Below are 144,179 nucleotides of genomic sequence, written 5' to 3'. Positions count from 1 at the left end.
AGGGCGCGAGGGAAAATGTATATGTATGTGTGTATGCATGTGCCGTCAAGTCATGGGAATATGTTGACGCTGCACTTATGTCGCTCGAGTCATTCTTGGGCGATCGTAATACGATAGCTCAAGTTATGTCTGGGACTTTTTAATTACATAAACACTGAAACAAAGTGTTACAGTGTGTTCCCCTTAAGTACACTTGGTACAGTGGGTATTGGCTATGTGTGCATACTACATCTCCCACCTTTTGAAAAATAACGTAATATATTGGAGTTATTTTATTCAAGTTATTATTTATAAAAATTATTGTCATCTAGTTGTAATAATAATATGTATTAAGTATAGGAGTTTAAAAGAAATTTTCTTTGCGCAAATACATATATATGATTAAAGATTTCCAAAATAAAGTTGTTCAATTATTTTGTATTAAAATATGTTTTATGAAAATATATACTATTTTTTTTTCCATTTGTTTTTGAATTGAATTATTGAATTTGAATTAATATAGCTGAGATTAAAATTTATAAGCTCGTGAATGGGTAATAAAATTTCAAATGTTATAAAAATTCTTGAATGTTTATTTTTCCTATGCATGGCCATGCTACAAACGATTAAGGGTTAAAAATCTTTATCCTATCCTTATGCACTTTTTGTTTCTTTTTCCTATCATCAGAGATTATGATGTTATCTCTTTCTCCAATGTTTTCTACTGTATAGGGACCTGTATATTTGGAATCTAGCTTATGTCCTGATTCGTTTTTAATAGAACTTTATCTCCTATTGATATAGTTATGTCCCTAGTTTTTAAATCCTATATTGCCTTATTTTTCTGCTTATTTAATTCGAGCATATTTCTTGCTCTTTTGTATGCTACTTCTAATCTATACTTACTTTCTTTAGCGTAGTCATCTATGTTATATAAGGGTTCTATATTACCTATACTATTAAATTGTTTTGGTAAATTATTTGTTTTACCAAATACTAACTCATATGGACAGTAATTATGTGCCATTGAGGGGGTCGTGTTGAAACAGAAAACGAAATATTGAAGACATACGTCCCAATCAGTCTTATCAACCGATATGTATGAACGTATGTACTCATTAAGTTCTTCCTCGCCGCGGGGTGGTGCGCTGTTGACGTTATGTTTTCTATTTTTAGATATTTACATAAGTCGTTAATGATTGAATTTTTATATTCTGTACCCATGTCCGTAATGAACGTCTTCATTGGACCGTACTTCAGAATAAATTTTTCAAAGATAGCTTTTGCTACCGTGTTTGCGCTTTTATTTGTTATTGGGATGGCAACTAGGTATTTTGTTAAGTCACAGATTAAAGTGACTGCATATTCGTTGCCATTTTCTGATCTTGGTAATGGACCTATGGTATCCACTATCACTCTGTCAAAAGCATGTACAGGTGTATCAGTTATTGTTAATGGAGTTTTAGTATGCGTAGTTATTTTCGCTTTTTGGCATTTTGGACATTTTCGTATGTACTTGGTTATATCGCGAGTTAAACCTTTCCAGAAATAATGTCTTTTGACCTTGGCCAAGGTTTTTGTTATGCCTGTATGTCCTCCTTGTATGGGATCGTCATGGTATGTAAACAGTATAGCTTCTTTTTCTTTCTCATTATTTTTTTGGGTCACCGGCTTGAGTAGCGCTACTCTTAATGATTTTAGTATCTTATTGCCCATTGTTTTAAAAGATTCTATTGAAATAATTTCAAATCGCTCGGTGCCATCTTGAGTTGGCTAATTTTTAGTATACCGGCTTGTAATTCAAGCCTTTGGAAGAACTGACCTAAATCGAGAATTCCATTGGTGTACATATTGCCAACATCAATTCTTGCTATAACTTTTTTTCCATGTTTTAGCAAACATTTTGAATCTGTTAATCGCAAGGTCACTACCTTTCGTACTTCGTCATTTACAATGACTTCATATACGTTGGGCTGAGAAGCTTTATTTAGAGTTTGCCTAGGCAAATCTAATTTTTCTGTTCCTGCGCAGGAATTTTTCTGTTTACTTTGGTTTCTGGTAGTGACTTTTAGTATTGTTCCTGTTTTTTGTATTTCTTGTAAATCTTTGATGGTTATTCTTGATAACGCATCTGCTACGTAATTGTCTTTACCCTTTAGATATTCTACTGTGAACTCATATTCTTCTAACTCGAGCCGCATGCGTGTAAGTTTTGAGCTAGGATTGACCATTGAAAATAAGTACGTTAGTGGTCTGTGGTCCGTTTTCACTGTAAAGTGTTTTCCATAAATATATGGTCGAAAATGATTAATCGCCCAGTGAATTGCTGCTAATTCCTGTTCAGTTGTACTCTTTTACTTTCACCCTTGGTGAAATGATCTGAACGCGTATGCAATAGGAAGTTGGAGGTCTTTATGGTTTTGAGTTAAAACCGCTCCACACGCTTGCTTACTTGCATCCGTTATTATACAAAATTCCTTTGTGAAGTCTGGGTATTGTAATAGAGTTGGTTTTATAAGTTGATCTTTTAAGTGCTAGAATGCATTTTGACATTCATCTGTCCACTCAAATGGAACATTCTTTTTACATAATCTAGTTATGTGCCGGGAATAGTCGGCGAAGTTTCTAATAAAACGTCTGTAATAATTGCAAAATGCAACGAATCGTCTAGCGCTGTCCGCGTCATGCGGGACTGGATAATTTTTGATGACGTCATATTTCTTGTCATCTGGCAAGATTCCTTTATCAGTGCATTTATGACCGAGAAAGGTCACTTCATGCATAAAAAATGAACATTTTTGTGGATGTAATTTCAGGTTGTGTTTCTTGCATACCTCAAAAATATCTTGTAGGTTTTTGAGCATATGTTTTTCGAAACAACCAATGACTATAAGATCGTCCATATATAGGAATGCTTGCGAAGCTTCAAGTCCAGAGAATGCAATAGTCATCATTCTCTGAAATGAATTTGGCGCTATTTTTAAACCAAATGGTAATCGCGTGAAGCGATATGAGCCATTGCTCGTTGAAAAAGACGTTATATTACGTGAACTTTCTTCTAGTTCAATTTGATGAAAACCTGACATTAAGTCAAGGCATGAGAAATATTTTGCTCTACCTAGTTGATCCAAAATGTCATCAATTCTAGGTAGTGGGAATTTATCTGACAGGAGTTTCTTATTTATTTGACGATAGTCAACTACTAATCGCCATTTCTTTAGCTCTGTGCCCGGAAGGTCTTTCTTTGGTACAAGTAATAGTGGGCTGTTATATTCTGATACGGACGGTTCGACTATTTTGTCGTCTATTAATTTTCCTACTTGCTTCTGGATCTCTGTAACTTGGCTATGCGGGCTTCGGTAGTTTTTGATATATACTGGTTCGTCATCCTTCAATCTCAATTTTTGTTTATAAAAATTATTTGTTGTTATTGATTGTTATTGTCACTATATTTGGAACATAATTCCGTTAATGGTTGTTTGAATGGAGCTGGAAAATTCTTTGTGAGCTGAACTAGGACAGTTTGTTCCCTGATTTTAGAAGTTGTTTGAACTACATTGTAATTCGAAAGTGGTTCATACTTTAAACTATTTATATTAATTAATTGGTCGGTACTGGTTGTATTCAGTAATTGGACAAATGCATTTTGAGTGTTTGCAACTGTGTTTGCAACAAAAATACCAGTTTGGATTTCCTGGTTTGGTATTAGAACACTATTTTCAGTTGAAGTTAGTTCTATTTTTCGGACAACTTGTGATCTTGCTGGTAGAAGTATGGTATTGTTACCAGCACTGTATGTTATTGGAACATAAATTTGGATATTGATATTATTTGGTCGTATTATGAACCAATCGTCTGAAGGTTTAAGATCGATTTGACAATTTAAATCTTTTATGAAGTCAATCCCTATTATTCCATCACATGGGATTGCGAAATTTTTTGTTACTAAATGGAAATTGTGTGGAATTATATATTTGTCTGTCTGAAGCTCTAGTGGGGCAAGGCCTTGGGATTTTATAATACCATCGCCTATACCTTGAATATCTATTATTGTTTCTGAATTTATGTCATTAAAGACATCAGAATTTTCTTTTATTAGCGATATGTTCGCTCCTGTATCTACTAGGAATTTTAATTTTTTTCCTGTGTGTGCATTGTTAAATGACACGAAGATATTAAAATTGAGATTGATGGTATGAACCGTTGTTTTTATTGTTGAATATCTAAAGGTGCTTGGGAGTTTCCCGAAGCTGTTTGGGTAACACGGACGTTGTTTTGTCGTGTACCTCTATTATTGTCGTATTGGTTGTTATAGGAGTTTTCGTTTCCACGGTTATTTCCTCTATAACCACCACGACCTCTATAGTTATTTGAATTTGGGTAGCTACTGTTGTGGTTGTAGCCACGACCATTTCCTCTACCACGATAGTTACCTCTATAGGTACTACCGCGGTATGCCTGACCTCGTCTGGTATACAATATGGAACTTGCATTACCAGTCATGTCAGTAGAACATTGGATATATTTCGTTATGGCATCATTCATGGTAGGGAATGTGCCTGCTTCTAGAATGTTCTTAAGTCTGCCATGCTCACAATTTTTAACCATTGTGCTAATGGCTTCTTTGCTGCTGAATTTATCAGCGTGCTCAGCTGGCAGACCCTCATCGATGTATGATGCTTCTAGGAGTTTTCTCATCTCGTCGATTTCGTTCGTAAATTGGGTGGCAGTTTTGCCTTTTTGGCATATTTTTGCCATTTTGGCCTTAACTACGTCAGATGTTTCACCGACAATTGTAGTTTTCAATTTTTGAATGATCGACTGGATGGTCGTTTCATCCTGGACTTTGTATAGTGTAGAGCCGATGATTTTGGATTTTATCACTTCGACAGCTAGAGATTCATAAGGCCCTTTTGTCAAATTGAGTAGGTTAATGGCAGTAATGAATCTCTGCATATGGATCTTTTGTCCATTGAATTCAGGGATAGCGTGTGAAATATCTTTGATATATGCCCGTTGGCCAATTGTGTCGTCTGTCATTCTGATGTGTTTTCGTTCTATCACACTATTCAGTGAATCGGAATCAGACAATTCTTGATATTGTGGTACTGTTAATACAGCTTGGATCGTTAGATCGTGTAGATCTTTTTCTTCCACTTCTGTTTCTTGATCAATTGATTCAACTTCTTGGTCAAGTTCTTGAGTTCGACTTGTTCCGGGTTGTTCTATGTCTATGGTCAATGGAGTATTCAGAACTGTTGGAATTGAAATATCCAAATCGAATTTCCTTTGAATCGATATCAAATTTGATCGAAGTCTGATCAAAAATTTTGATACCTGCGACCAATTTTGTTCTTTTATGCGTTCTCTATTTTCATGTATTAGCTTACGTGCCTCGTTAAAACATTCAACTAATACGGTCGCATGCCTATTCGCTGTAGCTCTTTGTATTGTCCTATTTTGTGTAAGTGATTTGTATGATTTGTCAAGTCTACTTTTAGTTTCTTCTAATGATTTGTAAATTTCCTGCCATTCCATTCTTGGTTTTAAGTTTTAAATACTGCAAAGTCAATGACTCTGCCCAGAATCGAATGTTCATTTATTACTGATTTTACTACAATACCTGGAATGGTAGTTAACACAATTGCTTTTTGTGTTTTTGAACAGTCTATTAACGGCGAAAATTCTAAATGAAATGTACTCATGTACATATATTCGAGCTCTAATATGCTCCTTGGGGTCGTTGAGACCAATTGTAGAATTCTGTTTTTAAAATTTGGGTCCCTATTATAAACATTCCTAATTGCGTTTAGAGTTGTCATTTTATTTTTCCTTTTCAAATTCTATATTTTGTCCAAATCATTAGCCTTACTCAAATATTTCTTTTTAAGGCATTTATTGTGCAGCTTATAAATTTTGAAAAAGACGTTAGCACACAAAATAACAACAATTATTATCAACAGGGTATTAGTAAAGCCTAAATCAATTTCTTTTGATTCTACTTTATTAATTACATTTGCAGTGGAATACACTGTCTTGGTGTCTACTAAACCCATGTTGGTGATAATCCCTGTTTCTCTATGAAAAAGTATGCCATTTATATATGGCTTATTTTCGGTGTCATTTCCTAACTTACTTATAGTATTGTCTTTCATTCATATTAGTTTTTGAGATGCTTTAATTTTTTTTTTTTTTTTTGTTTTTGCTGTTTTTTTTTTTTTCTTCAAATTCAATTCAAATTTCAAATCCAATTTCAAAAAAAAATGTCAAATTTTTGGAAAAACTAATTTTTGAAAATATGAAGATAGAGTGTTAGGTCATATGGCTGATTTACATTAGTTTGCTCGATATAATTTCAATATCAGCCATATGTTGTTAGTTAAAGCCTTTCGATAAAAAAATTGGTTAGTTTTTTTTTTTTCAAGCAGCGTTTTCACTCAGCAGCTTGAGTGGTTTTAATTAAAGTTAATTGTAAATGAAGGCAATGGCAAATGAATGCAGCCTTATTTACGTTACTTTGCTCTTGCAAAGTTCCTTTTCTATCTTTTTGATCTCCTCCTGGTGTTTCCTTTTCTCCTCGTCTTGCGTTGCGACAGCTAGCATCTCTTTTGCCAGCCGTCGTTGGCGGAGGAGTTTCGTTCGTCTCCCCCCCCGCTTCTTTTTTTTGGTTCTATTGGTTTTTGCTGCCGTGCCCGGTACTCAGCTAACGTGAGTGGGCGTGGTCCATCGATTGGACAAGCCTCTAACGCCTCCTGTAGGCTGGGCTTGTCCCTTTGCTCGATAGGAGCAGCGTTCAGGAGATCTATCTCCAGTTTTTCCACCGATGGCGTAAGGGGCGAGAGGCCTCTCACGCGTCATGTTTGCCGCTGCAGTTGTCCGGGGCCTATGGGCTCAGGCGGTGCCGGTGCCGGTCATCGCACAGGTCATTGATATACGCTCTATGTAGCGTTGTCGGTGCCTTTTCAGGTCTTTTTCTTCTTTTATTTTTCTTGTTATTTAATTTTAAGGGACAGGTTTTGTCTTTGTATTAACATGCATTTAAATGTATTTTTGTTTTTTTTTTTTTTTTTGCACCGATTTTCTTTCTGCTAGAAAACGATCAACCCTGAAGAATCCACTTCTGCATTTTCTCGGAGGGTCGTTGCTCCAGAGACACGTTCAATGTTTATTTTCAAAGTTTTTTTTTTCACTTTTTTTTGTAAATTAGATTCGTGTTTAAATATTGGTACTATTGTTGTTTGTTTTCACTAACTATGGACCGAGTCCATAGCTGTCACGGTCGCCATGTAGAATAAGTATTCAATAATTATAATTCTTTGGAAGAGAACATCCGTTCTCTATCGTTTTCTTTATTCGAATGTACTTCTGAAATATATCTTAGAATTTACTTGGCTAAAGCCAGCGTAGCTGCGCTGCCAGGAACGCCGGCAGCGGAGCGGCAGCATTTATGTATTTAATGTTTATATATATGTGTATATGCCCAGCGCTGCTGACAGCGAGGGCGCGAGGGAAAATGTATATGTATGTGTGTATGCATGTGCCGTCAAGTCATGGGAATATGTTGACGCTGCACTTATGTCGCTCGAGTCATTCTTGGGCGATCGTAATACGATAGCTCAAGTTATGTCTGGGACTTTTTAATTACATAAACACTGCAACAAAGTGTTACAGTGTGTTCCCCTTAAGTACACTTGGTACAGTGGGTATTGGCTATGTGTGCATACTACACCTGCTTCTAAAATGGTTTTTAGTTTACCATGCTCACAATTTTTAACCATTGTGCTAATGGCTTCTTTTGTACTGAATTTATCGGCATGTTCGGCTGGTAGTCCTTCATCGATGTACGAAACTTCAAGTAGCTTTCGCAAATTATCGATTTCTGTGGTAAATTAGGTTGCAGTATTCCCTTTTTGGCATACTTTTGCCAATTTTGCTTTGACAACGTCAGACGTTTCACCGACTATAGTGTCTTGTAATTTCTTTATAATTTCATTTATTGTTGTAAGTTCTTGAACTTTGTACAGTGTTGATCCTATAATCTTTGATTTTATTACTTCGATTGCTAAAGATTCATGAGGGCCTTTTGTTAGGTTAACTAATTTAATCGCTGTTATGAATCGCTGCAAATGAAGTTTTTGTCCGTTGAATTCAGGTATGGCGTGCGAAATATCTTTGATATATGCCCGTTGGCCAATTGTGTCGTCTGCCATTCTGATGTGTTTTCGTTCTATCACACTATTCAGTGAATCGGAATCAGACAATTCTTGATATTGTGGTACTGTTAATACAGCTTGGATCGTTAGATCGTGTAGATCTTTTTCTTCCACTTCTGTTTCTTGATCAATTGATTCAACTTCTCGGTCAAGTTCTTGAGTTTGACTTGTTCCGGGTTGTTCTATGTCTATGGTCAATGGAGTATTCAAAACTGTTGGAATTGAAATATCCAAATCGAATTTCCTTTGAATCGATATCAAATTTGATCCAAGTCTGATCAAACATTTTGATACCTGCGACCAATTTTGTTCTTTTATGCGTTCTCTATTTTTATGTATTAGCTTATGTGCCTCGTTAAAACACTCAACTAATACGGTCGCATGCCTATTCACTGTAGCTCTTTGTATTGTCCTATTTTGTGTAAGTGATTTGAATGATTTGTCAAATCTACTTTTATTTTCTTCTAATGATTTGTAAATTTCCTGCCATTCCATTCTTGGTTTTAAGTTTTAAATACTGCAAAGTCAATGACTCTGCCCAGAATCGAATGTTCATTTATTACTGATTTTACTACAATACCTGGAATGGTAGTTAACACAATTGTACTCATGTACATATATTCGAGCTCTAATATGCTCCTTGGGGTCGTTGAGACCAATTGTAAAATTCTGTTTTTAAAATTTGGGTCCCTGTTATAAACATTCCTAATTGCGTTTAGAGTTGTCATTTTATTTTTCCTTTTCAAATTCTATATTTTGTCCAAATCATTAGCCTTACTCAAATATTTCTTTTTAAGGCATTTATTGTGCAGCTTATAAATTTTGAAAAAGACGTTAGCACACAAAATAACAACAATTATTATCAACAGGGTATTAGTAAAGCCTAAATCAATTTCTTTTGATTCTACTTTATTAATTACATTTGCAGTGGAATCCACTGTCTTGGTGTCTACTAAACCCATGTTGGTGACAATCCCTGTTTCTCTATGAAAAATTATGCCATTTATATATGGCTTATTTTCGGTGTCATTTCCTAACTTACTTATAGTATTGTCTTTCATTCATATTAGTTTTTGAGATGCTTTAAATATATTTTTTTTTTTATTGTTTTTGCTGTTTTTTTTTTTTTTTTCAATATCAAATCAAATTTCAAATCTAATTTTAAAAATATGTAAAACTTTTGAAAAAAAAACTAATTTTTGAAAATATGAAGATAGAGTGTTAGGGCATAGGGCTGATTTACATTGGTTTTTTTTTTTATCAGTCCTATGTTTTTAGTAAAAGCCTAACAGATATTAGTAGTTTACAAGCAGCGTGTTACGCATCGACTTGTGGGTAGAAGTTTAAATTATTGGCAATTCAGGCATTGGCAAAATGCAGCCTTTATTGCGTTACTTTGCATCGCAAAGTTTGTTGTTGAGTTCCTCCAGTTGGGTTTTCAATTTTTCCTGGTCCTCGTTGATTTTTTCTGTCCGTAGTAGGTCTTTGACCAACCTACGTTTCCGGAGCAGTTTAATTCGCTTTCCTCCCCGCTTCTTCTTTGGCTTGGGCTGTTGCGGCTGTTGGCGTGCCCGGTACTCAGCTATTGTGAGTGGGCGTGGTCCATCGGATGGAAAAGCCTCTAATGCCTCCTGTAGGCTTGGCTTGTCCCTTTGCTCGATGGGAGCAGCGTTTATTAAATCTGATTCCAGATTGGCATCCACCGGTGGCGTAAGGGGCGTTAGGCCTCTCACGCGTATTTATTTTTCGGCTGCTGATGTCCTAGGCCTCTGGGCTCAGGCGGTTCCGGTGCCGGTCATCGCACAGGTATTCGTCGTACGCTCTATGTAGCGCTGTCGGTGCCTTTTCAGGTCTTTATCTTCTTTTATATGTGTGATTTGTTTATTTCGCTAGATCTTTTCACTTCATTCATTCATTCTTTGTTTCCTTTAATTTTAGTTTCGTTTTGATTATTCTTTTTCTTTTTGTGTGAAAAGAATCAACACCAAAGCATCCGCTTTTACATTTTACATTTTCTCGGTGGGCCGTTGTTCTCGAAATACACGTTCAATGCTCATTTTTACAGTCTTTGAAATATTATATTCTATTCCAACTTAGGCAGCCCATTTAACACCTGCACTTGCGTTTTATTTTATTTAGTTTTTTTTTTTTTTTTTTATTCACTGTCACGGTCGCCATGTATTACACTAGTCAACACGATTTTTCCTCAAGGAACAAAACGAACTTTTTCTTAAAGATTTGGGGCTTAGAAATGGTTTGATGATATTTTTTTTTTTCTCTTGGCAGAACTTTTTTTTGAAGAATTTTTGAAGTCTGGTCTTTTTTTTTATGCGGTTTTCAGAGGTAGCGCTTGTTTTTTTCACATAGCTGTAGTATCTTACGCCTGGTTGTAAAGAACTTTGCTATTTTGAAAAGATAATTGAAACAGCTAGAAGTTAAGCCTAAACACTTTGTGATTACAGCTAACCGTCTGGGAAATATAAAGCATTGAAATGCAAAAATGATGATTTTTGTGCAGTATTTTTTACGAAATTTTGACTTTAAAAACTTAGGAAAACTTGAAAAAAAAATTATATCCTGTGTCCTCTATTTTTTCGTGTATAGGTGCACTAATTTGGCGTCGTTTAAGGTATTGCTCATTAAAATCTATGGAGAGACTTTGCCAGAAATACGATTAACCGATCAAATTTTTTGATTGAATCTTAATTTGTTGGGTTTTTACTACGTTTTTTGTATTGTTAACTGTATCTCGTAGTTGTGATGTCTTCGTACTTTTAGGTTAAAATGAGTCCTTTTTTTTAGCCAATTTTGATTGAAAACTGATTTTTGAAAATATATATTTAGTGAGTCCCACCTAGTCCCACCTTGAAATCTATTGTGTGATGTAAATTAATAAATTCTTGTTGAAATGTATATAGTAAGAAATACCACATTTGACCACAAATCTTAAAATTTTCATTAGTAGAATATAACCTCAAAATCAACAATACAGAGTTCTATTTTGTGCTAAAACAATAAGTTGGATGCCCAGAGAAGGCTTAATTGATTTGCAAGGCTGTACAGAACCCAGTAAGAAAGCCGCAAACTTTCTGACCCAACGAGCACCCTGGAAAAAGCGTTTTCCACCCTGACACAAGGGTTTTTCTCTAGGTGGCATCAATTACAACAAATTTGTTTTTTCTAATCAAAATTTGTGTTGTTTTTATGCATGCCACGCCTTTATAATTTTAATAAAAATTAGTAAAGCTAATTTCTTAAAAAACTGTTATAATTACTTCCTATTCCCTATCATTAATTATTTTTTAATATGCATTATTAAAAAAAAGGCGGTGCCAGACCCATTTTTTTTTAAAATATTCTTCCCATTGATTACACTAGTCAACACGATTTTTCCTCAAGGAACAAAACGAACTTTTTCTTAAAGATTTGGGGCTTAGAAATGGTTTGATGATATTTTTTTTTTTCTATGGCAGAACTTTTTTTTAAAGAATTTTTGAAAAATGGTATTTTTTTTTTAAGCTTTTTTCAGAGGTAGCGCTTGTTTTTTTCACATAACTCTAGTATCGTAATACGAACCTAAAATATGGAAAAAATGAACAAAAAATACCTTTTTGAAGGCGGCGGGCCCAACTGCCAATTGGGAACAAAGGAACGCGATCAGGTACCAAATGTACAACCCTTGTTCGTTTGCTTTGTTCCCAATTGGCAGTTGGGCCGCCGCCTTCAGGATTTTGTTCATTTTTTCCATATTTTAGGTTTGGTTAACGAATTTTAGCTCCAAAGTCTCTCCATAGATTTTAATGAGCGATACCTTAAACGACGCCAAATTAACGCACCTATACACTAAAAAATTGAGGACACAAGATATAATTTTTTTTCGACTTTTCCTGAGTTTTTAAAGTCAAAATTTCGTAAAAAATACCCCACAAAAATCATCATTTTTGCATTTCAATGCTTTATATTTCCCAGACGGTAAGCTGAAATCACAAAGTGTTCGGCATCAACTTCTAGCTGTTTCAATTATCTTTTCAAAATAGCAAAGTTCTTTACAACCAGACGTAAGATACTAGAGTTATGTGAAAAAGACAAGAGCTACCTCTGAAAAAAGCTAAAAAAAAAAATACCAGACTTCAAAAATTCTTCAAAAAAAAGTTCTGCCATAGAAAAAAAACCATAATTCTTTAAAAAATTTTAAAGCCCCATATCTATCAGAAAAAGTCGGTTTGGATCCTTGAGGAAAAAAAAAGTTCGATTTTGTCGAGTAGTGTTATATATATACAATACAAGAAACTAATTTGAAAAATCTTGTTTCGTTTTCGAGCTATTAATTTTGGCCAACAAAAGTGGTTGTTGGGACCATAGTGCAGCGCTGCTGACAGCGAGGGCGCGAGGGAATATGTAAATGTATGTGTATGCATGTGCCGTCAAGTCATGGGAATATGTTGACGCTGCACTTAAGTCGCTCGAGGCATTCTTGGGCGATCGTAATACGATAGCTCAAGTTATGCCTGGGACTTTTAATTACATAAACACTGCAACAGAGTGTTACAGTGTGTTCCCCTTAAGTACACTTGGTACAGTGGGTATTGCCTATGTATGCATACTACAGTGGAGTTTCTCCGACTCCAGTAATGGTGTAGAAGCATCAAGCCACAAAGCGCGAAACTGACGGCTACTCCTGCCACAAACCAGATCTTGGGTGATCCGCCGGATGTCACATCATTCCTTAGATCTTCTATAACTTGAATGTTGTGTTCGTTCATCCGTCGCAGGAGTGGTAGGCTGAGGACTTCGTCGTGCCCTATTATGGTGAGTAGGGGGGAAGCCGCGGTGCCTGGTACCTTGCTCACGGCTCCGTTGAGGTTCACGTATGTGGTGTCGTTTATTGTGGCCTTGCTCTCGAATGTAACGAGATTAGCCCCTCTTGTTGTTACTAGAGGTCCGTTGTCAGCGCTGACCCTTGCCGGCTTCCCGTTGATGATGATTATGCCATCGTCCACCAGTGTGACGGGCTCCAGGTGGCTCGGTTGCGTGCGGCATGAGGCTGCGCCTCCGGCGTGTATCTCGCGGGCGCAAGTGCTGTGTGCGGCCTGCTTGCAGAATGTCGCGAAGTTGGTGACGACGCATTCGGTTACCGCCAGGATCCCCTCTTCGCATTCTGCTACAACGTTGTCTTGTAGTTGTAGCACGATGTTGTTGCGCGCCACGGGAAATTAGGATTTTCTTACATCTACTTTTAATCCTAGGATACTCAACTAAGACATGGATAACAATATTGGATTGCAAAATTTTAATTCTAGATACATCCATAAGACTAACTATGAGGACCTCCGTGAGCTGTTCGTTAAAGATAGACTTTAGGTCGTTATGGGTTTATTATGTTTGACTTGGCAAGTGTGATAGTCAGCATCAAGTTCTGGATTTCTGAGATAAGCATTCTATTTCTTACTAGTAATGTTTCATATAGGTGAGCGGTGTCTACCAGATCACCTTGTTTTTCCTTCAATATTTTGTTAACCGTGTCGGTGAGCAAATTGATTTGTCTCTGTGCTTCTGTGTTGATCACTGCCTGTCTATTGTTTGACTCTATAAGTTGAGCTTCTGTTAATTTGATTCTTTCGAGGTCTGATGCATCAGGGGTACCCGCAACAACTTTGAGTGCTGTTCCCAAGAAGTCTAGGCTTCTTGCCATTCTATGGTGTATCATTAGGGCGGACAATATGTTCTTCGCGTGTTCTATATCTACTTCTAACAGCTTTCGCATATGCGATTGGGGAAATAGCTCGGACATTTTTGCAGTATCTTCTATGATGTTCCCTAACTCGGTCAGATTTGTCGAGTGCCTCACCCAGCTTCTTTGTTCCCACACCAACACATCTCCGTCCCGTACAGGGATGTAGTTCGCCTGGGAAAAGTCGGTAATCCGCGCATTTTTTGTGGTAAGGAGTACGAGGAGTATCGCGGCCAACCTGTGGGAGTGATAACTAGATTTGTAGTAATTGTTGTTTAGATTATCTCAAATTGTCCTTATGGATCCCAGATCTGCCTGCACCCGTTCTTCCGTGTACAACGGGGTTAGCTTGTTTCCTAACCTTCTGTTATTCTTTGGGTATACTTTTTCACCTACTTCGAAGACTCTGTTTTGTCTACCGGGGTTAATCCTGCCGAGGTTGTCCTTTTGTGCCTTGTCGATTTTGGCTTTAATTGTCAACTTAAGATCTTTGTTGTTGGTATGAACTGCTTCAACCGGCCTCTCGTCTATGACCGAATGCAACGTTTTGTTGTATTCTACCGTGGCACGCATGATTAGTTCGATTGTATCGATTTTTTTGTCGATCTTCATGCATCTTGCAATCTCTGCCAAGGTACTGTGAAACCTCTCTACCTGCCCGTTGGAGCTACTATGAAGAGGAGGTGCGTTAACTACATCAACTCCGTATTGGCTTTTTAACAGAGACGTAATTGTCTCGGAAGTGAAGGCGGCTTCGTTGTCGCAATATATGGTCTTGGTATTCGGGTAGAAGTTCATCAATTGCAAGATGGGGTCACGTACTTCTACTATTGCCCTTTAAGCTAGGGGCTGCACAATGGCAAATTTTGAGAATTTGTCAATGCAGGTCAAGAAGAGTTTTTTGTCTGTAGAGAAAATGTCGATGTGCAGCATTTCTCCTGCATACGACGGAATTGGGGTCACTCCTAGCTCTTGTTTTTTAGGGTGTCTAATATGTAGACACTTTGCTTTGGTGCATACTTTACAGTTTATGACCACTTCATTGGCGAGCTTCGTCATCTTTGGGAAATAGTAGTCCCGGAGGATCTGCTTAACGTTTTCCTGCGCAGCCCTATGGGCACGATTGTGTTCTGTTGTGGTTATTTCCACTTGCTCGCTTGCATCTGTGATGTCGTTCACGAAATTTTTGCAATGCCAAAATTTGGTTGCCGGAAACCTCAGCACTAGGTCGTGTTGGAGGGAGGCTAAAGTCGGAAGGTCGCAGTGAATTGCATTCACGACGTTCGGATTGACCACCTCTTTTACTGATTCGATCAGGGAGTCTCTGTTATTAAAATGGATTATGCGGCGGGTTTTTCCGCCGAAGATAATAAAGTTCCGCCGTAGCGGCTGGCTTGCTTCTTCTAGAATTATCTGGTTTCTGAAACAATTTAGAGGCTTATCAGTAGTCTCCACTGTGTAGGTCAGTGAGAGCTCGCTGTGCATAGTGGCCGCGTCTGACTGTGGCTCGTCTTGTAAGTTATTAATGTTTTGTCGGGACAAGGCGTCGGCGACATAGTTTTCCTTCCCTGGTTTATAGAAAATTTTAGCGTTGTGTTCCTCTATAAAGGCTTTCCACCGTTTAATTTTCGCGTTTGTGTTTTTTTCAGACACGGCGAAGGTCAGGGGCTGGTGATCGGTGAAAATTCGTATCTCCTTAGTACCGTATAAGTAATTTTGTAGTTTCCCTATGGCCCAAACGATGGCTAGTAGTTCCCTCTCATTTGTGGCGTAGTTCAGCTCGCAATCTTTAAGTGTGCGCGACACCATTGTTATTGGTCTGCCATTTTGGGAAAGCACCGCTCCGATGCCGCTTGCTGAGGCATCGGTGGGTAGGTCGAAAGGCAGTTTAAAGTCTGGGTACGTTAGTACGACATCCTCTGATGCCAGTATGTTTCGCAGGCGGTCGAAAGCGTCGCGTTGCGTTTCATCGAACTGAACCGAAACCTTCTTTGACATGTGCTTGCTGACCGTGCCATTTTCTCCTTTGAGTATGGCAGTTAGGTGTCTTGCTATTGCCGCGAAGTCTTTGACAAAGCTCCTATAGTAGCTTGATAACCCGAGGAATGACCTGAGGCTGAACAGCGTTTTTGGTTCAGCGTATTCCTTTATCGCCCTCACCTTCTCTGGGTCTGTCTTGGCTCCGCCCCTGGTCACTATGAAGCCTAAGAATTCAACACTTTCTCTGAAGAACTTTGTCTTTTCCGGGGCCACCCTCATGTTAGCTTCGCACAGGCATTTCAGTACCGTGTCGATGTGTCTGACATGGTCTTTTTCGTTTTCGGAAAAAATTATTACGTCGTCTACATAGACGTAACATGTTTTCCCAATCTGTTCGCGTAGAACGTCGTCGATTGCCCTTTGGAAAATGCTTCCCGTATTTGTAAGTCCGAAGGGCAAGCGACAGAATTCGTATTTTCCTCCGTTTATTGAAAACGAAGTTTTTTCCCGGTCTTTTTCCACCATATATATTTGGTGGTACCCTGATTTCAGATCTAAGGTGGTAAAAAACCTTGCCTTTCCCAAATTTGCTAAAATCATGGGTATGCTAGGCATAGGGTATCGGTCGGCGATAGCTCGCTCGTTCAGTTTCCTGAAGTCGATTACCAGCCGTTTTTTCCTGTTGCCGTTGGAGTCGGTCTTTTTCTTGTCTACGACCCAAATCGGACTGTTATACGGTGACCTAGATGCCCTGATTATTCCGTCTTTCAGTAGTTCTTTGACTTTGTTCTTTGTTCACGAAGTCTGCTGCTCCCATGGGGTAGGGATATAATTTAGAGTAGACTGGTTCGTTACTCTCGGTTCGAATGGTGGCGATAACTGAGGTGTTAAAGGGACGCGCCTCGCTAGAGGTCGAAAAAACTCTAATTCTCTTCAGTATCATTTTCTTAAATTCGGCTTTTACCGCATTTGGGACCGTTAGGTCGTCGACTTGGGTGAAATTTACACTGTCGCATTCGTGGAACTGAAGCTGTTCCGTTACGTTTCCGTACTTGATTGTTTTGTCGCGCAGGTTTAATGCCGCTCCCGCTCGCGATAGCGAATCGGAACCTATAATGGCATCAAACGTATTTAGCGTGTTCAACAAAAAAAAATTTGGCTTTTAGCCCGAAAATGCACATTATGCACTTATCTCTTGCTTCACTGGAGCCATGTATTGAGCTCACTGTGAAAGGGGAGTCGGCAGCAGTTACGTTCTTTAGCTCCTTTATGGGCTTCACGTAATTTTTTGCCGTTCCGGTGTCGATTAGAATTTTTAGTGTCTTGCCCGCCAATTGTCGCTCGACGAACGGCAATTGGGAGCGCTGTCTAAAAAATTAAGCAAGTCGTTGCCGGTCGGGTCGTTTTCTTCGTCGATCTCGGCGACTGCGGCCTCGGCTGTATTCGAGTACTCTTGTTCTTCCTGGTTATAGGCCTGCTGCACTATGTTATTTACCCGTTGGCGTCTCTGCCCCGATTGAAGCTGGGACGAATTCTGCCTTTTGTAATTATTATTACTTTGAGGCTTTCCCCAGCTTGTGTCCTGCCTAAATTTGGATAATGAAGGGTCTACCTCCATAGGCTGCACTTTATTCTGGTGAATAATTTCGGTATCCCCGCGCTTTGGCCAGAGGTTGTCCTCTTGCGGCTTGCCTTGGCCTTGCTTAGGAATGAAGTGTGGATTTTTATCCTCACCTTTCCATTGCTTGCCTTGAAATTTATTGTTGCCCTCGTAAACAATAGATTTGTCCTCTATCGCTTTTGCGTAGGATGCCGCGAATGCACTTCTTTCAATGCTGTTTTCGGCTTCCCGCGCTGGCCAGAATTGCATCAAAATTTAACACGGTATTGTGGGACGTGAGTAGCGCTCGCGCGGTACCGCAAATTTTGTTTTTCAAAATGGCCACAGCCTCGTAGTGTGCCTGGCTACCTACATAACGCAATTTTTTATTTTTATTTCTCTCTTTTGCTTTTTTTCAAAATCTATTATCTTTTGCGAACAGTCACTTACATGGTTTTATCTTTTGGGGACGTGGATTCTCTTAGGATATTTCCAATCCCGTTGGGCGCCAATTATGTTTTGATGTGCTGCTGCGGCGGCGGCGTGCGGCGGCAGCAGGAAGTTCTCGCGGGGCGAGGGTGGTGGTGGCAGCGACGTCTAGGTGGCTGCCCCTTTGTTGGGAGTGTTTTAGATCCCCTGTGGCGCTGGCCTCTCAGGCTCAGCTGGTGCAATTGATTTTACGACAGAGTCGGAGTTTGAACGCGAACAACCGTTCGTTTATTCATTCAATTCTAAAAACTAAAACTTAACTCCCAGATCCCCAGCTCGCGAACCATTCATGCAAGAATGGAATTCGCTGACCCCAGCACATCCGCCAGAATCAGGCTACGGCCGTTGGCCAATGGAGTGAGGGACGGCCCACAACAGCGTCAGTGCTGTGTCAGCTTTCTGAACTGAGCGCTGCAAGATGTTTATGTGTGGGGTGGCGCAAGATGATGACGTTAAGGTGGTGCGATAACTTGTAATATGTGTTAACTTATATATATTTGTGTTTATAAAGTGGTTGTTGCGTACTTTTTCTTTAATATCGTATTGTGCATTGCATACAATTTTAGCAAAAGCATTGTGGATAGCAAAATAATTATTATTAGTAATAGTGTCCACAGTGAACCTATGTCTTCTGTGTGATCTACTATTTCAAGTTTATTGACGACATTTGCCGTCGGATTTTCGATCTTTGATTCTGTTTTACCCATGATTGAATTATTGGGTTTTTCTTTTATCTCAAAAACTATTTTTAAAATTTGATATATTATTATACCAATTATCATTACATTTGTGTCCTACCTAATATGTAGGTAGAATACAATGGCTTTACAGGCCAATCTATTTTACCGGTCGACTCAATTGTCGTCGGGTATTACAAGAATTAAATTTATTTATATTGTTTTAATAGTATTTAATATTATTTTGATGGGCGTTCTCTGTAACGCTATCGGTCCGTGGCCCAGCTTGTCGCGCTGGCGGTGCCGGTGCTGCGTCTTCGCTCAGGCTAGTTGGATTGGGTGCTGGAGCTGGTCATCTCGCAACTTATGGGGTGCCGGCGCTGGTCATCTCTTTCCGTTTCGGCAACACCCATATGCAAGTGTTGTTGCACGTCGGACTGTAGAGTGGCCCTTGGCAGTCTCCAGGGCACTTCTTTTGTTGTATTGGTATGGCTCTGGGGGCAGGACGGTGATTAATAAGTTGTCTATTTTGTTTTTGTGTTGTGGCACAGGGTGAGCTTTTACTTTTTAATAGCGACTCGATGTGTTCGAGTTCGCTGTGTAACTTCACTGCGACTTTCCACTTCGGGGGATTGTCGTTTTTATACAGAAGTTTAACGATATCAGACTTTCTTTTTCTGATCCGTTCTTTTAAACCACTTCTTCTGGGTTTAAGTTTAATTTGGGTGCTCATCCCTGTACTCACTCAGATATTTCTTTGCTGTTTCTGTCCTTATTATTCCAGTTGGGCCAGTTGTTCATCACTGTCCTTGTTGTTCCAGTTGGGCCAGTTGTTCATCACTGTCCTTAGTGTTCCAGTTGTTCCAGTTGGGCCAGTTGTTCATCATTGTATTTATGCAGCAGTAACACCATAGCGGAACACAATAATGCAATCACACAATTTAACTGTTCCTTTGGCATGGCCACAGCCTTTAACATGATTTGATTAAGATGTTAAAATTATTAAGTTGTTTTAATCGAGCAGTGTCGAACTTGTCACGGTCGCCATGTTATGTTAAAGCTTAGCGAAACAATACCGCTCAGCTTGGTGGCTTAATTCAGAATGTTTATTGAATATCTTTTTGTTCTTATCCTAGGGTACAATCGTTCTTATGTATAACGGAGAGCGAGAGTTCTCCCATGCATTATATGAAAAGAGTACCACCGCATAAGTATTAGTGCGCGTGGTCTCTGCCTGAGTCTAATGGAAATGCAAGATCAGCGTTAAGGAGCTTTTGAGAAAGAGACCCATCGCCTCAGTGTTAGGGCGTTTGGGTTCTGCCTGAGTTCGGGTAAATGCCTGCTCAGCAGTTTTGGTAGCTGACCGATCTGCGTTCAAGTCTTAGATCGTTGCTGTGCAAAAGGAATGTGTAACATAAACATAAGTTGTTTATGTCACTGCTCATATGTACGCGCTTATATATGTATTTATATATATAACAGAGTGTTACATATGTACATGCATAGGTTCACTACACTATGTTAGGAGGTTGTAATGTCCTATCTCAGGCTGAGGTATGCTTCAGTCTGTCCAAGGTCCTGAACTACAAGTTATGTATAATTCGCAGGACTTTATTTGGAAAACCAGGAACTTTGCCAGCAACTGAAAATGGGTTAGCGAAATCACAACCGTCTTGGTTCCTTGACTTTTTAAAAGATATCTTTATTCTTTCGTATTATTATGCTACCGCTTATGTTTGAGTGGTTTGCCCGGTAACCGAGGGTTACCTAAGCAATCCGTATGGATCCGTCGGTCATCTATTCTCCCACCCGTTTACAGCTATCTTATTCCAGAATTATTGACGGTTCTCACAAAAGTATATAAATTATCTTAAAGTGATGTTGGTCCGAGCTGCGGTCTCCGTTGCGTTGGGTTCCCGTGGCCCGCTCTTGTAGCGGGGGGCGGTGGTTGCCGTTTGGCAACTAGGTCTTCTACTGAAGATTATGTTGAGTGGGTAAGTGCCCTCTATTTCGTTGACCCTTAAGGCTCAACAATATAACTATGTTCATAAAGGTTTTAGGCCTCGGGTCGGAGTTAACATGAACGCTCCGTTCATTTTTTTGTCAAATCTTAAACTGAAACTTAATTCTGAACCTAACCGAAACATAGCCGGCGAGCCGGCCGCGCATAAACAGGAAAGGAAACATGCGATCGCTGGCGGCCAATGGGATTAGGGAGCCGCCCGCTATGGCGACATTTTCTGCATCAGCGTCTTGAGTATCAGACTTGGATACGTTAGGGCGGCACATGATTATTCATATTTCTTATGCGCTACGTTAGTGTGGCACATGAACATTCGTGCTCCATTTTTTATATGTTATTTCTTATGTGTTAACTTATATATTGCTGAGTCGATTGCCCGGTAACAGATGGTTACCTAACGCAATCGGCTCCCAGTAAGTGCCCCATCTCCCAGGTAAGGTGATCCGTGTGCACCTGTACCGTGGGAAAGGAATTTGGTTTAATAATATTTTTTTAGAAAATATTTATTTATTTAATATTATTGGCGAGACTTATTACGTAAACACCTGGGTGCTGATCTCCTGGTGCTGAGTCTTCGTTTTGGGTGTCGGCCTCCTCGCTTGGGCGTACCGTGGGTTGCTTCTACTGTTTGTGGCAAACCATGGGGACCATGTTCGGTATTGTCCGTTGTTGGTTTGGGGAGAATTTTGTTCGTATGGTTTGTTCTTTTTCGAGTTGTAATTAAAGCTCTGTGCCCTATTCAATCCCTGATAATAGAAACTCTGCTCGGCCTGACACCATTGGTATGCTACCTCGATCGTACTTGGTTTCCTGGCCCTAATTATAGTCTTAAGGGGGTCGCGAAGACAGATTAAGAAAGCATTCAGGCAAATGCTATCATAAAGGCGTTTCTCAGACGTTGGACTTGCGGCCTGGTTGTCAGGATCAGGAGGAAGATTCAAAAGTTGACTTCTAATTCTGGTAATGTCAAAGAAAAGTTTATTTATGGATAATCTGTGACGTTGCTTCGGCCGGGGGTGCTCGCCGCGCCGGGTTCACAGAAATTTGTTAGGTTTCTGGCTGTGGTAACTGAAAGGGATATCTCGGTTCAAGAATAAAGCAAGCAAGTAGTAAGTTAAAAAAATTTCTTTATTGGTCTTAATTGTACAGAGTTGGAAATAGGTTGGATCGTGGGGACGTGTCTTCCTTCGGTTTTGGCTACTCGGCCGCACGTGGCTGTTTGCTGCGTGCTGCGTAGGTTTTGAGGTCGAATGGCTCGAGGGTACTCCGACGAGAGTATGGAGGCGGAGGTTTGAACACACTCCGAGGAGAAGATCGGTGCGGAGGTTTGGACACGCTCCGAGGAGATGATTGCTGCGTAGGTTTGAGCCCACTCCGAGGAGACGATTGATGCGGAGGTTTTGACACGCTCCGAGGGGAAGATTGGTGCAGAGGTTTGGACACGCTCCGAGGAGATGATTGATGCGGAGGTTTGAGCACTCTCCGAGGAGAAGATTGATGCGGAGGTTTGGACACGCTCCAAGGAGAAGATTGATGCGGAGGTTTGGACACGCTCCGAGGAGAGGATTGATGCAGAGGTTTGGACACACTCTGGAGAGGATTCAGAGGTTTGGACACACTCTGGGAAGGAGAGGTAAAGTATTGAGCAGAACGAGTGGAAAGGTAGATCCGTTATCACAAGATCCACTGTAAAAATTCTGGTTTGTTAGGCCAGGGCTTTCCGAGTTGGACTGCCACGATTCGATCTGGCGATCCTCCTTTTATTGCCGGGGATCAGCTGTTGGTGCCCTGATATGGGTCTAGCGCGTTTTGGTTTTGCCATAACGCGTCCCGGCCCAGCTGTTAGTGTGACCGTGGTTCGGTGAATGTTAGCCATACTAGTCTTTGGCGCGCGAATTACAGTTCTTGGGTGAACTGTGTGTCCAGTGAATCCAATTCTAGTACTTAGATGTACTGTGAGTCCAATGAATCCAGTTGTAGTAGCTATGTGTCTCCTAGTCCCTTGGTGATTTCCCGTTTAATAATCAACAACCTTCTTTCTTTCTGGTCAGAATTATATTGATGGTTTATTGTTTCACAAGCTAAGAAGCGACTTATGGAATAAATGGAATACAATCAGAAAATGAAATGGAATGGAATGAGAATCTGCTTAATCGGCAGATCTCGCGTTGACGATCCGCTGGATAAGCGGTTGGCTCCGCTTCCGCTGGTGTCCGAACTCAGCGTTTTTGTATACAGTGAATGGGTTAATGACCATTCAACTGTGTCGCTGAGGTTTGGGGGGCGGCGGTGTGGCCGCAGCAGTGTGTGCGGAACTCGCGTGCTGCTTTTTTTTTAATTTGAACGTGGTGTCTTTTTATAGTCTTTATTAAGGAACTTCAGGGTTTTTTCGCTTATTTTAATCTTATTTATATGTATGAATTACTCGAAATGTATGACTATGTAAAGGAATAATATGGAATATATGTGGCGCCGGCGCTTTGTGTGGTGGCGCTGGGCGTCACAAATCCCTCTGGTAGAGTTTGGATTTCTCGAATAAGCATTGGTTCTGTCTTTTTGCATGCGTACATCCGATTTAAGTTTTCCATAATATGGTCCCATTCCAGTCTGGTAGCCAAGATATTCAACGTTTGGTCTGCTTTACCTATTATCTTGTTCCGAAGTGTTCGCAGAAGTAGTTGTCCGTGCGGTGTTTGGTCGGTTCCTCTAATAAGCATAAATATTTCTTCTACGCTTACTATAAACTTTTCCAGGGTTCCAGGACTCCCTCAAACGTAGGCAATTGTTTGACGAAAGCAAGAATATCGGTCGGGTTGAGAGTAGTGTTGATTGAAGTATTCAACGAGGTGCTAGCATTTTCCATGTTATTCAGTCCGCTAATTGGGGGGCTAATGTTCCTGGATAGCCCAGACCCGGTCACTGAGTCCATGGCTACTCGTGGTTGGGCTGGAAGGGGTTCTTCTTCCCTAGTTTCTGGTATGCTAACTGTAATTATGATGTTCTTTTAGTTTTAATGAATGTATCCGCAGAGACATCCGTCTCTTTAGTAATTCGTTTATTGAATGTTCTATCGATATAGATCTTATGGTAGCTTAAGCTAAGGCCGAAATATATGTTTATGTATATATGTATGTATATATGCCCAGCGCTGCTGACGGCGTATAGATGTATATGTATGTATGTGTGTATGCATGTGCCGACAAGTCATGGGAATATGTTGACACTGCACTTATGTCGCTCGAGACATTCTTGGGCGATCGTAATACGATAGCTCAAGTTATGTCTGGGACTTTTAATTACATAAACACTGCAACAAAGTGTTACAGTGTGTTCCCCTTAAGTACACTTGGTACAGTGGGTACTGGCTATGTGTGCATACTACAAAAGATAAGGCATCCAGAAAACTGTGTAAGTTTTCTGCCTTGCCGTCAAACTCTGGGATGAGTTTGCTGGCTGTGTTAAGGAATTCTATTATTGTTTGTGGCATGTTTGAACCTGAAGGTTTTTCACCTTCTGAACTATCGTCACTATCTGAGCTATTTTGCAGTAGTGTTGGGTTGAACACTGCTGAGCTATTTAGCGCGATTGTTATCCCTATGTTTAAATGGTGTCTGTCGTTTATATTTTCTAGGTACTCTGTTAGACGTTTGAGAAAATCTGTTACCTGGTGGTTTTGAATTTTCGACAGATTATGATGCGCTGTTTTTATTAGGCATTTGATTTCGTTGTAATTTTGAACAATGACCTCGGTATGCTTAACAAGTGTGTGTCGCTTAATACGTTTTGACTTGCTTAGGCATTTATAAGACTTTTAAAATTCTGCTTTGAATTGTTATATTTTTTCCCTAAGAACTTAGATTTTGTCAAGTGCGTCAGCGCGGGACATATACCTTTTCTTAAGGCTTTTATGGTGCATATTATAAATTTTAATTATTAAGTTTATTGACGCTAAAATAACCAATATTAAAAGTAGAAACCACAATTCATAAATGCTTTCGGTGTGGTCAACAATTTGGATTTTATTTACCACATTGGCGTTTGGGTTTTCCACTTTCGACTGTGTTTTTCCCATTTTTGGTTTTTTTTTCTAACTTCTCTTAAATGTGGCTTATTAAATTTTTATACCCGTACTCAAAAAAGAGTTAAGGGGTATACTAGATTTGTGGTAAAAGTGGATGTGTGTAACGCAGAGAAGGAAACGTTTCCGACCCCATAAAGTATATATATTCTTGATCAGCATCAATAGCCGAGTCGATATAGCCATGTCTGTCTATCCGTCTGTCTGTCTGTCTGTCTGTCCGTCTTGTTGAGCGCCTAGATCTCAGAGACTATAAGAGCTAGGGCAACCAAATTTGGTTTCCACACTCATGTGATATCACACTGCTACAAGTGTATTTCAAAATTTCGCCCCGCCCCCTTCCGCCCCCACAAAGGACGAAAATCTGTGGCAGGCACATTTTTAAAGATACGATAAAACTAAAAACGCAGTATCGTAGAGAATGCCCATATCTACCAGATTGCCGAATCTAAATCAGATCGGATCATAATTATAGCCAGAATGAAGAAATTAATTTTCAGTTGCTTCCCCTGTCCACCCTCGGCAAACGACAACGCAACTCATTTTCCTTCTCGCTCGCACACTCTGCCGCGTTCAGTGCGCGATCAACCCCTAGCGGAGGAGATGTAGAATCTAAATGGAACATGTACATTGTACAATCTACATGTTAGATGTAGAATATACATTGTAGATGTAGATGTAGATATCAGATGTAGCAAAAAAATGTAAAATGAAAATTTTTTTTTTTTCTAAAATTCTTAAAAATCATAAGCTCAAAAATGTATATACTGACTGAGTACGGGTATAAGTAGAGTCGCGTCCCCAGAAGCGACTCACACGTTCCTTCTCGTTTCTCTTAAAAACGCTAACGGGCTTTGATGGCATCAATGGCCTTGACCTGCTAACGCAGGTAGGGGCCACGCACAGGTTTGGTAACACAACTGAGATGATCCAATTCCATAAATGCGCAACCACACCAACGTTGTTGATATCGACGCACCGCCAGCCGTAAAGGCAAACTTCATGCAGATGCTGAAGAAAATAAGTAAGGCCTTTGCCGACCCTAACGGGTCGCTGCCCTATAATACTTCGGTCGTGGCCACCATTCGCACGGTGGACGACGAACCAATTTATTCCAAGCTATACCCCTACCCGATGGGGGTAGCTGATTTTGTCGATTCCGAGGCTAAGAGCCTCCTGAAAGACAACATCATACAAAAATCAAGATCGCCGTATAACAATCCTATATGGGTGGTGGATAAAAAAGGCACTGATGAAAAGGGCAATAGGAAGAAACGTCTCGCAATGGACTTTCGGAAGCTCAATCAGAAAACAGTGGCCGACAAATACCCCATGCCGAGAATCTCAATGATCTTGGCGAATCTGGGTACTGCAAAATACTTTACAACTCTGGACCTGAAATCCGGATACCACCAAATAACTTTGGCGGAACGCGATAGGAAAAAACTTCCTTTTCCGTAAATGGAGGAAAGTATGAGTTTTACCGACTGCCCTTCGACTACCCTGCTTTGCGTTGGAAGCGAGCCGTTCGACCCTACAGCACTCAGTGTCGACATCAAACCAGCCGGCCTCATCTACCTGTCAACTCTGGAAGAGAATCGCTTTTCGTCACCGATGCCAACAGCCTCTTGTCTGGGCCAGGTAGACCTCGAAAGTTTGGAGGTGTATGGATACTTCAAAACTCACAACACCGAGGCACCAACTTCGGGAACTGCTCCGAAATGCTCAACGGAGCAAGAAAAATCTTCCAAGCCCTCTCCCAGTACGAACCCCAACAACCAGAAAACATCGGAGTCTCGTTCAGCGAACAAAGGCCCGTCAGTCACGCGGACTCGGTGTACAGCGTCTGTTCCGTTACATGGGCCGAAGAAGTCAAACGAAAAGCCCGAGACGACCTCCCTGCCGCTCGACAAACAGATGCGTATAGGCGGTTCGCAGCAGGAGCTAAAAACACAGCATGCGCCACGATTGCAGAGTAATTGCACAAAAATTTCGATTCTGCCATACAAAATGTCAGCGACTATTAGTGACCTGCTTGCTTCCCTCACCCGACAACGTGTGCGTTTCGTTTCATCGGAGGAATTGCTCAATCGGTTGACCATGTGACCGCCATCTTTTCACCTGAAATACCTATGCCATTGCCTTACCCAAAAGTCGTCGCTCCGCGTTCAACACACAAACGTTCGGGTTCAATTGCCAACCTCCAGCATTGGTACGACATGGCCTTCCCTGACGCAATCGGAGTTGATTACTCCCATGACACAGACATCGTTCAAAATTCCGACATAAAGATAGCCGTTGAAAACATTGTGCTGGATTGTGACCGCGCCAATTACCTTGCTCCTCTTTTTGACGCGCTGCGACCATCTCTTCGAACAATGATGTCAGCTCGGCGCCCTGCCACTCAACTTGAAACGATCTTGGGGTTTTCCAAACGCAACGGTAACGTCCCAAAACTGGCTGTGGGTTACCCTCCCCAATACATTGCTGACCTGTTGCTTGAAAATTACATTGAGAGCGTAATCGATAACCGGACCTTGTTTGAAGACTTCATCAACTACCCAATCAAACCCTCCGTGGAATCCCTTGACACAAGACAACCCAGAAATTCTCCGGTTTCTGGCTCAGTCTGTTGAGCCGGTGGAGACACGCGTGTACAATGTTTTTAGCTACATGATAAAGCAAGCGGTCAAGGCGCCTTCCTTGAACTCAGACGCCCTCAAATACCAAAGTGTGCAGACGATCGCTTTCCAACCCAAAGACGTTAACATCATATTTTATCCCATCTTCGTGGAGTTGCGCAATCGTCTATTGTCCGTAATGAACCCGAAATTCCTGTTTTACACTGGCATGTCACCCGATGAATTCGAGACGGAAATAAATTCCCGTTTCGATGCCGAAACCTTGTTTTCCTATGAGAGAGTTATAAACGATATCGGTAAATACGACAAAAGCATGCCAGCGTATTACCTGATCTTCGAGATCGTGTTGTTTATGAAGCTCGGACTCGATCCAAGCCTTGCGGAGATCAGGTACAACAGTCACGTTAGGAGTCTGTACACGGACCGTAGCACTGGTTTTGCCGCTGTGGTCGACTTCCAAAGACGTTCCGAAGACGCCAGCACCTTTCTGGGAAACACCATCATAAACCAAGCCGCTTGTGTCGCAATTTACAACCCGAAGAACATCGGTTTGTACGCCGGAGATGATCATCTGATCTTCGGACACTACATCTCGTGTGACACCGCCGGAATTTTCGCAGATCTGTTCAACTTTGAGGCAAAAACCCTGGCTACACTCAAGTACCCATACTTCTGTGGAAAGTTTCTGCTTCAGTCCGGCCCGTATGTATATGTAGTGCCTGACCCCATCCGAACTGTGACAAAAATGGGCAGACGTGACCTTCGGAACTCTGATCATGTCGAGGAATACCGCACTTCCCTTACGGACGTGACTATGCCCCTAAATAATATACTTGTTGAATTCTCTCTCAATAGCGCGATCACTGAGAGATACAAAACAGAGTATGCAGAGCATAATATACTCGTCGATTCAATCCTGTATCTTGTCGACAATCCGAAAGAGTTCCACCAACTTTACAACTGTGAAGGTCACTTTGTTCTTAACTTCGACCCCTCGCGCCACGACATCGACATCTAACATCAGCATGTCACAACTTGAGAAGTTCATAGAGGCCACCATTTATTTTGAATTATTTTATATTAATTATTATATTATGCTGTCGGTCGGGTCTTCTGGGATCATTCCAACGCTGGCATAAGCGGCGGTCTGCCTCTCATGCATTTGTATTTAAATTTCCTTGTAGTCCAACGTAGGCATAAGCGGCGGTATGCCTCTCATGCATTTGGTTCTGTAGATGTTGATATGATTTGTTATGTTTCGAAATCTAACGAGTGTTTCTTTTTGGAATGCCGAGTTTGAATTAAAATTTTTTTGCAAATATGCCAAATATTTATTTATTCGTACTTCGTCATCGGCATCTAAATTGCCAGTTATTATTATTTTTACAATGTTTCCTAGTTATTTGTTGGGATCAAGGTATTTATTCTTTGGGTAACTTGGTCTATTTTCTTGTGTAAGGTTAGTTTTAGATCTTCGAAGTCTTTACTGTCTATAACCTCAATTAACCTTCCTAAATTATCTTTTACCAATGGTTGGTCCTTGTCCAATATATAGAATATAAGTCGTTGTCCGTGCCCTAGCGTTAGCCTGTACGAAATAGTGTTTTATATAAGTAATCGCGGGACGGGTGTGTGTGAGTTATGTAGTATTCGGTTGTTTTGTGAGTCTCCCAATTTTTTTTTGTGTATTTTCTGTCCTTTTATGGTATGTAAGTTATTCCGTTATCTTTTAGGACCTAATGTTTACTGAAGCGAGGTGTTATTTTATTTCTCCTATTCTCCTTCCGAAATATTTGGTTGCCTGTTCGGTAAGTCGGGGGGAGGTCTGCTCTTGATTCGTTGAGGTGTTCTGTACGTTTCCAAGTCGTGTTTACCATTTGTTCCTTAACAGTGGGGTAAAGTGAAGTTTGAAATTCGGTGAGTTTTTGTAAATACTCATGTTCGTTATTGAATTTGACTGTTTTGTCGAAAATGTGCGTACGTCCGTTGAAGAGTTCGAACGGTGTAAGGTTCGTGCTAGAGTGAATGGCATTGTTGTATGTTATTATGCTTTCTGAAAGTATTTCATCATGGTCTTGTGTCAAATGCAGTTCTCTCCTTTAGTTGAGAACTATTCTATAGATTTCTGTCAGGGTTGAATGAAAGCGTTCGACTGTCGCGTTACTACTTGACTGTTGAAAGGAAGTGACATGAAGTACTGTAATGGGATTATATAAGATGTAACGCACTGGCACGTCTGTAGAAATGGCCATGGCTGTAATGGCAATGCGGTGAGTATAGGGGTCCCTCGCAGTCACCGGGGCATGTCTTCTTTAACGTTGGTATTTCCTTTTTCTCGGGTGGTTGAATTTTGATTATTATTTTATTTATATTTTGTATAGCAGTGTAGGTGGTTGTGTGCACAGGCTTTTGCTTTTTCTTTTCTGTTAGCAACGATTTGATGTGTTCGAGCTCTGTGTGCAATTTCACAGTTGTGCTCCACGGCAACTTATCGCTACTAAGGTGTTTATGCAGTTTACTTTTTCGGTTTCTTAGGCGTTTTACAACGCCTCCTCTTTTGCCATACATACCACTCTATTCACTGAGTTTAATGTTCGTTCCGTGTTTTCTTTTGTTGGTCGATGGATCCGCTGTTGATTCTTCTATTTGTTGTATTGTTGTTGTTGATCAGCAGATTCCATCGATGCAGGACTCAGACCGAGTCACGGTCGCCATGTAATGGGTGTATATAAGAGAGTCTTGTGTACATATGTGTATATATTACAAGTGGTCAGCGTGTGACTTCTGACTTAGCTTAGCTAATAAGTGGGCGATCATATTACACGCTCACTTGAAATGGTTTTGCTTGTGTATTGCAACAATGTGTTGCTGATATATTTATGCTTACTTTATTGGTACAGTGTACCCTCAATATATGCACATACTACAGTAGACCCCAAAGTTATTTTACAAAAGCGATCTGATCGTCGCAATAAATCTGTTTTGCATTCGGGAACACATTCATTATTTGCAACAGTGGAGTTTAAAGATCCGCAATGGTGCGGGATGCTTGTAGTCTTGTAGTCTGGGTACATCAGCATTACGTTTTCTGATGCCAGAATGTTCCTTAGTTTTTGGAACGCGTGTCATTGAACTTCGTTGAAAGATATGGGGGTTTTTTAGACATATATTTGCTAACCGACCCATTTTCCCCTTTCAGTATGTCGGAGAGCGGGCGGGCGATTGCCGCAAAATTTTTTTTTTTTTTGAATTAAAGTTACTGTCTACCTCAAAGTAAAGTAGACACGAGATTCGAAATAAAATGCGGGGAAGAATCAGGAAGAAACCCCTAAGAAGATTTAAAGAAAGAAAGAAAACTTTTATAGCAAAAGATGGACTATGTCATTAAGTGTTTGGTAGTTGAAACCACCGGGAAGAAAACGACAATAGTCAGAAAAGGTGAAAAAAGGTTGAGCGCCGGTTGATAGGATAGCTTTACGTCCGGATGAGTCAACTTCGACGCGAATTTTGTCGACCATGATGAGAAAAGCTCGGTCAAACAAAACTACAGGTTGTTTGGTGGAGAGTACAACCATTTTTGCGATGGCCACCTGTTTGGAAATGGTGGCCTCTATGAACTTCTCAAGTTGTGACATGCTGATGTTAGATGTCGATGTCGTGGCGCGAGGGGTCGAAGTTAAGAACAAAGTGACCTTCACAGTTGTAAAGTTGGTGGAACTCTTTCGGATTGTCGACAAGATACAGGATTGAATCGACGAGTATATTATGCTCTGCATACTCTGTTTTGTATCTCTCAGTGATCGCGCTATTGAGAGAGAATTCAACAAGTATATTATTTAGGGGCATAGTCACGTCCGTAAGGGAAGTGCGGTATTCCTCGACATGATCAGAGTTCCGAAGGTCACGTCTGCCCATTTTTGTCACAGTTCGGATGGGGTCAGGCACTACATATACATACGGGCCGGACTGAAGCAGAAACTTTCCACAGAAGTATGGGTACTTAAGTGTAGCCAGGGTTTTTGCCTCAAAGTTGAACAGATCTGCGAAAATTCCGGCGGTGTCACACGAGATGTAGTGTCCGAAGATCAGATGATCATCTCCGGCGTACAAACCGATGTTCTTCGGGTTGTAAATTGCGACACAAGCGGCTTGGTTTATGATGGTGTTTCCCAGAAAGGTGCTGGCGTCTTCGGAACGTCTTTGGAAGTCGACCACAGCGGCAAAACCAGTGCTACGGTCCGTGTACAGACTCCTAACGTGACTGTTGTACCTGATCTCCGCAAGGCTTGGATCGAGTCCGAGCTTCATAAACAACACGATCTCGAAGATCAGGTAATACGCTGGCATGCTTTTGTCGTATTTACCGATATCGTTTATAACTCTCTCATAGGAAAACAAGGTTTCGGCATCGAAACGGGAATTTATTTCCGTCTCGAATTCATCGGGTGACATGCCAGTGTAAAACAGGAATTTCGGGTTCATTACGGACAATAGACGATTGCGCAACTCCACGAAGATGGGATAAAATATGATGTTAACGTCTTTGGGTTGGAAAGCGATCGTCTGCACACTTTGGTATTTGAGGGCGTCTGAGTTCAAGGAAGGCGCCTTGACCGCTTGCTTTATCATGTAGCTAAAAACATTGTACACGCATGTCTCCACCGGCTCAACAGACTGAGCCAGAAACCGGAGAATTTCTGGGTTGTCTTGTGTCAAGGGATTCCACGGAGGGTTTGATTGGGTAGTTGATGAAGTCTTCAAACAAGGTCCGGTTATCGATTACGCTCTCAATGTAATTTTCAAGCAACAGGTCAGCAATGTATTGGGGAGGGTAACCCACAGCCAGTTTTGGGACGTTACCGTTGCGTTTGGAAAACCCCAAGATCGTTTCAAGTTGAGTGGCAGGGCGCCGAGCTGACATCATTGTTCGAAGAGATGGTCGCAGCGCGTCAAAAAGAGGAGCAAGGTAATTGGCGCGGTCACAATCCAGCACAATGTTTTCAACGGCTATCTTTATGTCGGAATTTTGAACGATGTCTGTGTCATGGGAGTAATCAACTCCGATTGCGTCAGGGAAGGCCATGTCGTACCAATGCTGGAGGTTGGCAATTGAACCCGAACGTTTGTGTGTTGAACGCGGAGACGACGACTTTTGGGTAAGGCAATGGCATAGGTATTTCAGGTGAAAAGATGGCGGTCACATGGTCAACCGATTGCAGCAATTCCTCCGATGAAACGAAACGCACACGTTGTCGGGTGAGGAAGCAAGCAGGTCACTAATAGTCGCTGACATTTTGTATGGCAGAATCGAAATTTTTGTGCAATTACTCTGCAATCGTGGCGCATGCTGTGTTTTTAGCTCCTGCTGCGAACCGCCTATACGCATCTGTTTGTCGAGCGGCAGGGAGGTCGTCTCGGGCTTTTCGTTTGACTTCTTCGGCCCATGTAACGGAACAGACGCTGTACACCGAGTCCGCGTGACTGACGGGCCTTTGTTCGCTGAACGAGACTCCGATGTTTTCTGGTTGTTGGGGTTCGTACTGGGAGAGGGCTTGGAAGATTTTTCTTGCTCCGTTGAGCATTTCGGAGCAGTTCCCGAAGTTGGTGCCTCGGTGTTGTGAGTTTTGAAGTATCCATACACCTCCAAACTTTCGAGGTCTACCTGGCCCAGACAAGAGGCTGTTGGCACCGGTGACGAAAAGCGATTCTCTTCCAGAGTTTACAGGTAGATGAGGCCGGCTGGTTTGATGTCGACACTGAGTGCTGTAGGTCGAACGGCTCGCTTCCAACGCAAAGCAGGGTAGTCGAAGGGCAGTCGGTAAAACTCATACTTTCCTCCATTTACGGAAAAGGAAGTTTTTTCCCTATCGCGTTCCGCCAAAGTTATTTGGTGGTATCCGGATTTCAGGTCCAGAGTTGTAAAGTATTTTGCAGTACCCAGATTCGCCAAGATCATTGAGATTCTCGGCATGGGGTATTTGTCGGCCACTGTTTTCTGATTGAGCTTCCGAAAGTCCATTGCGAGACGTTTCTTCCTATTGCCCTTTTCATCAGTGCCTTTTTTATCCACCACCCATATAGGATTGTTATACGGCGATCTTGATTTTTGTATGATGTTGTCTTTCAGGAGGCTCTTAGCCTCGGAATCGACAAAATCAGCTCCCCCATCGGGTAGGGGTATAGCTTGGAATAAATTGGTTCGTCGTCCACCGTGCGAATGGTGGCCACGACCGAAGTATTATAGGGCAGCGACCCGTTAGGGTCGGCAAAGGCCTTACTTATTTTCTTCAGCATCTGCATTAAGTTTGCCTTTACGGCTGGCGGTGCGTCGATATCAACAACGTTGGTGTGGTTGCGCATTTATGGAATTGGATCATCTCAGTTGTGTTACCAAACCTGTGCGTGGCTCGGTGCATGCCATCAAAGCCCGTTAGCGTTTTTAAGAGAAAAAACGGGGTGATCTTGCCAAATATCGACAAGGGACATTTTTCCGTTATGTTGTTAGACCCGTTAATTGAGTGAACGGGGAACGGTGATTTGACGGGGGTGACGCCGGGAAGCCACCCGAATGGCTGGATGAAATTCTTCGACGCACCCGTGTCGATGAGGAGCTTTATCATAATCCCCGCTACTCTTCGCCAAATAAATGGCAGTAGGGACCTTCCCCTAAAAAATTGATTGAATCGGACTCGTATTCAATTTCGGCCTCGGCTTCTATTTCGGCGACTGCCTCAGTGGCCGCATCGTCGTATGACGCCGAGGACCGGTTGTTCCCGGTAGCAATGTGCTCCACCCTCAGCCGCCAGTTTCCCGACGTGCGCTCCGACGCGTTTTGTTTTTTCCCAAAACTATTGTCGCTCTTGCCCGCCCCAAAAGGCTTTTGGTGAGCCGTGGGCTGTCTAAATTTAGAGGATGAAGGGTCCACCTCCATTGGCTCAGGGCCCTGGCCTTGAGCTCTTGGCTGTTGATAAGAGTTACCCTGTTGGGTCTTGCCCTGGCTCTTAACATAACGAGGGCTTTTGTACGAGTTGGGGTCCTGTGGTGGTATTTGCTACTCATTAATCAGTTTTATTCTAATGCATATGATCTTGGTACTTTCACACTCCTCGCTTCCACCCATTTATCTTACTGTCTGTTTAATAACAATTAATATAATGATAATCCAGATCATGGTCCTCTAAGTATTCCGGGTATCCTTTGTGTTGCTTCCTCCTCTCCTGATGTACTCCAGAATTTCCAGCTGTCTAGTTTTTAGTTCTTCCGGCTGAGATGACCGGCTGCGCCAGTTATTTTCAGTCGCGAAATAATAGCAAGTCTTCTTGGTTTGAGTTTTGTCTTTTGACTGATTTTATTACCATTAAAAGCTTTTGCTTATGCCTTCTTATATCTATGTAGTTTTATCTGTACATATGTATCTGAACTTGTGTTAATCTTCTGCTGTCGATTGCAGGGTGTCCCTGCTCGGGCGCCACTTGTAAGGTTCCTATTTCAGGCTGGGATATGCATCAGCCTGTCCAGGTTCCTCTACAAGAAAGTTTGTAGATTGCTGGAACTTTCAGGTTCGGGGCGGCCTTGTCTGACCGAAAGAGAGGTAGGTGACAGAAGGAGCGTTGTGTTGCTTGTTGCTTGGCCTGTGAGCCGGTGAACTACTGCTGTTTGTCGCTGAGTTGGGGCTTTTTAAGCAGCTGGCGATCGCACCTGGGACCGGAAATAATTACTTCTTGCTGGTTATTGGATGGGGTGTGGTAACTAGGTCGAAGCTTGGTGCTTCGTTGACAATTTTTAGTGGGTCCGGGTGGTTTTGCTGAGACTGCATCCCGGAAGGTGCGGGCTGCAGTCGGGTATTTGGTTTCAAAATGAGTTTTTGCTAACTCTGCATCGCGGAAGTTGAGTGGTAAGTCGATGACCTGAGGCCGAATGGTTGCGAAAGATCGCCAGGAGGTGGGTGACCGAGAATTTTCCTTAACACTATTGTATTTTCCGGAGTGCTGACGCACAGCTATTCGTGAGGAGAAACGTGGCCAGAGCCATGGTTCGGTGTCTCTGCGTATATCAGTTTGATTGTTGTTCCCGAACGGCGTAGATCCGTTGCCAGATCCGTCAGCTTCTTTACTTCGACTACTAAACTGCCATAACTATTAATTAGTGGTGTCGTCGGCGTTTGTACGTGGCGCTGTCGTCGTTGGGCCTGGGGGAGGACCTCCTGGTTGTTGGTCGAGTGGTTTCCACGATCCGTACGTGGACCGTGGTGGTTCTGACCCCCCATGGGGTCAGCACATGATTTATTGTCCTCGTGTCTTCGACCACGTGATAAACGAAGGCTCCGTTGTCTTCGTGTTCTCCGCCCGAGTCCGCCGAGGTGTCCTCCTCGGGTCGGTCGCTCTGCGGTGTGCTGCCTTCGGTTTGCTCGCTGTGTTGATAGACTCTTTGGCCGTGCCGGGGGTTCCGCCGAGGAGGGGTCTTCTCGGGATCGGAGTTTGTCCCTTCCGTGTCGCTCGGGGCCGACCCCTGGTGGGCCAAGGTGTCCCGGGAGAACCGGGATGCCTGATGGGTTGACAACTCGGAGGAGCTGTCGTCCTCCGTGTCGCTCCCGGACGTCGTCTCTGAGGTTGACTCCTCTGTGTCGCTGCCGGACGTCGTCTCTGAGGGTGAATCCTCCGGTTCGCTGTCGGTAGCGTAAATGCGGATGAGGGTGTCTTCGTTGATCCGGTTCATCTTGGGTGCAGTTGTGTTTTTTGTTTGGGAATCGATGTTCTGATTGTAGGTCATCTATGATGACGCGATTCTTCGCTAATATTGTCTCCGTCAGCTTTTTCGTCCTGTTGTCTCCGATTTCACCAGGTTGTTTATGTACCCGCTGAGTTCGTTGAGCCGGTTTTGTACCTTTGAGTTTCGATTCGATCAGCTGTCCTTGCTAGAGCCGGATTTGTTCCCAGTCGTCAAAATCCGTGGTTCCGGCGACAACCTTGAGAGCGGTTCCGAGGATGTTTAGACTTCTCGCCCTTCTGTGGTGGGCCTTCAGCGTTCCCACTGTAATGTCCTATCTCAGGCTGAGGTATGCTTCAGTCTGTCCAGGGTCCTGAATTACAAGTTATGTATAATTCGCACTTTATTTTGGACTTTATTTGGAAAACCAGGAACTTTGCCAACAACTGAAAATGGGTTAGCGAAATCACAACACTCTTGGTTCCTTGACTTTTTGAAAGATATATTTATTCTTTCGTGTTATTATGCTATCGCTTATGTTAGGCCTTAGGTTATCTTTATTGGTGTTACGACGCGTATGATTGTTTTTCTGTTGATGGTGGATGGACTGCTTGCCTGCGATGGCTGGTGAACTGCCTTTTATAGATCGGCCTTACAGATATCTTATTTCTACTTCACAATGTGGGAAGGGTTCTTACATAAATATATTATAGTCTGCGCGTGCAGAAGGTTACCTAATCATTAGCCCTGTAGTCAGTGTCCAATATTCCCGGTAAGGAAAGTCGGAGAAGTCGAAGTCGCTGGCACTTCGCGTTTCTTGAACGGGATACCAGTGGGAAAGGAATGTCATTTAGGGAAATTTTAGGTTTATTTAATGTTGCTGGGGCCGGGACTTGTACCTTCCTCCTCCGACTCGCATGTCCCAAATTGCTTTCGGTATAGCCCGCAGTACCTCTTCGCACTCTGTCCTGGGGGAACGAGTACATCCACCGCAGTGAGGTGGATCCGGGTCACCCGGATGCCCCAGGACGTCCTGGTGTAGTGGTATTTCTCCACTTCTTTGTGGACGCGGCGTGTGTATGGTTCCTCCTCCACGGTTGGCTCCGTTTCGGGGCTCTTCTTGGGCGCAGCTGGTCGGGGTGGCGCGCGGGGGTCGCCTTGGTGGCGATGTCCCGCCGGTCTACGGGTGAATAGCGGAGGACTCTTCCGCCCGGGTGGTGCTGTCTCCGGTGTCGGGGCTGGGGGCCACTCCTCGGCGTTGTGCGGCCTTGGCGAGAACGACGGCGTGGCCGGCCTTGGGGAGGTGTTGGCGGTTGGTGTCCTTGCCCTTGGTGGGGGGGACCACAGATTCTCCCGTCGGAATCTATGGTACTGGTCTTCCTCGGTGCCGGTGGTGGTGGTTTCTGACTCGTCGTCAGAGGAGAGGACGATAATATCGTCGTTGTTGTTGTTGTTGTTCCCTGCTTATTTTTTTTTTTTCTTCTTAGTCTTCGAGTCGCAGCTTTTTGTCTTCCTTTATGGGTATGTTCTGTTGTACTGATGGGCACTACCGTTTCGCATACCGATGTTACCTCGGTCTTATGCCTGCCGTCAGTCGAGCGGCGGGCAGAAGCCATGCTCAGCATTTTTGGGTGGCGCGTCTACTGGTTGGGTATGGAAGTGATCCGCGTTCCCTGGCCCGGTGGTCGTGGGGCTGGCCCTACTCGGGTGGCCGCGTCTGGTTGCTTTCGAAGTTCGTGGGACTTGTCAATTCTAACGGCGGCGGTATGTACCTGGCTGGAGTCGGTTTCGCGAGCTGTGGCCTCGGGGTCTGTAGTCGTCGTGTTTTGGGTTCTCAGTCGGCGATGTAGGACTCAAATGATTACGCAGAGTGGAAATGCGATGCTTACCGTGAGAATATATGCGGTGGCGCTCCTGATCGTCAGCACTTCTTGCAGGTGGCCGAAGGTTTTTAAGGCTGAGTTCCCTCAGGAAGGGTAGACTCAGTTGCTCTCGATGCGACGTCACATTCACCTGTGTCATCGCGGACATACCAGGTCCCATTTAGCGCGATCCGGTGGGAATACGTCACCAGATAGGTCCCAGAGATGTTCTGTCGAGCGCCGGTCTCCTCCAGAATGGTCACTTGAGCGTCGTTAATGATGATGGTTGCATGATCCACGTGGCTGACTGCCTCTAGATGCACTGACAGCGTTGCGCAATGTGCGACAGATTCAGATTCAGAATGAATCTTTTATTGAACTTGTTCCTCACTCGAAGCTTAGCATCTATTGTACATTATGTATTACTTTATGTATTGCGAAACCGCCGAGTCAGCTCCTCGTCGGATGTTGGGTCCGAAAATGTTTTCATTGGAATCTCTGGGCTGCAGCTCGTGGCGGATTGTGTTGACGCGGCCAATGTCTGGGTTGAACGACATAGTTCAGTGAGACATTGTCCGCGGGGGTTTGGGTGGGGGCAACGTAACCGCGGAGGCCGTAACTCGCGCCCGCACCATGAAGCGTCATACGAGAATTTAACGAGCATTTGCTCCTCATGCAACATCTTGGTATTGTATAGTCTTTGGTACCACGCTTTATAATTTAAAATAAAAAAAACTGCCATTTCTTGCACTCCAAACAAAAAAATGAGCTCGGCACCTCTAGCAGCCGTCTGGCAAGTCTCTGTGACTGCCAGCAATCAGTTAATACAAAAAAAAACATATATCTGAATATATATATCTCCAGCACCGCGGAAAATTCCTGCCAGGAATTTGCTAGCTATTCCGTGAGGGTGTGGGACAAAGCTAAAGCGGGGTTGATGAATCAGCTGTGATTTACAATCGGAGCACTTTGTGAAATTCAACTAAAATTAAAAAAATGAAAAAACATGCACCCTGACGATGAAGTGATTGTGTTGGTGGCGACTCTACTTTTATACCCGTACTCAGTACGTATAGTGATGGAAAAAATAAAAGAAACGACAATTTTTTTTCGCATTTTTCAAAATTTTCTTCAGTACAAAATTTTTATTTTTTAAGTTTAATAATTTTGATTGATAGTCTATATAGTTATGTATCAAAACATAACAAAATAATAATTTAAAAAAAAGTTAGTGTAGCAAAAATAAATTTTTTCATTTTTAGGGCTTGGAAAAAATAATAGAAACGGCCGACTTAAAGCTATGAAAAACCGTTTCTTAGCTTCAAAGGCTAGTAGGCTTATATATTTGGAAGTGACACGGTGATTTTTAGTGACTTCGACCCATCTGCGACCCATGGAATCCACCAGTTCGTCACAAATGGATGAATCCATGGAGAACCATTCGGACTTAACTTTTTGAAAAAAATCATTCCTATTTTTGGTCTTATAGCCACCAGTCCTTTTCATTAAGATCTCCTAAAGATGATCTATGGGATTAAGGTCTGATATTCCATCTGGCCAATCCATCATGTATATACATTTTTTAGCTAATGATGTATGTAGAAATTTAAATTTTAAAATTTGGTTGCTCTAGCTCCTATAGTCTCTGAGATCTAGGCGACAAACAAGACGGACGGACGGACAGACAGACGGACATGGCTATCCTTCCCTGCAAATATAATAAAATCCTTAAATCTTTTTGAGCACGGGTATAATTATTATGGAGCTTTCACGAGCCCAGTCGGGTCAACCAAGGGCTTCCAAATGTCACTTCCAGTGTCAAACCTTCTGCTCCTTTCCACCCATACAAATGGATCAGCCACAGAGGGAGCTACTACTACTACAGTTTTATAGCTCCTGACATAAACCCACTTCAACAGAACCACTGTACAGATACCTTTAACATCAGAGACTTACAGTTTTTGATTCATATATTTTCTGTTCTTTATCAGCTACAAGCCTTTTACACAGCCGGATAGTTTATTTGATAGCGATGAACTGCTATTTGTGCTTCCAAGCTTTTGAGCTAGCTTAAAGCCCACCTTCCAATAGCTTGGACAGAGTCTCCAATTCGTAAAGCTTCTAGTGAGGATGGAAACCGAGTTGCGTGGACTTAACGTTTAGAATTTTGAGCGTTGTTAACACTTTTGATAAGTGTAGGGCCCCACCACCTCCTTTGCAACCAAATTGCACTATGGGGTATTAATTAATAACTTTTAAACTAATCAAGATTTTTCGAAGGGGTTTTTTTTATTAATGTTATGTATATCCCTAAAAACATTTTTGGAAAAGTGGACGCGGCACCGCCCACATGGGAATAGTTGGAAGGGCAATGCCTTTACGCTTACTGCTTGAATCAACATTGAAACGTTGCACTCTTGAGCTTTTGATAGAGCTGCTGCTTGTTTTTTTTAGCTTATTCTCCTTCTAACAATTAAGCCAACATTGGATGTCCCATTTGTCGATTATAGTTCCCATTTGATTCGCTTTTGTATAATTTTGTTGTGCTTAAAATATTTTTCAAAATTGTTTTTGTTCCGAATGAATTTTTTCCATTTTTCATTAAAATTTGGGCAAAAAATTTGACTTTTGCTTTTTAAATATGATATTTTAAAATATTTTGGGCTTTTAGTTAATCTCCTCCTAAAAAAATCAAGATTTGCATTTTATTTCTTGGAGTTGCCTTTTTTCTTGCGCTTTACATCAAACAGCTCCGTTCGAAAACTCGAAGTCCCTTGCAAAAAATTAAATTTCGCAGATTTCAAAATTAATGGATCTACGACACATACATTTGGACGTACACTTATGGACCCTTATGGTCGTTTTGTATGTCTCCACGAGCTTGAAATATCTTGCCAAGAAATAACCTTTGAGAACATTTACAACTTTTACAAATCATTAATAGAACACGCACAGCTACAAAGTATTAGTACAACAAAAAATGTTTCGCGTTTGAATATTGGCAATTTTAAAATAGGCTGCAGAAATATTGCAATCCTAAAGCACGTGCTTTTCGACAGGAAAAGCTGGCTTTAACAGCTGATAGGCTTAACATTGGTCTGTTATATAACATTTTTGGTATTGAACTTTACATTACATTACATTACATACTTTATGTTTAAAGTTTTCTTTAGATGTTAACAAATAAAAAATAACAGCACACAAATGTCCAAGCATCCATTGAACACATTCTCAATAACTGTCCATCCCTAAGCACCCACAGACTTTCAATATTTACCAACAATAATCCGTTACAAACATAAGCAAACCCAACTCCTGAAAACGCCAATCTTTTATTTTTGCAAAAATCTCATGTTTACCACTTAATATAAGCTAAGATGTACAAAAAAAAATATTATATGAATAATACTATTTTGAATTAAGACAAATTTAGCAATATATAGTATAGTAAATTTTCTGTTAATATGTTTAATTAATACTTTACATCAATGGGTCTGGAAACATTATGCCGCCGATGTTCCGGTAAAATTTACTAGCTTGTGATTTTATTATTACATATGAGACTTATATAAATAAACAAAACAAAAACAATTTTAATACTTTGGGACTAAAATGACTAAATACCCGAAAAATGGAATTTCCCCATAGTGCATTGTATACATGTACATACATACATATGTATATATATACACACACTACTACAAAACGAAGCCATGACTTATGTAGATCCCAAGTAGGTTGCCCGCTTAAAAATTATATTTTGTTGCTTTATACATAACCGATATATCCTAAACTCGATGGAATGTGAGATAATTTGTGTAACGAAATGTGTGTCATTTGGGGAACTCCCATAGCCGGGTATATTATGCCGAATCCGCCTCCTGCTGCTTCTACAGCTGATGATGTGTATGTCGCCATGATGATGTTGCTGGTTCTATGGCTGCTGTTGCCATCGCTGAACATCGCTGTTCCCGTTGCCTAATGGCAATTTCAATGGTGGCCATAATCGTTCGTAACACGACGCTGCCACAGCAAAAGACCTGCAGAAAGCTGCAGCTGCCACTGGGCCCAACGACAAATGTCAGTTGAGACGGAGGATTTCCTCTTCCTTTGCCCATTCTACGTTTAACAAAGCGAAAGGAGGAAAATCATTGCGAAAAAGTATCCACTTGGCTGTCGGAAACGCTAAAAGTCCTCCCTGAAATAAAAAAATGGGAAAATAAAAATAGTTGGTGCCCACTACCATTAAATTTGACTTTTTGTTTATATTATCTATTCTTAATGCCAATTATAATATTTTAACAAATATACAATTTTATGAATATCATAATTGGAGAGAAGTTGAACTTTATAAAAAGCCGTAAGAGTACATTGAAAATTAAAAAAGAAAAATTTCCCCGCCAATTTTCATCATTAAAAATCGATTCCTAGACGCCTTCGATACTTCGATGCCTTCTTTTGATCCGAAAATTATAATTTTCGTTAGGCTGATGTTTTAAAACTAAAAAGGCAGTAGCTTCGAAGTCAAAGCTAAAAGGGCAAATATTCGAGGCAATCTGTTCACATTCCTCCATATATATACATCCTTCACAGATCATTTATCTACGTACAAGCTAAATGAAACAGGCTGGGCATTAAGTGTTTATATAAAAGGCAGATAAAGCACTAAAATCGACTGGAATATAGGTTGTCTCCAAACACATAAAGAAACTTTTAATGTACGTCGAACGGGCAAAAGTATAGTTTACCCATCGGTGAACTCCGAAACTAGCTGCGTGCATTTCAATGGCTCCGTTGTGGTTTTTATGTCCTTGAGAAGAATGTAGGCTCCCTGAGAAGGAATCGGGCAAAGCTGAGGTGAGTTCTTCTTGGTGATGAGGGAGTTTGCTCAGGGATGACTGGGCTACTTATCTATTCCATTTTGTTTTCCCAATACTGCTTGAATATCAATTAAAGTTACACTTACATTTGTATTTCTTGTCAATTGAAACTATTTCCTTGTATCTATGTCTAAAGTCTAAAAATGTAGATAAATACTTGAAACTGTGCACATTTGGTAGGATTAATATTATATTATATTATATTATATTATATTATATTATATTATATTATATTATATTATATTATATTATATTATATTATATTATATTATATTATATTATATTATATTATATTATATTATATTATATTATATTATATTATATTATATTATATTATATTATATTATATTATATTATATTATATTATATTATATTATATTATATTATATTATATTATATTATATTATACTATATTATATTATTATATATTATTTTTTTTATCCGAAATAAAGAAAATTGTATTTTCTTAAAGATAATTGAATTATAAAAATTGTGATAGAGATTTTTTGGGAGTAGAATATTATTAACCAACAAGGAAGAGTTTTAAACGACGGGTTTTCGTTTTTAAAAATTCATAACTTTCCAGATCGATAAATCGATTAAATTAATTTAATTTTAAAGTAATCAGTTTCAATTTTATAAACTAACGGTTACGTTCTAATAAAAAAAAATGTATTTAAATAATAGTTTTTTGCTTGCTTTTAGATTGCATTACTGACATTTATTTTTTTCATGACTAATAAAATGTAATAAAACACTTTTTTTATAACTAAAATATGTTTTACGCTGTTATTTTTAATTTTTCCAAACATAAAATCAATTACTTAATTAATTACTTTTCAATTACTTTCTTGAGAATAATGTTTAATGCCAATCGATATGCACCTAAAGGCTGTGTGCATAAATCGATAACGACGGTGATTTTCCCGCAAAATGCGGCAGCTTTTCCCCCTTTTTAAACCCTTGGGGGTGACCTATGAGAAATGAGAAACACAACGGCTTATTAACTATACTTTCTTTACTCCTACTATAACTTGTCCTAGTGGACTTGAACTTAGTGCTATGAATCCTGGTTTCCTAGACCTAATTCCTTACCTACCTCAAATTGTCTTTAATAAGAACGTTGGTTGCCAGGTTCAGCGCAGAGTGGAGTTAGTTTGTTCCCTAACTTCCTATTGGTTTTCACTATACCTGTTGTTGCTTTGGATCGACTCTGGGTTCCTAACGCATTGAGCATTGATGTTATGTCGTGACAGAGCATCTGCTACGTAATTGTCCCTTGCGCCGCATTCATCAATTCTCGCCTTCCAACGTTTTATCTTGGAATTGGGGTTTCTATCTGAAACCGCGAAAATCAGTGGCTGATGGTCTGTGTAGATGTTGATGTCACTCTTTCCATACAGGTACAGGTGACGAAGCGTATCTAGGGCCCAGACTATGGCCAGAAGCTCTCTTTCATTGGTCGCATAGTTTAGTTCTCTGTCTTTCAGAGTCCTAGAAATCATGGTTATGGGTATATTATTTTGCGACAGTACCGCCCCGATGCCACTGGACGAGGCATCAGTGGTTAGGTCGAACGGTTGGTTGAAGTCTGGGTAGTGGAGGATGACGTCTTCCGACGCCAAAATGTTCCTAAGTTTATCAAAGGCCTGTTTCTGAGCCTCATCATACTGTATGGGAATGGCTTTCGAGCGTTGTTTGCTGATCTTACCATTTTCTCCCTTCAGAAAGCTAGAGATAGGTCTTGCTATCTGAGCGAAGTCTTTTATAAAACACATGTAGTAGCTGGCAAGACCCAGGAATGATCTTACCGCAAACAGGGTGGAGGGTTGTCCAAACCCCTGGATAGCCTTGACTTTATCGGGGCTTGTTCTCGGGCCCTCGGTTGACACCACAAAGCCAAGGAATTCCACTTGTCCCTTGAACTGGGACTTTTCCTTTGACACCCTCATGCTCGCGTCGTGGAGGCTGCCAAGCACGGTGTCAATGTCTCTGACATGATCCGCCTCACTTCTTGGAAATACGATGACGTCGTCAACATACACGTAACATATCTTACCGATATGCTCCCGTAATACGTCATCGATGGCCCGTTGAAAGAAGCTTGATGCATTCCCGAGACCAAATGGCAAACGGCACAACTCATATTTGCATCCGTTAACCGAAAATAAGGACTTGTCTGGTATAGTTTTTGAGTTAAGCTTGCGGAAGTCTATGACTGCCACTTCCTGCTTGAGCCCGAGTCGTCAGTGCCTTTTTTTCCAACAACCCATATGGGGTTGTTGTACGGAGACCTGGAAGGCCGAATGATTTTGTTCCGCAATAGGTCCTTCACTTCGTCATTGACGAAATCAGTGGCTCCTACAGGGAAGGGGTACATTTTCGAGTAGATTGGCTCTTCATCCTCGGTTCTAATTGTGGCTACTACGGCTGTGTTGAAGGGTAGCATTTCAGTCGGATCTGCAAATGCCTTTATACGACTGGACATCATTCTGAGAAACTCATCCCAAACCGCCGGCGGGACCTCGATGTCGTCCACTTTTGTAAAGTTAACGCTGGGGCATTTGTGGAATAGGATCCTTTTAGATTCCTGTCCAAAGTGGAGATTTTTTGTCTCCAGGTTTATATTGACACCAGCTTCCGTTAGCGTGTCGAGCCCTATGATACCATCAAATTTGACAGCTCCGGCAAGATAAAGAACGGGCATTTAATGCCGAATATGGTTAGGAAACAATTTTGCTCTACTTTATTTAAGCCGTGCAGGGATTTTACAACAAATGGGGCCTCTACAGGGACAATTCCCTTAAGTTCTTTTAATGGTTTGATATAATTTTTCGCGGCCCCAGTGTCTATTAAATGGTTTAGCGTTCTCCCTGCTACTGTTTGTCTGACGAACGGGAGCAGGGACTCTCCCCTAAAAAATTGACAGTATCACTGTCGTATCCTGCACTATTATCCTCATCAATCTCCGCCACTGCTTCCGATGCTAACTCTTCGTATTGTTGTTCGTCCGGGTCCACCTGAGCGAGGTGATTGATCCTCTGTCTGCGCTGTTCGGAGAATCTCTGGGATCCAGACGGCCTTTTATACGCACCCTGTTGGTGCCCGTTATTAGGGTTTGCTGTAGCCGGTAGGCCTGGGTTGTGCCCCTGTTGCTTTTTAAAGGCAGTTGGCTGACGGAGTTTAGAGGAAGATGGATCAACATCCATCATCTCTACTTTGTCTTGGCTACGGATACCACCTGTTTGATGGTCTCTTATAGTGAACGGGCTCATTCTGTACGCCCTGCTCTGCGCCAAAGCTCTTGCGTAATTTGTTGCAAAGTCGTGCCTATCATGGTTAGCCTCAATATCTTGTGCCAAGGCCAAGGCTGACGGCAAGTCCGCAGGCTGTGCCGCAAATAGTGTATCCGTGGGGCCTCTTCTTAAGCCTGAAACGAAGACACGGAGTGCGTCAGCCCTATACTTTTGTTAATGTATTGCGCCTGGTCGGCGTCTTGTGACATGATCGTCTTATTTGTGAGAAGGGTGAGCTTCTTCTCGACCTCTTCGTAGAACTGAGTAATGGACAGTCCACCCTGCCGAAGTGTGGCAAGCTCTTGCTCTAGCAACTATATCGGACGCTTGTCCGAATATGTAAAGTCGAGGCGATTGATGATTGCCTCAAAGTTCAACACTGTGTTGAACGACGCTAAGAGTGAGTCTAATCTTGTTCCTGATTATTAAGACCGCTTGGTAGTGCTTTGAACTTCTTACAAAACACTCGTATAGCTTATAGGCAGCTTTTGCTGCCTGGCGCCAGGAAACATACTGCTCTGGGCCCCGTTGAATTCCGGCAGCGTTTTTACCGCATCCAGAGCTTCATCGCACCTCACCGATCGGTCCAAGGTGACCGCCTCGTAGGCCTTGGCCTCGGGGGCCTGAACTCTTGCTGCCTGCAGCTGGTCAGTTACAGCCTGCAAACGCCGATTAAAATCAGCTTTTTGTATTGCTAGTGCAGAGCTGACCGCCGCCTCTATAACGGCTTTGATCTGAGAATTCTGAGAACAATGACGGCCGAATATTTCTGAATATAAAAACGTCTTATCTGTTTGGTTTTGTTTTTACTTTTTACTTTATGGGCGATAATTGAGGAAAAGTTTCACTTACATGTTCCTCTTTTATTCTCCTCCACTTGGTATATTATATCTTATATTGCTCTGCGTTGTCCTCCCCTCTCGTCTATCATCGCTGCTGCCCAAAGCCGTCCGCTCTGGTGTAACAGTTTGGGGTTGATTAAATGCCTTTTATTTACACTCGAGGCTACGAGCTTTTGAGTGCAATTGTTGCACGCACTTTTAATATTCGTGTTTTGGAGCGGGAGTTGTATCCGCGCTCCACAGTTTCCACTTTCTTTTTGTTTGTTCTCGAGCGGGCTTTGTCTCCGCACTCGATGTTCTTTGGTCTTTTGGTTTGACCCTTCTTTGCACTTTTTGGCGATTTTCACTCAGCGGGCTTTGTCTCCTCGCTTAATGATTTTCACTTTCCTTTTGAATCCCTTACTTTGTTCTTGAGTGGGCGTTGTCTCCGCACTCGATACTGTCGATCTTTCGGTTTATTTCTTTTGCACTTTTCACCGATTTTCACTTAGCGGGCGTTGCCTCCGCACTAATTTACTCTCTCGGGGGTGGTTGTTCGATCGCGTTGGGCGCCAGTAATATTTAAATATAACACGGGTATTACAAAGTGTTATTTTTTTAATGTATTTAGCAAAAGAATGTAAAGAGTGATTAATGCCCGCCAGGCGAGACGTTATATGTCATCGCCTCTCGGCTAATTATTAAAAACTAACTTAAGAACTCTAAACTTCCCAACCGCGAACCCTTAGCTGCCGGCCACGGCGTTCGTCGCTGCCCAGCCAAAGTGCTGACCTTGCGCCTCGTGTGTGGTGTCCAGTGGCGGCCGGCATCCGGCGATCGCGACGACGGCTATCCCACGGGTGACGAAACTGCTTATTTAACAATATTGCAGAATTCGTCCCACCCAGTGATCAATTCAGTTAACTCTTGTTAACTTATATGGTAAGTTTTGTCGGACGACCGGGTTTCGAGCTGCAGTTATTTGTTGGTTTAGCCGATTTTTCAATTCTTTATAGGCAGGACAACCTCTATAGTTGGCAGTATGGTTTCCCCCACAGTTGCTGCATTTTTTGGCAGATGGGTCCTCCTTATTTACGGGGCTGGCCTCAGTGAGATGAACATCACCACAGGCAACGCAGACTGCCCGTAGAGTGCAATAAGTTTTCGTGTGTCCATATTCCTGGCAATTTGTGCATTGGACCGGTCCATTTCGTTTGTGTGGTTCCTCAACGGTGATCCTACGGTGCAGTAGATATAGAAGCTTGTACATATATTGTGTGAACTTCATTTTTACATATATGCATACTTTCAGGTGTCAGTTCTACTTTGAACATTGGCGGTGGAATTTTATTTCTATTTATTATGTTCATAGCCATTTTGACTTGGAAGCCCTTATCGTTAAGTCTAATAGATGGATTGATTGATTGATTGAGACTGCGGGTCCGATTCCTTTGATAACCACTTGTAATCCTTTGCTACTTTTAAGTTGGTAGGTGTAGTAATTAATTTTTTAATTTTCGAGGTATTTCGCAACTGATCGATAGTTTTGTTCGTCATTGACTTGTATTTTTGTTTCATTTATGTTACCCCTTTTTATGGACGTGACATAGAATGTGTTTGCGCCAATTGTATCAGCTATTTTTTTGACCAGTTCAGCAAAATTTGCCTGTCGAACATAAATAGGTGGCGGTCTTAATTTTCTGGCCTTGGGTGTTTGGGCGATCTCATCTTCATTTGGGACACTTAGTATCGCAAATCTATTGTTTGCTAGTGCCTTATGTGGCACAGTGTTTTCGGTTAGTTTAGTTATTATAGCTGCATTGTTGTTCTTCACATTTTGTGGGCTAAATTTTCTTTTGATTTGCACATAGCGATCGAGCCCAGTCTGAATTAACGCTCCGTTAGCGTTTTTTGAACTTATTGGTTGGGAGAGGTGGGGCTTGTCGCAGTGGGTCGACAGTATCGGGCACTGAGCAATTGCAGTGGTTGTTGTCGTTGTTGTGGTCGAAGACACAGTTTTGAGTGAGGGCATTGTACTAGTTGTTGTCGATATTAGCAAATCGCTGGTTAGGCAGTACGAGTCGGGGGATGGGCACTGAGCACTCCATGACCCACTTTGCAATGCAGGGCAGAGTGAGCGTGCTCTCTCCTCGTTCACTTGCAGTTTTTGTTGGTACTGCTGCCTTTGGCGAGCGTATAGAGAAGTACGCGTTGTTTTTTGCTTGCGAGAGCCGACGCTCGTCTTGTTGTTGTTGATTTTCCGTTTTATTTTTATTTTATTTTATTTATTTTCCGTTGGTGTTGTACTGGGAATATAAGTAGCTTTCGGCACGTTCGTTTGGGTTGGGGGAACTTTATCAGGAACGTGAGTAGGTCGCTGCTCTGGAAGACGCTCACTTTTGATACTCCTAAAAGTTCCACCGAGCTGATGTTGGTTAGATGCTGTGCCTCGAATTCTTGGATGTCGGCGCCGTCTAGTAGGGATGGGCTGATTATATGTATCCGTGCCAGAGTTAGTCCGAGGATGAGGTTTGCCAGATCGGTGATAATAATCCTGATTTTAGCCAGGATTATCTCCACCAGTTGGTTTCTCTCGGCGTCGTCGGATTTGTTTATGGTGTTCATATAATGGATCAGCTCATTTAGACGGTCCTGGATCTTGGTATTGATTTCCATCTGGTTGGCCTCTGCTTCCACCAGTTGGCCTTGTTTAAAGCGTACCTGCTCCCAGTCGTTGAAATCGGGTGTGACGGCGATGACTTTAAGGGCCGTCCCGAGGATGTTGGTGCTCCGCCTTTCTCGATGGTGGATTTTCAGCGTAGGTGTTAAGTTGCGGATATGGCTGATTTTCGTGTTTATAAATGTCATTTATATCATTCTTATTTAATATTTTTGTGTTAAATATGTTAATTTTTGATAAAATTATGGTATCAATTAAATTCAGAATGTCGAAGGTAATTAATTTTAGGTGATGCTTTCTTAATATTGTTTCTTTATTAAAAATGAGGTTCTGCAAGTTGTTTGAAAGCAATTCAATGTCCCGGAAAAATTTTGAATTAATTATGAACTTTTTGTTATTATTTGCGATTAGATCGTTAACTTTTTCCTGAATTTTTATAAAGTCGTCATGATCAGGGGTCCCTGCTATCCATTTCCAGATAGTTCCTAACTCATTAATTCCCCGTTTTGTACGCGTTGGGACTAATTCCAAAAGCATTAGTTTAACTAAGTTAATATCCATCGCTATTTCCCACTCATCACCTGTATTAATCGATTTGGTGACATATTTGGATTCCATGTCAATAATCCCTCTATAAAAAATTAAATTGGTAACGTGGAAAAGGTCAGCGTATGTTTTATAAATGTAAAGATCTCTGTGAGTATAGTCGATGACGTCCGATGTCACTATCCAAACTAAACTAAGTATCAATATATAAGAATACATTTTTTGAAAAATAGACAGAAAATAATAGGAAAATTATCTTAATACTTTATGTTATCCTTATGAATTACTCGATTCCTATTGTTCATTATTACTACATACATTTCCATTACTAGTACCTGTTTTTAGTACCGGGAATGCAATTTATTTCTTTCTTGACGGATACTTTTACGTCGGCGTTCTCAGGATTTCTTGATCCCAAACTATTTAGTTCTTTATTGACGGATACTTCTACGTCGGCGTGCTCACGATATTCCCATCCCAAGCTATCTACACTTCCTTCTACTTTCTCTGATTCTGTCTTATATTCCGGTATTTCGTCGAAATATTTTTTTTAAATATTAAAGCTATTAAAGCTTTTAAATTTCTCTTAAGTTTACCATCCGTTATATTTAAGTAGGGAAGGCCTACTTCGGGGGCTGATCTAAAAAATGTTCCTCATCGATATAGTTCACCCTCATGGTTTTGTTAGCCGGCACATTTGCCGAATCTGGCGATTTACGTTTCAACGGTGTGTCGGCGGCGAATGGATTTTGTTGTCCGACACTTGCCCTGGGTTGTTGAACCTGATTTCGGTTATAATTATTTTGTCGGTAATAATTATTATTAGGTCTACTTTGTCGGTTTTGGATATTTAGTGACTCATCCATCCATCTACCTCCATAGGTTCGGGGACCTGATTTTGTTGCCTGTTAATTAAGTAATGTGGTTGTCCCCACGTATTATTATTCTTTGAGAAATGATTCGGTTGCTTTTGTTGGAATCTCAAAGTGTTATGATTATTAACCGAATTTATTGTACCACTAAATTGTTGAGCAAAGCCCGTCTATTGTTTGATTGTAATTCTTGTACCTTGGCCAGGGAATTTGGTAAGTCTTGTGGATTTAATGAAAACAGAATGTACGATATGTTGCCGTTAAGGCCTGTGGTGAAAATGCGCAAGGCATTCGCTCTAATCTTGTGGCTTTTTTCCTTGGTTACGTCACTGTCTTTTCCGTATGTCATTATGGTCCTATTGATGAGCAAGGTCATCTTTTGGTTGACCTCGTTGTAGTAATCTATAATTGATAGATTGCCTTGTCTAAGAACCCTAAGTTCCTGTTCTATAATGTAGATGGGTCTCTTGTCGCTGTAAACAAAGCCAAGTCTAGCCAGTATTGCGTCCAAATTCAATACAGTTCCATGGTTTGTCAAGGCCTCATGACCCGCTGATGTGATTTTGTTTCTTAATATGGTCAATGCAATATAATATTGCTTGCTACCTTTCTTGTATAATCTAATTTCTGTCTCCGTTGCTTCTTACCATCCAACATATTGGGTGAGGTACGTATTGAATGTTGGTATGTATTTTATTACTTTTAAGCTAGTATCATCTTTAATTGTGTCGTCAATTGTCTGTGCTTGATAATCTACCACCTGTTCGGTTGTTGCTTCCAGCTGTTGTTTTAGGGCACCTAACTGCTCGTTGATCTGGGCTATTTTAATTGCTATCAATTGCTTGACAAGATCTGCCGTGAGATCGTTCCTTGGTTCTATGTTAGACATGGTTAACTTTTCGAATTCTGATATCAACTGATCCACTGTGGTTTATTTTACTCTATTAAAAGAGTTTCACTTAATAAAAATTAATCTATCTTTTATTCCTAAACACCGATTATATCTTGTATATTAATAATTATATTAATTTATCTGGTCTCACTGCCCTCCTGATGGGGTCGTCCTTCTAATATTGATAGGGTCGTTTGCTGTCGATGTTAGAGTCTTCCTTCTGTTGTTGTTGTAGTGTTTTTATTCTTTTTATTTTTATTTTTTGTGCAGAATTTCGTTGGAAGCGTGGGTCCTCCCTACAGCTCCTTCACAGAGCAACGCAAATGGATTTCTAATTGCAATCGACGATTGTTTATAATAAGGCTGGGGTGGCCTGACTTCCAACTTAAGTGAAATCAACGATTGTTTATATTAAAGCTGGGGTGGCCTGACTTCCAATTATGGGAAAACGAAGATTGTTTATAGCATACTATGGGAGGCCCTGGATCCTCATGGGTCCACCACATGTCGAGTTCAAACTTTGCTCTTTTGCATTGAACACGAAAATGTGACCAACCTCAGGTGTTAATATTATTTCCTTTGTACCCCTATTCCCTTGACATGCATGTTGATGGTTGGTTCAGTAAGATGCTCTTCAAACCTCCTTTCCTTGAATGCCGAACTCGACTCGACTCTTCTTCCTCGCATATGAATATGATATGTAAATTAAATATTATTTATCCCGTTTATATGTACCGGGGCTCGGCCACCGGCAAGGAAAGACGAGATTACGTTTTAAAGTTTATTACCGGCACGACTGGCTCGGTCAAGTATGAGATTAATTCTGAAGTACAAGAAATGAAATATAAAATGATATTCTTAAAGTTGCCCCCCAGACGGCAGCGCTGCCCATGCAGCGGGCCGACGTTCTGCAACCTCAGCGCCTCGAGCCGACGGTCCGCTCTCCAGCGGATGTTTATGCAACAATGTAACTTGAGGACCCCCGTCCACTTGAGTCAGCATCAGAGGTCTTCCACTTCTGGAATTCCGCTGATACCCTGCAGCTGGTGGGGAGTGTTAACTACTCCCCCTCTTAAAGAGCGGGCGTCCTCGCTGCTCTCAATCCGTCTATCATCTCCTTGATTTGCCTCGCATCTCTCTTCCTATTGAGGTGGAATCTGAGGTAGATGATTCCCCCCAATGCCCCGCACAGAGCCATGCCCAGTCCAAACGCGTGGAGCGGGCTGAGCTTGGCCATGGTGGCCTGCTCGACCTCCTTGATGTAGTTGAGGTTGTCCTCGCTGAGCTGGTGTAAGAACGGGAGGCTCAGGATAGTCTCGTGCCCGGAGATGTTCAGAGCGGGTACTGATGCGATGCCTGGAAATCGCTGTTGGATGTTATTGCGATTTCGGAATCGGGTGCCATTTACGGTTGCGCAGTCATTGAAGGTGATGAGCTGCGTTCCGGCGGTCGTAACCACCGTGTCCGAGTCACAGCTGATCTTTGCCGGCCGGTTATTGACGATGATCATGCCGTCGTCGACGAGGGTGATGGGCTCCAGATGGCTCGGTTGCGAAAGGCAATGAGCGGTGCCCCCGGAGTGTAATCCCTGGGCACAGGAACCTCTTACTTCCTTTTTGCAGAACGTGGTGGTGGTTGTGGGGGCGCAGCTCGTGACGGCCCACACCTGGTTTCCGCACTCAGCTACAATGTTCTCTGTCAGCTGCAGTACCTTTCCGTCGTGCTCAACCGGGAATATCGTCACCTTTCTACAAGCTATGCTAACTCTAGGGTATTCTATTATAAAGTGGATTATGTTATTAGATTGTAGGATTTTAATCTTAGATACTTCTAGTAGGTTTGCTACTGTGACCCCTGTGAATTGGTCAGTGAGAACAGATTCTATGTCAGTGTGATCTAAAATGGCCGGGTTCACTACGTTGGCCTTTGCCAGGGTTATAGTGAGCATCAGGTTGCCTATTTCTGTAATAAGAATTCTGTTTCTAGCGAGCAAAGTCTCGTACAAGTGGGCTGTGTCGATTTGTGCCTTTTTTTCTATGCTGATGATCTTGTTTACCAAGCTAGTGAGTGAATTTAATTGGTTCTGAACCTTGGTGTTTATCTGAATTTGCCTATTGTTTGCTTGCACCAGTTGTGCTTCTGTAAACCTGGTGTTTTCTAAATCGGACGCGTCTGGCGTGCCGGCCACTACTTTAAGGGCGGTTCCCAGGAAGTCTAGACTTCTCGCCAGCCTGTGGTGGATACTGATATCGGACAACATATCTCTAATGTGATTGCAGTCCGCGTCTAGCAACTGTCTCATGTGCGATTTCGGGAATAGGTCCGCCATTTTGGCGGTTTCCTCGACAATGCGACCATATTCGGTCAGATTTGCCGTGTGCTTGACGTAATCAAGCCCTTCCCATATCAGTACCGTTCCGTCCGTGATGGGAATGTAATTTGAGTTTGAGTAGTCGGTGACGCGAGCCGCGACTATGGTGAGGATGTGAAGTACCCAGATAACCCTGTAGATAAAAATACGTATGAAATATGGGGAATAAAACTAACACAACACCGCCACCAATCGTTTTCCTTAAGCCTAGTCGTAGTGTCTACCAATAACAGCTATAATTCCTTCACCAAATTAACTTATATTTAGTCGGGCTATCTATCTGAGGTTGTCCTTGTGGACCACCCTCCCTCTAATTAGGACTGTTGTCCCCAAGTCCGCTTCAATTGTTTCTTCGACATACAAGGGGGAGAGCTTATTCCCCAGGCGTCTGTTGGTTTTAACCAACACCTTCTCGCCTACACTGAAGTTTCTGTTTTGCCGTGCTTGGTTGACTCGATTGTTTTGTACAATCTGGGCCTTTTGCACTTTGTTCTGAACTTCTTTGTTACTTTCTGCAGCCACTGCATGCAGGATGTCGATGGGTCTTTTGTCGGTGACCGAGTGCACCGATCTATTGTATTCCGCCGTTGCTTGAAGGAATAGGTCTACCGTGTCGGTGATTCCCTTGGCCATTTTAAGGCACCTGGCGATTTCCACGAGTGTACTATGGAATCTTTCCACTTGTCCGTTCGATGTACTGTGGAGGGGTGGCGCGTTAGCGATGCGGACCCCGAAATTGTTGTGCAATAGCGATCTGATGGTCTCTGAACTTAGTGATGGTTCGTTGTCACAGTAAATCTGTTTGGTGTTGGGAAAAATGTTCATGAGTTGTAAGAGGGGAGTCTTAATATCCGCTATGGTGCGGGAAGCTATAGGCTGTACTATGGCAAATTTGGAGAATTTGTCCACACATGTCAGAAAATATTTTCTGTCCGTCGAAAATATGTCGACATGAAGCATTTCTCCCGTGAACGAGGGGACCGGTGTCGGCCCTAGCTCCTGTTTCTTAGGGTGCCTGTCGTATTTTGCTTCGGAGCAAATTTTGCAATTCATGACCACTTCGCTTGCGAGTTTCGTCATTTTTGGGAAATAGTAGTCGGACATGATTTGTTTGACGTTTTCTTGAGCGGCTCTATGGGCCCGGTTGTGCTCGACGTTGATAATTTCTCTTTTTTCATTATCGTCGATAATGTCGGCGACAAGATTCCTGCAATGCCAGAATTTCGTCGCCGGAAAAGATTTTACTAGTTCATGCTGTATGAAAGCTAGAACTGGGAGTTCGCAATGGATTGCGTTCACAACTTGTGGGTTCACCAGAGACTTGACGGTCTCAATTAGAGCGTCCCTGTTTGGGAAATGTATTATGTGGCGCGTTTTTTCCCCAAAGAGCACAAACATTTGCTTCAGGGGAAAGCGCGCCTCTTCCAGAATGATCTGGTTCCTGAAGCAGTTTACAGGTTTTTCAGACGATTCTATCGTGTAAGTCATTGAAACTTCACTGTGGATCGTTGCTGCGTCTGAGCGCGGTGCGCTGCTTCCCAGCGCGTAAATATTCTGCCGGGACAGTGCGTCCGCGACGAAGTTTTCTTTCCCCGGCTTGTAGAATAGCCTGGCGCCGATTTCATCGATTCGCGCCTTCCAACGCTTGATTTTTGCGTTGGGGTTCCCCTCTGACACCGCGAACGTGAGCGGCTGGTGATCAGTAAATACGTTTATTTCTTTGACGCCATAAATGTAATGGCGCAACTTTCCCAAGGCCCATACAATCGCTAACAGCTCTCGCTCGTTAGTGGCGTAGTTCAGCTCACAGTCCTTGAGGGTCCTTGAGATCATTGTGATCGGTCGACCCCCCTGAGACAGTACCGCTCCGATGCCGTAAGCAGAAGCGTCGGTGGTCAGATCGAAGGGCTTTTTGTAATCTGGGTACATCAGCATTACGTTTTCCGATGCCAGAATGTTCCTAAGTTTCTGGAACGCCCGTCTTTGATCTTCGTTGAAGATAATGGGGGTTTTTTTAGACTTATATTTGCTAACTGAACCGTTTTCCCTTTTAGGATGTTTGAGAGAGGCGGGCGATCGCCGCGAAATCTTTCACAAAACATCTGTAGTAGCTTGCTAGGCCTAAGAATGATCTTAGCCCGAATAGCGTTGTTGGCTCGACGTACTCCTGGATGGCTTTCACCTTTTCCGGGTCCGTTCTTGTGCCTTCGCTAGTTACAATAAAGCCAAGGTATTCTACGCTTGTCTTAAAGAACTGCGACTTCTCTTGAGCCACTCTCATGTTGGCATCATAGAGGCTTTTCAGTACCCAGTCGACGTGTTTAACGTGCTCGTCCTGAGACTTGGAGAATATGATTACGTCATCGACGTAAACATAACATGTTTTGCCGATTTGTTCGCGCAAAACGTCATCGATTGCCCTCTGGAAAATGCTGCCAGCATTTCTTACCGAAGGGCAGTCGGCAAAACTCATACTTCCCTCCATTTACGGAAAAGGAAGTTTTTTCCCTGTCGTGTTCCGCCAAAGTTATTTGGTGGTACCCGGATTTCAGGTCAAGAGTAGTGAAGTACTTTGCAGTACCTAAATTTGCCAATATCATTGAGATGCATGGCATGGGGTATTTGTCGGCTATCGTTTTCTGATTGAGCTTCCGAAAGTCCATTACGAGACGTTTCTTCTTATTGCCCTTCTCATCAGTGCCTTTTTTGTCGACCACCCATATCGGGTTGTTATATGGCGACCTTGATTTCTGTATGATTTTGTCCTTCAAGAGGCTTTTAACCTCGGCATCGACAAAATCAGCTACACCCATCGGGTAGGGGTAAAGCTTGGAATAAATTGGTTCGTCGTCCACTGTGCGAATAGTGGCCACGACCGAAGTGTTATAGGGCAGCGACCCGTTAGGGTCGGCGAAGGCCTTGTTTCTTTTCTTCAGCATTTGCATGAAGCTTGCCTTTATGGCAGCAGGTGCGTCGATGTCAACAACGTTAGTATGGTTGACATCTGTGCACTCATGGAACTTGATTGTCTCGGTTGTGTTGCCGAAAGTGAGCGTTCCATTTCTCAGAGATAGCGTGGCCCCTACCTGCGTGAGCAGGTCCAGGCCAATGATGCCATCAAAGGTTGTTAATGTTTTTAGTAGAAAAAACGGCGTGATTTTGCCGAATATTGACAGGGGACATTTCTGTGTAATGTTGTTGGACCCGTTAATAGAGTGAACGGGGAACGGTGATTCAACCGGGGTAACGCCAGGAAGCCACATGAATGGCTTGATGTAATTTTTGGACGCACCCGTGTCGATCAGAAGTTTTATGTTGACCCCTGCTACTTTCCGCCAAACGAATGGCAGCAGGGAGCATCCCCTAAAAAATTAACCGAGTCGCTCTCGTATCCGAGTTCGGCGTCGGCCTCTATTTCTGCGACCGCCTCAGCGGCGGCCTCAGTGTAGGCCGCCGGGGACCGGTCACTTGAGGTGGCAATGTGTTCCACCCTCTGCCGCCAGTTTCCTGACGTGCGCTCTGACGAATTTGGTTTTCTTCCGAAACCGCTGTCGCGCTTACCCGTCCCCCCTGGCTTTTGGTAAGCCGTGGCCTGTCTAAATTTGGAGGATGAAGGGTCTACGTCCATTGGCTCGGGGGCCTGGCCCGTAGCTCTTTGTTGTTGATTCGAGTTGCCCTGGCTCCTAACATAATGAGGGCTCTTAAACGAATTTGGGTCTTGCGGTCTGTTTTGCCTCCCGTTACCCTGTTGTGGCGCTTGGTAATTGCGCTCGCCTGTTCGGAAGGATTTTTCTTCTATGGCCTTTGCGTAGTTCGCAGCCAGAATGCTGCGATCTTCGCTGGATTCCGCCGACTGGGCTAAGGCCAGTGCGGTTGGCAAATCCTTTGGCCTCGCCGGAAAGACTGCTGCCTTCAGGGGCCTTCTCAAACCTGATATGAACACCTCTAAGGCGTCTTCCCTAGCTTTTTGGTTGAGCACATCCGCTGCTTCTGCGGTGCGCATCATCACGTTTTTGTTGGTGATGAGGGAGACCTGTTTCTCTATTGCGTCATAGTAGTCAGTTAGAGACAGGTTCCCTTGTCTCATGGTTGCCAGCCTCTGCTGGATCACCCCTACAGGCGTCTTATCTGAATAAGAGCTGTCTAGCCTGTTTATTATGGCCTTAAAATTGAGCACTGTGTTGAAGGACGACAACACATTGTTCGCTGCTCCTTTAACCTTATTCCTAATGATGCCCGTGGCCATGAAGTGTTTGGAGCTGCCTTGGTAAGGCTCGAACACCGAATACGCGGCCATAGCTGCCTGGCGCCAACCGACGTATTCCAGCTGTTTGCCGTCAAAGTCTGGTAAAGACTTGACCATGTCCAAGCACTGATCGCATTGGACCCCGGGAAGAATTTCCGCACTCTTAAAACCCTCTACTACCGGCACAGATGGTCCTGCGCTCGATTGGTTAACTTGTTCCCGCAGTGCGAGCATTTCCGCACGAAGTGCAGTAGCTTGGCCCGCTAGGGCTGCAGCCTCTTGTGCTTGGGCTGCAGCCTGGTTTGCTTGGGCTGCAGCCTGGTTTGCTTGGGCCACCTCGTCTTGTAGTCGCTCTAAGTGAGCCTGAAAACCTTTGGCTTGATTATCTAATGCGGCCTGTAAGGCATTGTTGAATGACGTCACGTCCATGTCTTTTGGTTTTTCTTTTGCTGGTCGACTGTCCAGTGCTGTTAATTCGAGCCCCTCTATGAGGGAACTAAGGCTATCGTCACTGTCGCTGTCGCCCTCCCTATGGCTCATGTGGTGCGATTTGTTTCGGCAGAACTACCCTATAAAGGTTTATCTTACGTTCCTAATTCTTAAAAACGCGGGTCGAAGGGTGTTTGCTCATTCGCGGTTTACTTTAAATTTTGACCAAAATTTGCCAAAAATAGCGGATCTTTCGCTGTTATCGATACTTATTGCGTTATCACTGACATAGGAAATGTTAACACATGAAAAATTCACTTACATGTTCTCTGATTGTAGGGTGAAGGGAGTCTGATCTAGCCCCTGCCTATTGGTCTTCGGTTGAGCGTCGGGAGCCTTTCACGCTGAGATGGTTGGGCTGGGCGAGGGAATTCCCTGCAGCCCGCGTAGACTTTTGTTGATTTTTGGTAAGGTGAGGCGAGGGAGGGCCCTTCAGCCTATTTTTTCCTTCGTAGATATTGGGTGGAAGCGAGGGATTTCCCTACAGCTCCTTGTGTTTGTTCCTCTGGTGTCAGCTCCCGCGTAGTTGGGTGTTTTTTTGTAATTTTTTTTTTTTTGATTCTTAATGCTTGGTTGTAGCGCACATGAAACAGAAGTATTTTTCAGTAGCCCTTTTGGTTTTGGCGAAGAACAAAAAAAAATTTGCACACACTGATGTATTTTTTTGGGCGGGGGGGTTTGACAACCAAAACTTCTCACTTATTTTTTCTTTAATTTTTCATTCCTTTTCTGTTGATTTGTTTGTGCCCACAGGGAGCTTTTTTCTTTTAAGGGCCACTAGGGTTTGACAACAAAAAAAAACTTCTCACTTATTTTCTTTTTTAATTTTTCATTCTTTTTCTGTTGATTTGTTTGTTCCCACCGGGAGATTTTCTTTTGGGCCACTAGGGGTATCTTTCTTATTTCACTGACACAAGTAAAAACATGAGATGCACTCGTTGGTATGTTTTCCACTTTTATTATTTATTTCGAATTTTCTTTTGATTGTTGAATTCTTCAGCACTTTTTATACTCGCGTTAACTTGGGTTCTTTTGACCCGTTGGGCGCCAATTAAATATTATTTATCCCGTTTATATGTACTGGCGGCCACCGGCAAGGAAAGACGAGATTACGTTTTAAAGTTTATTACCGGCACGACTGGCTCGGTCAAGTATGAGATTAAATCTGAAGTACAAGAAATGAAATATAAAATGATATTCTTAAAGTTGCCCCCCAGACGGCAGCGCTGCCCATGCAGCGGGCCGACGTTCTGCAACCTCAGCGCCTCGAGCCGACGGTCCGCTCTCCAGCGGATGTTTATGCAACAATGTAACTTGAGGACCCCCGTCCACTTGAGTCAGCATCAGAGGTCTTCCACTTCTGGAATTCCCCCGGCTCCCTGCAGCTGGTGGGGAGTGTTAACTTATATATAACTGTTAGATTTCTTTTTTTTTTGTTAATTTTTCTTGGTTTTATGATAGATATACACATATATGTATAGATTTGCTTAATAGTTAAAATCACTTTTCATTTGCAATAACAGGTTCACATCGTAATCAATTTTACAATAAACATACCTAACGCCGTACAATTCTGAATATAGTCGGAATCGGTCCGTTCGTCCTTCTCCGTACACTAAGGTGTGTGTTTTCAACTACGCTAGACGTTACGTTAGACGTTAACAATTTTGTCCGTGTACCTATATTCCTTTACATACATATAACTGATCCAATATCCTATGTCTAACCTCACCTATCCTGCCATTTCGCATTGCCAGCTTGTACAGTATTTACCCATATATTTTTTATTTTTGTTTTCCTTTTTTACATTTTATAATACATACAGAAGTTATACATACCAACTAGAAACCTAAATACATATTATATATATACCTAGGCAGGCCTATGTACTATGTAGATATCGTCGTGCTTTCTTCGTTTCTGCTCTGTTCTGTTGTACACGGCCCATAATATAACAACATCCATAACATTCATAAAATTCATCTCAGCATCAGCTTTCTGCTGATTTATTATACCTTTAACGATTTTTTGTGGTTTTTCTTTTTTATACATACATACATACATACATGCATACATGCTATGCTGCCTTTGAATTCGAAGTGTGTGTGTGTGTTATTTAATAATATTTTTCTGTTTACTGCATTTTGAATTTAATTATTTTTTAATGTTATAAGGTACGTTTTGTTTAAGCGCAATGCCTGGAAAAATAATTGGGGCAATGATTTGGATGAATGCGAAAGGATCCAAGGGGCTAAACAATCTAAAAGTATATACAAAAATAATTACAAAAATATATGTGTGCATGTTTAAATTTAAATGAAATATTTGTTTACTTAATATTCGATTTAAGAGCGGATTCAATCAAATGTTATCTTTTAAATACATTTTATTTGGTTTTATATTTCGATTTCCGTTTGATTCGATTTCGGATTCGCCTCATTGCCCCAACTCTTGGCTAAGCATCTCTTCCATTTAGTTTTAAAATGTTGTTTAACTTTTGTGTACTTTATTTTTTACCATTTGCTTTAACCCTTGGGTTTTTTGTTGAAACTGATTTAGCATTTGTTTTCTTGATTTGCACAAAATATATTATAATTATTATAGTTACAAGCTTTACACTGAATTAATGGAGTTACACTTTCTCTGAAATTTACAAACAGTTGAAACTTGCAGCTAAATTTAAATATATTGTATGTGTGTGTGGTGTTTTGTGTTGTATATTTACTACATAGTTTTAAACATGATGGTTTTTATCATTTATATAATTTCTTGCTCATCCTCGTCTCGTCTCGTCTCGTCTCATTCCCATTCTCCTTCTTCATCTTCGTTTTGTAGGTAGTTGTTTGCATTGTTTTCTTAGAGCTAACTGGAGTTACAATTATCGTATAGTATTGTACATATACATACACTTATACTGCATGCTGTATTTTGATGAACACCTAAATTTGCTTTGCTTTCGAATTTCTTTGTATGGATTTCCCTTTAGATTAGACGCAAATACTATGCAAGACACTTGGCGCAAAAGTTACAGGATTCAATCTACAGGTGGAAACGGAAAGGGAAACGAAAACAATTTTTATAGAAACTTAACTAGAAACCCAAATACTAGATAGTTGTAAAAGTTAAACGATTAAAAAGTGGGACGCGACGCTTAAAAGTTACGCCAATTTACATAAAAATGTATATATGTATATATATACATACATGTCCATATATACATATATATATGTAGGTGTGTATAAAAATAAAATTTGTTATGATTCTCTTTGTTTTTGTTTTTTTTGTTGTTTGTTAATTCCTAAAGAAGTTGGGTTTTTCTCTTCCTCTGTTGCTCTATAGATCCATACATAAATCGTATAATGTTTAGCTGTGTGTTTCGGAAATTGCTTCATCAGAGGGACTTAAAATAAGACACGCATTAATTTAAGACAAATTAATTAATTAGTTAAACGTAAACGTAATCTAGACCTAGCCATAAACATAATAATAATTAACATTGAATCAACAAATGTGTATGTGTGTGTGTGTGTGTGTGTGTGTGTGTATTGGTGTGATTGATAGTTGGTGGTAGTAGTGATGATGCATTCTCCATATAGTACACTCTATATGGAATTCTCGTTCTCTCCTCTCTCCTCCTGCTTTTCAGCATTCGCATGGCATTTGACATTTCCACATTCCGGCGTCTTGTCTCTGCTCAGCCTCTGCCTCTGCCTCTGGAGGTTTCTCCCATCTTCCTGCCTTGTTATTTACATTTCATAAATGATTTAAGTATTCCATATAGTGCTCCACTTGACCCTACACCTTCCGCTTGGCGTGCAGCATCTCCATGAGCAGCGTCTGGGTGGGTGCACTGCCGGCACAGTGCTTGGAGTAGAGATGCTCCTCGCCGCGTGCGGCCATGGCATGGATTTCCGGTAAGATGTTCACTAGCCTACTGAATTTGTCCTGCAAGAGAAAATTGGTCCAAGATATTGGAACTCTTTCGACTGTAGCTGATATTTAAAGCACTTACATTGACTGAAGGATAACAGGTGAGGGTGTAGTCCAGCAGGGCTGCCTGCACATTATCATGTCCCTCGGACACGGTCTTCCTGTTGACAATGCCTCGCACATCTGGTGAAGATTTCCAATATATGTTTAGGTACCTCGCGACACTTTAAAACGAATGTGAACTTACTTGGATTCAAAAGTATTAGGAATTTCATGCAGACATAGTCGCCCATGTCGAATTTCAGATCCTGCAGCTTATTCTGCAGCTCGTTGAAATAGTCGGACAATTGCGGCACGCCCAACAGCCCCAGACTGAGTAGATTGAAGACCTGGCCGTTGTTCAGCTGCGTCTCATCGGGCAGCCCGTTGTGGATGCGATGGTGCAGATGATCGAGGACCAGCATGTCCGACCAGGAGTGTTGCAGCAGCTTCATTTGATCATCGACCTGCCAATCAGAGAATCACGAATATAAATAGTTCAAATTTAGCAAATCATTCAATAAAAGATGGAAGGTAGGTACACATTAATAGATACATTTTTGTTTGATATGGTATGAAGATATGGTAAGGCCTAGCTTTGGATGCTTTGGAATTACAACATGCTCTCGTGAGTCGCTCTCTGGCTTCACTTTGTCTCTCTCTCTTTCTCTCTCTCTCTGTCTCAGTGTATGGTATGGGTGAGAGCACATCGTCAGTTGCCGCTCAGTTGCGTCATTTGTGAGTGAGAGACGCTGCTGACTGGCTGACGGACTGGTTCAGCTTTGGTTGCTAAGTAGGTCAGACACCAAATGAAATCGAAATTCAATGCAGATTTGACGCGGCGCGGTCGTCGCGCTGCCGATGAGACTGACGCTGCGTCGCGACGCTGCCGCGTGTTGCTGGTTTACATAACATGCCGCAGACTTGGCCCCTAGCTTGATAACTGGTTTTCTCGTTTCTGGCTTGAACAATGTTGTGGCTCTGTTGCTGTGGATGTTACTGCTGTTTCTGATTTCGGATTTCTGTTTGGGATTCGATGGTGGTGGTCGTGGTAGAATGGTGCTGTGGATGTGGGGCCATACCTTCAGATCCTTAAAGAAGACCGTGTTCCTTGCCCAGTCCACCTGCGAGAACAGATTCTGATCGAGCACCTTGCACATCAGCTCAAAGAGATCCACCTCCACCTGGTTGTAGGTCTGCTTCTGCAGCAGCGCGAACAGCTGCGTCTGCCATTCCCGATCGTCGATCGATTGCACAAATTCTCGTATCATCGGTGAGACTCTGCAATAAGTATTTGGACATTATAGCCGACTATAATACCGAGTACCCGGCACCCGGTACACAAGCGATGAAAAGAAACAAGACACTCACCTCAGTGGCTCGATAAGCGCATCGGCAGTGCTCGATGGATGAGTGCCGGAATCGAAGCTTTTGTTTTTTGGAGAAAAGAAACATTGTAAATTATAAGCAATATTTTTTTAATTTTTTGTTGTAGCAGAAGAGTGTAGCAAAGTAGACAGGGACAGGGACAGTAAATCGTTCAAAATCTAAGTGTCTTCTATAATAATAATTCCATGTTTAGCTAATTCTTGCGATAAAACACAACTAAAGTATTCCAAAGTTCATTAAATGTCGTGTTAGAAGTACACCAATTAATACCCCCCATAAAAAAAATGATAATGCTGCCCCTTTCTACACTTGCTACATCCTCAGAGGGCAACCTTTTGCCAGAGATAATTGTCTTGGGGAGGGTTTTCATTGTTGGTCTGTTTCCCGTTGGGTTTTGCTCTTTTCTGTGGTTCTGTTCTGCTTGTTCTTGGGGTAAGTACCACAGTTTCGAGTCGGCCGAGTTCTGCAGAGATCCTATTCCAGCTTCGTGGCAGTTGCCATTGCCGCCGCCGTTGCGATGCAGGCCATCGGTGGAGCTGTTATTGCCGCCGCCGCCGCCCGCATTGTTGCCACCACCGCCGCCGCCTCCTCCGCCGGCGCCACCTGCTCCGTTGCCTGTGCTGCTGCCGGTGTTGTTGTTGCTGCTGCTGCCGTTGCTGCTATTGCCATTGCCCACGGAGCTGGGGCCGTTCAGGCCGCTACCGCCGCCGCCGCCACCACTGCCCCCGTTACCGGCATTAATGGCCGTGGCTATCACTCCGCCCGTGCTGGCATTCACCTGGCCCAGAGCAATGGCAATGGGGCTGGGCGACGAGTCCGGCGATTGGGTGAGTGAGGATACCTGTGGAGAAAATGCCGCATATTATCTTCAGTATCCTTGCGAGGGGCTTGCCTTACCTGAGGTATTTGGATTTCCTGCTTAATGTTCATATTTGGATATGCTTGCTGGTAGCCCGGCGAGATCGGCGTCGGCTTGATGTCCGGCCCCATCGAGTTGCGCAGTGCCTGGAGGGCGATCTGCCGCTGGCGCATCACCTGCAGCTTCCGCGCCCTATCCCGCTTGTACATGGGTCCAAACTTGTTCCTGCCACCCCGCATCCGGTCCGCTCGAACAGCTGCAAGTGAGAACAGAATTATTACTGGCTTGTCCCAATAAAAATAATAGAAGGAACAATCCTATTTCCTTAACGATCGTTGGACAAAAGAATAGAAAAATTGATTATTCTAGATAAAGTGCATTAATATCCTCTTGGTTTATACCGTCTCCTTTAAGCTGCCCAAAATCACCACTAATTAAAAGAGCAACACAACAAATTTTGTTCCATTAAACGCGTTCCAGAAAATTTTTAGATTTTTACGAAGAGCACATAAGTACATATATGTAGATTGCTTATGGATTTAGATTTATACTCCTTTTTAGAGTGTCTCAATAATTTGAAAAGACCTCGTACAGCTCTTTGTCGTTGGGAGACAAATAGGGAAAACATGTGGAAAAACTAAAAACCATTCATTTCCTATTTCTCATTAGGAATCCCAAACAGAGGCCCAACTCTTCACAATAAACAAAACGCATGGAAAGCACACATGCAGCTACATACACATACAGATACATACAATTGTGTTCAATGAAATAGTAGTGCCGCACCTCACTACTTTCAAACTCTTTTTGAGATAGTTCTAGCTTTCAAATTGAACAGTGATACCTTTACGGAAGCCTGGAATGTAGGCTTGGATAACCGAAGAAACACCGTTACATTTGCATTCCACTTCTGTTTTTCATGACTTTAGATAACTACCGATATCTTCTGTTCAATGAATAGTAGTGCTAGATTAAATTAATTTTTAAAAATGCAAAGCAAATTAATTTAATAGCCACCACCGCAGCTCAATTCAAAACGAATAATTTGATGGAAAGTTTTGGACATAGCGGTCTTTTGATTTTGGCGTTAAGAAATCATTGCTCGGTCCAGAAGGGATACTTAGGTTGACTACTTAGGCAGGGTATATTGGAATTGCTAGTTGTATGCACTCTCACTATTGTATTTAACCCAATTAACTAGGTGACTGCAAATCGATTTTGTATGCGATTATTTTTTGGGTGGTCGGGATGGTGGGACCAGGCCTTTAATATCCTCTTATGAATTTTAAACGCTATGTCAGTGATGTGCGGTTCTTAGACGGTTGATTACACATTGTTTGAATGCAGAGTCCCAGAGCTCCGCGTTTGGGTCTAAGAGTACATGGGTGCACGACTTCAGTTTGGCGCATGTGGAATGGCCTGTGTCACAGTGACAAAATACTTTTGACTGATGTGTGTTGTATTTTGGTAGTGACTCAAAAGAATATGTTTGGCATTCACAGAAATTCAATTACTACTTAAAATCATGAAAAATAGCATTGGCATGGAGGCTGAGCTTATGGGGCCCAGCTCATATAAGCTAGTACTTTCTAGCCTGGCGTTTGAGTATATTATGGTTTTGAGCGAAACTGTGTATGTAGGCATACTTTGAATACATTAAATTCAAATTACAGTTGAAATTCATGTTAAAGGATCTTTTAACAGGATAATGACTTAAAATACCCGAAGCTCGCTAGGAATTGATTTTTATCGGAAAGATCGACGTTTTTCCATGGCCAACTGTCCAACTGGATATAAATCTCATCGAAACTTATGCTGGAATACCAATACTTGTTGCAACTGCAAATCCGTGAACCAGAGCCAAGTTTTAGCAAGTGGTTCATGGATTATTGGCTCAAATCTTATTGAGCGTTGGCAAGGATTAATGACCCATATCCGGCCGGTGCAAGTTTGCAATGAACCAAATTGATACTACAAATTAAAGCTCAGAACATGGAACATGAGATATATGTTTTTATTTGAGTTTCGTTGTTTTTTTTATTTTCTAAACACTACTATTTCATTGAACAGCATATTTTTGGGTATTCGGCTTATGTCATGTAAAACAAGAAGATGGAATGCAAATGTAACGGGGTTTCTTCGGTTATCCAATGCCTACATTCCGGGCTTTCCGTAAAGGTATCACTTGTTCAATTTGAAAGACTAGAACTATCTCAAAAAGAGTTTTGAAAGTAGTGAGGTGCGGCACTACTATTTCATTGAACACAACTGTATGTACATATGTACATTGTACAAACACGCACATTGACAGAGGGCAAAAAAACAAAACAAAAACGACATATATTGCGCATACGCCGCATTGTACAACGCCATCAAAACAAAAACTATATTATAGCCACACAGTAATGGTCAAAATAATAAGCACGCTTTTCAGTATCGATACGATTTTAACTACAGGAAAAAAAATTACACTCCTAATTCAAAAGTATTTGAATAGGTTATTGCTTTGGATTAAATTCGACAAATAGTCCAAAGCATTGAAAATATCCTTTCAAAAGCTCAAGTTCTAGTTTATGTTGGGTGATGATCTATTTGAAAAGAATCCTCTTTGGAAATTCCAACAGAGGAAAACACTTCAAGAAATTCTTCCATAGATAATTTTTAAATTAATTTTAAATATCTTACAAGACCCTATCTACCGCGGTGTGCCTATTTTTTTGCGCATAGGTGTGTGTGTGTGTAAGCACACACTAAATGAAACGCAATAAAAATGCGCTTCTTATGGCGCAGCGAAAAAAAAGCGTGCAGAACGTGTAGAGAGAGGGTGGAAAGGGAGAGAGTATGAGGTGATGTGGGTACGGTGTGAGAGAGAATGGTTGTTGGATTCCAAGGAGAGGAAGTGAGTGGGAGGCTTAAACCAAAACCAGATTGTAGCCAGCGTCCTTCCACCCCCTCGCACGATGATTAGAAGATGCAATTGTTGAGGAGTGAGTGGGGTGGGTTCCAGTGGGCTTTCGGGTACTGCAGGGCAGGACTGACGATGACATGTGGGTGACAGAGGGTGGTAGCAGGTGGCAGTGGCCGCCATGAAATATGCATTTTAAAGGGGTGTACATATATGTGCATGTCTATCTGTGTGTCGCTGAACAAGTAACTGTAATTTAGGTCAAGCGTATTGTTTACAAATAATCAACACTCACACTGACACACATTTTTCTGCACGTGTATCTGTGTGTGAGAACAGTCTCGCGCTCTCAAATGCCAACTCTGTCGACGTCGCTGCCTTGCGCTCTCTCTGTTACACTCTCTTTACGATTATGCTTTCGGCTTTCGGCCTGGCAACCAAAGCAAAAGAGCTTTCTATTACGACACGACACACACACACACAAGCACACCCACAAAGAGACATAGAGAGAGAGAGAGAGACATGGAGCCACACAGCATTCATTCCCCTCGGCATTAGACAACTTTGTCGAGTGGAGTAGGTCAAGGACAGTGTGTGTGAAAACTGGGACAACACGGGCATTGTTGTTGCCGCCTCGCCTGTCAACTCTCCCAAAAAGAAATTATACTCTCACTCTCTCTCTCTCTCTTTCTCTTTCTGTCTGGGAGTGTGTATTTGTATTACGACAAACGTTTTTATGATTTTTTTTCCGGCTTTGGCTTTCAGAGTGTTTATGTTAGGGTAAGGCTAGGAGTTTTTTTTTTTTTTTGAAAGCTTGGGGATATATTTATAAATGATATTCAAGACAGCCAATCGATTATTATTTATCGAATATAGATTCATGATAGATTAAATTACATATACAAATATATGTATGTACCTACATATGTACGTACTTTCTTAACTAACTCTTTTTGGGTTCCCTTACACTTTTGTTTTGTTCAAAGGCCTTTTACTGTTACATAAGTTCATGTCTTTGTTGTTGACATTTTTTCACTTTCAACTTTGGGTCTTATTTAGATTTTCACCTTTTTTATTGCATGTGTGTATGTGTGTGTGTTTGTGTGGGGTTAAGTGGTTCAATTTGTCAAAAACAAAATGTTTGTAGTAAAAAGTTTGTTTTTCTTGTCTTCTCCTCTCGTCTCATCTCCTTTCCTTCTTCTTTTTTTGTGGATTTTTCCCACACTATTTGGAACGGGAAATCAATAAATGGCCCTGTCACTGGCTCGACTTGTGGGTGTTTCGGGCTTTGGCGTTATTTTTAAAGCTGTTTGGTAACAATTTTGGGTCAATGGTGCGTATGAGTAACTTTCTTGAGTTCCCTTTGAACCGGGCCCCGAAAGCGGATGTTGGACTGGGATTCCATTGAGGTTTCATGAAATATTTTTGATGTGTAAGGGCTTACATGTAATTGGGTATAGATTGGGGCTATATATTGCTTTCGGATATTTATTTCTCTGCATCATGAATTATTCATCGGACTGAAGAATTGTTTTAAGGATGAAATAAATAATTTATTTATTTTTAAAATCAATTCCAATAAATATTTAACACACACTCTTTGATGGTAAAAATAGTTTTATTGATTTTAAGCGGAAATAAAACCATATTACGTATACGTTCTGAGGGAAAATTGGAATTTAGAGAAAATGAAATAAGCTCCTTGATTAACATTCATTTTACCCTTTCGAATAGAGAAAATATTAAGAGAATATTGAAATAATAACTAGCATTGACTTTTTCATCCGACTCAGCCTCAGAAACTGTGTATTTTTCCCTACAAAAAAGGAAATCCCAATTTACTTTCAATTGAATAGAATGTGAATGGTATCAAATTGGGGTTATTTTTAGGTTATACACCAAAACTTGTACCTCCTTTTGACAAATATCTTAAAATATTTTAATTTCGACTATAACTTCTCCTTTTGTACGTTAAGATCGTCGAGATCTATGGTTCTACATACCTATTATTTTCCTGCATTTATATTTCTAACCTGTAGCAATGTTGTCTCATTAAAATTTGTAAGCTTTGGTCCGCATTCGTAGTTTGTAAATTTGTTTTAACAATTCCCCGAGACACAAATCCGCTACACGCTGCTCAAAAACAGATCCGACATATGGTCGGCTCTAGTCCGGTCCATGTGAGTCATATGTTTGCTCCAAGCTCCACTCCGAGGAGACCCAATTTGGAGCCAAAAAAAGCGGCTAAAAAGTGCCGCAATTATAACGAACTAATGGCAAAAGCTTGACTTCGAGAGAGGGAGAGAGAGAGAGATTTCAAAAGCGGCAGAGAAGCAGAAAAAGCAATAGCAAAACACAAAACGGAAGGACGGTAAGAAACGGAACGAAAACGAGGCGAAAATATACATACGTAATAATTCAGAGAGAATTAAAAATAAAAGCAACCACATTCACACACAAACACACAAACACACACCCACGAACGTCGCTCTCTACATGTTGCTTTGATTACACACACACCACACACACACAGGCGCACCAATAACACTCAGAAACAGAGAGCAAAACACACAGCAGAGCACGCCAGAGAGACAAACACTCATTTTGCCATATCACGTGCACTCACACCATCTCACAACGGAATCTAGGTCATGAGCGCAAGAGATGGCACTATGGGCCAAGTACACGAAAGCGGAAATGAGATGGCAATACATTGATATACGTATTGCACACACTTTAGTGCCGCAGTCGCTGTCGCTGCCACTGCCACTGCTGGCGTCGCTGCTCTGGCTGACTCAAGTGTCAGCAGCAGCAGCAATAGAAGAGACGAAAACGGAGACGCAGAGGCAGTGGCTGAGGCAGAGACTGCGTTTGCTTCGCCGAGTGTGTGTGTGGTGTGCCAGTCGAAAAGGAAAAACAAAATACGATCTAGAAAATGAATCTGGTTGGAATAGCCGTAAATTTTGTGGAAATTGGTAGGTCTGTCTGTTGGTCATATGCTGGCCAACAACAACAACAAAATAACAGAAGCGGAAGCTCCTGAAATGTGGAAAATACATACAAGTATGGAATTTTTGTTCTTAAACAGTAAAAACTGGAATGACTGTATAGGAATAAATCGGAGAATTTTGGTAGTCATTTTGCGAAAGAAAAACCCCGAATCAACCAAAAATCTCTACTTATTACGACCCATCAACAAATTTCATACCACAGCAGGATCATAACCCATCTTGACATCTTCAAATCCCTCTGTTGCCTTTTTAGGATACACAGCCAATTTATTACTTATATTTTTACGAGTACAAAGACCTTCTACGTGATTATAATAAACAGCTTTGTACCAATCGAATCGATTAAGATCTTAAGATTAAGGAAGCGGCGTAATCGTTTTTGTGGGAGTCTTTAAAATCGGAGCAACTCTAAAACTGAAAATCACCTACGCAAACAATTTCCGAGTCATAATTTTCACACTTTTTCCACTTTGCATAATAATTTTTAAACTTTGTTTGAACCGCCATGCCACGGCATGCCACTTCCTCCGCCCCCTTTTCACGCGCACACACACACACACCCAACATGTGGCATGTGGCAGCAAGGCAAGTGAGCGTTGCAAATGATGGAAATATGAAAAAGAACAAAAAAAACGAGGAGGAAAAACGAGAAACACAAATTGCGCGCGCTCATTTGAATCCAAATCGACAAAGCAGTCACTGGAAGAGGGGTGGTAGTGTGGGCAGGGGATGGAGGGAGGAACTATTACAAAATGCAAACAATTTTTTTGAAAAGAGAGCAACACACACACATGCACACACCCAGCTGAGAGAGCCAGAGACAGAGACAGAGAGAGCTTCAAGTCGGGTTTTTGGTGCCATGCGGCCGCAATTTTTTGCTTTTGTTTGGGGCTTTTTGGATTTGCTTTGCCTTTTGCTCTTGCCTTTGCTGCCGCTCTGTGAAGTCTGCTGCTTCTGCTGGTGCTGCTGAGCGCGGCTTACACAGACAGCAGCGCACACAGCAACAGAAACAGAAGCGACTGCGGCGCCAGCTTCAGCGTCAGCCTCTCGTTTTGTGGGTGAGTGCAAGCGGGGGCGTGGAATTCTTTTGGGGCCGCCGGTGCATGCTGCACTGGCACTCGGTCACAGAGACGGGGCTATGAGAGGATATATGTACATATAAATATGTTTTTACATAAGTGTGTGTCTTATATAGCTCCCTATATTATATATACATATATATATATATATATATGCATGTGTACGTGGCACATGCTTGCTTGTGGGGCGCCCTCTCAACTTTTACGGCACCAAAAGCAACAAAAGTAAAAGCAATAGTCTTTGTAAATGATAGGGAGGGGGAGGGTAGGAGGACGATTCTATAGTTTTCAAAACAGAAAAATCGTAATCATGATCCGATTCGATATAGTCTTATCATAGATCGTTTAGGGATTCTGCGAATTTTGCAGGGGTTCCATCAACGTTACAACGTTGAGTCGTTGTAGTGCAAGGGTATGTAGACTTCGGTGTGACATTGTTAAATTTGTTGCTCCTTTCTTATATTACAAAGGAAAAACATTCAAAGGAAAAGTTACAGCGCGAAAATGAGGTGAACTTCTACTTTTGTTCTTCTTATTTTGCGAGATGAAAAACACGAGTAATTATGAAAGTAATAAAGTAAAAACAAAAAAACACAGAACACAGATGAGGATTAAATTTTCATAAGAAACTTGACCTCAAAGATAATTTTAATTTGAATCGAAAGAATATTAAAATGTTGAAGGGGAAATCCGTAAATGATTTAAAGAAATTAAGTGAAAATCGGTCAAGCAACTGGTAATTTTTCATTAAGTTTTCATCATACCCCCCATTCTATAAGGCCGTCTATAAATCCATGAAAGCATATTTCCGTTCTAAAAAGATCCGAACACTTTTCCTCATATAACACGTACATATGTATATAAAATAAATATAAGCGTAAATACAGAACAAGTGCAAAGAGCGGCATTTATCATATAGAAAGGAGAGATGGAGTGAGTCAGATAGAGTGAGAGAGAGAGAGAGAGAGAGAGAGGTACAAAGGTATATGCTTTGTACAGCAAAACAAAAGCCCAAAGAAAAAAAAACCAGGCAACAGACGGGGGACTGTGACTGAAACTGACACCAGGGACCAGGGACTGTCCCAACAAAAATAATCATAACACCAGCAAAACTTGGGATAGGTCTGGAATATGACCACAGAGATACTCGTATGCATAGCATTTCACGTGTATTGTGTTCCAGCAACAAGAACGACCACAGAGCCCTATCAATATTTCACATTTCCATAATCATTGTTTAATTACTCATTTTAGTGTAGCTGGCTATGGATATATTCCTTTGAGGCAGACACAGGCGAAAGAGAACAAGGAGAGCATTTCCCCAAAGGATTTCAATGTTAGATGCCATTTGGTGCTGCTCCGTTCGCTGTTGCTGCGCATTTATAAATAATAAGGAATATCGATTTAATTTCTGTCCAACTGCAGAAGCGCATAGCGAGAGGGACTCAGCGAATGCCAAAAACTGCAAGCCATAGACTCGCGAGGCCATGTGTACATCCTTATAATATATGTGTATGCCACTTATACTATATCCTATATCGTATATCGTGTTTCGTGTGTGTGTGGTGTGTGTGTGTGTGTGGCATGAGGAAAATAGGGTCATGGTTGGGGCTGCCAATAGTCGGTTGAGAAATACGGTTCTTGTCATTCGGCAAATGTCATTCAATAGTTTTAGGAAATATTAAAGGAAATCCACTAAGGGATTGATGATTAATATTACACATACGCAATGTTAGCTTCTAGAATATGCCACATTCGCACGGTGAGCCAACAAGTTGACGAGTTTCTCTGAGAGCTCACTATTCATCTAAACATCTTCTTTACAATGAATCGATAGTTTTCCCTGTAACATTTTTTCCATTGCCAAAATACGTCCACCCTTTCTCTCTGGCGGAACTCAGATTTCCGATGGCATTGCCAAAAAAAAAAAATAGTGGAAAAATTCCATTTCCATGAATAAAGCACCTAAAGCACCTCTGATTTCATCGTGAAATTCAATGCAGCTGTAAAAAACCCATTTTTAGGATTGCTCATGTATTCGGTAAGATTCTTTAGAAATAGCAACCAAAAACATTCGATTCATTTGTGCAGGTTTGTAGGCAATGGCCTAACCAAATAATTAATTATACAATTCCCAGGGGTTTTAAAATTCCGATTGCCTTTCGACGGCTGCCTGAGGCCAGAACGCATCACACATACGACATGGTGAGCGAGGATTAGATACGTGATTGTAGGCCTTGTAACTAGCTACAAGATAGGCTATGGCAATACGTTTAGATTATGATTGCTATAAGGAAAATTCTATCAGCTGCGGAATAAAAGAAATCTGTCGAGTATCTTTAAGGTACATTCTGATCTTTAGTAAATAATAATGAATCCTCCTTTTCCAACCATCTTTAGCTAAAGAAATAAGAAATATCATAGTTAAAATCTGTTCAGACTCACCCTCCAGCTTCATGCCTACCTCCAGGCATTTCTGGAAGCGGCAGTAGGGACACCGTTTGCGCTGCGTCTTGTCAATGTGGCACGACCGCTCCGCCACGCAAGTGTAGACCTTCTTGTTCTGGACCGTCCGCTTGAAGAAGCCCTTGCAAGACTCGCAGGTGAGCAGGCCATAGTGGTAGCCACTGACTTTGTCGCCGCACACGGGGCATAGCTCCTCGAAGAGGTGCTTGAAGTCGATCACTTCGCCGCCGTGTCCCGGAGTGGCGCTCGTACCGCCCATGGCATTGCCAGGGCCGGAACCGCCTCCGCCACCGTTGGGGCCGCTGGCATTGCCAACAGATCCGCTGGCGGAGGACATGTGGGCGGCATTGGTGTTGCCGCTGGAGCTGGCCGCTTGGGGCAGCAGCATGTAGCCGGAGCTACTGCCCGAGCTGCCGTTGAGGATGTTGCCGCCAGCTCCGCCACCGCCTCCGCCCCCACCGCCACTCTGCTGTGAGTGGGAGGAGGTGGTGTCCTGGTAGCCTGTCGGGAATATATACTGTGAATCGAAGTTGTATATATACGAATAGGACGAGGAGTTGAATTGGTTGGCGTTGTTGGCAATATTCTGTTGCTGCTGCTGCTGCTGCTGTTGGTAGTGCCCCTGAGGGTCCGACTGCTGCTGTTGCTGGTGGTGCGAGCTGTGGTGCTGCTGCTGCTGTTGGCTGCCACTGACAGTGCCTCCAGCTCCACCTGCACCACCTGCCCCACCCGCTAGCTGTAGCGTATACGCGTTATATTCGTGTTCGAATTTGGAAAGACCATTTCCGTCATTATCGTTGTTGTTGTTGTTGTTGTTGCTGCCACCGCTGCTGCTGTTGTTGTTGTTTGGGCCCGTTTGGGGCTGTTGATTGGCGGCCAGAGCCGGACTCGAGGGCTGCTGCTGCTGCTGCTCGAGTTGCATGCTGAACGGCGATATATTCAGCGACGATATGAACTGTACGGTCGCCTGTTGCTGATCCATTTCTAATAACATTTCATGTAAGTTTTTTCGATCAAAATTTCAAGAGAAATTATATTTGTTTCTTCTGCTTTGAATGGATTTCTGGACGGTTCTTTTAGAGTCGTTCTTAGCTTTTCCACTCTTTATGTTTATATGGGGTTTTATAGAGTATGGTTTTATGTTTTTAAATTTGTTAAACTTGATAGTAAAATATGTTGTTGTTCTTGTAATTGTTGTGATTTTCATACGGTGGTCTGGTTTTTGCACTCAATTTATGCTCATTTTTTACATGCAACATTTTTAAGGCCAACTGAATTTGATTTGAAATATTTGTTTATAAATTTGTGGCAATTTATTGTTTATTCGTGCGACATTTAACGATTGTATTATTGTTGCTAAAATGTATCATAATCTCTTGACATCATTTTGTCTATAATTTCATATGGGTTTTATTTATTTTGTATAAGAAATGTATTTTACAAACAATTTCTTAGTTTTAATTTAATTTTTGTTATGTAAATTCTTTATTTAATTATAAGAAATGTATTTTAAAAACAATTTCTTGCTTAATTTGGATTTAATTTCTTTAGAAGAAATGTATTTGTATGGAATTTTGTATTGGTTCTTTAGAAGAAGTTGTTTAAGCTTTGTTTTTTTAATGTTATTTGATTATTTGAACACGTTGTTTTCTTTATAAGAAAAATGATTTAACAAACTTTCAAAGTGGATCTTGTTTGTGTGTTTTCTTTATGCTTCATTTTTGTTTAACAATTAATTCTTTAGAAGAAAAGTTTATGTTGTGAATTGTTTTTTTTTATTTTATTTTTGCAATTTTGGTGTTTACGGTTAACTTTTAGATTAATATTTTGCAGGTACTTTGACGAGGTGAGTGAGATAGATTGACATATATATATATATATATATATACGAATATATGTATGTAGACAGCAAAAAGGATGATTTTTGTTTATAGATTTATCCGATAGAGGTAGGGTTTTATTTATGTATCTATAGATAGCTATATCTCTTGCTTGATTGTGTGCGTTGGATTTTGAAACGTGGTATTTATTAAACACTTTTGGCTTTTTGTGGTATTATTCTTGGTATTTTCTTCACACTTTTTTGAGGAGGTCTCGGTCTCTCCTCTGGGGGGCTTGAATGTGGGTCACCACTCGCGAAATTTATTGCACTTTTTTGTGTTGTTTAAACAATTGGCAGCATTGCATTTGCATCGCCTCCCCTCGCTTTTGATTCGCGTCGCGTCACACACTCCGCTACGTATCGTACACACTCACACAAACAGGCACACACACGCACACACACTCACACAACGCAGCAAGAGAACATAATCCTGGGGCTGTTCTGCTGGGGTGCAAGGAGGTGCTGGCGGGAGTGCTGCTGCTGCAGTCGTCGGGGGTGCAAGGAGCAGGCGAATGCAATTTTGTAATAGATTTTATATCTATTTTTTTTTGTTGCTATTATTTGTATTTTATTTGATATTTTTTGTTTATTTTGATCGATTTTTGGCGTTATTGCTGCTGGTTGTTGTTGCTGTTTCTGCTGCTATTTGGGTCACCCACACGCGCGTATTTTGTTGTTAATAATATTTCGTTGTATATATGTATGCCACATACATGTGTGTATATATAGTGGGGGGTATATATATGGGTGTGTGTATATTGCCAGGCGAAAAACACGACCAACATCAACCACGTATCTCGATTGAATAAACCCAAGCCCAGCGTCGAGGATACCGCAATACACTAGAGCGCGCTGCCGCCGTCGTCGTCGCTGTTAGCTTTACGCTGCTAGCTGCTAGCCGCTGCTGCGCTCGCTGTGATGCTCCGTTTCTCTGTCACTGCCTCTGCCTCTACCTCTGCAGGCGTCGCTGCCCAGTCTGCTCATTCACTCTCGCTCTCTGTTCAAGTTTTCGGTTATTACGTATACGACCCGCCCGACTCTCTCGCCCATTCGTTTTTGCTGCCAGCAGTTTCACTTTCATTCTCTTTTGCTGTGGCGGCGACTGCGCTGCCTTGCTTGACTTAGTGCCCCCCTTTTGGTTGCTTTGTGTTTGTTGCTGTTGCCACTGCTGCTGCTGTTGCTGCTGCTGCTGCTGTTGCTGCTGCTGTTGAAATTCAAGCCGCGCTGAAAGCGAAAGTGAAACTTTTTGGCCTAGCTTTGAGCCACTGTAATGTACAGTGTACACTGTGCAACACAGCGACACAGCAACAGTAGTGGAAACAGCAAAGTACCAACAACAATAACTCATTCTTTCGGATATGGCCAAAAAGGCATTATGAAAGCCCTACAAGCCGTAGCTTTTAAAGCGCAGCTATTTTGTAATTTCTCACTTGAAATAAACTGGGAATCGTTGTCGTACTACTTACGAATCTCTTCTTTCCCACTTTGAATACCCTTTCAGAAAGTATATACCAGACGTCTCTTTTAAAGATACATATTACGTTGACGTTTACATACAACCCATGATATGTAGTATAGAACGATCTGTCGAATGCCAAGCTTTGTGTGAAAAAATCATTCCACATACTCATACATGTACCTTGAAAGTATGGTCTGGGCTTTCGTTCGTAAGCGAATTTCATTCAGATTAGATTTCATTTCATTTAGTTCATTTAGAAAATCCAATAGAAGGATCTTCTGCAAGGGTATCTGATCTGAAGTTACGGACCCGAAGCTACCCTTTCTTTCTGGTTTCTTTTTAATTTGTTGTACGTTTGTCTCTTTTTTTGTTTTTGGTTTAGTTTCTTCTCTTCTTTCCGTTTTGTGTCTCTCTTTTGGTCTCAATTAGTTTTTGTTGTTGTATTGTTTTTGTTGGTTTTATTATTGTTGCATTTGTTCATGACACGGTTTTCATGTGGCGCGTTTTCGTTTCCTATTTCTACGTTGTTTTTGTTTTGTTTATATTTTTTTTTTGGTTAATAATAATGGTTTTGTCTTGGGCCTTTTGCTGGTTTAATATGAGTTATTGTCTCTCTTTTGGCTTAAGATTTCTTGCGGTGTTTGTGTGTATTTTTTTTAAGTATAAAGCAGCTGGGGAATTTTTTTAGACTCATTTGACATTCTTTTCGAAAATTCGTGTATATTTATTATTTAATAATTTGACTTTAACGTTGTGTTTTCTTCCATTTTTTAATTTCTTAAATTTGTTATTTTGTTCCTTCGAATCTATTTGTATATTTTATATTGTACAAAAGAGATCTTTTAATTTTTAATTAATTAGTTTTTAATTAAATTTTGTTGTATTTTTTTTAATTTATCTCATTAATTTTTTTATACAATTTTTTTCTATTTATTTTATTTTTTTTATACATAAATATATTTTTTATATTTACAACCAAAATATTGCAAAAATCAATTAACAATACGTATACGTAATATTTATGCGGCAATTAACGAACCTCTCGGTCGGTGATCGTCCCCGTACTTCTTGAAAGCAGACACAAAATAACTCATTAAGAAACGCAAATTTTAACAGCTCCGTGGAACCCCAAATAAGGATGCAGGCCCTGTAGGAGACCGGAGACCCATTAAAAAAGATGCCCAACGAAATTACATAAGATTCCACCGAAAGGAGCATTAAATATAAAACAAAAAACAGAAAAACGTGGTCGAAAAAAGAAACTTTCACTCCCGGAGTTCGAGTTGTAGTCGGAGTCCAAGTCTGATTCCTTGACTAACCAAAAACGGAACTAAAAAAAGTAGAAACAGCAGAAGAGAGAGAGGAAAAGACCCCGACCAGACCGACACCCATTAAAATGCAAAGTTTTGTGGGCAGTTCATGAATCACAAAAGTGCCGCAAGAGAAAAGAAACTGGGCAACCGAGAGGGAAAAACCCTAAAAACGACACCCAAACGAAATGCAGCCAAAAAGTGAACTTTCAATGGCCAGCCAGCCATAGCCTGCTCGGATGCACGTGAAAACGTGTCTCGTCTCCCACTTACATATGTTTCTCTCACTCTCACTCTCTTCTCTGCCGTCCGACTCTTTCCCTCCACGGAGCCAAAACGGTTTGCGTATGACGCAAAGGAGAAAAAAGTTAAACACGTTTGCCACCTTCATGTAGGTAGGTTGTTGCTGGGGAGATTACAACATTTCAACGCTCAATTACCAAAGATGAGAGAAGACGCAACGGAGACACACACAGGCAGGCGCCTCTGTCTCTGTCCATCTCTCTCTCTTGTCTTATTCCTCTATGCTGCTCTTCGTTTGCCTGCTCTACAAAAACAATTGAGGAGTCACACACAGAGCTTACGAAATATCCAAACGCACTCCGCACTCAAAAGCTCCAAACACAAACAAAAATGAAACCGAAAACCAGAAAGAAAGGCTAGCCGACCGTGGACCGAATCTTTTGATACTCTTACAGTTCGGGCATACTCTTACGGTACACTACGATACATAATCGGTAATTTTTGGGTTGAAATAGCTCGAAGAAATGTATGGATTCTCGCTTGAAAACCTCTGGATGGTACCCTTAAGAAGGGTATACAAAAACTGAATACAAAGCCAAAGGCAAAGGCAAATTTTCATTTCCTTCCCCAAAAAATACGTTCGTGACCGTAGCCAACAAGACTTTTGGATCTCTGATCATATGGACGGCAGGTAATGACAAAACACACAGACACACACAAACATAGGGTGGATGGGGAGGTAGATGGAGCGAGGTATGGTTGATTCACTCTCACTCTCGTCTGAGTCGGAGCACAGTACAGGGCTCCGAAACAGGTTTCGGGCCCGATAGCCAAAGAGCGATACGAGAGGAGACCTACTTCTGCAGCAGACCCAGAGACCCAGCCTAGCCTCCGACTCAGCTTCCACTTCGCTACTCCATTTAAATGGCTCTGTGTAACTGTTGCCCAAATATGTATGCATACATATGTACATGTATGTATGTATGTATGTACTAAAAAAAAAAAAAAGATCTGTTAACTTTTTTGGGTCCGTTGGTTGGCTTTGGTTCTCGTTTTGTTTCGTTTCGTTTGCGTTTGCCTTTTTGACTTGTGCGCGCATGCGCAATGGCTTTTTCGACAGTTGTTTGTCAATCGCTGGCTTCGGCAGCGACAGTGACGGCGACAGCGCACAACTTGACTGCATAAAATGTTTCAGCTATACAGGGTACAAAAGTGTCGAAAACAGGGGGGAAAAACCCAATGGAATTGACTAAGGAGAAGATGTGAAAACGGCTTTGGAAATATACAAAGATTCCCATTAGATTCCATCCCATAAATAGCTTCTTTTTGAGTTTTTTGTGCATATTCCATTTGACATTTCCATGTCAATCTCGACACTTTAGCTGGTTGTCTCTAAAGCCAAGCAAAAAATGTGTGCAAGCTCGCGCTTGACTGCCAAAAAATAAGAAACAAAACTGTTGCCTGCCACCAGCAAGCATACCCCTCCTCTGACGCGATCTGTCCGTACGCCCCCGTCCGTACCATTGTCGCTTCGCCTGCGCCTGCGCTGGTGGCATAAATGTTAATGTCGCGTGGTGGAAAAGCACGGTAAATTTTTAGCCGTTCAACGAGTATTCTGGTATTTCGGCGATGACGCGACTTGGAATCGGACACGGACCCACAGTGATTGACTGAAGGAATGACCAACTGATTGACTGACGGAATGGCTCAGGGAATGACAGACAGACTGACGAATGACGGCGGCTCTGGCCAGGTTTTTGACTGCCTTCGTTTAATTTCATAATAAAACATTAAACGTATAAAATTTACCTGAAACGTGCCCCGAATACAAAAAGTCACCAAAATTGTCTTCAATTGTTGTTTCAACTGCATTTTCTTAGTGTTATTGCTGTTGTTTTTTTTGTTGGTCACTGAATCAGATTTGGAATCCGATTCGGATCGGATCGGAACGGGGTTTGCTGGTCATTTGTGTGCCCCGTCCCCGGACCGCTGAAGGTTTTGTCTGTTTTTATTTTTTGGGGTTTTTTTGGCTTTACGCAATCTACAGTTAATTTTCATTTATTTTTCGGTTGCTGCTTAATTCTGAACATTACCAATGGTGCTGGTAGGGGAAGGGGGCCTGGCCATTTTAATTTATGTGTCGATTGCCAAATGTTTCACGTTGACTTTAAGGCACAAAGCTCGCATTTTGTAAGACATTTCGCTTTATTTTTAGTCATTTTTTGGTCATATGTATGTTTGGGTCAGCATTGGCTGACTTTTGGGCCCCACTGCACTCAACTTTACTGACCATTTTCGGGGTGGTGACTGATAGAGCAAGAGAAGGGCTCAGTAGCCTGGCGCACAATCTTTTTTGATCCAGTAGAATTGTGGAAAACTGAACAGAGTTTCTGTCTAGGTAATGAATAGAGAAAACTGAGAGAAAATTTAGAAAATGCTACCGTTCTATCAATAATTACACTACCCGACACCATGTTTCTGCTTCGAACCAAACTAATTTTTTTTATAGATTTGGACCTTTTGAAGTGATTAATGACATTTTTTTTTCATGTCAGAACATTTTTTTTAAGAATTACAAAAAAATTTAATTTTTTTAATGAGGTACCGCTTTTTTTTACATACATAGCTCAAGTATCTTAAATCTAGCTGTAATCAGTTTTGACATTATGAAAAGCTACATATTTATGGTTTCAGCTTACCGTCTGGGAAACATTAAGCTTTCAAATGAAAAAATTTATGATTTTTGTGCTGTATTTCTTTCCAAAAGGAAAAATCGGCAGCGCAGGTATCCAAAAAAAGGAAAAAATACTTCTTTACAAAAATTTAAAGCCCTAAGTCTATCAGAATAAGTCGGTTTGGTTCGAAGCGTAAATAAAAAGTTCAATTTGGTCGAGTAGTGTTATTAGAATTCACCAATTATTAAATTCCGTTCAAATTAGTCAATTTTATTGATCTTAATGTGCAGTAGAAAATCGATCTTCGGTCTGTGATCTCTTAGCCTCATCCTTGCCCTTTTCAATGATCATTAATCGATCGATGGTCCCCAGATTATCGCACAATTCCGCGATAACCACCAAAATCCTGCCCCTATTCCTATTCGATTTCAATAAAATTCTATAGAATTCCATGATACTCGATAACACAACTAAGGATCCATCAACGATCAGGGATCAGCATGAATGATCACCCCTCATCTTTTCGATACCACCCCTCTAAACCAACATGGATCAGAGCCACTCCATCAACAAATTCTACTGAAGAAACAGGCAGCCGCAAACAAATTTCAAATGGGGCAGGTCACTTATTCCAACGACGACGACGACGCACGGGTTCCCTCTCCCACGTTCCCCCGACCGTCCCCCTCTGAGCAACCATAGCATAGCCCTGTCTCGTCGTCGATTGTCGTCATCGCAGTCGAAGCAACACAAAGATACACACACACAATACAAAAATATCAGCTAAATTTAGAAAATACAAAATACAAAACCGACAGACAAGCAACAAGAAACCCGAAAAAAAAACACAAAAATAAAGTTGACTCAAAGCAAAAACAAAAAAAAAAACAAAAAAGAGAAGAAAAAAAACTCGTCTTAACCTGAAACGAAACCTTGTAACATTTTTCCCCAGCTTGGCAGGCCGGCAACGTAGGGGCCGGACACGGGGGGCTGGAAGGTGGAATGCACATTCAGAGAGACTACGCTCGATAGCCCATAGCTCGCTCTCTCTCTCTCTCTCTCGATCTCTCGCTGCTTCGGATCACTTTTGCTTTCAGTATGAAATAATCGAGAGCGAGAGAGCGTGTTTCGCCCACCATTCGCATTGAGCGCTTCTCTCTCTGTCCGCCTCTCTTTGGCGTTTTGGGGCCGCCTGAATAATGTAATAAGTGAAAGTGTCTTGCTGTGTGTGTGACGAAGACGACAACGACGACGTTTGTTCGCTGCTGCTGCTGGTGCTGGCGTTGGCGTCGCTGCCACAGTTGACCTACTTTTTTGTTGTAGAGATTCAGGTCTATGTTAGAGAGATTAATTTCGATTTCGTTTCAGCTTTTATGCCTATGCCGCTGCCCGCCCCGCCCCCCTTTCTGAGCGTGCTAATAAATGTGTTTGAGGGCAGACTAGGAGGGGCTGTGTATATGGGTCTCATGGGGAGTGTGAAGGGGAGAGAATAGAGACATTTTATGCTGTAACGAAAAACTGTTGCCATGTTGGTATGTTGGTGTAGGTTGTTGTTGCTGCTCTGCTGCTCTCGCAGCATGGGGTTGGTGGGGGGGGGTGCTGGGCTGGTGGTGGCACAACAACACCAAAAGCCTTAGGATAGGTTCCGAACTCTATTTTTATTTTACATACGTTTGTATGTATTTCGCTTCCTCTTGTGCCCTCCTCCCCTGTTTCTGTTTCGCTTTCTGTTTTCCATGTTAATGGGTCAATGGGAAATTTTGTGGGACGCACGTGTGTGTGCGTTGGGAGGGGGTGGCAGAGCGGAAATCGGGCCTACCAATAATACATGTGGGAGTGTACACTGTACAGTGTCGGTACAGTGAAAGATCTCTTGGACGGACAGTTTTCTTGAGTGGTATTCTGCAACAATATTTATTGCGTCTGTAGAGATGTCCTTTTTTGGTAAAGTATCCCTGTTTAAAACCAAACGGATTGAGTGTTAAGACACCTCCGTGTGAAACATCAACTGATCGCCCAAGTCAACTTTCCCTGTACTCCATCCCAGTCTTGGGTGATACGGATTAGAGTTTGTTACCAGGGGAAACTTTGCTGCCTGCCATAAATAATCGCCTTAGTCAAACATCTGTTTGAGGTTTTTTTTTCTGGTTTGGTTCGGTTCAACGCTAACTGGGAGACTGTGAAAATGGTTGTAGTTTCGGTTCGGTTCGGTTACGCCAACGAGGGGAATTTCCACCAGATTAAACCTACCCCAATCTAAAAAATGTATAGCCCCCTATAAATAAATCACCCACCCACACCCCCACATTCCGATTACAACATTACAATCAGCGTTTTCTTTCTTTCTTTGCTTTTCTTTTCTTATCAGTCGCTCCCTTTCTGCTGTAAATGGGAGCACTGGCAGAAAGAGAGGAGCGAAACGCTTGATTGGCAAATAAACCCAATTAAATGAAAAATAAATACAGTATTGTACTATAAATGGAACAAACCTGAAGAATACAATACAGAGAATTTATAAAAAAGTTAACAATAAATCATAAATTAAATAGCAATTAAACAAGAATAAGTCACAGACAGAAGGAAGAAGTAAGAGAAAACGAGAAATAATAAGAAGAATTAATACGAACAAAAGAAAGATAGAGACAGAATACATAGAAGAAACGATGACAGCGTTAAATGAGCAAACACAAAGAGAAGAGTGGGAGGAGCAGGAGGAGGACAGCATTACAAAGCAAACACAAAGAGGTGGGGGCAGGGGGGCGGGAAAGCAGCCATCACACTCTTCCACACTCACACACACACACACACACATACACATGCAAAGAAAAGAGCAAACATGGCGATTACAACAAATGCCAGCAGCAGCAGAAACAACAATCGAAAGCAGCGGCAGCAACAGCAACGTTTTCTCTGCGCCAGCGTCGCGGCGCGTCGAGCGCTGACGTCGCGTTAACGCTGCACAAAATATTATTCAAAAAACCTTGACACACTTTTCATATGCCGCACACACACACACACACACACACACATGCAAACAGACATAGCCACACAGATACATACAAACAGACACACACACACACACATGAACAGAGATACTCGTAGATTCGCCCAGGGACGGTTTCGACCGCAATTCGCCGCCGACGCCGCTGCCTCAGTTGCTCCCCTCGCACCGCTGGGGAGGAGGGAGGTCAGCTTAATGTAGATTTGTATAATTGTATATTCCTATATAGTGCACTCAGAGAAATAGTAGGACCACATTTCGAAAATTTCCATGCCTTAAGGTATATTTCCACCGAAAGGTGTTCGAAAATACCAGCACCAAACCAGTTGTTTCAAGTTTCAATAATTAACTTCAAATTTTATTTCTAAAAATTATTACGTGCTTTAATACATTTCCCTCAATGTTCATGTTATTTTTTTTAGTGTATTCCTACTACAAAGTGACTTGTAATATACATTTTTACAATTTAGTTAGAGTGCACTTTTTCAATGCGCAATAAATTTCAAAACACCACCACCCCCTCTCTCCCTCTCTCACTCTACCACCCTCGTTCTGTAAAATTAAATTAATTAACGCTTGTATGTTATTATACAATATTTCATATTTAATTTGCCTCTCTTATATTTTGTTAATTTCATTCACTTTATTTAATTTATTTATTTTTAATATAGCGCATTTGTAATGAGGTCAGACGGTGGTTATTTATTTATTTGCTGTTTTCATTTGTAGATCAGCAGCATATCTACGCCGACGTCTGTCTGTCTGTCTGTCTATACATAGTCGCCCATATTCCCATGGAATATCATCATCGAAAATCGAATCGAGGCGAAACAGGTGTGGCCCAGGCCGGTACGATGCGGTTTCTGATTGCGCTCTTCTTTATATTTATTTATTGTAATCAATATTTGTTTTCTGGGTTAATATGAAAACTGTTCTTTGTGGTTTTTATGGGGGTGTGTGCGCACGCAAGTGGGTGCGATGCATCTACAGTGGTGCTCATAGACTTAAGCCACAAGACTTCAACCAAGAATTTAAACGAAAATTAAGAAAAGTTTTTATTTCACAGCTCCAATTTTTGGTGTCACATTAGTTCTATATATCAGTGTTCTAATAGAAGAATAACCAAGTTATAAAAATATATATTCAACGAAAAACTTAAAAAATCTGAGACCATCTCCAAAATGTCCTGCTCACATACTTAAGCCACCTGGAAAAAAATAGTTTAAAAAGTTAAAATTTGCCCAATATTCCTTATACTTTTAACAAATTTACTTTAATATTGAGTGGGATGACCTTTCTGCTTAGAACAGCGGAGCAACGCTTTGGCATTGAATCCACAAGGCGTGCGCACTGTTGGGGGGATTTTCTTCACTCCCAATCGCCACAAATCGTTTTTATTTGCTGGTTTTTTTGGCCAACGACTTGTTTAAGAGTTCCCCACAAGTTCTCTATAGGGTTCAAGTCGGGGCTCTGGGTGGCCATTGCAAAACATTGATTGCCCTTGGTTAAGCCACGACTTGACTATCTTGTGGTGTGTTTCGGGTCGTTGTCCTGTTGAAATATCCAGGCAAGTGGCAATTATCGGCATATCTCCAGATAAATTGTTAATAAGGATGTCCTGTACTTCGCCGTTCATAATGCCTTCTATCTTCACTAGGGGACCTACGCCCGATGCGGTGAAACAGCCCAGACCATAATCGAAGCGCCACCAGTTTAACGGCTCTTCGTGTATTTGGGGTCCAATTGTTTGTTTGGAGGACGTCGTACATATGGTTTACCATCACTCCAAAGACATTAAACTTGGATTGTCGCTCCAAACAACCATGTTCCAAAAGGACCTTTTTGAATATGCCTGTGGCGAATTGAAGGCGCTTTTTACATTTTTAATAGACAGCAATGGTTTTTTTTGGCATGCGTCCATATAACCCGAATTCATTTAGCCGTCTTCTTATGGTCTGAGCTGACACATTCACGCCATAATCTGCCACCATTTGACCTCTGATTTGCGTCGAAGTCAAGAACGGATCGGCTTTACTGATTTTGGCAATCCGTCTATCGTCGTTTAAAGTGGTTTTTCTGGGCTTTTCACGTGGAATATTTTCCAGGTTCCATGTTTCTTATAAAATGCAATGGCATTCTGACTTTGCCACGCAAAAATGTGCTTACAAATTTGTAGAATACTTGTGTTTTTTTCGTAATATTCCCATATTAGCTTTCTTTCTGCCGGATTTGTATTTTTATTTTTAGCCATAGCGGTCAAATTGTTTTGGGAAACGTATTAGTATTCAATATTTTAGTTTAGAAATAGCTAGCACAACTTTCCCGCAAAAAACACAGTTACGATTTTAGCTCAAGGTGGCTTAAGTATATGGCAGAGCGCATCTCCTTTTTGACATTTAGTCAATTTTTGGAACCCCCGAATTCCTACTGTCATTTTTTACTGTGATCAACTGCTTAAATAACAGTGTTGCAAAGTAAAAATTTCAGGCCGAAATAAATATGTTCAAAAAAGTTATTAAGAAAACAGTTTATGGTAGTGGCAGTGGCTTAAGTCTATGAGCACCACTGTATGCCGATATTTTAAATCTTCCGCTTAAACAGCTTTCACTGTACTGTTTCGCAAGGCTTTGTACAAGATCTACTTCTCCACATCCGTAACTGTTTTCTTTGTTATAATTTACTACATCTTTCCTTTGTTTCATTCCATTGCATTTCCATATCTGTGCTCCTTTTCATTTTACACATTCCTACTGAGCCCCCTCCCTGTTCGTCTCCCCCGTATTTCCCGCTCTCTTTCGCACCCCTTTGGGGCACATGCTAATTGCTGACTAATTCTCGTGTGGAATTTGAATTGCATTCAAAATAAACAGAAAATCGTCGTAAAAATACAATTTTAATTCTCCTTTTTTCGCATCTTTCAATGCAGTTCTCGTCTTTGTTGTTGATTTTGCTCGATTTTTATGGTGCCGATTGGGTTCTTCTTCTCCTTCCCCTGCTTCTTATTTGTGCAAAATACGAAACAGAAACATGCACAGACATGCACAAATACATACAGATAAACAGAGACTGCAATTCATTTAAAACGTCGCACGCGCTCTGCTCTTCACCGGCAGCAGCGCAACAGCAACAGCAGCAGCAGAGAGCTTCGCAGTCGGCTGCTCTGCCACACTGCCCCTCTTCACTCTACCTCTGCCCCGTCGCACTCGTTGCAGTTGACGAAGCTCGAAAGTAGGTCACGAGGCCACAAAAACAATTGCAGCCGAGCAAAGTGTGGGCCAGGGAGATGGGGGCCTGGGGGTTGGCGTCGGGTGTTTTCTGCTTAAAATGCAATGCGCGTTTCGAGCAGCGCGTGGGAGAGAGAAGCACAGAGAGAGCGTGCGAAGGAGAGCGTGTATGTGAGAGGGATCCTTAAAGCCCCCGCTGATGCGTAGAAACAAATGAGATGCATTTTCGCTCGTTGCAGAACTGTGGCTGTGAGGAGGGAATAGAGTAAAAGGACAACAAGAGAAGAAGAGGGAACACAGAAAGGTGCAAAGAAAAAAATTGGGGTCGGGGGTGGTGGAATGAATGGATACTAGGACCTTCTATCTGGAATTTGGGTCAAATTAAAAGCACTGTTACACTTGGCATTTTTTGTGCTCTTTATAATAAGTATTTTTGTGGAATCTAAAAAAATATATTTCCCTTATGTACCTGTGCTATGATTTTTAATGTTTCCTCTATTTTTAGGCATTTCCAACCTAATTGCTTATATTCGAAAGCTACATATCATATGGGCAAAAGGTCCACCAGGCCAAACATCATGAAAAGTCAATAAAAACCGATTTCCATATAATTTTTTCCGGATACTATTTTCAAAATGTATTGGAACTTTATTGACATATAATTTCATTACCCTTAAAGCACAAACCTATTAAAAGAAGCAAAAGTTCACTTTTTGGTATTTTTATAGACATGTTTTACTATTTAATATTATCTCCTAGGAAAAAGATGATTCTTGATAAAAGTTTATCTTTAAAGTCTTTCTAACATATTGAACTACCTAAAAAAATTATCAGAACATTTGGCTAACAGTATATTTTTAGGCTTTTATTATTGCGGAATTTGGTAGCGTCATGCCAGTAACGTCCCTCATATGCCTCCGCGTACTTATAGCAAAAAAAAAAAACAGAGACGTTTTTTACATTAAATAAATAATTAATAACAATAACTTGCGAATTGGGTAGGTCTATCTGTAAACAACTTTTTAGTGCATGGATTCTCAAACTTAAAAACTAAAATAGCAACCTACGTAGCCATCTTTTATTTTTTAATTGAATATTTTTTCCTGTGCATTGTCTGTCTGAACATTCTTTGAAATGTTCGAAAATATATATATTTTTTTGTAATGTTAGTAAATGGCAAATATATAAATAATATAAATATGTTTAATGTTAAGTGTTTGACAACAGCGAAAAGGAAAATCTGCCCAATTAGGCAGACATGCGTTGGGGTTTTTCTCTGGTTCTGTGGGTATTGTTGTTGAATGTGGACTGCAGCCACCTTGAGGCACAAACAGCAATAATTAAGAGATCCACACACAGTTTTGACCATTTTCAATTCACATTTGAATGGCTTTTTTTCTGCTGCGGTTTTCATAAATTTTGTTGTTGATTCTCTGCGGTTTTTGGGGTTTTTGGCACATAAAGATCTCCGAGATACAGAGTCCGGTGCTTAAGCAGCCGAAAGTAGATTTATGAATCGGAAAAATGCAAATATATACATACATACATATGTATATCTTAACGGAGAGAGGAGATGTGTGTTTTAAAATTTCCAACTTTTTGGCATTCCAAAATAATCTTGTAAGTCCCTTTTATGTCCCAAAACCAAACAACAAACAATAAATATTTACTCAAAATATCAAAAGGGGACCACTAAAGCCGAAAAGCCAAGCTATTAAAATGCCAAAACTATTTATAAGTAATTTTGCGCAGTTTCCTGGGCCATTTTCGAAAAAGAACAGGGAGGAGAAGACAAGAAACAGACCACAGAAAAGCCAAAGAAAAATCCAAAAGAGAAACAAAAAATAAAAGTAAAACCAAATCTGTATAAAAGTGATATAAAAAATTGGCTACGTCTGGCTGCTGTCACAGACACGACGACTGCGACGTTGGCGTTTCTGCCGCCCGCCGCCTGCCTCGTTGTTAGATATGGTGACCCACTGACCCACTTTTGGAGAAGCTTTTTACACACACATATCTGTACATTTGTATACATATGCATGTATATACGTACATATATACATACATATATAATTTTTTTTTTGATTAAAATTATATAAACAAAGTGGAAATATTCAGCAACGCAATCGACACAGAAACAAAAAATAATAAAGAAACAGAAATAATGAAAATGAAAACGAACAGGAGAAGAGTATAATGTGCACGAGTGTGCGTAAGAGAGAGTGAGAGAGCCACTCGTAAATAGGGAGGGGGATCAGCAGACGCTACATGGAGCTTTTTTTTTTGTGAAATATACAATACACTAAAAAATAAAAAAAAAACCCGAAACCGCAATGAGAGATTCCCACATACACAAAGAAACGAACGCTTCACGCACACACAGAGCGGCATACGCAATAGCAATTCACGCCCCACACGCACCTACCTACCTACCTCTCTCTCTCTCACCCATTCCATTCCACATTGAACCTAACCCAACAAAAAATGCTGAAAATGCCACAAAAAAAAAAAAAAACAAAAAGCTCACGCACTTTTTGTGTTTATGCTTCACATCCCCATCCATCCCCAAAACCCACTCACACTCACACACTCTCTTTCTTTATCTCTATCTCCATCTCTCTTTAGGCATGTACCGTCTCTCTCTGTCTCACTGATGATAGTTTTTTGGCAGTTTTTTGTTTTTAATGCGGTGCGTGGAAAGGGCAACAACAAACCCAGAAAGAAAATAAAAAGAGTTTCGTAAGTCGAAGCTTTAGATACCCTTGCAGATAAGATCAATCGATTACATGACAGCATATTTACATACATACATATATGTATTTATTAGTCCTATTAGACATATTTTTGATCCAATGTTTCAATCATCTTTCTGCCGATTTTTCATATAATAGATACAGAATAGATGTACAATGTATAGTCGCCAATAGCCGGGTGATCCCGTGACTTCTATAGGGTCAGGAGGCAAAGAGAATTCATACCAATGGCAACAGATGTAATTCTTTGGATTCCAAAAACCCCAACACAATCATTATACTCTTCCGAAGTGTAACCAAGACAATCAACAGTGTGAAGCATTCACGATCGTTTGCGCAATTTTCCTTATTCATCGCACGCACTTTCGTTTTTTTTCGGTTTCGGTTTCGTTTCTGTTTCGCTTTGTATTTTGAAATAAATTTTGGTTATATTTTGTTACTGTTGCCTTCGTTGCTTCTGACTACGTTTTTCCAATCAATTTCATCAATTTACGTTCAATTTTGTCGCTTCGATTCGTCATACGTTCGTTTTTCGTCAGTTTTGTTTTTGCTTTTTGTGAGGGAAAGTCCCATTGTACTCGCATCGATGCGCCATATGGTTGCATTTTTGGTATTGCTTTGGAGTGAATACCGAATGGCTAATGGGGTTGGGGGGGTATGTATTCGTTGTGTTTATGGTTGAGTGTGTGACCCATTTCGGAGGGGTTTATTTCGATGGTTTTATCAACCACTTGAATGGTTTTCATTTTGTGGCTTAAGTTGGGTAGGATTCGATTCTTCGATGAGTTTTTGTGGGAGCTATTTCTATAGTTTCACTGTTCAAAATGTCCTGTAATCTAACAGCTGTTGAATCGTTGAAATTCGTTCTGAACTGCTTCATCTAAACCCATTCTCCTTATGCTCTCATTCACATCCCAACTTATTGGCATTTTCTTGTTTCAGATTTGTTTCTGCATATCTAGCCCCTACTCTACGCTTCCTCCAATTTCATCGTTTCATTTTTCCCTGTACTTGGTATGGTATCAATGCGATTGTATCCCTTCTAGAACAATTTGATTGGCACATTCTGCGGCAATTCCTTCCTTCATTGCATCCGTTATCTCTTTAACAACACGTTTTCTGATGTTGTCGATGCATCTTATATACCCCATCCCTGGTTTCTGATTTCTGTTTTCTGCTTTCCGTTTTCCTCCACTTTGGTCCTTTTCCGCTCTTGGACCATTCTCCACATCCAGTCCACCCAACACTCACACGCAGCTGTTTGCTACAGCAGCAGCAACAACTGAACCATGTACTAGATATGTACATATATGTATAATACTTCTACACTTGCACAAAGAGAGAGAACATGTACATATGTATATACATATGTATATAGAAAGAGAGAATGATATGGATAGAGAGCGCACTCGGCTTGTGCTTGGCTTGGGTGAACCGACCCCACTGAACGACTCTTGGTTTGGTAATCAAATCTAGGTGACCCAAATTGCATTGACCCAGTTTACAAAGCAGGGCGGGCGGTAGCACAATTGTGGCCCACACACAACCAAAAGAAGCAAGTGCACCACATGTGTCCTTTGAGATCAAATGTTGATGCAACATTACAAACTACAAAAAAAAACACACACTCAAAGACAAACAGAAAACAGCAAATAAAGCAGCATAAAAGCCCAGTTGTAGCCATAAAAAGGTCTCTCTTAAAGGTTTTAATCAACTTTAACTTAAGGCAAGTCATAAAACCAACAACAATTGAAATATCTTTATATTTTTTACATTTTTATTTGTACACTGCAATTGTTATTCAAGTGAAGGACAAATACATACACACAATGTGTATGCAGGTTGGCAATGGAGAGGAATGACGGTGGCTAGAGCAATGATGAGGATGGGGATGAGGATGATGATGATGACAAAATGGCAATGACGATGTCAACCACTTTGGGGTTAAAGTTAAACGATGTCAACACTAATTAATTTCTTGCCAAGTGAAGGGTTTTTACTCAACAGAAACTGTTAGACGGGCTCAGGGATAAGCCAAAGAATTTTAATCACGCTTTGAAGTTGGATTTTGGCAGAAGATCTCCTCAGGTATGCACCATTAATTAAGAGCTACAACAAAAGAGAATGCATTCCTTATAAGGAAAAAACCGTGTGGAAAACCGACGCCATATTTATAATATGATAACAAAATTATAATCATTCCCAAAGTACAAACATATGTTGGAAACGTAGCTACCATTATTATTCTTTACACTCGTAGACTCAGATCATTTTCAGTTTTACCCTCGCGAATTTATGCACTTCCTAAAAACCAACCAACAATTCCGTATTTCAATAATCCAATCCAAGCAATTTAAGTGCCAAAACAGCCAAAAGTGGAATACAAATTTACAAAATACAAAAACGAAATAAAAATTGATTTCAAAAATGAACGCACTAACGAATTTACGCAATTTTTTGAGTATGTGTGTGCAATGTCTGTACAGTAGACACACAGATAGACAGACAGACAGACAGACAGACAGACAGAAGGCGTATTATGTAAGTGCACGTGAAAAGCTAAAGCCACATATTACATACTCTAATAAAACATACATACATGCATACATATGTGTGTACCTTATAGTAGAAGAGAATGTAATCCCCCATGGGTTAAGCGAAAGCCCAAATATGTAAATGATATGACAACGATAAAGGTATGATAACATATAACATAACATATATTCTCTAGTTCTTAGGGAGATTATACCTATAATGTTTGGAAAAGTGTTGTTCCATATGTATTTCCATTTCTGTTATGGTTTCCCGCGTCTTGTGTTTGTCTAGCTGCAATTATTACAATGTTATATGGATATGGCTGCCATGATCTAAATTTTCCAACTAATGATTGCGACAAATATGTATGACAGAGATATAGACACAGAGATGGAGAGCTGACTATACAGAGATATGTATTCAAAGTGGATATACAATATGTACGAGTACTATATCCACTTTTTAAATGTTAGCTAAGCAAATCGAAATATCACATATGTTGGTGGGAGGGGGGGCTTCGATCCATCTCGCTCTAACACTCATTTTCGGTCATGTGTGTGACAGAGCGAGACAAAAAATTGGCCAAGTGCAGTAGGCCATGCAAATAGTCAAAGTGGGTCAGCGCTATCAAAAGCTACAATCAACAACAACGATGGCTGCCACAAACACACGCACACACACACGCACTTGCACGAACGAAACTGAAAGCTTTGGTCACACTTCGGCTCTCCAAGTACTTCGTGCCGTCTTCGCTTCGTTTCGTATCAGCAGATAAGACGAAACTGAAAAGAAGCAGCAGCAGCAGGGAAATGGATGGGGAGGTAGGGAAGCAATAGCAAAGGCGGGGAAAAAAGCAAAAACAAATCAGCGCAACAAGAAACACCTTAAATTGTAATCAAATTATAAAAATAAATAAATATACGTACATAAATGTATTTACATATAAAAAAAAAACACCCCAGACCACCTCCACCCTGCCACCACTAAAAATACGAGTATTTCTTGCTTATTTAAATATTGTATGACAACAGAAAAATAAACATGGTTACATCACACCACACACACACACACACAGATAGAAAGAGATAGGCATGACTCGGGGTGTAAATATTATTTTGTTATTTGCTTTAAAAATTTGTATAAAAATTTTGATATTTATTTAAAGGTCTTTTATATTACGAAATCTAGATTTCAACGTGGATGAATATTTTTAAAATAAATTTACGGCCTTGTGTGTGAAATCACGTGACTTGTGGAAATATTTTGGAAAATCTTTTGAGAAACAAATAGAAGATAGGAAACCAAAAAAAGAAAATTGGTGAGAAAAAAAGTTGCTGTGGAGTGGACACAATTTTTAGTAGCAATCAGCATTTATGGCATGGTCAGTTTCCATACACATGTGAAACATCTACATGTATTTTTGTATAGCTGGAATTCCTAGAGGGTTGGGGTTGTCAATCCTATTTTGTCTAGTACAGAAAAACTAGGGAGAGCTTATTTTTTATTTATTCCTTTTTCTGAGAATATGGTTTATCTAAGAAATATGAAATTATACGTGCGGCGTATCCTTGGGCGGGGGGTTCTGGCGTTGCGCTGTCTCTGCAACGGTGGGGGGGGGGGGCCGACGGAGGCTTCATTTGTCTATGTGGTGGGGTGTTTTTTTTTTGGATGGTTCCCAGCGGGGTAAATATTTTCTTCACTTTTAATGAGCAAAGTTCCAGAACAAGAAAGATCTCCAAATTTCATTAAATGCAGCAAATCTAGACAAATCGCGCTAAACATAATTGGAATGTCAGAAATACAATTTCGTATGGCGGAAGTTTGCCAAGTTTGCGTGCTTATCGCAGCATGTGAATATTCAATGTCCCTCCCTCACTTTATCAAGCAGGCAAACCATCGAGCTACGTGGCTACATTTTTGCACAATTATTGTATTCTATACTTGCTGGAATTGTATAGCTTTTCAAGGGGTCAACTGTACCTACATAGGTTGTGTAATATTTAATGCATTCTTATATCATAGATATTTTATTTTTACAAATTTGGCACTCTTCATTGCCATCTAATTTGAATGATTGATGGATGACACAGAAGTTCCCGATGTGAGCAGCGGTAGGAGTCTTATAATTCTATTATACCCCAAGAGTAGGCAGTGCCTACATCCTGAAAACATCCTACCCGCTGGCCCGTGTGTTGAAGAGTCAATCGAAACCACTTTGCTGGTGTGCCCGAAAATTCACTTGTTAACTTTGAGTGACTTCCAGACCCAGAGCCCACACATACGACAGACCACCCAGCTCTTGGCTCTTGACTCTTAGGTAATATGCATCTTCAGCCTGCCCCTCACACCACCTCTTGACAAAAGCAATTTGAGCATTTGAAAGCATTTTAAATTTACAACTCAAAAAATCATAAATAAACATAATTGCTTCATAAATAAGTACCCGCACCCATCCTCCCTCCCTCTCTCTCTCTCTCGCTCTGCCTTAAGGTACTGCCTGAGGGAGTACAAATAATCGCAAAAAGGTAAAAATAAAAACAAAAAACAGTCAAGACCTGCCGCAACAATTTCTCAAAGCAAATAAAAGCAAGGGAGCTGAAACAAACAAAAGTACATAAATAAAAAAAATGCAAATAAAAAACAAAACAGAAATAAATGAAACACGTGAAAGAGGGCGTGGATAGGGGGGGAATACAACAACAAAATTGCAATGGACAGCACTTTTTTGTGAATTAAGTAATAAAAAAACAAGAAAAAAAGGTGCCGAAGATTTAGTACCCTTGCGATCTGTACTTCTTAAGGAAGCATTTTCAGAACAAAAAAATAGATGTATATATTTCCTTTGTAGGATGGACTGTATAGCTGTTCAGTTTGAAATCAAAGAAGAACATAGACTTTTAATCTCATTTATCCGATCTTTGTTTTTCCGATCTAGTTACATATGTACATACATATGTACATTTACATACGGAAAAACGAAACTTTATTAACTGAATGACTAGCTGCCTTTGAAATATATGTATGTATATTTGTATGTGCATATGTACATATGTATGTATGCTCAATTGTCTGATTAATTTCGTAATACCCGCCCAAAGTGTGGATTAAAATGCAATTGCAATTAAATCTACAGGGAATGGGACATACGCGATAAGGTAAAGGCGATAAGTGTAAGCAACTATCTGTCTCTCTCTCCCCCCACTCTCTTTCTCTCTCTCTCTCTCTCTATCTGTATATCATGCGTTTTCTGTCCACTGTCTGCTGGCGTCGCTGCTGACGTTGACCGACCTCATTTACCTAAACTGCAAGAGTTGTTCTTGTTTCAGTATTTGTTTTTTTCTTTTAATCCATCTCTTTCTGTTTTACATTTGTTGGAGCTTTGATGGCAAAAAGCTCACATGTTGTTGTTGGTGTTTTTTTTTTTGATTTTGCTATAGTTTACATTGCATTGCTCCTCTGCTCTACTCTCAGTCCTATTCTAGAAAGCTTTTCCAGTTTCTCCAACATTTTAGTATCTGTATCTGAATGAGGCATCCTCTGTATGTATGTACATATGTACATTTGGTACGTTTGTATCTTTATCTCCTTTCGCCATCTCTTGCCTACGTTCTGCTGTGTTTGATGATCGTTTAAAGTTGGCTTTTCGTTTTGCAGTTGGCGCCCCTCAACTATGCAAACACTCACACACTCGTACGCAAACAGACACGCATCACAATCACATCAAACACATGCACGCTGCAAAAGCTCGCGGGCCGGCAAAAGCTCTGCCCACTTTGCTAGTGTGTGTGTGTGATTTGTGTGTGTGTATGGGGCTGACAAAACAAATTTTAACTTTTTTTAAGAACAAACTACTTGTGTGTGTAGTTGTGACTGGAAGATTGAAAATGGTTTAGCTTGGGCGACCGCTGAATGCGCTACTTGGGAAATTTATTAGAAGAAACGCTATTTCTTTAAATGCAAAAAATGTAGGCACATTTCATTATTGTTTCGCAATAATTCGAATTTCGGACATATGCTACAAGGTGCTGCGCACGATGCTGCTTCCTGAGGAGGCCAGGCTAATGTAAATACCTTATTAATTAGAACTTGTGCATTGGCTTGTAAATTTCGAATGTAATAATAATATTTACTTTCTGGAAATTTTGGTTCTTTTCAGGTCTAAACTGTAGTTGAGAACGGATGATTGAAAATCACCAAAAAGTATCGATAATTGCTAGATATGAATGTATTTCTATGATTTTACAATAATTTTTTTTCTATCATAGCTATTTTAATTATTTGTTTTCTTAGCCTTCCTTCAAACATTCCCTTCTAAATATTAACATTTGGTTTGATCAATTAAAGCATATCGATTGTTCGGCAAATAAATCAATGAAGGAATTTAGGCCAATTTTTTTAAATCATTCAAATTCGGGTTAGGTATAATTTTAATTTGTTTTCCTCGCTGTATTATGTATTTATTTGATTTTTTTGATACCCAATCAGTGGAAGTGGGGCCCGCACACATGACGTATGCGTAATTCAAAGTGAAACAATAAATATCTCACATTACGTATACGCAGTGATAAGAAATAGATTAGAAAATTGAGAACCCCATGGTAGTACCTACATATGGGGTGTCGTGTCTACTTGTGGCACGCTTTGGATGTTCGTGGTAAATATTACAACGCCATTCCGAGAGAAAGAGAGAAGAGAGGAAGAAAAGAAAACATAGTTAATGGCCCAAACGAAACGAGTTGTGGTTACCAACAATTAAAGAAAAAAAAAATTGAGTGATGAACACACAACGAAACGAATGAAAGAACTAATCCCTATTCAGAATTCAGAATAAAACAATGTATTTGTATTTTTTGCTATTTATTTATAGAAACCAGAGAGGAAGAGAATATACTGGTAAATATTACACACAATAAATTTAATGGATATTACCGGGGCCACGGTATGGCAAAGGGTATTTATTATGAATGTGAAATAGAACACAAATTTCCTTTGAGTTTTAAATTTAATATAATGAACGCATAGTGCTCTTATAATATTAAATAATAAAATAAATATACGGAAAATAGAATCGAGAATAATGCCTGAAGCTGAGAAAGCAACTAGGTCAGGGCGTTCCCTCTCCCCCTATCCCTCCATACACCCGCGACAATGCACCAGGCGAAAGAGAGCGTCGGACGAGATACCGATGAGAAACAGAGATAGCAAGAGCAAATAAGAATAAACTTTTGCTGCAAAAAAACAAACAAAAACAAAACAAACAAATTAAAAATCAATGTGCATTCTCGATGGCTCTCTCTCGCTGCAAAGCTGATTCCCCTCTCTGCTCGATTGCATGTCATCCCACTAGTATATTGCAAAATTAGTGCACAGCAGCGCTGCTGGCGTCGACAGCATTGCAAGCAAAGGGAAAAGTGGCACAGGGTCAACTGGCGACCCATTAGCACACTTTTCCACTAGAAGGGAGGCAGACGGCAGGGGATCGTCAGAGGAGGCAGACAGCGACGGCGCCCCTCCCAGACACTCTCAATGCCATTTTAGCATTCGAGCTAAGGTTAACAACAAATACTACATGAAAAGCAACAACAACAAAATATACAATAAAAAAGGAAAAACAAACAAGCATTTGTAATATGCATTATACATAAAACAAATAATAACTTACTGCTTTAATGGTAAGCAGGTAAGGTATATCAAATAAAATCTAATTTTATATTTAAATAATATTTCTCATTGTTAATTGAAGTAACATATGTATGTATGACTATGTATGTACATATTTATGAATGTGTATATGTATATATATTGAACTAATGTCAATTCTGCAACAATTCTAATATAACAATTAAACATTTTTTAATCGAGTGATAAGCCTTTGAAAACTTTCGACTGGGAATCGCTAACTCTGAATCTATTTCCACAGTTAGCAAATCCAACACCCATCAATCTATCAAACGTCCTTTACTTTCTGAAAATATATAATATAATACATCTAATAGTGCCTGTCCATGAAGTGTTAATTGTTGAGCTTCCAATGAAATTATAGCCAGCGAAAAGCGACAGAAGTTATGGCGATAAGTTTATGCAGTATACAAATAAATGAATCAAACTATACATAAATGTATATATAAATAAATATATTTAGTCCTTTTACGATTAAATTTTTATAATTTTAATTTCAATGAAAAAATATTGAAAGATCAACAATTCTTCGCACCAGAAGACCTTACATTAACAAAACGCTCAAGTGAGTTTCCATTAAAATAGAAACATTGTCTTTCCAAGCCCCCGCTTTAATAAGCCAAATGCTATTCACTTAGTTAAACAATTTGCACACAAAACAAACCCCAATCGACACCCTTTGTAACCCCCTTTTATACCGTCCAATCACCTCCTTTAAGTGCTTTCATTATCATTATTTCATTATCACGAGTATTATTCAGTTGTTTTTTTATTGTTTGTTTCAATTGAATGGTTCTTGAGGGCAGGCGGCAACCAACGCTTGATATTTTATGCACTTTTGTTCAATGTTCCATCCTTGATTGCATTTACAAGATTTCTGATTTCTGATCGCTTGACTAAACCCAATTGTTGTGTCGGTGTATTTGTTAGCGTGGTTCCATTACAGCATTTGCGGTTTACCAACCTTTCCCGCACAGGCAACCGATCCGTGAGAAAGAATTAGAATTCGAAATAAAGCGAGTGTGAATGACCAATGTGGAGGATAGAATGTGAGGGATTTCTACGCTTGCTTGGGTTAATTGTTGGCTAATTGATTAACCAAGGAATACCAAGTACCAAGTGTTTTTTGAAAAAGAATTCAACAATAGACCCACGAAGCCAGGCCCAAAGAATCGGATTCTGAATCACCAAAGACACCCTTCAATATATATCTACAATCAGTCTATGCTTTCCACTCTCTCTACTCGTAAGTTTGTCTTGTAAAATATTTATTTAATCCAATTTATATCCTTGCTGAGAATCGTTTTTCTTTCTCTTATTTTTGACCTTTTATGAGCTTAAAGAACCGTTCATAAGCATTCGCCATCTGGGTCAGGTCAAGCCATACTTCATGCAACCTAACCTTCTTTAAAATATTTACATATGTATGTATATGTAAGCCTGCCCCAATGTCGCGTCCCAATCCTTTTTCAAAGTCGAAGCCCCAAGTTCCAAGGCCAGAACGAGAATCAGACAACATGGCAGACGTGATTTGCATATAGAATGACCTTGAACAGGTAGCACAACAACAAAGGACACACCCTCACACACGCGCACAATGCGGGTGGGGTGGCAAGGTCCTTTGGGCAGACTCTGGGTCTGGCCGACTACGACAGCGACAGCCTTCGCATTAATTTCGCGACCTTGTAGTGCATTCGACGATAGAACCAGTATATGGATTACATACAACATACTCGTACGTACATATGTACATATTTATGTATGTATGTATGTGTATTCTATATGCATTGCCAATGTCATGCCCCAATTTGCTGCATTTTGCTATTTTATTTTTGCCATGCAACAAGCTGCTGCTGCTGCTGCTGCTGCCGTCGCCGTCGCTGGCTCTGACTTTGACCCATTTAAATCCTTTGGGGCGCTAGGCATAGACGCAAGGCAGCGTCAGCCAACGCCAACGGCAACGCAAGCAGCGACGCTGCAATCTATGTCAATGTCAGCCGGCAAATGGCGGGCGGCGGCGGCGGCAACGGCAAAGGCGACTGCGAAATAAAACCAACTGAGGCAGAACAGCAGCAGAGGAGCACCGGCAGAGCTAGACCGGAGAGTGTGTAAAAGAGAGAGGGATAGAGAGAGACAGAGAGCTAGCGTCGTCGCTGGCTCTGCTATGGCACTGCCGCTGCGCTGATGCACACAATGACCTTCAAATTTCTATGCAATTTCGCTTTTTGTTTTTTCTCCTTGGGCCCAATCTCCAATATTAGAAAACGCAATGCAACGCGACGCAACCCGAGCGAACGAGTGCTGAGTGCTGTGTGCTGCAACAACAAATTCTCGCCTGAGCTTGACCCAAATTCTAATGCCTCAAAATGACCTTGCTCCATTTTCCCTCTCCCTCTCTCTCTGTCTCTGTCTCTGAGGATGAAAAAGTGTAAAATTAAAGCTGCACTTTTGCGGGTTTTATTTTGTTTTTGATTGAAGGTTGCCAAGGAGGAGCGCTTGGGGCAGACGCAGGGGGCAGGTTGGCTATTCTGACATTGCTGAATGTCAATAAAACTGACTCAGCGCTACCCAAACAACTGAAACTTACAGATTCATTTACATATAAAAAGATACATGATGCAGTACACACTTATGGACATATGTATGTACATGTGTACATACTACATATCGTTTGGCAGGCCTCCGTCTGTCTATCTGGTCTGCCTCATTTGATTGCCGAACACGCATTGACATCACGATTTTGAGGCGAATATTTGTGCATTTGCATTCTGCATATACCCTACAAGTGCGTGAGGGTATACTGCCATTTCCAATATGGCACCATGTGACATTCATACAACAATATGTTAAAATATATTGTGTGTTCATTTAGCAAGTTAGCAAGTCCTCTACTCTTTTTTACTTTTTTTATTTTTCCACCGATTCATCGTATCTGACGTAATGGGACAATTTATTAGGTTAATACAAGTCAAAAAGAATATGTATCCAACATGTTTTTTAGATGATTAAATATGTAAGACAGATGTCGCCGAAGAACTTTTATCATGATAAAGTAGATAATAATAGTTATTAATAATTAACTTTTGCTGACAAGTTTTCACATCAAAGTACAAGATTTACAGATGTACACATGTGGATAAAAATAAATTTAATGTGCGAGTATGCGACAGGAATATGGCAATACATATATATATATATATATGTACAAACATACATATGTACTAGTACATACTGGTAAAGGGTATTTAAATTTCGATTTCACCGACAATCGGTAACTCAGAAAGTAGGTTAGTTGTGTTTTGTTTTGTTTTTTAGACATTTCCAATGGATTTTTATGGCTGCATCCTACGGCATGGAGATATACGACTTTGTACATATGTACATACATATACACGAGGCAAGATCTGTGGCGGGTCGGAGGTAGCCGCCGACCAGGGGGGTCGGTAGGCGGTGTGCACTCTGTGCATATGCTTAATCTTAGCATTGCACTTGGCACACAAAAAGATTCGAGACTCGAGACGAGCGACTGGAATCGGGGGGAGGAGGGAGGAGGAGCTATTGGAGGGTACTGTAATGAAAAGTTTGCGAAGACTATCAAGGTTATGCTGGATTTACATGGCATACCAAGCAATTGCCTATAGACTCTGCAGTAAAGTGATAACGTCTTGGGTATCAATTGAGTTGAATTATGCATTTAAATAATAGGGATATCCGATCATATATAGACTTTTAGTATCGGGAATTCAAGCGTCGTGATACACCCCAAACACCTTCTAGTCCTTACGTTTTGAAAATTGACTGTGAAAGAAAATCTCATCTCAAGAAAATATCTCGTCTGGCATCTTGGTTCCCAGAGTCTCCTCGAACAGATGCCATAAAGTTAAGAGTTGCAAAAAAATCGTCATGTTGTACTTTAATTTTATAATTTATGATTTTTAATTGCTTTAGATTGTTATTTTTCACTTTATTCAATTGAACTTTCACTCATATGCATTTTCCGTTATTTATCCTTTGGTTTAATTTGTATTTATCCTTTTTCCTGAAGTCTGAAATTGTAATTACATCTGCAGACCCTTCGCAGAGCAACAGAATATTGCCAAACCACTTTTAATTGGGGAGGATCAAAGGGAATATCGTATGTACTATACATAGCATACAAGTATAGATCTCGACTTACCTCCGTGATCGTCGATTTCCAGCCCGAACTCATCCTCCGAAACAGACTCATCATCGGAGCTGAGATTGGATCCACTGTGATTGCCACTTTGTTGCATGTGATGCTGCTGCTGCTGCTGTTGCTGATTCGTTGTACTGCTGGTAGACCTGTGGTTCACGTTCCCATTCTCATTAGGATTGGGTGATTGGGTGGCTTTGGGTGCAACACAGGAGCTGGCAGCCAATTCCTCGATGCTGTGCAACGAGCTTCTTGTCTGATTGGCAGTGATTGTTGTTCTTGTTGTCGTTGCTACACCCGATCCGGATACCGAGCTCGTACCCGAACCCGATCCTGAACCAATTCCCACTCCTGCTGTGGTTGTGGTGGTGCTTATATGGCTATCATCCTTGGAAGCGCCTTGCACATCAAAATCCAAGAGCTGAGCGGTGCTCGAGGACAGGAAATTGGTGGTGGAAACGGATGCCGAGTTGGTGGCACTCGCTGCCAGGGGTTTCAGCTGATGGTACTCTATGATCGAGCTGCTGGATAGTGTGGATTTCTGCAGCAGTGCTGGATCGATGCATTCATTGGTTGAGGCTTGAGAATTTCGATGGGAGAACAGGATGTTGGAAAAAGAGGGAACCGTCACCGATTCGATGATGACTGATCCACCGCCTCTCTGCAGCGATTGGGGAGCTGCCGCACCTGTGTGGATGGTTCCGTTTTTAGCCTCCAAATTGTTATTGTTGTTGATGTTGATGTTGTGTTGGGTGGTTGTTGTGGTTGTTGGAGTGGTGGTGCCCATTAGGGTCATGTTACTATTGCTATGAGGATTGGGACTGGCCACAAAGAAGCGTTCGCAGAGGCCACTCAGAGAGATGCCACCATCCAATTGGCTGCCATCAAAGTTATCTGTGGCAATTGCTGCTGCTGCTGCCTCTGCTCCTTCAGATGCTGCAGTTACACCATTGCTGCTGCTGCTGGCAGTACTATCCTTCTGCTGCAGCTGCAGCTGAGAGTAGCTGAGGAACGGCAGCATGGGACTACTTCCCGCCGCCAGCATCTGATCCTTGTGATGGTGGGACATAAGATGTTGCTGCTGCTGATGCTGCAGGTGATGATGATGGTTGTTGCTGGTTGAGGCCTCTGTGACTGCTGCTGTCGCATAATTGCTGCTGCTGCTGGTGCTCTCCGCCAGCAAAGGTACATTGAAGGTGTCCATCTTGTACGGGATATTCTTTCGTTATATATAGTAGGTATATTTTTTACTTTAATTTTGTACGTTTCGTTGTGATGTGTATTGTTGTTGGATTAGTGATTGATGGCAGGTAACGATAGTAGAATTATCTGTATAATTTCTTACGCTTAAAAGAACCTGCAAAAAAAGGAAACAATATTTAAAAAACATGGAAGCAAATGAGGAAATGCCCAAGGCAACACAAGGTCAAGTTGAAGGTCAACCACAACCACCCTGTGCAATGTGCATGTATGTATTTAGGTCAAGGACAAACCTAACTGTATTCAAAAGCATGTCAAGGTCAACTCTTTACAGGTAACCAAAAGCTTTTAGAGCTTTTCCTTCTAAGCTTTCGTCCAGATTTTTCCCTCTATTATTCCATCTTATGATGAATGACTTTTTTCAATAGAAACTATTATTTAATTTACAGAAAATCATAGTAATGCCAACATAAAATAAAAATAAAAATACATTTGATCCATAAACGAGGAAACGCGTTTACGTGGCAGCCCTCAGTCTACGTGTGTATGTTAGCCTTCCTTTTTCCTAGTTCCTAGACCATTAATTATTTATTAAGCTATGACAAAGTCAGAGGAGGACATTTCAAATTAAGAATTTAATCAATATATATTTTTACCGAATCTAGTATCCAATAACCGGGACCCTCTTCACCCCACAGTTGTATGTACATACATAATTAGTCTCTTGATGATATTTCTTATAGCACTTAGGGAGGAGGGTTACTGACAAAAGGGAGATCCCTTCCATGGAGAACTGAGGGTTAGTCCAACCCCAGAAATCATGTGCTGGTTTTCTTGACATGTTGGAAGGGAGGGACCCTATTCTACCGACCGTTCACTTAGTTAAGATCCATTTAACTTTACTTATTACTTTCGTGCCTGGTTCTTCTCCCCCTTTGGAAACACTTTTCCACTTCATAAAACCGAAAAACTGGTAATCCCCCACTCTGACAGCACTTGAATATGTAAAATATGTATGTACATACATACATATGTAACTTTAATTAACTTTACCCAACTTTCGAGTTATTTCTTATTCGTTTTGTTGGGTTTCGTTTTCAGATCCCCCTTAACCAATCCCATTCAACCCCTGTGCGGGTTCGCCCAACTAGACAAAAGACCTGACAGATGGACAGCTTTAGGGATAGGGGGGATGGATGGATAGAAGTGGAGCTATGGAGGAAGCTAGTGGGGAACAGGGACTTGGACTTACCTTTCATGCAGCTGACGTTGACGTTGACGCTGACTGCGACACGTTCTCGTTCTTTCGTTGTGGCTTCTGCGCATGCGCCCGGTTTCCAGCTATGATTCCAAGACGATCGCAGAGAAGTGAAGAAGAAGAAGCAGCGCTGGAAGCTGCCGCCTCTTTGTTGTCTGGTTGGGTCTCGCTCTCTCGCCCGCTCTCCTTCGCTCTCTTTTGGGCATACAAAAACCAGTTGGAACCGAAAGCAAAAGTTCTATTATTATGTCTTGGACTTTTGTTGGTTTTCTTTTCGCTTTTGCTTCTCTCTCCCTCTGTGTCTCTCTATTTTGCTGTCGGCCTCTCCGCTTCACATGGGAATTCGTGGAGAAGGCGAATTTATAATTCGCAAAACAAAGCTTGCGTGTGATTCATAATGCTGTCTCCCTTTCGGCGGATCGATCTCTCGCTCACTCACTCCCTCTCCGCTCTGTATATCTCTTCCTCTCTCGCTCTGGTTCTGCCACGGCCTGCAGCAACAGTTTCCGCAGCTGCTGCTGCTGTTGCTGCGACGACGACACGGAGGGGCAACGACGAAAGCTTTTTTAGCATATTTTTTGCGCCCCCCTCACACAGACACCAGGCCCAGACGCGGACACGCACACACACACAGCCAGCGACGCCGAACGCATTTGCGATTTTATTTTTTTTGTGTTGTTCTCACTATTCGTTCTTTTTTTTTTTGTGCGCTACTACGCCAATTCTCGCGATTCTCCTGCTATTCGCTGGCTTGTTTCGCCTATTTCCTCTTTGGCCTGGTCGTTCTCACATCGAATTTTGGTTTCTGGGAGGAACACACACGGCAGAGGAGAATGAAATTATTGCAATGGGATGGGAAATGGGAAACTCTTCTTGCACAATCGTCGCACGCGCGCAACAAGCGAAAAGCTCTTCCCACAAGTACAACAACAACAACGGTACGTATAAATTGCAATTCCTATTACACACACAGCACAGTTTTCTGTATGGGTACACACACAGGCACTCACAGATAGAGATATAGTGGGGAACTTGTTGTTGCGTTTACTTTTACGGAGGGGGGGGCGGGGCCGAGTACTGCTGCTCCAATTCTATGACACAACAACAGCGCTATCTATCGCCTTGCCTCATTCTGTGATAATTTCATAAAAATTGCACATTAGCAGGCAGCAGAAACCAGAAACATACACACCGACGAACACACAGTAGCACAACACAGTCCACTCCACTCCACTCCCGTTATGGACACATGGGGAAGGGAATTATTTTATACACAGACTAACGCTTGATTCCTGAGAGTTCTTTTCGCACCGTTTACTTTCACTTGAATCTCTATTTTGCACTCTCCCTCTCGATCGGTGTGTGGTTTTATTTTTCGGGAAAAACTATTCACGGAGCCGCGCACAACGCAAGCAAAAAATTGGGTCTGTAGGCCAACGCAAATGGCAAACGGGAACACAGTAAAGAGTAGCAAAAGTTGTTGGCGTAGGTAGAAGAAGACGGAAAGCCCTCGCATAGTGTGTGTGTGTGTGTGTGTGTGTGCGCACGTATGTGGATCTCCGGAGAGTAGCGGGGCCAAGGACAGCAGCAGCAACGAATTTATTCTTGGCCTTTAAACGCGCATTTGAAGAACAAGGACGGCAATCATATGCTCAAAGCTCGCTCGCATGCACACACACACACACACACACACACACTCGATAGAGAGGAACTTTTGTCGCTTGCCAAGAGCGCGCCAATTGTAATCGGTGTGTTATCGAATTTAAATATTTCAGCTCAAATGTCGTCATCTATCTGAATGCATTCTACATAATATTTTCCTGCTGTGGTAGTTACCATTTTTATTTATTAGACTCATTTTAGATATTTGTGCAGATAAAATATTAAGTTTTTGTTTCGTTTCTTTCGTTCTTAATAAAAACACTCCTTTTTCAAATTTCCAAAAATTCACATTTCATTTATTTATTTTTTTATTAGTTTTTGTTTTGTTTGTTTGTTTTTATAGTTGCACAAAACTTACGCACGACAATTACATACATACATAGAAAATTACAAACCTATCTGAATTGATTTACATTATAGTTGGATATATACAATATATTCTGTATGTTATGATAATAATTTCGTTTAAAAATACACAATACATAAATACACTCATCTCTTTAATCTGATTACAATATATTATGTTGTAATAATTACGCCTTACGTCTACACTTTTGCTAATTTGTTTTTTCTTGTTTTAAAACCATAGATTACACATTATCCCTAGATATTCAATATACAATATACACATGTATATATCTTTTTTATTTAGCAAACATGTTACTGCTTGTGTGTCTGTCTGTCTGTCAATTCTCTTACAACATTCCAATCCAATCCAATCCTATCTCTCATTCCTTCCGTTTGTTCTACTCTCTAATTTTCAATAGATTCCAGATTTCATCAATATTCTCTGTCTCTCCCGATCTCTCTCTCTCCCTCTCTCTCTCTTTCCCTCTCTGTCTCGATTTACATCGAATTTTGCATTTCCCCATTTTCGTTTTTCTTCGTTTTGAGTGTGTATAGCACCTTTGTATCACTTTGCATTAGCTCTAATTTAATTTCCTTTAAAAAAGATCTTCCATCTTCCAAAGACAAAGACGTGTGTGTGGTAAAAACTAGCTACTAGCTAAAATATATATCGTATATCGTATATATATATTTAGATCGCTGCTACAATTATATTCGTACTAATTGTTTTTGTTTCATTCAAATTTGTTTGTATCTCTCCGCTCATCATTTATCTAGGGGGTTCCCTCCATCTCGTTCTGGTTCCTAAATATTTATAGTATCCACTATCCACTATCCTCTATGTATATCTCTGTTTAAAATTTCATTAAAATGGTCTTGACGCCCAACAAGTTCTTGACACTGTCGTTGTATTTGATGAGCACCACTTTCGAGGAGCTGAACATGTTCAGCTTCTCGCCGGCGCACAGCAGCTGCAGACAGGTGGCCTTCTCCAGGAAATCATCGATCTTGAACTCCCGCAGCAGCTGCTTCTGGCTGTTGGCCAACGCATTGTTGTTGTTGTTGTTGTTCGGACAGAGCTGTGGGAGGAAGAGGAGGGAAATCGTTAAATACATGAAATACATACGGGATGGTTTATCGTACCTTATTGAGGAGCGTATCCTTGGACTTAACTTTAAGTAAATTGCACAAATCGTTCAGTAGTACCCATTTGTCACTGCCCTCGTCTTTGAGCAAGTACAGTGGTGGCAGGGGCACGTCGGCCTCTTCAAATTCAAAAATATCACCATTCAATTCGTTATCATCCATTGTCTCGCTCTCCGCCAGATCCTCGTCATCAAGTCTATTCCGTTCTCGTTCTCGTTCTCGTTCCCTTTCCCTATCCATATTTATATCCAAATCCATATCCACATCCAGTTCCTTCTTCACTTCATTCTTCACAGTCACAACGCTTGTTACTAAATTATTCTCAACATTTGCATTCAGCTCCTCCTCGTTTCTGTTCTTATTGTTATTGGTATCCTCATGCTGCCTCTGCTCCTGCTCATCCTCCTCGGTTCCTGGCTCCACTTTCACCATCATCGTTGTTGTTGTTGTTGTTGTTGTTGTTGTGCTGCTGCTATATTTATTCCAGTCTTTGTTGCACTTGTCTCCCCATTCAGCTTTATCGATGTCTCCACCTTCTTCTCCGGCTCCTCCTGCTGTTCCTCCTTCTTGGCTGCTAACAGTACATTTCCATTTCCATTTCCATTTACGTTGCTGCACAACTTCTGCTGCTGCTGCTGCTGCTGCATCTGCATCTGCATCTGCTTCTGATTCACCTCTTTCCTTTCTCTACGTAGAGCTCTGCTCTTATCACAAGCTGTGTTCGGTACATTATCGAATATATCATAGCCGTATTCCTTAGCATCTGAAATAGATTAAAGAAAGAACATTTAGCAAGCGATCTCTGGGCTGAACATAAGGACACACTCTCACAATGGAAGGAATGAAAGAACACTTCTTTGCTCTGCATATAAGTAAGCTGTAGAGATCGGTAGAACTAGGCTTTATATACGAATATGACAAATTTGGATGCCTATATCTACGCCCACATACCGAGTCCCGAACAGTTCGTGATTCATGGTCTCTATTCGTGTCATGCACCTGTAGATGTGAACCGAGTTTGGTATTCAATTTAAGTGTTCCCATGGACAGACATGGCTAAATCCACGCGGATACTAATTACTACAGATGAAACTGATCGCTCAGATTTATTTAAAGTGGCAGTACAACCCAGGGAAGGAGTTGCAGCCACGGGCGAGTTTTCTTGGTACCAATTTGTAGGTAGAAGCATGAAAGCCCGGCGACCACTGCTACATTGAAAGGTTCTCTGCTATGTATCTAGATATGTATCCACTGAAGATCCCTCACTGACGATTCCTTCCATCTCTCTTCTCCAGATGCAGGTGTTCCACTCACCAAAGATGTCCCATGGTCCTTGGAATCGCATTGGATGAATGTCAGCGGCGGCACTTTGTGCATCGCTGAGGTGATCGCTGAGTATGCCACTCATCAGCTTGCTTGAAGCTAACGCCAGCGGAGTTTGACCTGAACAGAGGGGAGATAGGAAGGTCAAATGTGTTTGTGTTTGAGGGTTTCTGGAAGGGATTCGGAGTCCCACTAATACCCACCTGAGTACGTTGCCAGCAACGGATCGGCTCCGTAGGAGAGCAGCAGTCGCACCACCTCCTCGTGATCGTTCTCGATGGCTCCGTGGAGCGGACGGATGCCCGACTGGGCCGCCTCCGAGTGATTCGCCCCGAACTGGAGCAGGATGCGGGCAATCTCCAGCCAGCCCTGGGTGCAGGCCTCGTGCAGGGGCGTGTACCCGGCGTTGTCCTTCTGGTCGGGATTCATGTGCATGCGATCCAGGCAGTAGACCACCACATCGATCAGCCCCTGGCGTGCGGCCTTGTGCATCGTGCTCTGGCCCACGCCCTTGTTGAGGACCCACTTTTGGATCTCGCGCAGGACATCCATCTCGGTCTTGATCTTCGCCGGTAGATGGGAGCTGCCCGCAATGGTGCTGTCCGTGTCGTCCAGTCGCTCATCGGCCGCGCTTTGATTGTGCTCGGAGAGGACATGCTGATTGGATGTGGCATGGGCATGGGCATGGCTGGAGGACTGGTTGTGGCTCTGCTGGTTCTGCTGACTGTTGGAGGCCGGGGTCGGTCGCTTCTTCTTGCGTATGTAGTCGAAGCCGGAGCTGCCCTTGCGCCGCAAATACTTCCGCTTGTGCGGACACTGAGTGGCGGAGGGCTGCTTGTCCCCGACGAGGGTCCTGCGGCCCAGCAGCTTGTTGTCGTTGGCGCTCACAATGCTGTTCATTTGGGCGAGAAACTCCTCGTACTTCTGATAGCTGATGGCCGCCTCCTCCTCGTTGTCGCCTCCGCCACCCGCCTCTTGGGCGCACTCCGGCGGGGCCGAGGCGGGCCTCTCGGGACCCACAAATATCTCGCGTATGATCTCACGCCGCTGCTGGAGCTTCGACTCGGTGCGGGTCTTGCTCTGCAAGACTTTGGTGTCGAATATGCTAAAGTGACGCTTGCTGGGATCGTCCAGGCAGCTGCCTGTCGTCTCGGCGTTGGCTTGCGGCGGCGGCGGCGGCTCCTGCTGTTGCGGCTGCTCGTACAAGGAGTTTGAGGCGGAGGTCTGCGAGGTCTCGCTGTGCAGCTGCAGGTTGGTGGAGGCCGGGGCCGACACGGAGACCGTGGTCTTGGTGCTGCTGCTGCTGCTGCCATTGGTCACGCGCAGGTGGAGCACATCAATTATGGACTTGGGCGTGTTCTCCTGATGCTGCTTGCTGGCGGCCTTCGTTCGGGGTCTGCCCCCGCCGGCGCGGCTCTTGAAGCAGGCCAGCTCCTGGCCAATATCACGGCGCTCCAGATCGGGCAGGGAGGCGGCCACCTTGTTCAGCTTGTTGATGGAGATCAGGCGATGGGGTATCTTCAGGGCCACCTTGTAGCGGTACTCTTCCAGGTACAGTTGCTGCTGCGGCGAGGTCTTGCTCTTGGCAGGACCTCCGGTTGACTGCTCCTGCTTCCCCTTGAGCTTCGTTCGGCCATTCGGTTGGCTGCTGTTGCAGTCCATGGCATCCAGGCCGCGCTTGTTGCGCAGTCGCGTGACCATCATCTCCTTCTTGCTGTCCACCACCTTGCGCACGTACTTCCGCTTGATCTTCGTGGTGGAGTTGCGGATGATCTTGTCGTTGCGGAGCACTTTGCTGTTGGCCAGCTGCAGCTCCAGTTCCTTGCGATGCTTCGAGCGGGTCATCGTGTTCAGGATGCGGTTCTTGAGGGGGGGAATGCCCCCCTTCGACTGCTGTTGCTGCTGCTTTCTGTGGGCCAGACTCTTGCCTGATTTCTCCTTCTTCTCCTTCTCCTCCTCCTCTTCTTCGTCCTCTTCCTCCTCATCCTCCTGCTCCTCATCGCTGGAACTGCTGTTCTCCCGGCTCTCCTCCTGCTTGGCCTTGGCCATTCCCTTCGCCTTTGCCGTCTCCTCGTGCTGCACATTGTCGGATGCAGATGGAGGCGGCGACACTGCCTCCCGCTTTACGAACTCCTTCTTGGACTCCCTCTCCTCGCTGGTGGAGGGTTGGCTGCCACCCTTCTCCTCTGCCGCTGCCGCCGCTGCTGCGGCTGCTTCCTCGGCGGTGCTTTGGCCCGTCTGCTGGCTGCTCTTGCCCGTCTGGCCACCCAGGGACCGCTGCCTCGCACGGCCTTTGCGCATGAGGAGCGGCTTCTTCTGCCGCTCGGTTGTCCGCCTGTGCAGCTCCGTGGTGTCGCTCTCCGAGGAGCTACTCTGGCCCGCCTTGGGCGCCAGTCTGGCCGCAATCCTCTGCTCCTGTTGCAGCCGCTTCTTCTCCCGCTCCACTTTGCTCAGCTTCTTCTGCGCCCCCCCGCCATTGCCCAGGGAGGAGCCGATGCCATTCGTTGTCGTCGTCACTTGGGTTGTTGTGGTGGCCGCTGATTCCCCATCTGCTGCTGCGGCTGCTGCTGCCGCAGCTGCTACTGCTGGTGGAGGCTGCCGCTTGAGTATCCGTGCCACGGGGAGATCATCTTCGCTGAGCTCCAGCTTGATGCTGCTGCCTGGGCAGGCGGGGATCACCGGTGGCTGGGCTTTGCTCAGCAGCTGCTCCACCAGATTGTTGCAGGTGCTGCCCCAACAGTCCAGGAGGCTGCCCTTGAAGCCCAGATCCTCATCCAGTAGGCCGAGATCTGCTCCTACTGCTCCACCTCCTACTCCCGGATGGCTTGTCGCCTGAGGTGGCGCCGGTTCCAGCTTGATTTGTATGTGGTTCGTCACCTGATGGTTCGGTGGCGTCCGTGCGACTGTAACTGCAGGAGAAGGCGCCAGGATGGCAGCTGGAGGCGCTACTGATATTGAATTGGTGGCAGGAGTCGTTGAGGTGACCAGCACGGGCGGCGTAAACGTGAAGCCCTTCAGCTCCGCCTTCGTGCGGATACGTGGCTCTGCCTTGGGCACAGCCATGGACATGGACGTGGACATGGAGGTGGACGAGGCGGAGGATGTGCTTGGCTGCAGCTCTCTCTCTCGCTCCCGCTCTCTTTTGGCGGCCAGCGCCTGTTCATTGACGGCTATCACCGGCACTGGCGCGGACACTGCCGCCTCCATGGCTGCATCCAGACGCGCCTGCTTGGCCGCCGCCTGGTTGTACTCCTGCAAGTGGCGCTTCCTGCCCAGATAGTTGGGGTTGCTGCTGTTGTGCTGGTGCTGGGGGCTGGGCGAAGGCGACTGCGAGGGCGTCGAGGAAGGCGAAGGCGCAGGCGTGAGCTCCGTCAGCTGTGGCAGGGGCTTGGGCAGCACCTGCACGATGCTCGTCTCGGGAGGCAGATTCTGATGCTGTTGCCGCTTGGCATACGGATTCGTCTCCAACACACTGGGACGCATCTGCTGAAGGGATTTGATCACCAAAGCAGGTGCCGCAGCAGCAGAAGCCAAAGGAGCAACCACAGGTGGCAGATGAGGAACTGTTGTGGCAGGGGCCTGTCGTATCACAGCCGTTGGCGCCGGACTCGTTGGAGTTCCCGCTCCCCGGTTGGCTGCGGCCGAAAAGCTCGCTGTGATGTCGAATCTCGGTAGACCCAAGCCTCCTCCTACCGCCAGATGCGGCAGCTGGGCTGACTTGTACTCCGTCGTCGTCGTTGTTGGGGTCTGATGGTGGGGACGCTGGTACTTGTATTCCGTGGAGTCCGCCGTCTGCTTCACCGTTCGCATGGACAGATCCAGCGGGGAGTAGAGCGTGGGCGCTGGCGCTGGCGCCGGCGCCGGTGCTGATGCAGGTGCAGGCGCAGGCGCCACCTGTTGGATGACCCTTGTGGCCGCTGGAAGGACATGGACATGGTTCCGTGGCGGCGGCTCCATGTTGAGGGTCTTCTTGATGATCTGCAGATTGAGCTCCTGCTCGCTGGCGGTGTTCCGCTTCAGCATGTCGTTGATCAGCGCCCGGTAGTTGGGTTTCGCCACAGCCGGCGACTTTTTGGCCGCAGCCGTCGGATGTCCCTGACTCTGACTCTGACTCTGGGTTTGGGCTGACGCCACCGGCTGGTAGCAGATGTCCGGTCCGTGGGGGTACACCTGGAGCGTGGTGCTGCTACTGGAGGAGGAGGCGGATGACAGCTGGCTGGCAAGTGGTGGCGGCGGGGCGGGCGGAGTGGGCGAGGCCACGGCTCCTGCTGCGGGCGATGGTGTCCCGTGGTGTCCGTGGTAGTACGAGGAGTACGGCGTGGCGCCCGTTCCAGTTCCAGTTCCCGTTACCGCTCCTGTTCCATGCTGTTGCAGGAGTTTCCCGTATTTGGTGGGATACCCATGGGGAGGCGTGGCCATTGCCGGCGAAGAGTCCCGCTCTCGCTGCGGTGCCTCGGAGTGCTGCGGGGGTGGTGGTGGTGGCTGCGGCGGCGCCGCTGTGGTGTAGGGATTGTGGTACAGCGAGGATCGCGTGGGCTGCGGCAGGGTCCCCGCCAGAGCGTGCTCCGGCTCAAGCTTCAAGTAGCCTGTGGAGGAGGTGGTAGCAGGAACCTTGGAGGAGGAGATCTTGGCATACCCATAACCGGTGGTTCTTCCATAGGCAGCTGCTGCTCCTCCCCCTCCACCTCCTCCCACTGCTGCTGGTCCCCGAGATGCGGGATAATCCAAGCTGGGAGCAGGTGTCTCCCGCACGTACTTCTCGATGGCATTGTGGACCGTCGTCTGGAACTTTTCCGTGCTAAACTGCGGCATCGGCATGTACAGGCTCTGGTGGCTCTGGTGGTGCGACTGCTGGAGGTGCTGCTGCTGCTGCTGCTGCTGTGGGGTCGATGTGGCCGTGGGCGGTGTGGGCGTGGAGGGGTGATGTGTGCTGCTGTTTGCTCCGCCATATCCTCCCGCCTTGCCGCCCACTCCTGGCTGTGTGCCGTAGCCCCCAGCCTCCGACTGGTTTCCGAATCTGCTGTCGGGCTGTCCTGCCACCCCAGGCTGTGGGCCGTATCCCGGCTGTGTCCCGTATCCGGGCTGTGGGGCATAGCCGGGATGCAGTCTGGCCCCGATCTGTTGTGCTTCTGACTGTTGTCCCATGGCAAATCCCTCAATTCTGTATCCCGAGGCAGTGCCTCCTCCTTGCGGTAGCTTCTGGCCGTAGGCGGAGTACCGCTGCTGCTGCTGCTGTTGCAGCTGCTGCGGCGGGGGATGGTGCATCTGCTCGTCCGGAGGCGGCCAGTAGGCCGTGCTGTGCGCAGGCGCCGCCTGCTGCTGGCTGCTGGTGGGATACATGGCGGGATTCCCGTGGTGGTGGCGTAGACCCGAGGCCGCTGCCGGTGCCGCAGATGGCACCGACTGCCCCGTCTTGTACGGCCAGCTGGGGTGCGGCGGCTCCGCCGCCTGTGGCACCTTCTTGGCAGCCGTCAGATCCCGATTGGAGGTGTAGTACTGTAAATGCGGATCGCTTGAGGATGTGGCAGTGGCAGCAGCAGCAGACCCTGCCTGAGGCACAGATTGCGACTGTGCTCCTGCCCCTGTCCCTCGACTTCCGCTGCTGTTCATCATGTAGAGGGCCGTTCGGGAGCGCTGCTCCTCTCCTCCAGGATTAGGATTATGTGACCCATAGCTGGTGGTGGCGGTACGCGGATGCGGATTCGGATGCTGTTGCTGCTGGAGGTGGTGTTGAGGTTGCTGTTGCTGTGGCGCCGGTGGTGGGTGGTGCAGATGCTGCTGCTGCTGCTGCTGGTGATGCGGAGGATGTGGATGTGTTTGGTGGTGCAGTGGCATTGACTGGTGCACCGCCTGCTGATGATGTGTCTGATATTCGTGATGTCTGTTGGGGTCCATTGTGGTAGCCTGAAAGAACAATTGGGATACATATTAAGGTTAGTAGGATGTTAAAATATTATAATAATATAATAAGAAAGCACACAAAATAAATGTTTGGTCAGAGCCATTTAAAAAGCGTAAATAAAAATAAAAACTAAAATAAAATATATTACACTTAAAAAAAAAACCAGTAAAACATTTTACATCAATTAAAACAAAGAAAAATTTGAATGTTAAAATAAAAAAACAATTATAAATTTAAACCATAATATAAAGTTAATGAAACAATATATTTTATATTAAGAAATCACTTTTATGCTAAATTTAAAATTAATCGAGTATAAAATGCCAACAAAAAAGCCATAGCTAAATGAAATGAATAAAATGCGACCCATACGAATGGAAATATAAAATTAAAGACCATGGGTATCTCTCCCTTCGCTTATCGGTACTTTAAATAATCTGACTAATGTCCTTATGGACATTTATTATTATTTAATTGAAGCATGAAACTGTTTATATCCCTCCAAATGCTAAGCCCAGGCAATAAACGAACAAAAGTTGAAACTTTGTTTTCTTGTTTATAATATTTAGCATGTCCAAAAGTATTTATTGTACGGTTATAAACTATCTAAATTGACTAGTTATCGTATATGAAAAAAGTCCAGAGAATGATGATGAAATTGCTAAAAACAAATAAACTTGTAAACTGCTCATCGCCTTATACAACAAATACTTAGAGACACAGAGAAAGAGATAGAGTTCAACGACTCTCTGATGAACGTGAACGAAAATAAACCGACTTTCCAATGAACCGAAAAAAAAAGAACAGCACGAAATGCCCCCATAATGAATCATATATGGAATGGATGGATATGGTGGGCAAAATGAGAGGGAAATCGGCAAGCGAATGGAAATACATCTACTGGGAACAGTTTATCTAAGAAGGAAATCCAATCAATGTCATGTTTATTGTACTTTTACTTTTAATTAAAGAAAAATTCTAGAAATCTAAACGGATCTTTAGCAGACCCCAACTAAAATAGAAATCTACAAAAATTCGAATTAAATTATTATTTAATAAGAATTATTCTGAAAACAAATAAATATGTTCTACGGAAAATGTCACCTTGTTTAAAATGCGAATTAATAAAAGTTTCAAGTAAACAATTTATTGCAGATAAGAGCTCCCCCCAGCTCTCTCGAGTTTCAGCTTCCAACCCAGAGATAAGATGGATCAGAAGTGAGGGTACGATAAGTACGATAAACTCTTCATTTTCTATAGATATATTCATTCATCAGATATCCCAGCGTTTGGGCAACCACAGCTGTACTGACCCCCCGAAAAAGTGCGAAAACACTATTCACGTGTTGCCGACGCGATAAACAAATGCGCGATAAATAGTTAAATAAAAATAAAATAGATAGAGAAATTGCGAGGAATATAAACATTTATTTATACGAAATTATCGCAGAGATAAAATATTAGTGGGGGAAGAAAAAAGCAATGACATGGCCATCATTTCTAACATAAACAAACACAAATATAATTATAAATATAAAAAGAGGAAAACAAATAGACATACTCGCGCGAGCGGGGGGGAAAAACAGAGACATGGCAAAATATCTATGTATTTTGATTTGCCCAGAAATTGCTGACGGAAAGGAACGGACGAACGGATCGGAGACGGAGCGGAGCGGAGTGGCGAGTCCACCCGACCGTCCATCAAAAGTTATTCAACAAAATGGATTTCGGATTTCTGTTGTGGATGCGTTGTGGGCGTGTTCCGTCCGACATTGTTAATTGTCATTTTCTATATGTACTTCGATGTATCTGCGATGTGTAGCTCTTGTATGTATGTATGTACCTATGTACATACATGTGTATACCTATTTCATGTTGATTTGTTTGAGGCAGCGACAAAACTACAAATAAGGAAAAAAAAAAAATTAAATGCCTAGCATATATCAAAATCCATCAAATTGGTTCAAAGCATTCGCTAATCGCTTTTGGCTCTATAAATAATAGTCGAAACTAGACTACCAAAGGGATTCTGGGGAATAGAGATTCTGTTGAAAATCTATTATTAATTGTAATGGGCATATCTTTGATCGGAAGTGTTTCTGTGAATTTAATTTAATTTTATATTAAATTAATTATATTTAATATTTGATCATACATTTGTCGTTAAGGCTATCAGAAGCCCCAAAGAATATTGTATCGGGAGAATAAAAATACTCAGTTATGTACATATGCATATATCCTAACCGAATTGGGGTCACAGCACTTATTTTATGTTTAGATCTTGGATGACTGTGGCCAACAAAGAGATCACAGAATATGGTCGTTTTCTCTAAGGCTAAGGCGACTTGCTAAGGTTCTTTCTAAGTAAATAGGCAAATAAATAATATAAGATAACATCAATAAACAAGGTTGGTCAAAATGATGAGAAAATAAAGGAGAATTGTATTTATTATTCATTTACTTATTATACTTCTATTTAGTTTTCATATTACATATTTCCTTCTGTCTTTTCTTTTGTCTATCTTTTCCGTCTTTCACTTATATGCACACTATTTGTTTTTATATATTTCATTGACATATTTTTCCCTCCACATTTATTTGATTCTAATATTTATTTTGAAATTTTTTTGTATTTGTAATTTATGTATTTTGTATATTATACATCTTTTCGTTAATATTAATCTTTATTAATCGATTAACAACATTTATCTTGAAATTCCTTTAAATATCTTACGTTTATTTTTTCATACGAAAAACGATCCTTTCCTTTCGATTTCCTCATGTGAATGAACTCGACAATAATTATAAATAATTCCATTATCCGTTGTCCAACTCGAATCGAGCATCGGCAACAGGCAATAATTTCGCTTTCTCCTTCGTGTTTTAGCAAACATTTTTGCATTTCCCTTTTGCTTCCATCTTTCTTTCATATTTTATCTCTTCGCTTTGCATATATTTGCCATTTAAAAATGTTAATTTTACAGCTGCAAGCGGTTTTATTCAACAAAAGTGAGAAAAAGGAAAAGAAAAAGAGTTGAAAATTCCCTCAGCTTTGGCCTTGGCTTAAAAACCGAACAAATACAGAAAGACAGACAGACAGCCAGACGGACGGACGAACGAACAAACGAACGAACGGACAGACTTTGCCACAAAATAGCTCAAGCTTTAAGTGAGAAGAACGAGGCACAGAGAAGCACAGTGCAAATACCACAAAAATAATATTAATAATAAAAGCAACGAAATTTCAACTTTACTTTGTTTTTAGCGCATATTTAGCTTTTTAAAATTATTGTCATTTTTATGTGACTGCCTGCAGTTGTTGTTTTTGCTACAAGATTTTTATTATACCCTTACCACGGCGATCCCCCTACCCCTACCCCTACTTGCGCTCACTCTGGCACAAGGAGGAAATAGAAAGAAAGTGTCGAAAATCTCGCCTGAAGCTGTCCTCCACTTCTGGGAAGGGGACCTTCTTTGTTTAATTTCACCCAAATTTTCTCTCAATAGGTCGCATGTTTGATACACCCAAGAACATTGTCTCCCCTGCCAATAGCTTTCCTACACGATAAGAATTTTGAAAGAATTGAAACCCCAAGTGCAGGAAACACGGCGATGAATGTCCATAATAGAAGTCTTTGTAGAAAACTAATCTGTAATTTGCTGATTAAGATTGGACAACTCGGTGATACATCATTGGAATCTATGAAAAATCAATCAAACCAAAAACTTTGGAATGTTTTTTAACGGTACACCCAGCCAAACTTCACAGTTGCTGTGTGACTATTTCCAAAAATATCTGTTTATGAAGAATATATTCAATAAATTCTATATTTTATATTATAAATTGATTGACCCTTCAGAAGTGTCTGTATGTACAGATGTACCTATAGTATGTACATATGTATACCTTTCTTTAGGAATGTATAGGACAACAACTCTTTCAAGGGTATACATTGCTTCGACTTGCCAGAAAACTAATACGAGTATTTCTCTTTTGTTATTGTTGCTATTGGTTTTGCTATTGCCGCTGCCTGCTGCTGTAATTGTTGTTTTGCTACAACCTCCCCCCGCGCTTTAGCTTTACCTTTTGCTTTGTTTTATTTTATAATTTCAATTTCACATTTCGCAAAAGTTCGTTGTGCTCTTACGTCGCCTCCTTACATACATGTATATTCTCGTTCGCAATTCGCGTTTTTCATTTCATTTGTGGCTGCTCTCGTACGGAGTGCGATTCGTTCGTGTTGTGTATCGGCATCGGCGGTGCTTTTGGGGTGTATTTATATATCATTTGCAATAACAAAATAAAAATGCGTCACAAATTTATTTGCACTTTTGCTGTCGGTTATTCGTATCGTATCAGACCCTCATTCTCTCGCAAGCACACACAGATACACAGATACAGACACATATAAGCACGAAGCACTATAGCCTTGACCTCTACACAATCTACAGCTGGGTCTGGGACTCGGACTGGTGGCTGGGGGCTGGCTGCTGGCTCGGGCTAATGCTCTAACAAAAAAATTGTTCTTTTTTTATAGTACTTTATTATATTTGGTTTTTGTTTGTTTGTGCTTGTCCAAGCCACAACTTCATTGAAACTTTCTACAGATCACAACTTAGGATTGGGGAATATTGAAAAGTCACTGGGGAAATGGTTTCTAAGCAATCTTTAAGAATTCTAATGAGTAGTATTAAATTGGGGGAAACCGTGTTATTGTAGGTTTTGCTACTGATAAATGTTCATTGCCATTTCTGATACGTTCAATTAAAACTATGCTTAAAAATTTTTAAATTTCTAATTTTTGTTTGTTCTTTCTCAATAATTTTTCCATTTGTATTACATTTTGCATTTAATGTTTTGTGCTTAACATATTCCCTGTATTTGAAATAGTTGTGTGAATTACACATTCAGAGATTTTAAATAAGATATTATAAATAATTCAAATGTCATTTTCTGATTCATATACCAGTAGATATGTATTCTCTTATCCAGTGTTAGATTTTCCCATTGAAAAAAATCCTAAAAATCGAATAATACACTAAAACACCTTTTCCTTTCTCTGCTGAAAGTACTTTATTCCCAAAAGGAAGCCTCTTCTTTCTGTATGGGAATCCCCAGACGATTAAAGATCCTTGTAATCCCCCGTTCAGTCCGACCCTTTGGCTATGCCCAAGAAATGCCCTCATCTGTTGCGGTGATGACAGAGAGGAAATGTAAATAAATTTCCAGATTGGCATTCGAAAATAAAAGCAATTAAAATACAGGTAAACAAAACAAAAGGCAGCGGCAGGGCTGTGGAAGGGCAGTGTTGAAAAATACTGATTCATAAAATGTATGCAAATTAGTGTTATTTCAAAGTACAAATATCTCAAAGCATTTGCATATTGGGAAGAAAACTTTAAGCAATGAAAATCAAAATCACAAAGAAGAAGAAGAGAAGCAATCACGTAAATGAGCGCCAACAGCCGAACACACGAGATCATCATAATGATGATGATCATCATTGAGTGCCGTTGCTGCTGTTGTTGTTGTTGTTGCCACTTTGGGGGCCAAATGTGAATCGTTTGTGTTGTATCTGTACTTGAGTGTGTATCTCTACATGTATTTGTAATTTGTGGCTGCTTTTGTATCTGTATCTGTATCTGCTGTATCTTTGTAGAATTTATGTCGCCGACGAAAAAAAAACGAAAAAAATGTTGTAATACATAAAATGAGAGCCGAACCGTAGCCGATGCCGACCCAAAGCCGAACGTTTGGCAAGACGAAGACGATATACACAGAGAGAGAAAGAGAGAGATAAGAGTCGTCAAGTGCTCTCCACATGTTCACTCAGCTGCTATCCCACTCTGGCAGCCGTTGTTTGCCTAAGAAGATGATGACAAAATCAAATAAACAGAAGCAATGGCAAAAGAAAAGCAACAACAGCACTCCATGCTGTACAATTTAAGATAACAACAATGTCAACGACTCCCCCGACTCCCTGCCTGCACCACCGCCCACTCTTTTTTCACTATTCACTGGGTTTTATGCTTGCCTTTTTTTAGTCCACCATTCACTCACTCTCTCGCTGCATTCTTCTGCAGCCGCTGTGGCTCTATACTACTCGTATAGAGTCCATAGCTCGTTTGCACGCTCCACGCTCTTCTTTCTCATCGTCAACTCCCACTGGCAAAGGTGTATTTGTATAAGGTAAGGCATTTTTGGAGCATACTCCAACGAATGTTGGCTATTTTTGTTCCGTTTGCTTGAGCGTTGAGCGAGAGAGAGCGTTGCAGAGACAACTGTGCACAACAAATACACCTTGCCGCATCAACTTTCCTGTTGCTCCACTTTTTCTTCCCCTACGTTTACTCCATATCTTACCATTCAATTACCCGCTCGCTCAACTCTCCTGTGGCCCCTTATATCACCCTTTCCCACCCTCATTGCTTTGCGAACGCAATGTACACGCGTTTTTTTTTTCCTGCCTTTCCACTTCCCCCTTCACCATTCATCATCATCCTCATTTCTCCCATTCAATACCAAAGCTACAACAACAACAACAACGGCATTTGTCGTGCTTCTTCCTCTTCTTGTTGCTGTTGTTGTTGCTGTTGCTAATTTTATTTCAATTTATTAGCATTTGTGCTTGTGCTGTGTTGTTGGTTTCTCAATGCCGCCAGTTTCGTTTTGTCATTGTTGCTGTTGCTGGCACTTTTTCATTGCTTTTTGGAAGTAAATTTGTCATACAATGATTTAATTGCTAAAATTATGAGTTTGGAAATGTGACAAGAAAAATGGGAACGTAAGAGAGGCAGGCAAGTGGCGAGAAAGAGTAAGCCTTCCTGTACAGTAGAAGCTCTCCTGAGCGGAGATATCATGCAGAATTTGACTGCCTTAGAAAAATAATCAAGGGAGTAGTGATATCAATTGTCACTGAAAAACTGTGTGCAGCCATCAAGGCCATCTTCGCCCACAGGAACTTTCCATCAAGATAGATTTTATTGTAGTCAAGTTAATTAAGGTTAAACAAAGAAGAGGGATAGATAGGGCCAAGAAAAAGGAAATGAGAGGCTTAATTAATGAGGAACTGAAAATGCCTGCGTTAAGTTAGGTGAGATCTCTCCATTTTCCAAAAACAAAAAGAAATCCCCCCAAAGAGATTGCAGAAATTGTATCCTAACTAATTTCTAGATAGAACAGAGAAACATTGCTCTACAGCAGGGCTATAGAATAATTAATCATTATAATTCAACCATTTTTAGTTGAGTAAACCCCCCTCTTTATATGTTTATCTATGACTAATAGATCATAGGGAAGCATAATGACAGTTTTTCTTCATCGTTCTGTGTACAAACAAAAATAAAATTTAAAAATAATTCAAACAATAAATATTTTCCCTGTTTTATTGCTTGGCCGCAGACTGCAATAGCAGCTGTAAAGTTGCCCTATAATTAAGCATAACATTTACCTATGGTCTTCAAATTCAAATGAAACAAACTTATTATGTAATTTCACTAAAATTTCTCTTCCTCTTCAACAAAAACAATTCAATGTAACGTAACAAAATATTTTTATACGTATTATGAAATTAAATCACGTCAAATGGTTGTACAACTGAGGTCAAGCGAATGTACATACCATACAAGCGTTGTAATTTCTTTTAAGCCCAATATTCTACATTAAAAAAAGAATGAACTTTTATCAATTATCTTTATCATTTTCAAACCTAAAATAAACCTATGTATTTCTGTTATAATATTAGTCGAAATAGTATTATTTCGACCGCAGCTGTAAAATGTATTGAGGTCCGTGACACATATTCCATTTGCATTCTACCATTCCCACTCGCATTATGTTTTGATTATTGTCATTAGCATTACTTCAGTTCCGTTCTGCTTTGTTTTCTACACGACATAAACTAATCAAGGAGAATTATGAAATTACATATAGAGGAACTAGAAAAGAGATGGAGAGAGATATAACACAGAAGAGAACGAACAGAGGAGAAGAAAATTATTATGATAAATGAGGAAAGGGGAACGAGCAATGGGGAATGTCCATTGTTGAATGACACGAACCAGCCATGGATTGCGAAATGAAATAAGAAACTACATTTTGTGGGCGTTTTTGTTGCAATGCGTTTAATTGTTGAAACAAAGAAAAATACAAAAACAAAAGATTCTTCTTTAAGGTTCTTTCTACCGGCTTTCAGGCTTAAATTATCGAAAACCAAATCGGTGGATCCCAGTCGATTCCCCGCGACGTATCTGCTGCTGCAGACGCATCAGCCGACCATGGGTCGTGCTATATAGGTCCACGTGGGCTATAAGCCTGGCGGACAGCCCCTCGCGCACAGCTCGAACAGTGCTCTGCTGATAGACCTGTCCCGTGCAGATCGTGCAGGGTAGTTCGTCTTCGCGACCTTCGAGTAGCTTGAGGCGGGTCTCGATCTCGTGTATACGCTCCTCCAGAGCCTTTCCCTCCTCCAGCAGCTCGCGTTCGGTGCGCCTCTGGTCTACCAGATGGCACCCGAGGCCTACCGGCATTGTTCCTGCTTCTCTCGAAGGCATTTTAATTCTTAATTTAGTTGATTTTCAGTTAATCCAAAAAGTTGTTTTTCAATAAGCGAAATATTGACTTTATATTATCGTTTCAGGGATGTGAATAAACTGTGACGTGATTTGAGGTCTATGTGATATACCTTACTTACGGTATGACAGCCAAATTCTCGGCATACTTGACATGTTAAATTTTTACTTACGTTGTAGCTTCCCATATATCAGAGATATTGATTTATTCATTTAGCATTTGCTACAGTATCGAAGGATATGATTTACTTGATTTAATTTGGTACTGGTACCAACAAAACAATGACAAAATATTTTAGAAAACTCCTCAGCTCTCGCAATATATTAGTTGAAGAGAGTGAGAGTAATGGAATGAAGCGATTGCGGTAGCATCTATTGCCTGAAAAAAGCAATGCTCGTGTGAACATGCATACATATGTATGTATGTTAGTATGCAGGATAAAATTATGGTCAAGACGATTGCGTCTGCACTGCACTTACATACGCTCAACGCTTAAATACACCAAAAATGCAAGGGGAGAAATATTTGAATATTTGCGATTGAGGAATTCCCGTTCTTACAGTGTCAATGCCTTTGATGTCATTTTAAATATCCAATTAAAATAAATCGTCTTTTGGTTTCGTTAATTTGCTTGAATTTTTTTTATATATTTCGCACTCATTCGCATTCATTCAACTTTTGTAAAACGGAGTTTTGTAATCTCGAATTTCCCTTTCGGACTGCAACAACAGGTGTCAAATGGAAACGAAACTCAACAAGTTTGACAACGAATTTGAGAGTCAATTTGTAAATGATTAGGGCATATAACCGTATGTTTGTATATGTAAGCATAAATATATTATAAAAAAATACTTTTATCTTGAGTCATTCAATTGTTTATAAATTGATATTGCATACATGGCATTTATTTTCAATTCAAACCGAAAATTTCCTGGTTGAAACCCCGAGTACGAGTACGACAGCGAAATGTGAGAGGAAGCTCTCAGTAGTAGTTTTACTTTGCTTTTTTTTATTTATTTTATTTTGTTTTGTCTAGTCAGCAATTGAGTTGGTAGCTGGAATTGTTGGATGTATCTGTGTCTGAGCGCACACTATTACTAAAAATAACCCAAGTAAACAAAAGTTGGCCAAAAGGGCAGATAGGGAAAAACTCCCGTACAAAGTAAATTTATAGTTGGGGAAAGTGCATTATGGGAGGAGAGAGAGGATGAAATGAGAAATGAACCAGCAAAGGGTTAACCACTTTACCACTTGGAATTTATGAGCACCGCTTCTTATATTTACGAACAAAGTTCTGGAATAAAATTTCAAGTTTGAAAGGTCTTAAAAGACTTAGTTGGAGGACACTCCCCCGCATAGATCTAACCACACAATAATCGCCAGAGAAAACTTCGAGTAAATATGTTTGTATGTACATATCGTTCATTTATTCATCTTTTAAAACACGTTTAAGTTTGTTTTGAATTATTTATAGAAAGTCTCTTCTCTTTCAGTTTATTTATAGCCAAATTATTTCCACTTTGTTGAAACAAACATAAACCAATTATTCCAGGGAATCTCACCAGAACAGATACCGGCGAAGTAATGAGCTACGATTACTATTCAATTGCATACAAATTAGAATAATTATCACTATTCTATAAATAGACAGACCAGAAACATAAGTTCTGTGAAAGTTTTAATCTATTTGGAGTACCCCATTTCATTTAATGATGTAATTAGTTGATAAACTATCTTGAAGATAAGATTGCAAGTGCTACCTAATGACTTTAAGGTAAATCTAATGATGATATGTTAATCCATTTCTCAGGACAACCTTTGCAAAATGTTTAATCACAAATAATCTTTAAACTATGTACAAAATTATGTTCTTATCAACTATTTGTTGCTCCCTTAATAATCCCATCGTTTTCACACGAAACATTCATACAGAGAAAAAAGAAACAAATCGAAAGATACTATTTCTTGAAAGCTAACGTTATTCATCAGTCAGTTAACACACACACACACACACACACAGGCACAGACAGACAAACAGATAGCCAACCGTCTTGTCTTGGCTTGTTCTGTTTTCTGTTTTCGGTTTTCACTGCTGTTTGTTTCGAAACAAACCGGTTAAACGCTTTCAGCACAAAAAGCACAATAAAGCAACAGAGAGAGGGAGAGAGAGATAGAAAAAAAAGAACAACTCATAAAACAAAAACCGTTTAAGCGTACAATAGGCGTAGAGATAGGTAAAGTACGAGGGGTACGAGAGAGTACAGGAGTACAGAGTGCACAGAAGGGGGATTGGGGAGGCCGCACAGATAGATTGACTACAACTAATTATCAACCTCAACGAATCGCGCACAGCTGTACAACAAATACAGTTCCACAGTTCGATCAAGTTCTCATTGTCTTTCTCATTCTCTTTCTGTCTCTGGCTTCCTTCCACCGCAACAAAACTATCAACAAATCAAATGGACAATTGGTAATAAGTAGCGTCGAATATTTCGATTGAAAGATACCCGATAAATCCGATGTAATATGTATATAGAATTCATATATAATAGAATTTATTTTCCCGCAAAAGATTCTTACCAATAATACCCTAATTTCAAAATTTTGCGAAAAGTCTACCCCTTGAGGATGGGTTTCTCCTCAGAAAACGTAGTTTATATTTTAAATATATTTAAAACGATTTGATATCTTCTAATGGTAATCTTTTCTATTTTTTCTTCAACATCAATATATGTATAAAATATGTTAATACATATGTACATACATATATATGTATGTATGTTTCCCAAGAATATATAAACAAAATAGAGCATTGGAAACAACGGAAATTAATTATCAGGTATACAACAAAATAATATACTCTAAAATTACCCAACGATTACCAGGTAAAACCGATACACACTCCTCAGGGGAGCCGAAACATTGTAAGCATTTTTATTATTATTGTTTCTGTTTTGTTATCAGTTTCGGTAAACTGTTTTGCCTGATTTCGATCGAGATTAGCCAAAAACGAGGAGAACACACACATGCATACATATTTGATGAATAGATGTATAGATGTATGGGTGTAGTTTGTGGGTTTCCGTGTGCTATTTATTTTGTTTGATCTGAGTAATTTATGAATCAGTTGAACTATTTACAGAGCCATAGAGGGAGAGGGACAGAGTGCGACAGCTCTCACACACTCTTTACAAGCTGATAACAGAAAAGCGAACAGAGAAACGTGACGTTGACGTGGGGTCAGCGAGGGAGAGAGGGGACACGCCGTTCCTCGGTATTTCAGATATTTTGATAGGGAGAGTGCATGACGATGATAGGAAATTATACGGTATTTATTTAAATATTTGTTAGGTACTGTATGTAAATATGTATGTATGCTATTTTGTTGTTGTTTCGGAATGTTAAATGCTGTCATAACGACCTGTTACGTTATTCGATTGGATTTATATTGAGCGGCTTATGGCTTATAATGAAGTTATGTAAAATATTTAGGAAGCAGACAGTACAGATTCACTTACTGCTTTCTCGAATTCTCATTCTGCTTTTTTTGTGTATAACCATTATCTAAGTGGGCTAAAATAGCAATACATATAACCATATAAAGGTCACCATCGTAAACTGGATTAAACTGTTCAATCGGAACAAGTTACATAAGTTTCTATAAGAGAAACAAATATCTACTTAATATTAAAGCTTATCTTTAACCGCAGAACAAGAACCACAATTAGATTTATAAGAATTATAAAGGCCTTTGGCAAATACCCAATAAAACACCCAAAATCACCACCTACTGTCCAGCTAGAGCCGTTATGCTCATGTTAAAAGCAGAGAGCTCCTCTCTCGAGTTCACCGAGGAATAAGTGTGAAAGGAGAGCGGCAAGAAGAGCAGCAGCTGTTCTTATCAGAAGGCAAGCTCAAAGTAACTGTAAATAAGCCACCTGTAGCCATTTCGCATGCTCCAAAAAAAAAAAAAAGAATGAAAGAAAGAAGAGCAACACCAACACAATTATTAATTCTCCCTTTCTCTCACACTTATTGGCTCTCTCTCCAAATCTCTCACTCTCTGCCAAGACACACAGCAGCAACAGCTTAATTGTGGTACGCATTCATTAGATTATGTTTTCCAAGAGAAAGAGGAAAATGTTTGAAGAGCTTAAAAGTAATAAGTATTAATATTAATTATTACGCATGTGTACATACCTCCAATTTGAGGGTATGTTTTAAAGTTGAATATTTGCTTCCCCAATCCCGCCCACGCGGGGGCCTTTCCTTCGTTCCCTTCTCGTTTTTTCCTTGCCTTCTTGTTATTTGAGGCGGCTTTTACAGTTATTTAGTGTGACAGCGATGTAAGATTTGCCTTGTAGTTGTTGTAATTCCTTTTAGCATTGCTTTTCACTTTACTTTACTTTTCTCGCACACACACACACACAAGCACACATGGAGAGATTTCTTGTGAAGCAACTTTTTCTCTCTCCCCTCTTTCCTTCTTTCTTTTTGCTTTTTCGTTGTTAAAAACCAGTATTTGGTGGCTTCTTTCACTTGTATTTTGTTGTTGTTGGATTTTTTCTTTTTTTGATTCAAGAAATTGTTGAATAACGGTTTCGGTTAGCCGCTATGTTGCTTCTGTTGTTGCTGCTTTTTTCATGAATTTCACTTTGCTTTCGCGACGGACGCATTGCTTCTTCTTCTTTTCCTCGTTTTATTTTTTAGCCGTGGGAAACCTGTCCAGCAGCATTAGTTTTATTGTTGTCGCTGGTCCTGCTCCCTAACAGCGGCATCTTGTTGCACATTTTCCCTGAAAATTCTGTGAAACATTTACATTTTTGTAGTAAAACATCTTTTGTACATATTTACTTTTAAATGCAAAGCAAAAACAACAAAAAACGCTCATAATGGAACGGTTCATTGCCACACAGACACTCACGCACACGTAAACATATTTCAACACAGGAACAGACACATCGTATTCGGTTCACGCTGGAGAGGAGAGGAGGAAGAGCATATTCCGTTTCAAGGCAACTTCATTTCTTTACTCCTCCCACTCCACTCCTCCCTCACACACTCGTGCCCCTGGGAAACAAAGAAAATTTCACTTGTCTCGACGAGACGAGACGCGCCGAACCACAGCCATAGACACTCACACACGCACACTCTCACGCTTTTTGGAATATTTTGTAAATCAAATAAAATACCACATTCCAAAAAGGAAACAAACACAATTTACGGAAAAACACATTTATTTGACACAATTACAAGGTTTCTTTTCTTGCTTTTTGTTGTTGTTGCTGTTGCTGTTTGCTTTTGCGTTTGCCTTTTGCTTTGCTTTGCTGTTGTTGTTGGCCTACTTTGTGTGTGGGGAATTTTGTAGTTGTATTTTTCTCTTCTTTTCGTTGTTGCTGCTGCTGCTCTTCAACTTCTCTTCGTTGAAAAAATTTCACACGCGCCGTTTTTTCACATCATTTCTTTTTGTTTTGTCTTTTACGTAAATTGATTGGTATTCTTGCACTTGATATTTTAGCCTAAACGGGGGGTTTTACTATGCGTGTGTATGTTGCACTATATTTATTATATATTTTATATATACATGCTTTTTTGTTATAAAAAGAAATCACTACGAGAGACGGACGAGCGCGATGAACGGTGAAAAACAAAAACAACCAACCGAGGGCGCTCATACGTGAAACGCCAAAATGAGTTGGAGAGCATATTTGGTTTTAACGAAATTTGTCGGTATTTTTCTGTTTTCATACATTTACTTCCGTTTTCCAACACTAAGTTTGTTATGTTAATAACATAATGTTAACATAACATTATGTTAAAATTATATTAATATGAAATCAAACGATCCCAAGAGCCGATTGCTTGGATCTGCGGTTTGTAGCTATATCAACATATACTGGTACCTGTTGAAATATATATTTGGATAATTTGTATTTACAAAAGCGAAAACATTCAACTTACCACTCGGATATAAATAAATAAATAATAAATAATATATAAATAAATAAATAAATAAATTTGCTGCCGTCCAAGTAGATGGCAGCGAGGGCCAGTACCCTCAATTTAACTTTGCCCTGACCCTATAAGTAATATTAATTAATTAAACACTTACGATACCCATTAAATATTATTCGTCAAAGTAAAAAAAAAAGGGGTTTGCTTTAAAGGAACCCAACGAAGACAGCATGTTTACTTTCCCTCGGTGCATCTCATCCAGATGCGCCGGACGCTCAAAAAACTTTATAAGCCGCTTAAGTTCTCCAACATTTGTTGTCCTATCAAAGGTTAAAAATAAATACTCCATATTTTTAATTTTTGGTGTTCTTGGAGATTCGGTCGACACTCCCGCTCCGCTATGAGCTGGTGACGGCGGCATGTAGTTGGCATTGTGGGCATACGCTTCGGTTATGGAGGTATTGAGGGAAATCCCCGCTCCTCCGGTTGTGGGAGTGGATGTAGCACTGATTTCCGGCGTGTAGCCGCCTTTCGATTTAAGTCCTTGCCGCTGATTTTTGGATGCCGACGAGTCGGCTGTTGCTGTCGCTTGTGACGAGTTGTGTCCCTCTGCAGTAATGGTAGCCTGATTTTGCTGTTTTTGCCCAGCATCGAGGGATTCTTGTAGGTCTGCGTGGGCTGATGCACGGTCGGTGATAAATGTTGCTCACATCGCTAACTACTGCAAAAGCGGCTTGCGTGGATGGTGGCAGGTTTTGAGCCTTCTGCGATCTCACTGAGAGAAAAAAACAAGATGAAAATAAACTTTTTTATTAATAACACTTTTTTACCTGATCGTGGCGTCTGCTGCTTCTCCTCGTCGTCGGAATCGAATCCGCCAAACAGGCGCCCAGAAGCTCCTCAAATGGTATGGTGTCAGCCTCATGAAGGGAGGTACCCGGGACCCGTTCCGCCTCCGCCTCTGGACCTTTGCGGAATCATGCGGCTGTTCCAGGTCCTCCAGAACCTTGAACGTCAGCTCAGCTTCACTGTTCTCCAGATGGCCTGAGATATCAAATGGCAGACGTCCTATTCAATTCCTTGGAGGCGCGCTTCGATATTTGACCACTTAGAGGCGACATAGAATTATTCATATCACTGCTCGTCTTGGCCCGCTTTAACGATAAAGAAAGCCGATATGTCTGAAGTCGATATGTCTGTAATCGATATCTCTAAAATCTCCACTGTTTTAGCTACAACAGAAGCAACAACAGGTTTTAATTGCAAGTCGTATTGTTGTTGTCATTTTGAACGCAAACCGCCAACAAAAAATATGAATTTTTACAACTGTCACGTCATAATAAAAAAATAATACACTCGGGACGATTCCGATGAGGAGGAAAAAACAGGATGATGATGAAGCGGCGAATGAACTCAATGATGAAGATGAACGGGAACGGGAAGATGAACATGTTGATGAATGGGACCTACCATGGCCACCTGCAGACATGAAGGAATTAGAGCCAGTGGAGCGGGACAGCACCGCCCGGGAAGTCTCTGACACTGATTTGCAGTCGACATCGTTGACGGTGTCAACACCGTCGACAACTTCTAAGGCCTTATCAGCGTGGTCCACGTCAAATTCAAATGCTTGCGGTGAAGCAACCGAATTCGTAAATCTGTACTCCATCCTATGGAATACAAATGAAAAAGATCGTGGGAGACAAATATTGCATAGAGCAAATCAAAGAAAAAGATTGTTCAAATCACATGCCAAGCCGCTATCAACAATAATAGTTGAATATTTTTGCAAAAATAGGCTCCTTATGAGCAAAAGAAATGCCAGAGATTTGGCCAGGACCATACGAATATTTTACCCATTCGAAAATCGAAATTGGGCAGATAGCTTGTATTACAAATTTCGACGAGGAAAAGAATACAGGCGACATATGAACGAAGAATGGGCGGACTGCTGTGTCACAGAACAGCACAGATCAATTCTGTAAATTTCATTCTGTTCATTTATTTTACTATATTATTATTATGTACATACGCGGTGTATTCATTCTGTTCAATTCATAATTTCAATGTTCAATTAATCATTAATTTTACTATAATTTAGCTCAATATATTCAATATATTATAAACGATAGCCGGTGTAAGATGTATCCAGTATGGTCGCCTCTGGGCTACGAATGGATGGCTTATTGGGATGGCGTCCTGATGACGTTCGTCCCAACAATGACGACTGCTGGAGCAATGGTTAATGGTGGCATCGGCGACAGCTTTGGCCAGTGATTGAGTGCATCTTCGATATGCCTGGCTACCAACTAATTATGACTGTATGGGACTCACCTTTTCCAAAATTAACTGATCCGGTGCTATTTCAATGTCCCTCTGGCGTTGCAATGGAAGGTTCGAAGAGCCCAACTTTCTCTTGCGCTGGTGTTGGTGCTGGCACTGTCGCTGGCGCTTCTGCAGCAAGTGTGCAATGATATAGTTATTTTGCATTAAAATAACTACACATAGTTTTCTTCTTTCTATATCCATTTCGCTCGGAATTTTGTATTTTTTGCCGGGTTATTCTTCTTCTTCTCCTCCTCTTTCTGTGTTGCAGTTTCCAGCACTGTCTGAGCCAGCTGACCAGTTGTCGGCGTTTAAAAGTAAAGAAACAACGTCGACGGTTTGCACTTGTACAAATATCAAAATTGGCTGTAAAATCAAGTCAAATATGAGGGAAACAACAATAACATTCTGGCCATATATTTAGAGGGAGTCAGACAACACAGTTGGTTGCCGTCGGCCGCAAATAAATTTTGGCGCCAATATGAACAGTTATGTGAAGCGATGAATATACGCTATTTTTAATTAAACTTGTGAGAAATTCCCGATACGTTTGGGACTCCACCAATGTCAGCTAAAAACAGAAAACCAAAAGGCAGAACTTCTGGCTGGAAGCTGCCAAGAAGATGAACAGAGAAACTGGCCTGAAAATGGAAGTGGGTAAGCTAATAAAACAATTAATTAATCCTACCGCTTGGAAGTACATGGACGAGATGGACTTCTGGGCAGATTGCAGAATACCACCGGGATACAAAAGTATCCAATATCTTATTTCATATTAATATACAAAATATTATACCTTCCAATATATTAACAGCAAAAAAATATATATCGATATATATATCGATATCCATATATATTCAACATCTGTGCTATATAAACAAACGAAACTGCGTTGCATTGCTTTACTTGACAAATTTTTGAGGCGCTCACAAGCAGTTAGTAACGCAGTCGACAGTGCTCTAAACTTATTTTGAACATCTAAATTCTGGTTATCCAACTAAATTGAAGGCAAGATGGCTGCACGCGATGCTGCTTCGAATCAATTGAATGACTACAAGAACACCCAGACGGTGAGTGGGAAAGAGACGGAGCAATATGTGTGTGTGAGTGAATGCCGGGCCCCGAAAAGGAAAGGAGAAAAACAAAGAGAAGAAAGAAAAGGAAAGGCAAAGCGAAGTGCAAAAAAAATTATTATTCAAAAATCAATAACAAAAAAAACATGACAATGAATGCTACGTGGAGCCTGTACTTTTTCAAATGGTACCAAATTTTTCAAGCAGTTCTCCACGGGAGAGAGAGATCAAAGTTCAAGTAGCCCCCCTTCCCCTCTCAGCTGTGCACTGTCCGCACAGAGAGAGCGGGGAGAGTAGTTCTGTCTCTTATCAGTTCTGTTGATAAGGCTTATCGTATTTTATTTTGGATTTATGAAATTCTGAACCTAATCCAAGGTATATGGCACTGCAGAAAATGAAGTATTGTGCACATATGTATGTACAATTCTTAATTTGCTACTTGTTGCTCTGCATTTGTTTTCCAACCTTGTTTAACCTTTGGCCAAATGTTCATTTGGTTTTCCTTTTTGTTAGCATTTATGTACTGGTTTTTTTTTTTTTCCTTTCTGTGTTTGCACTTTTATGATAATTATTCGCTTTCGCTTTGGCTGGGCAGCGTATAATGTATTTTCAATTTAGGTTCGACTTTGAATGCATTTTAATGGAAAAATCGTGCCTTGAAATGTATGGCACGAATATTGAAAGAAGAGAAAAAAACGGAATTTTATAAATTCATATCTATCCTTACTTTCCCATTTCCATGCCATGCCCCATAAATCGATAATACAAATGACATTTTCTGCTTAGTAATTGCCCCAAAAAGATTAGATCTATCAGGCAAACGTGTACATTTTTATATCTGATTAGCTGCAATGTTGTGGCCACACCACCATTTCAGCCTTGAGCAGAACTTTCAAACCCATTAAAAATAAGTATACTTAGTATGTGAAAATTGCATTGAGCTAATGGATGAGCCAACAAATCAATTGAAGCAATTCTAGCAGTTCTACTTCAGTTTACAAAAACACAATTAAAACTAATTGTATATAGACAAAAAGCAAACGAGCGAGGGCCGCGAGACGTGGCTTGAACCGTTGCAGGTTTGAGGTTGGAAAAATCGCGAGCTGCGCGAGTCAATGGACTCTGCATCGAAGCCAAGAGCCGTCGCTCAATGTTGCATAAACTGGTTGCAATGGCTCATGCGACGATCAGTTACAACGACCCCGTCCTGTCTGTCCTCCTTTGCACCTTTTGGCTCAAACGAGTTTCTTGGCCCGGGCCGGGTACGTATAAGGAAAATGCGTGCGTTCGAGGCAAATTTTCTTTCTCTAATTTGGTTATGCAATTGAGCTGGAACGCCCGGCCCCGGGCTATGTGAGAATATGTTTGGAAATGACCCAGAAAAGAGGCTACCCGCCAAGTCGATTGGTTCGTGTTGTTTCACTCGAATCCGGCCTTCTATGACGAAACTATGAAAACTGCATTTTGTCAGGCAATTAGCCATTTGCCTTTGTTTTGGCCAAGCACTCATTTCAGTTCGGTTCATTGTCTCTATGGGTACTATATGTATATAGTATTGTGGGAGTGGAGTGTTCCCATATATACTGAATCATTTCAAGAATGCAGAGAATCCCATTTGGTTATTGAGTTTCAGGGATTTTCAAAAGATCGCGAAGGTCTGTAATGGCCAGGAATGCAATTAATAATGAGTGGTGGAATTCGTTAAATTTCAATAATACAAAAATGGAATCCAATTCTCAGTTCTCTTTCCTTGAATAATCGTAATTCTTGTGTGGGTTTTTCATAGTTTTTCAAAACTAAAAAAAATAATCACAATATTCCGCTTAAAGCTCTGCTTTCCCTGTTATAAATGTCGACATTTTCTGCTTCTCTACTTCTCCTAATATTTATCAGTTGCACAGATCTTATAAGGCTGCCGCTGCCTCATTAACGTCGCGGCGTTTATACCCCCCATGCCATTGCAATCATCTCCGCGACAAATTGCAATTAAAAACTTTCCTACAAGTACGGGAGTATGTAAACCTTTATGTATTTTTCATTCTTGTAGATCGAGTCAGTGGGCATTATCAGTCGGTCGTCTGTTTGCATGTTAGTACAGATTGATTGGTGGGGCGTTTGGTTTTGCTTTTGCTCCACTATCTGGCCTCTGATGTGGCCCCGCATTGTTATTGTCTCAAAGTGCAAACAGTTCTGGGTTGAAGCGAATGAAAAAAGAAAACACAAGAAATTGAGAGTGCAGAAAAGTTAAGAATTCAAAAAAGAATGCAGAAAATTAGGTATTCAGAGGACGGTTCAGAAAAAGGTGAGGTGAGGAGACTCCAGGCCAATTGAATACAAATTTGCAATAGAAGATATGTAGGAAGCGATCTAATGGAATAGAATTTCATTTAGACTTTGTAAAGAAGTCATTTCATTCCGTGTCCAAGCAAGATATAATTCCTAAAACAACATTTTATATCCTAGTATTATTATCCAGACAGTAATCCACATATAATGTATTCGTTCTCTTAGTATCTAAATGACTTTGTTGTGAAATAAAAACATCAGCTAATTTATACGCCTGACACATCGCCAGAGAGAGAGAAAAGATATACGACCTTTGTATGCACTTTATTGTTCCAGAAATGCCCTCAGATTATTATCATTTCACATGTCGCAGAGAGCGCAGCACAGCTCTCTCATCCCTCAGATAATTTCATTAGCTAAACAGTTGCGGCTTTAACGAGTGACACTTTGTGCAAATTGTTGGGCAAAGCTGATTCTATAATGAGTGTTGGCTTGATTGCATGTGGAATAAACGATAAGGGGCTCAAGGAGTGGCTGCTGCACCCATGGGGAAATTGAATTAAGATGCTCTGATGACAGGGATAAAGATATCGGATAGAAAATACGCATCAAATGACTGAGAAACCTAGAATTCGAAATATAGGCAGTAACCTCTGAGGGGAAGAGGGAGAAACCACTAAAAGAAACAATCGAATGGTCAGTGGGAAAGGCCAACTGGGTCATGAGCAGATTGCAAGTCACTTTAAAGACATAAATCCCAAATAAGCATTGCAATCTTTCGTTTTCTCTATATGGTACCCATACCTATACAATGCTAATATTGTATACGAATGGTAAATATTTTTGGCCCCTCAATGTGACCCCCCATGGCAGGCCTTAGTGTTTACCCTCTTCGAAAGTGGAACCGATAAGTGCCTGCAATCTTTATGTTTATGTTTTTGTGCCGGGTGGCACATACATGTGCACCTAATAAATAACATACAAAAGTCCGCTCCCCAAAATAAGAAATAGGAAAATTAGAGCGATAAGCTGAGATAAGATTTGGGGGACACTTTGATCACCGGCATTCGGTTATGCAACCAACAGAGAGAGAGAGAGAGAGAGAATTGCGACTGACAAAATGTGGAATTTATTTGTTTCAGGTCTCGCCAGGATCGATCACCACTGGACATGGCTCTCCGATTGGCATCAAGGATGCCACACAGACTGTGGGCCCCCGCGGTCCCGTGCTGCTGCAGGACGTGAACTTTCTCGATGAGATGTCGCACTTTGATCGCGAACGCATCCCCGAGCGCGTGGTCCACGCTAAGGGAGCTGGAGCCTTTGGTTACTTCGAGGTGACGCACGACATCTCCAAGTACTGTGCCGCCAAGATCTTCGACAAGGTGAAGAAGCGCACACCCCTGGCCATTCGCTTCTCCACGGTGGGTGGCGAGAGCGGGTCGGCCGATACGGCCCGTGATCCGCGAGGATTCGCCGTCAAGTTCTACACGGAGGATGGCGTCTGGGATTTGGTGGGCAATAACACCCCGATTTTCTTCATCCGCGACCCGATCCTGTTCCCCAGCTTCATCCACACCCAGAAGCGCAATCCGCAGACGCACCTGAAGGATCCCGACATGTTCTGGGACTTCCTTACCCTGCGCCCGGAGTCGACGCACCAGGTGTGCTTCTTGTTTGGCGATCGTGGCACTCCCGACGGCTACTGCCACATGAACGGCTACGGATCGCACACGTTCAAGCTGGTGAACGCCAAGGGGGAGCCGATCTACGCCAAGTTCCACATGAAGACGGACCAGGGCATCAAGAATCTGGACGTGAAGGCAGCCGATGAGTTGGCCTCCAGCGATCCGGACTACAGCATTCGGGACCTCTACAACCGCATCAAGACGTGCAAGTTCCCTAGCTGGACCATGTACATTCAGGTGATGACCTTCGAGGAGGCCAAGAAGTTCAAGTATAATCCGTTCGACGTGACCAAAGTCTGGTCCCACAAGGAGTTCCCTCTTATCCCCGTTGGCAAGCTGGTGCTCGACCGCAATCCCAAGAACTACTTCGCCGAGGTGGAGCAGATTGCCTTCAGCCCCGCCCACCTGGTGCCCGGCATTGAGCCATCGCCCGACAAGATGCTGCAGGGTCGTCTCTTCTCCTACTCGGACACGCACCGGCATCGCCTGGGGCCGAACTACTTGCAGATCCCCGTGAACTGCCCCTACCGCGTGAAGGTGAACAACTTCCAGCGCGACGGGCTGATGAACGTGACGGACAACCAGGACGGTGCCCCCAACTATTTCCCCAACTCGTTCAACGGACCGCAGGAATGTCCCCGGGCCCGTGCCCTGTCCACCTGCTGCCCCGTCACTGGGGACGTTTACCGCTACAGCAGCGGCGACACCGAGGACAACTTTGGCCAGGCCACCGACTTCTGGGTGCACACGCTGGACAACTGCGCCAAGAAGCGCTTGGTGGCAAACATTGCCGGCCATCTGAACAACGCCAGCCAGTTCCTGCAGGAGCGGGCCGTCAAGAACTTTACCCAGGTGCACGCCGACTTTGGTCGCATGCTGACGGAGGCCCTCAACCTGGCCAAGTCCTCAAAGTTCTAGGCACCACTCGCAGTGCGACTTGGTTCTTGGCCTTATTTACGATCTACAAAATATTGCTGTTGGCATCCCATCCCCCCTCCCCCTACTCCATTCTACCACTCCCAATTTGACTAACAAGAGCTGAAGGCTTCTTGGCTTCTTGGTTGCGGGCATTAATCTGTTATCTGATCTGTCTTGTTTTGATATTCAAATTTGTCGTAAGCTTTACACGAACACACACATTTATCTAATGCAATGGATATACATATGTATAATAAATTCTTTACACTTTGATACAAAACGAGAGACGGACTTTTGATTATTTCGGTATTGATATGAGTATATTTACGATTATGTTGATATAAGATGTTGAGACAGCGTTAAAGCTTTCATTCCATACGATCTTAACTACATCATGGGACCCATCACCGCGTGGTGACTCATGGGGGCGATGCCTCCAGGTGGAACGGAACTGACTATCACTATCTTTCGTAGTTTTCTTCCGGTCCATCTACTCGTCCTTTAAGCGGTTCTTCTCACTGAGCGTCTATTTGATGGATGTTAGCAGGCAGGCAGTGTTCAAGCAATGCTGTGAAGATCGCCGCCATCTACGAGGACACCTCCAACATGCAGTAGACCACCAAGTGAGTCAAGAAGGAGTATTCGGGCTAAGTTAAAGTGCGACGAAGCAGCCACTGTAATCCTAAGTCGTCCCCACACATATGTCAAATGCATTTATGTGAAGGAACTGCGGGAACTCAGCGGTTATCGGTGCCTTCCATATTACCATAGCATTTCGCGCAGAGACGAACTATATCCATGAGACATTAGTTGGGGGAGAGATTATATTTTTATATAATTCGATAGCTTCAATCCTACTTTCAATTACCTTCAGACAAATTTTTATTTGTGGAAGAATAAAGTGCACAGGATTATATACAAATGTAAAGATGATGATAAACGTCTAGAAATTTACTTTGAATAATATTTATTCATATTCGAAACTTATAAATTCATCCACATACGATGATGTTCCATGTGAACACATGTGTCTGGGAGCGAAGCGAATGTCTGACTTGGTCAGGAGATTCGGGCAATGATGATAGAAATATGGAAATATACTTTTAATACTTATGTTAAAGTAAACTTAAAAATTAATCTGCAAACGGTGTCTGTCTTGGTCAGGAGTGTATAAAAAACAAAGATTATCTGAAAAGAAAAATATTGTGCAGTGGGTAGATTTCTCATGACATCCCCAAAGCTTGCCGCACGTCTAGTTTCCTTCCACAGCTGGTTCCTCGCTGCGGTTGGGGTAAATCTCGAAACCGCTTTTGAAATCGTAAATGTCGACAATGGTAGGCATTTCTCCGTCTCCGTCCTGTGGCAGGAATACAATTTTCAACTCATTGTCATTAGGGTTCTGGTTTAAGAGATTTGACGGCTTCCCATGCCCAATGACCTGAACCGACAGTTTGCGGAAATTGGTGCCTTCCGTGTCGTTCAGGAAGCTTATGATGTTCGCTTTGGTTAGGGTGCGCAAAACATCCGCCTTCTTCTGGGCACGACCGAAGATATAGTTCCCGCCGATGATCTCGCCAAGATTTCTACGCACCTCATGCAACAGAGTATGTGGAAGGGCAAGCATTCCATGGATAAGCTGGTCTTTCATGGATGCATAGGTCTCGTCATCTATTAGCTTGAAAAACATCCAACATCCAACCCTGGCGGCGAAATTCATCGAGGTCTTTATCCATTTTTTTGACACTGTCTCTTGCAATAGTCTCGTCCAAGTCTACAAAGAGGGAGTAGCCAACAATTCCGGTATTAACGTTAACCCAACCCTCCACTTCTCCACCCACGAGTTCCTCCGTACAGAATTCCGGGCTATCGAAGATCGTACACATGAGGTCGAGTATGACCTCCACCCGTAAAGAGTTCGCTCCGAATTGGTAAAAGTTCGTTATATTTGTGGTTGTAGTGTGCACGCCTGGGGCGTAGCAGCGGATCACGTGGCTGCCCTGTGGAAGCTTCACGATCCGATTCTCCACGAGCCGACGATCCCCAATGGGCTGGCACTTAAGACGGCTGAGCACTGCATTGAGCAACTTGTGAGCTGCCTCCTCCGTGTAGTTGCCCTGTATGAGGGCCTTGATGTACAGCTCCTGCGGTTACTTCTGGGCAAATTCCTTCGGATCCTCCAGAGTGAGGTCGTTGAGGGACTTGTACTAGTCAATCGCCAGCCATTGCTTTTGTCCCAGCACCCAAAGACGGATGTCACTACAGAATACAAAATTAAAATTTGAGATGCAGATTTTCATCGGAGCATAGGGAGATCCCATGGACTGGTCACACTTGCTAAGTAGTACTCGCGCTGGTTCTCGCGGTAGGCAGTAAGAATATCTGCATTGAGGGTGGCACCCACATCGACCATACCTTGGGCAACGGCCTCCACAATCAGATGGAGCTTTTCATTGTAGCCGCTCAGAAATAGCTTCAAACCATTGTCGCTAACCCTGAATCGGCAGTTGAGATTGGCCTTTTCGGCGAGTTCCAGCTTCCTTTGCACGTGCAGCTTCACCAATGAAACGTACAAGTCAAGTCGCACATAGCAGCACTGCGAAAAAAAAGAAGCTTCAAGGGTTATGGGACTAGAAGGCTAGTGTGAGAGAGAATTCGCTTACTTCTTTGCGCTCTGTCGCAGCAGCGGCGTGATAAAAAAGAAGCATAGGCAGGCGTGGGGCAGGTTGAATTTGTCATCCTGTCGGAACCACAGCTCGCAGGTGTCCGTCTTGACCAACCTCTTGGGGTAAGGCGGCTGCTTGGGTTTGCCCTGCTCATTCCAGAACATTTTGAAGTCGTGGGCCACAAAGGGATTGGCTTCGGGCAGAAAGAGCTCGTCCATGCGCTTCGATTTCGATTCGATCCACAGCTGCTTCCACCTTGGAGGCATGGGTATAGTGGTGTATTTGGTGCCGAACCACTCCTCCTGCTTGTCAAAGGGAAAGCCCTTGTACGGATTTTGCGATGTAATCATTAGATAGAATTTAAAACTGTTGAGGTGGCCGATCACTTCGGACAGATGCTGCATGTCTGTGTCATAGGTGAGCTCCCGGCAGTGAGTATATCCTTGGGAGGATAGTATTTTTTTTAAATTTTTTTTTTTTTTTTTTTTAAAAGAGAATAAAAAAAGAAAACCCCGTACAGCTGTGTAACGTTTCATGAACACAAATATACAAATTATGCCTAGGTTTTGGTCGGCGAGGGAAGCACACGCTTAGGTTTCCGGCTTCTGCTCGTCAGCTGGGGTGATGATCCCCCTCATGCTGGTGGTCATATCATCTACCAAAAATGAAGTAGCGTGCTACGACAAAAACTTAACCGGGAGATACTACCTATCCCTGAATAAGAAAAAGCTAGGGTCTGTGCTGCGAAGAGTTTCGACTCCGTCTCTGGTGTTAATGAGACCGTCTCGCCCGCCTACCTTGGCCATTCAAGCCGCCTTCATTGAAAATGGAATGGCCCCTTCTGCCTCAGGAACACCTACATGGGAGGGTGCTAGCTAAGGAAAATAAAAAAGGAATTAAAACATTATAAAATATATTCTAAATTCTATAAAAATGAACTTACTAGCATACTTAAACTACGATATGCACGAGAAATAAATAATAAAATGAACGCATATAAATAAATAAGAACAAAATGAATAAATATGAATAAATACGAATAAATGATCAAACCGCTGATCATTGTTAGAACAATTTTCCCGATCTGCGACCATTGGCTTGCAAAAAGTGTTACACGTAAACTTTGATGGCAGAGGATGGGCTAGCGCGTAATTAATTATGTCCGCGAATAAATATATTTCTGCTGGTTTTGGTCTGTTGTTAAAAAAACGCAGCCTTATGTGGCCATAACAGCACTCACCCTTGTCAGGAATCCATCGACGAAAGCGCTCTCACCAACGTATTGCTTAACAAGAGGGGAGAAAAAAAAATATCGAGATGGAAGGAAAAACTTCTAAGCCCACACTCCTGACCTCTCGCTATCATCGCTTACTGCCAAAACACAATAATTGCTGGGACACCAACCAAAACGTTAAAGCTTAAAACTATTTTTTTTCTTTTGAACTAAACATTACAAAAATCACACAAAACAAAATTAATCACAAAAAAAAAATGAAATTCTCTTGGGCATCTGGTATGCTTACTTTCTTCCTTTGCGGATTCCGTCTCCCAATAGCGCAGGGTCGCCGACGCAGCTGTCTCTCTTGCAAGGTTCACGGGCACTAACCAGCCATCCGCTGAGCACTCACTCTGCCTGCTAGAACTTCGGCTAATCTTCCCTCTTCCCTTTCCCCTACGTGCTACTTGCAAGCGCTGCTGGTATTCGGCGTAGAGGGACAAAGGAGACGAAAATGGGCTCGTCCAGCTCTCGCGTGTCAACTGCCGCTATATGGGTGATGGAGCAGGACTCCTCTGCTGATCTTCTCCTGGACACGGGAGCAATCTCCAATCCAGAGTCCGACTGAGGGCACCTCTTTGCGGCGTCGCCTGTGCCCGGCCGACAGCTAACAAGCACCAAGATCAATTGAGCGCCTGTTCACAAATAAATCTTTTCCTTCTGGACTTTTTCACCGTCACCTGTGCACTTTACTTGTGCGTATACGCGTATTATGGAATTAAGGAGTTTCCCCGCCCTCCGCACAACTGCCCACCTGACTGGGGGACCAAAAGCAAAAGACCGAGCTAGGACGCTTCCGTTGCAGCGCAACTCATGGTCTCGAAAAGGTAATCAGGCCACTGAGTGAAAGGCCTGACATTTGCCCCTGTTCTGCTTTATCCAAAAATTCCTTGACCCG

At 41.8% G+C, this 144,179-nt stretch overlaps 5 protein-coding genes across 5 annotated transcripts; 1 reads left to right on the top strand and 4 right to left on the bottom strand.

Annotated features, from left to right (window-relative positions):
* Positions 1-62,293: 62,293 nt before the first annotated feature.
* On the bottom strand, positions 62,294-107,625 carry LOC111073394 (nuclear hormone receptor FTZ-F1). The gene is made up of 10 exons (XM_041592657.1): positions 106,139-107,625; positions 103,690-105,043; positions 74,731-75,252; positions 65,329-65,546; positions 64,872-65,272; positions 64,414-64,470; positions 64,125-64,323; positions 63,251-63,509; positions 63,086-63,186; positions 62,294-63,018 (listed from the first exon to the last, which is right to left on the bottom strand). Exons 2-10 carry the CDS (start codon positions 104,888-104,890, stop codon positions 62,869-62,871), a joined length of 3,108 nt encoding a protein of 1,035 aa, XP_041448591.1. The 5' UTR covers positions 104,891-105,043; positions 106,139-107,625; the 3' UTR covers positions 62,294-62,868.
* Positions 107,626-108,098: 473 nt separating this feature from the next.
* On the bottom strand, positions 108,099-129,672 carry LOC111073418. The gene is given in 7 exon segments (XM_041592658.1): positions 108,099-109,233; positions 109,298-109,780; positions 109,783-109,935; positions 109,975-110,063; positions 110,615-110,743; positions 110,827-116,527; positions 129,298-129,672. Coding segments are annotated over 6 exon segments (6,771 nt in total). The 5' UTR covers positions 116,519-116,527; positions 129,298-129,672; the 3' UTR covers positions 108,099-109,008.
* Positions 124,633-125,212, bottom strand: LOC111081686. Its single transcript, XM_022377816.2, has one exon. It carries the CDS (start codon positions 125,076-125,078, stop codon positions 124,728-124,730), a length of 351 nt encoding a protein of 116 aa, XP_022233508.2. The 5' UTR covers positions 125,079-125,212; the 3' UTR covers positions 124,633-124,727.
* A 4,594-nt stretch (positions 129,673-134,266) lies between the features above and the next one.
* Positions 134,267-139,622, top strand: LOC111073434 (catalase). Its single transcript, XM_022365735.2, has 2 exons — positions 134,267-134,447; positions 137,879-139,622. The coding sequence occupies exons 1-2, from the start codon at positions 134,391-134,393 to the stop codon at positions 139,340-139,342; spliced, it is 1,521 nt and encodes a 506-aa protein (XP_022221427.1). The 5' UTR covers positions 134,267-134,390; the 3' UTR covers positions 139,343-139,622.
* A 972-nt stretch (positions 139,623-140,594) lies between these two features.
* On the bottom strand, positions 140,595-142,409 carry LOC111073446 (nardilysin-like). Its single transcript, XM_041592659.1, has 4 exons — positions 142,003-142,409; positions 141,672-141,879; positions 141,181-141,483; positions 140,595-141,113 (listed from the first exon to the last, which is right to left on the bottom strand). Exons 1-4 carry the CDS (start codon positions 142,407-142,409, stop codon positions 140,595-140,597), a joined length of 1,437 nt encoding a protein of 478 aa, XP_041448593.1.
* Between the last annotated feature and the right edge of the window lie 1,770 nt (positions 142,410-144,179).

Source organism: Drosophila obscura, unplaced genomic scaffold (genome assembly GCF_018151105.1).
Source record: "Drosophila obscura isolate BZ-5 IFL unplaced genomic scaffold, ASM1815110v1 contig_184, whole genome shotgun sequence".
In the NCBI taxonomy this organism is placed as follows: domain Eukaryota; kingdom Metazoa; phylum Arthropoda; class Insecta; order Diptera; family Drosophilidae; genus Drosophila; species Drosophila obscura.
The sequence above is the reverse complement of the archived record's forward strand: the minus strand, read 5'-3'. Positions and strand labels throughout refer to the sequence as shown.

Bases quoted from the DNA above. Each gene is read 5' to 3' on its own strand.
- LOC111073394 (XM_041592657.1), bottom strand. From the start codon at position 104,890: ATGGACACCTTCAATGTACCTTTGCTGGCGGAGAGCACCAGCAGCAGC. The intron at 65,547-74,730 runs GTGAGTCTGAAC...TCTCACTTGCAG, and splicing joins GGTAGGCATGAAGCTGGAGG to CTGTTCGAGCGGACCGGATG. The intron at 63,019-63,085 runs GTAAGTGCTTTA...TTTCTCTTGCAG, and splicing joins CCTGTTATCCTTCAGTCAAT to GACAAATTCAGTAGGCTAGT.
- LOC111081686 (XM_022377816.2), bottom strand. From the start codon at position 125,078: ATGCCTTCGAGAGAAGCAGGAACAATGCCGGTAGGCCTCGGGTGCCAT.
- LOC111073434 (XM_022365735.2), top strand. From the start codon at position 134,391: ATGGCTGCACGCGATGCTGCTTCGAATCAATTGAATGACTACAAGAAC. The intron at 134,448-137,878 runs GTGAGTGGGAAA...TATTTGTTTCAG, and splicing joins ACTACAAGAACACCCAGACG to GTCTCGCCAGGATCGATCAC.
- LOC111073446 (XM_041592659.1), bottom strand. From the start codon at position 142,409: ATGCAGCATCTGTCCGAAGTGATCGGCCACCTCAACAGTTTTAAATTC. The intron at 141,484-141,671 runs GTGACCAGTCCA...AAGTAACCGCAG, and splicing joins GCGAGTACTACTTAGCAAGT to GAGCTGTACATCAAGGCCCT. The intron at 141,114-141,180 runs GTGGGTGGAGAA...CCCTCTTTGTAG, and splicing joins AATTCTGTACGGAGGAACTC to ACTTGGACGAGACTATTGCA.